The sequence below is a fragment of the Calonectris borealis genome, chromosome 3 (genome assembly GCF_964195595.1).
Source record: "Calonectris borealis chromosome 3, bCalBor7.hap1.2, whole genome shotgun sequence".
Classification (NCBI taxonomy): Eukaryota; Metazoa; Chordata; class Aves; order Procellariiformes; family Procellariidae; genus Calonectris; species Calonectris borealis.
Genome location: NC_134314.1, coordinates 63,096,162 through 63,240,340, shown reverse-complemented (window position 1 = coordinate 63,240,340; position 144,179 = coordinate 63,096,162). Strand labels below are relative to the sequence as shown.

The window sequence follows — 144,179 nt, the reverse complement described above, 5'->3', positions numbered from 1 at the left end:
TTCAGAACGTAAAGCTTTCTGCATAAAACATCCATGTTAATTTCATAACACAACATTGCTGTGGAGAGACATGCTGAGATTGGAAATTGTGCTTATGAAGTAGCCTCGCATTCCTGTGCATCTCTGGCATGCCATAACCCTACCCAGTCTGCTGCCTCCAGCAAAACAATGCGTTTTTATAGAAAAGGCCCCTAACCATGACTGCAGTTGAGGGTCTGTTGTTTTGAAGTGACCTTAGACATAGGCCACATCCATTCACAGGGCGAAGGAGAGTAAGGCCTCTTTATTATCTCCTCCAGAGAGAGCAAAGCACGTGAGAAGGCAAAACTGTACAGTTATCACTGACAAATATACAGTAAAGAGGCAAGTCTGCTGTAAAGCTCTGCATTTCTTTTCAGTAGTGGAACAAAACTGTGAGATAAGGCTGAGAGAAGTAATCCTCTGAAACTTATCAGGAAGCGGTTGTTGGTTTTTTTGTTGTCACACACAGACGACTTTGCCAGCACAGTGAGAATCCAAGAGAACTTAGTGTCCCCGTTTGGGCTGAAAATGGCCATGATAAACAACTGGAGGGTGCTGATAGCATATTGCCCTACATGCATTCTCCACAATATCCTTGCATTGCTCATTTTAAAAGAAGAAAAACATTTCCTGCCTGGATACATAACAGGGGAGGGCAAATGTTCTGGAATGACCTGAGACAAAGGCAGGGGTTTTGTTTTGTTTTCTTTTGTTTTAATGAGACTCGGAGAATAATAATGGTTCAGGATACCAGCAAACAGTCCAGTTGGGCTTTTGTCCTAGTTCTCAGAAGGAAGAAAAACAACCTCCCTGGACTGCTGACATTTTTTCCCTATATCTATCTTACATCTTAACCGGGAAGGCCTGCTAATACTGGGAGCAACGTATTGCTTGTGCTAGGCTTTCCATAAAAAGGCCTTCAAGTGTTAAGATTTCTTCTTTATGTTAAGAGTGATGCAGTTGCCTTTTCTCAAGATGTTTCTCCATTGCATAGCTGTAGCTGTAGCGGCAATGGTAAGGACTGTAGTAGCCCGACGCGGAGCTGACCTATTCATCAGCACTGAAACAAACACACAACAAAGTAAAAATAACCCCTACACTCAGAAACTTTTATTCTAACACTTTTTAATTATTTCACATAAGAAACTAATTGGTGTTTGAAAATGCACTGTTTATTCAATTAAAGTATTTCAAAATATCTTGAATAACATATTAACTCATCAAAGTCAGAACCAGAGAAAGCCAAGACTTGGAGAATCCACTGGATTTTCCCATCAGAAGGAAGAGGCCTGGCTTTGAACTTTCACTAGTGTTTCATTATTTTTGCTCAGCTGGCTTGCAGAGAACTCTTAACACCACTTTTAAGTGCAATAGGATCCAGGGTCAATGTTTTGATTGCATTCAAAAACAATTTCTTGTGTAACAGAAGAATATATACAAAGATATTCAACTCCTGCTTCTCAGCCCAACCTTCCGTAGGGTATAATATCAACAGTCACAAGAAGTTTCCACTTTCCTCAGCTCTTAGTTCTGAGGAGAAGTAAAAGCAAGAGGCACATGTAGGGTGATTCTGCTTTCACATCACTGAAAATCAGGACTAGGTCCAGAAAGATCAAGAGAGCTGTACTAGCACAACGTTAGCATAAGTGAGAACACAAGTGATATGTAATACTGCTGTAATTGTTGGCAGTAAGAGTTCTGCCCTCTTGTGTATTTGTTCTTGTAATTTTGACTGTCTGCCTAGTATCTTTTCACATGCTGAATTTCATAGTTATGTTAGCCCCTGTTTATTTCTTTTTGTCTGGTGACACCCACTCTCAGACATTTTCTTTCAAGTTCTCCTGATAAGGTTAGGAAATCTTGGTAAATCATGAACTTTGAACAGTGTTTTAACATTGAAAGAAGACTAATATTTTCTCCTACTTTAAGCTAAAATTGCAATCTTTGCTATGAATCTCTGGATGATTTAATTTTAAAAGTCTTGATAAAAAAATTTGAACGATTAATAATAACTCTTGTATTTCTCTGTTCAATTCTCCACTTGAATTTTCAGGAGTCTTTTTGCTCCCCACCTTTTTTAGCACAGAGGGCACTTTGTTGCTAATAAATTGTGCAGTTACCGGCAGCTTTAGGTATGTCCCCTCTTTCTTATAAATGGAACTGGTGACATGCAGTATTGTCTCTTCCCTCAAACCTTTTTGCATCATTTCATCTCTAATACTCAAGTATTCTCCAAATCTGGAGTAGGACTCATCTCACATAACTATCCCAAAGTTATGGCATCTAGTCAAGTCAATTCCTCTGGTTCCTTCTGTAGTTAAGAGAGAAACCATTATGTCAAGATACAAGTCTTTCCACCTTAAGATCAGTGAGCTGAATTGCCTTACATCAATTAGAGCCTTGCCCTAGACAGCCAGCGTGGACAAGATGTCAGCTTTCAAGTGGCAATAGTTAAATGAGATGAATCTGAATTCTAGTCACAGGAGTTGAGGTCCCCAAGCACGCAGTGAATGGAAAAGGATAACACCAGGAATAGTGTTTTCAAGCAGAGGGATGATAAATTTCACCACAGATTTTTATCATACCATTTGAAAATATCTCCAGGGCTAATGTGATAAGGTTAAGGGCAGCAGAAATTTCATTAAAGCATCTTTTTGCAGTGTGCACAGGTAGGATTCCAAGTTTATTGTGCACAGGTACAGTCATTTATATAGGTATAGTGACCTATATTCAAGTGAAGATGAAGTACAAGAAGACTTCTCAAAAGATCAGGAGTGCTAAAAAATTTACACAGAAGGTAAGTTAGCATGGTTTGGTTGGTTTGGCAAGACAGTGCACAGGGAGTATTTTTCCATTTCCTACAAATACAATGCAGGACAAAAAAAAAAAAAATAAAAAACAAGGAAGAAGATTTAAATTAAAGAGCAGCACTCACAGAAGACTAGATGGAAACACAGGGACTGCAGACACACTTAGGATGGTTGTCAGAACGGTGCTGTAGGAGAAGTGCAGCAGCGTGGCTTTGCAGATGAACGATTAACTCTCGGCTCTATGTGTGGTCCCAGGAGAGAGGCTGAGAGCCCTCCATTCAACGGAAAGTAGGTTGGAATAGAGAGTGCTAGGTCTTTTGAAAAAGGTACTGTGGACACATCTATTTACATAGTACTCAAGCCCCTTTTTGGTACCGATACAACACATATCCCTGCTAAAAACAGATTTCTTGCAATGGTTAAAGGGATGAAAAAATAACACTGTGCATCACTTCTCCATCCAGTCTATGCTTCCTTTTCTTTAAAGTGAAGGTGTTGCTGACTGCTGCCACATGTAGTTTTAATACATGAACAAATGTCTCAGAAAAGTATCTAACAAACATTACTTTAGTTTGCAATTTAAATCCAATGTCGCTCTTCCATGATAGGAAAAAACACTTCCACGACAACCTTCTGCTCAAACTACTCGTAGGAAGGTCATAACCCCTTGAAAAAGAGTGTGAAACTGGAAACACTGCCAGCCGTTTCAGCAGACGATCCCCACTCTACACTGCTATAAGAAGGATATGGAAAGAAGGATACTTATGACATCAGCTATCACTTTCTTCAAGAGCTTAAAATTTTTTCCATAAGGTGTTTTTATCATCCTACCAATGCTGTAAAAAATCTTGTTGCATCCCTAAATGTGGGCCAGATTAGGGAGCCAAAAAGGAATTAAAGCACCATTACTTTAAACAGAACTTGCTGGTGCAAGTAAGCACTTTTTGGATGTAGCAAGTGCTGTAGAATCTGACCCAGTATTAATAGATGCTAGTGGTATGCTCTCCATTTATAACTTTATGCTCAATTTAGAATAAACAGTACTAATGAGGAGTTGCTTGAAGTACATGAATGCTATGAAGAAGCGTTTATCCCATGTCAGTGCCCGATTAACAAAACTCCATGTGGTACCAGCGGACATTTACCCTTCAAGTAACCACTTAAGGGCAAGAGACGTTAGAGAGTATTAGAGATTCTCTTCTGTTATTTTTGTTCCAAAAGGAAAATGTGTTTTGATACAGAACTCAACCCAGCCAAAAATACTTGCTTGCTAAAGGTCATAGGTCACAATAAAAATAATCCTGTAAGGGAGCAGGAGTGGCAAGGCTGGGGATAAGAGGAATAGATGCAGGTGCGGACTAAGGCACAGGGCACATGCAGTGTGTATGCAACAGACTGGACGTTAGATCCAAAAGCAGAACTAAGTTCTCGAAGGATAGGTATTGTAACATTCAATCTTTCTGGCTGTGCCCAAAAGCTTAGATCTCCAGTTTCCTTTGTACTCTGCCTCAGCAGATCTGGGCACCTGGGACTTGAACACTAAACCACCTGCACTCCATCACTCGCAGCTGCCTAGAGCCAGTCAGATGGAACAGACTGAGCTTTGGTACCTGCTTTCCTCAAGTTTTCAGTCGACGCGCAAAGAAGGGTGAGTCACTTTATGCAAGCATTGGGTAAAACATAGAAACTGCCCTGCAACCTGCTAGCCCTTAAGCGTCATGCTCCCTCTCTCTCTCTTCCTGGCCCAGTGAGTGCTGGATTCCTCATTGCATAAGGTTTCCTCTTTAACAGAAGCTGTGGAAAACAAGTTTTCCAAAAACCAGATGATTAGGAAATTCTTCAAGGACATCTGAAAGCAGACATCCCACAAACTGGGCAACTATACTATTAGATTAAGTAACTTCTTGAGGACTAAGTAAGCCAGGATAAATCCCACCCTAAGTGCCGATCAAAGTATAAGATATTTCTTAAAATCGGAACTGGACACTGCACCCCTGATTCAGGACAAGCTGGCGTCCAGATTCCTGAAGCTCAGGGATGACTAGATTTGAAAGACTTTTAATTAGCTCTTTGTTTATTTGTTTGTTTTTATAAACAGTGATCTCTACTCAGAGATCCACAAAAGTAACAGCACAGACGTTTAAGCCCATTCATGCCCATTCACCACAGGAACAGATCAATATTTAGTTCTTTTTATAACACACTTTTTATATCGCGTCTTTTTGCATCTGGGGCCCAGTAACAGAGATACTATTTCAGGCCATGGAGTACATATTCCCTTTGAATAGCTTGCATCCTCAGAAAGGCCAAAAGCAGGCAAGCAACAAGAGTGGCCAGATCCTCACTGCCAGCCCCCCACACCAGACTTCTGCTCAGCAGTGAAGACTGGTACTGGCAAAGTGTGAGAGTTTTCTGCTAAATACACCCAGCATTTTAGAATTTTTCTACGGGCGATCAGTGGACCCTGGGTGTCCTTTCCCTGGGCAGAATGGACTCACCACCTCAGGAAGCTGTCCTCACAGCAACATGAGGGGGCCTGAGCACCATATGCAAAAGGGCTGCCCCTTCTCCCTCAGCTGCATCCTAGGTGCAGCCTAGGATGGTGTTATCAGCCCAAACTTGTTTCTTATGATACCTGTCATGCACATGATGGTTCCAAAGACAAATGTATGGTTAGGAACTTCTGTGTCCTCAGAAAGTTAAATCCTTTAGAGCTCAATCCAAATGCATTTTGGTCAATCAGAAGATTCCCATCGGCCATAGTCAGGACTGAACTGACAGTGATGCTTGCTGCCAAGAGCAGCATTTCCTTTAACAGCTGCTGGGTAACCTGGAAGCTTTCAATCATGGGAAACAACTGGAAGTTGTAATGTTGTGCGCCGTAAGTACCCTAGGAATTTGCTTAGGAAAAGGAAGCTGAGGATATAAAAAAATTCCTTTGTTTCAGTCTTCAAGTGTCATAACAGATTAATCATCTCTTGCAATATTTAATCTCATTTTTCCGAGCAAAGTACTTTTGTGAGGATTTTTTTGTATATAATCTATCTGTTAGCTTCTGCACTTTGTCTCTCACTAACTCCCTCTCCCTCCTATTAAAATGAATAAAAAATATATCCTGTTCTGAGCTATTGTCCCATCTCAAGGTAGGGCACTTCTGTGACTTGGAAAGTATTACATCCCACTGGTTTTGTGGTGGTATCTGGGTCTCACGGAGGTGTGGTTCCTACTCACTCAGCTTTCTTTGGACTGCTGCAAAGGCAAACATTTTCTCATGTATTGTTGTTTTTGAAAAGACAGTTTTCAAACATCTATAAAGAGACTGATTATCAGAGAATAAGCAAAATTTGAAATCAACAGCAATTACAAGTCAAATTACAATGTACAGATTCATAACCCACTTACAGCTCAGTGGTTCTGGCCACATCTGGCAGTTCATGCTGAAATTAGGAAGCGCGCTGTAAGCCTGAGACACGGCCCCGCAGGGCTAAGAGGAAGCTGAGTGCTGTTTGCCGTAGGAGCAGCAAACGTGCCTGAGTTCATAGTCCTCAAGGTGCATTTGATGTCTTGCTATGGAAATGTTTTTCTGGCCCACAGCCAACAATAAAACCAATGGTGTACCACATGCCATTCTCCTTGGCCAACTATACTGATAATGGGGTCTTCTTGTGACCTTTTCACAGGACATGTTTGAACACCATACTACATTGTTGTTATGTCTGTACAGCTTTCAGATCAGAACTGGCTGGGCAGCTTGGAGGACAGAAACAATTATTCAAGTCTACCCTGTACCCATTTTAGAAAAAGATGCCCTCGTAAGATTCATCATATCTTTCCTGGATGTTTCAGGCAACACCTGAAGTGATGTGGAATCAACTATGTAGAAAAACAAGGGAATTTCACTTCAGAGCTCATACTCTCGACAGGTGGGGGATGAGTCCTTCTTCTCTTCTCTCTTTAATTCTTTTTTTGAAAATGTAATTATTGTCTGGGAAATCTGACTCTGGTTAGCCACCTGCCAAGTACTGACTCACATCTGTGTACAAGATGTTCCCAGCTCTTGTGCATGTATTTGTATCTATTTGCAGAACGTATTGGATCAGCTGCTTTCTGCATGCACAGAAAAAAGGGGAAAGAACCCCCAGCATAACCAAAAGGTCAGGTTCTGGGGTTTCTTTCTCTCCTACTGGCTTGCATCTTGCATCTTTCCACTCTAGACAGCTTTTGACAGAATTGCTCCATGTGGCTCAGAAGCATTGTCAGGGACTCCCAGGCACCACTAAGTCATATGGCAAATCTCCAGTCCTTGTTTTTGATAAGATACTGATTAACTAGTCTACTATGAACATATGGTGTCTTGGTAACAAGCTGGTAAAATAGCTTAGTTCCCATTCCTGAATTACCAGGTTAGAGCATTTCTCTAGTGACGGCAATATTCAAATGTAATAACACTCATGGTATCAGCCTTGCATTGATGCCTCCTTCCAGAACACTCAGTGACATCTGGGCATTCCTGAAATTAATTTGGGATCTTTTGTGTGTGTGTGTACACGTGTGTGTATGTACATACTGACAGAGAACAAGGGAGAAAGAGAGAGTTGTTTTACACTTAGTATGGTTCCTGAAAAGGCTTGACTGCTAATACACTCTAAACATCACTCGTAATCAATCACTGAGATTGGCCTTGTGCTCAAATTTGGTTCAATCTTCCATCAGGGCATTTAGTACACCTGAAGGATGCTCTGAGGGGAAGAGGAGGACTGCAGAGAATCACTGCCTGATGCAGACAGAGCAGGGCAGTCATTGCACCTAGAGCCCTAACACCTACCACTGGATAACAGTAAAGCAACCTCTCTTAAATGTTAGACTAGCCCGTCAGTAATTTATGTAGACCAGGAAAGTAATTCCTGCTGGAGCCTGCAATTTGTTTCCTGTTAGTCCATTGCTGGCCTACCTGTTGGTTGTTCTTGCAGTATAGCCCTCAAGGAAACCTCAGGACTAGCAGCCTTTCATCTGGTGAGCTGCAAAAGACCCTGGCATTTTCTGTGAACTAGAAATAGCTGGAAATGGAATGCTTTAAGCCTTTTTCTAAGAGCAATTCAGAGTCCATCTTGTCTTCAGAATGGTGTTTAATCTGAGGGCCTTGCTTTCACCAGTAAGAGAACCTATTGTACCTGGGTTTCCAATTATTTTCTTTAATTTTCATTCTACAGAATGGAATGGGAAGGGAAGGGAAGGGGGAAAAAGAAAAGAAAAGAAAAGAAAAAAGAAAAGAAAAGAAAAGAAAAGAAAAGAAAAGAAAAGAAAAGAAAAGAAAAGAAAAGAAAAGAAAAGAAAAGAAAAGAAAAGAAAAGAAAAGAAAAGAAAAGAAAAGAAAAGAAAAGAAAAGAAAAGAAAAGAAAAGAAAAGAAAAGAAAAGAAAAGAAAAGAAGAAAAGAAAAGAAAAGAAAAGAAAAGAAAAGAAAAGAAAAGAAAAGAAAAGAAAAGAAAAGAAAAGAAAAGAAAGAAGAAAGGAAAAGAAAAGAAAAGAAAGGAAAAGAAAAGAAAAAAGAAAAGAAAAGAAAAGAAAAGAAAAGAAAAGAAAAGAAAAGAAAAGAAAAGAAAAGAAAAGAAAAGAAAAGAAAAGAAAAGAAAAGAAAAGAAAAGAAAAGAAAAGAAAAGAAAAGAAAAGAAAAGAAAAGAAAAGAAAAGAAAAGAAAAGAAAAGAGGAAAGAAAAGTTGGGCTACTTTATATAACATTCTGCCAAATAATAAAGTTCTTCCAGAGGAAAGAACTTCTGCTGAGTATACCGAAAGAAAGCACAAACTCCTTTGTGTTAAGTGAAAAGCTATCAACAGTATTTTACCATATTTTTAATGTTTGTGTCATGGCAGATCCTACCTGCAAATTATGTACATGACTAGGTGTCCATAAATATAATGTGCATGTTAACAGTTCACACTCAGATATTTCACTTTCAGAAGCAAAGATGCAACAGGTTGGGTTCCCGTAGCCTTGTACAAATAACACTTCTGGTGGGTGAACAGAAGCATTACCGAACTGTATTAGCTGGTTTTCTAGTCTGCCTTTTATCCTTCCTGCAAAGAGGAACACTCAAAGTTGCACTGGACAACTGAAAAACAATATCTCAGTTACTTTTCACAGAAACTTTTATTAAGACAGTATGGGACAGCACCCCAGATCTCCCTGAAGTGCATTGATACCCATCTGGTTGTTCAGCAGAAATGTGATGGGTCAATATGATTGTGACTGTGTTGAAAAAGCAATTACTATGTAGATAAGACTGTCTAAATCACTTAATGAATACAGCCTTGGGTCCTGAATATCCCTGAAGTGCAACTTCATCAAAAAGATACAGGCCAACGGGAGGAACACAAGTGTCGTTGAAAAAAAGAGAGGGAGTCCCTTCTGCTAAACTCTCAGACAGACAAGTCCCGTAGGTTTGACGTTTACATATCACAGATAGAAACTGGAGCTGGAGACCAATGTTTGTGAATGCATTTTGCTAGCACCTAGAGCATCAGTCCCCCATAGTGTGGAAACTGAGGTGACTTCAGGGTGGCCCAAAGGAGATGATTGCTTCAGAGTGCAATGCAGTATGGTAGCAGAGAAAGGGTGGACTCTGGTAGGTAGGTTTTCTCATAAGGAGAGGTAGATGTGCCCATTTCCCTAGCATTCTCTCTTGACCTGTGGCCAACAGTGTCTGGGGAAAAGTACAAGGACAAGACAAGCATAGAGTGATGCATCCATCTGGAAGAAATGGCTGCAGTTTCCTAGCTATAGATCAGCATAGCCTGACTTTCTCAGCAAGCATTTGGTTTTGAAATTTGGACTTCTTAAATGATACAAGGGATGGAACACTGAAAGCAGAAAAGAGTGGAAAAATCAGGGAAAACAAAGTCAGATGTCTCTCGAAGAGCAACGTGAGCCTCTGGTCGTTACTTCATCCACTGATGTCGTTTGGCAGAAGTCAACCTATATAATGACTCCACAGCACACATGACTGGTTCAGAGCACCTTTAGATTGCTTTCATAGTGTGTTTCTGCTGAGTGAAGAGTGTATTCCTTGGTTTGTTCTATCATGACCACCTTCAGCCCTAGCTATTTCTTTAGCAGAGATACAGAAAAAACCCCGAAGTCTTTCCTGCCAAGACACAAAACCTATTCCCATTACGTAAAGAGTAGATGTATGGACTTTGCTTCCACAAAACAAATAGCACTTTGGTTAGCAGCTGTATCTGAAAGTGGTGTATGCTAGAAGCAAGCAAGAAAAAATAGTAAAATGCGAAATTCTCCACAGTAAATAATGTCACAGGTACAAAGCTCCGGTGATACTGGAATCATTGTGAGACTGAAAAAGATAGTTTCAAGACAAAGCTTATCGACTGAAATAATGATGCCTGCAACTATGTATCATTATAATGACAGCTATAGTATTATTTGTTGGGGTTTTTTCTAGATTCCTGAATATGACCGACATGACCTCGAGGAAGTTCTCCAGAATGTCAGCAATATTGTCATTGCCTGCTGGGACGGCTTGCACTTACCATGCAAGCCTTGCAGTACCACTGACCAGCAATCCCACTCTTATCACGTTGGCTGCCCAGCTTTCGGCAGCAGCTGCAGTGGCAACATGGCTGGAGCTGCTGCTGTGTGCCTCGGAGATAAAAAAAGAACACCCTATCTGACTCACTGGGTTAATATCTATCAGCTCTGCCAACACTGTGTTCAGTGTCTGGGAAGCTGATATAGTAAATTTCTGCCCATATTGGTAATGGCAATGATTCACTGAAGCAGTTGGAAAGATGTTAGGATCATGTAACAGGATTAGGATTTCTCTACCTGGCAAAAGAAATAGGGATTTAAACTACCATAAATTATCCCTGAAATCTTTCTTTTGCATTGCCTTTCTTTTCCATATTTAGCTGGATTTCTGTTCTCAACCATCTTTCTTTTCCTTCTTTCTTTTTCCTTTGTTCTTTCTTCCTTTCTTTCTTTTTCATTCTTTCTTCTTTCTTTCTTTTTCTTTTTTCTTCTTTTTTCTTCTCTTTTCTTTTTTTCCTCCCTTTCTCTCTCTCTCTCCCTCATGCTCTCTCTTTCATTTGTTTTTTATCATGCAACAGACCTAAACCTACTCCCTTTCCTGAGAACCCATGTTAGTTTGCTAATGACTGATTTAATACACCAGAAAAATAACTGGTATGTAGAAATATGGTATTAGATATGAGGGAGCTAGGACAGAAACTCAAAAGGATTAATGGCGAAAGTCAGGGGAAAGGAAGTTGCAGGCTTTAGACATAGCAAACATGATGCTTTTATTTTGGATGGGCCTGTGGGAAGGAAGGAGTCTGAAGGGCAGAAGACAATGTGGAACATGGAGTTGAACTGAAATTGAATTTAAGTGTGCCAGGGAGGTGGCAGAAGAGCCTCACTGAGCACTAGAAACTGAACTCCTACGACTCTCCCTGGGAAAGCTGGACTTTCAAAAAGGGAAACTTGTCCTTCATGGGTCATTTCCCCCGCTCCCTCCCAGCAATAACTCTAGATATCAAGAATGATATGATATGGAAGTACGTGGAGGTCCAGGGATGAGTCATCAGTGGAGTCTATCCATTCATTAAGTCCCACTGTCTTTGTTAGTTCTATCTTCAGCGGTACCTCTGACAATGAGTGCTATAGTCGGCTGGGCCAAAAGAAAATCACTGCTTAGTCTGGTGCAAATCAGCACAGGCTGAATTTTACTGACTTAGGTGAGACTGGAGATCCAGAGCTCCTCCTAGGATGCATTTTCTTCAAGCGAAAACCCAGAAATATATGTTTATAAGGGCCTGCTACTGTTTTTTTGTAAAAATTAGGCAGAAAGAACCAAAACAAAGTATGCAGCTCGGTTCATTCAAGGTGGCATAACAGCAACAGACAAGACCAATGTCTCACAACAACATACCATCTTGGACTGTACATAGTACATAGCATTCTTCAAATATTGAAACAGAACAGTGTTTAGATCCCGAGTTTTTTCAAAAACACTGGAATGAAAAGAATATTAAAAGAAAATAGTTGGCTACCACTTACATGGCTTCTGTTTGTTTGGAGTTGGGAGAAAAAATGTAACTAGAAGCAGTAATGGTGAGACTTCTGAAATTATACTGAAAGGGACAAATTGAGGCCCAGGTTAGTTAGATGTAACTATTGCCCACTAGCTGTAAAAAAAAGTGTACTTTTGTGATTTTTTTTGCAAAAAGTACCCTGTGGCTTCAGTGAGGAACTGGAAAACCTCTTCACCTTGGCATATCCATGGTATTTGGTGCTCCATGCTTTTTTCCCATGTGTGTTATTTTCACTTTTGGCCATGTAATCAAACCTGGTAGACCTAAAAAAAAAACCCTGAAGATCTATCTGCACAGAACATGCAGTACCAAAAAACGTTTGAGGCTGATGTGGTAGAAGAAGAAAACGGAACAACAATTTATGAATTATAGGTTTGACACCAATTGGGGAAAATGCTGTAACACATTTCGCACCCTCAAATATTCGCTGTTTCCCTGGCTTTGCATGGGGCCAAGTTCTTGAGCTCCTGTATGCATCTACTCATTACAGCTCAACAGCCTCAAATGCCAGTGCAGAATGACATTGACCAGTTCCTTTTTAAGTATCTTTACTGGGAAGTGTGAATGTTTGCAGATTAACTGAAGGCTAATCATTGAACTTCCTTAGTGAAGGAGAAAACTTTGGTCACATTTTGCTTTTTTTTTTTGGTGGGGGAGGGGATGGGGGAAGATTAAAAACATTTGATTTGGCCTGAAGTAAAAGTGCATACTTCACACATATTTCTAACCAACCCCCAAAAACAGTCTCTGGCTTTGAACGTGTTGAACAGGAAGCCATTTAGTGTTGGAATGCTTGCTTTGCCAGTCCAAGAAACACACGTTCTTATTACTCCTGGGCTATCTAAAAAGGTTCAGGGTGAAAAAGTTTAATTTATATGTAGAACCTTGTTTCCTGTTTTGTTTTTTCCCCTTGTGTGCCAAGTCTGTTTTTTAAACTCTGTGATAGGAAACACATTTCCCTTTTTCTCCCTTTCGTCTCACTTTATTTACCCAGCTGTATATTTCACTTCAATTTATAGCTCTTACTCTTACCTGGCTTAAAGTCCAAAGACACAGTGAGAGAGAGGGAAAGATGGATGTTGTGTTTTCATGGTTACTGAGGAAAGGGAAGAATCTGGGTGGAGCTGAAGCTGCCTTTATATCAATATCAAGGGAGTGGTGGATGGAGACTTCTCTTTCAGGATGTGCCACAGTATATGTTCAAGAAAGGTGAGGAAGAGGGCACAAGGAAAGCAGTGGTAGTGCAGAGCGTCCCCTGATCATTGAATGAACTTATGCATGTTTTAACTCTGCTTACTTTCTCCAAACAAGATACCCATCTCAGCAATTTTGCTCAGTTTGGAACTACTTGCATGTAGAAGCATGAGCAGCTAAAAATAAAATTAAAATAAAGTGAAGTAAAGTAAAACAAAACAAAACAAAACAAAACAAAATAAAATAAAATAAAATAAGGTAAAATAAGATCTGTTCACAGATTTTTGGGGTGACTAATACACGTATGTATTTATGCATGCACTCTGCAAGGGAGTTAGCTCCCCAAAGAGGAAGAAAAGCCTTCCTGAAAAAGGCCTGTAGCATTTTAAAATAAAATTGTGCACATAAATTAAGATTTCTACAATTAAAACCAAACCAGGGAGTGCCTGTAGAACTGTTTTTTATTGTTACTAGTTTAGGACCTTTGTTTAGAACAGACTTGGAGTAAATGGATGATATTTTTTTACTTTGGAGGTAAAGTAATAGCTAATGAAAGCCATTGTGCTTATAACTATACCTGTCTGTCACAGCTAAAGGGAACTACCAGCCACAGTACCTTATTTAGTTAATACTCAAATTTTTAAGCTACAACAGCCTTTGGAATAGTTTGAGGCTTTTCTTTTTTTGCTGTCCCAGCATTTTGATATTGCCCAATATAAAAAAAATCCAAGTTATTAAGTGGAGGGAATGCACCAAGAAGAACCTGAGGCTGTGGTTCTTCTCGTGTGCTGTCCTGGGGGTGAACAGATGTAAAAATACTGCTCCTCTGTCTTGCACTGCTCTTTCTCTAGAGGTCAAAGTGGTTATGTTAATAGCCTCAGATTTAAAGTTTAGTATAAATACATTTGATTTCTTCTGTATGTGCAACAGATCCTTTACTTCTTTATACCTCTAATGCCAAGAAAGACCAAGAGGTCAATAAAATAGTCAGTGCACCCACCAAATCTGTCCAAACCAATCCCCGTTACTTCAGGACTGCGTGGCTGGGACACGCAGGATGCCAAGCACCTGTACCTCCAGAGGAAATCGTTGCTGCAGTGAGCTCTCATGGACCGCCACACGGCATCGCTTCTGCAAGGGTTGCTAGAAGGCCAAGCACGGGACTGAAGAGATTTGACATGGCGCTTGCCCACATTTCTGCCAGTATTCCCGGCCAGCCTGCCCGGCACACACTGGCTGGTGCTGAGGCAGGATTGTCAAAGCTCTCCGGGAAGCAGAAATTCTTGAAAAAGACTATCGCATTTGTAGCACATTTTCCATTTTCCCATAGGTCTGCAAGCGCTTTCTTTCTACAGTTGGTGGCATACCCCAGATGGTGGCATGCTGAGGAGGATCTGCTGTGTGCTGGCCCCAGCAGGTCTAGAGTTCGAGATCCTTCATTTCCCAGGTCTTTGTCTTTTTCTGAAGAGGAGGTTCAAGAACAAAAAGAAAAATTGTTCCTCGTTTCCTGCCAGAACAGCACAATCGTTGCTAGAATGTCTCTGGAGCGAAGCCTCGTGCTGGTTTGAGAAGAGGCTGTTCTGCCTCTTCTCTCTCCAGGGATTTGGGATTTGGGGAAGGAAGGAGGGCTGAGCCTTTAGCGCATATCACCGTGCTCAAGGAGAAAAGATGCTGCATTTAACTCTTAGGTTTTGGATGCCAAAAATTCTGCAAGGGACTCACCCAACCTCTGGACAGCAAAATAAAAAGAGCCTTCCTCGATCTGTCAGAATACTTGCAAAACAAAGTTAAATTAAGACTTTTTCTGACTAAATAATATAAAAATGAGGCACTTAGTGCACCATTTCAAAGGCTGGATGCTAGCCACCAGCAATAAATATATTTCACTGGTAATTGAATGCAGGAATTATGGTAGAGCAAATCACTATTTGGGGCCTGGCTGAGGCATATTACAATGAAGTATTGGCAGAAGGAGAATGAGCTTCTTTTATCCAACTGGTGTGCTTTTCATCCATCATCCCTTTTATTGTCTGAATAGATTGTAAATATTTTTCCTCCTGGTCTTCCTTATTCTTCTGAGAATCCTTAAAAATACCTCTATTTTTTCCCTGTTTTAGGAACTCTCCATTTTATCTCTGCAGCACCAGCTACAACCACATTACTACAGGCTTCCCCCCAGGGAGCGATCCTACACCAGGTAGCAGGGGGTGACTTGCACCCATACTGCTCAGGGCTATACTGTGCAGCAACTCACCTGCTGTCTCCTTTGGAGCCCATAGGAAGCCCCCATGGCCCTAAGACGTAATTATTTTATGTTGTGACCTTTCAGAACATTTCAGCCTGCTGCAGCAGTGTCTTTAAAGCGTGATGTCAAATTAATGCTCACCATGGGGCATGGTATGAGTCTGTGTGAGGGTATCTGAGAGCATGAGTTTGCTAGAATAACATAGGAAAACTGCACAGAGCTGAACAAGACAAACTAGTGTTTTCTGGAAGTAAATTATCCCCAGAATAATTTGTGGGTTTCATCTCAGGGAAGACTAGATTTCTTCCAAAAGGGCAGCCCAGGACTCTGATATCCATGGAAGAAAATGAATAGAGGTCCAGAGCCTGAGAACAGGCTGAGCACCTGAGTTACATATCCACACCTGTGGACATATCCACAGCCTCTGGCATTTCTAACTAACCTGGCTCTCAACTCTTCTTCCTGATTAGCCATACGTAGTCGTGCAAATGACAGCTGAGCACATCCCTGTCTGCTGAGAGGCTCTGCATGATTCCTGAAAGTTTCCAAAAGGTTAGATGGTTCAGAAGAGAGATCAGCTGCCTGTGCTCCATTCTTTCTTACCAACACAAAAATGAAAAGTCGTGGGCTTTTTTAATAACTTTTTTCCATATCCTAAAAAAAGAATTGATTAGAACATGGTGTGACATAGACCTCCTCCCATTAGTTTTTGTTTTATCCCAGCAGGGTCATTCCAATCTCAGTCACTACTGTGCAAGCAAGTTGAAGAGCTAGCTTTCTCTAGCTACCTGCTCTGGTGAGAGGGGATTGAGAGGCTGGGAGCGATGCTCTGACAGGTCTCCAGCTGTCTCAGCCACATTAGTTTTGGCCTGACACTCCCAAAAACTTCAGGGGCCTGACTCTATGCTCAGCAAAGTTAGTGGTAACAGTCCCGTTGATTGCCACATTTGCTTGATCTGGGTCAAAGCGTCCAATTCATAAGAAAGTCATGGGGGGGTTGTGCAAAAAATTATTTGGAGAAACAGTGCCCAGAAAGAGGTTTCTGGAGGGCCTCAAATCAGCCTTGTACAGGGCCCATTAAAACCGAGGGTAAGTCTCCCCCGACTGCAATGCAAGTGGAAGTAGGCAATCACAGGGGCCTTTTGGAAGTCACTTATCACCAACTAAGGTGTAAAGCCTAAACACTTACTCAGGAGTAGGTGTTTGCTGATAACGCCTAGAAAACTAAAATCCTTATTTAATGGCTAAGAGTTTTCCTTGCTGATATTAGAAAACTTACTGATAAGGCTTTTAAAAACCTGGCATGAACTTTGTAAGCTTCCTAGGCCAAATGGTTCAAGCTAATTAGGGAGCTTGTCATCATCTTCTGTATTTCTCTGTTGGTATTAGCCCAAGAAAAGGTGCTTTTATACCAATTCTTGTGAAAGTCTGCAAATGTAGCAACTCTCCTGCATGCATAAACTTAACTCCTGTCTAATCTGCGAATCCTGGTGTACAGCCTGCCACCTCCGGGATCTATGTCTCTTATCTAACCAACCCAAGCACTAGCAGTCCACTGAAAAACAAAATACACCTTTCCAAATCCATCCCGGTATGCCTTCCTTGAAGTTAACCATATAATAGCAGTAGAAAGCACAGAAGAACTTTCTCATTCTGTATAGTTCTCAGTGACTGGAAGTCATATTCAGCCTTATAGATACCGTATAGAAAAAGATACGGTTTGTAATTCCATTTCTGAGTTAAATAACTGCAGGCACTTAATGAGAACTTTCACGTACACAGAGGTGCTAGAACAATTTTAAGGCTAGAAACTTTTTACAAGAAGAGAATTTTTAGCTATTTTCTGTTCCCTGACAAAATCCAAATTACTAACAAAGAGAAGATGAAGGAATATAACACAAAGCTTTTATTGCTGTAGACTTAAGACTTTAAACCAAAATAATTAACATATATTAGTTTCTTTCTGGCTTTTGAACTTCCAGGTAAAAAGAGATTAAATTGTAAACTCTTCTGTGTAATAGCTGCACTGTCAAAAAATTTGGGTAAGCTCTTAACTTGAGTACCTCTGATGATTACTTAATTCAATACACTCAATTATGTAAATATGCAAACACTTACAAAGATGAAGCAGAAAGGAAAAGATCAGTGTAATAATCACAAAACAACCCAAAGTATCTAAAAAATCTAGTCCATAACTTTACTTTGCACATAAGCTACTTGATAGTAAATGTTGTGCTAAAGTCCTTCTAAGCTGTAGAAAAAGTAGGTCTTCCAAAATGCCTATAAGGGAGCCCCCAACCTGTCTTCCAGCAGTGAAGCAGAATTAAGTACACACAGGCCATGCCTGACAGATGTTTGTCTACGACTGATCTTAGAAATCCTTACGTGAAGGGTACTCCACAGCTTCATTAGCATCTGTTCCAGTATGTCAATAACCCAATTAGATATTTTTACCTCAAGTCTAATTTCTTTCTTTGCCAAAAAATAAGTAGATCTCTTCTTGTCCTGTTCCCAGAGAGAAAAGGAGAGCAAATGTACATTGTCCCCTCTATAACATTTTGTGTAGTGGAGGATTACATTAACATGTCCCCTTTAAGTCTTTTGTTTTCTGGACTAAACAAACCCAGTTCCTTTACCCTCTCCTCTATGTCATGTTTTCTAATCTTGTAATTTTTACTGGTCTCTTCCAAACTCTCATGCCAAAAGTTGTTTCACTATTGTAACTAGGAGCCAAGCAGAGTAAAAGAATTCCCTCTCTTACCTTACTGTCTTACAAATCACATTCCTCTTAACATAAACCTAAATTTTCACCTTTTCTTTTTTTCATTGACATTGTAAAAGCATCCCATATTTTTATTCATATTTGTTTTGCATTGTACCAGCTAAACAACCCCCATTCTTTGAAAAGCACTGAACCAGTTGGTTAGTTTCATGTAGCACTGGTCCTCTGACACCTTCCCTAAGACATTTTGTTCCAACATAAGTTGCATATCAGTGCAACCAAGTTCTTGTTAATAGGTTGATATGCTCATCTAACCCCAAACTGAGGGGTGTCCACCCACCTTTTTCCATGTCATGACCCCTCAATCATATTTCTATCCCCACACTTAGTATGGTGTCAAAACTACCTGTGCCTCTCTGGATCCGGAAAAGACTGTGCTCTGCCAGCCTGGGGTGGAGGTGCCTGCATGGAGGCAGACACGTGCCAAGAGCGCAGAGGCAACACGTCCTGGAGTTTGGCACAGCGCGAGGAGCCGGGAGCGCTGAGAAAGGGAAGAGCACTCAGGGACACTGCAGGAGGATGAGCTGGGATACCTGGTTAAATAGCTCCTTAAGGAGCTTCATTATTTCTAACTCATCCATGTAGCGATCTATTATAAGTGGTTGCAAGAAGACAGTGACAGAAGGTCAGTGGCCACAGTCCTTAACTAACGTCTAGGTGAACAAAGCCATAGCTACCCCAATACCAGTGATTGTGTCCTCTGTTTAAAACAGGGGGAAATTCTTCAGTGCAGCTCAGTGTTAGCTCAGTGATTCCCTGTGGTCGAAAACTGGGGAGTGGGATTGTGTAACTTTTAAAATGTATTTTTCTTCTTCTCTGCCAACATTGTGGGAAGTGTAAGTAACTTTTAAGGATTCCAGGTCATTAACTTCAGCTTCCTCAAATCCCAGAGCAGATTTTTTTAATTCTAGTAAAATTATCTTCATTTTTCAAACCTTGCTATATCTGTATGTCTGGCGATTCCCTCACCAGTGTATGTCACCAAAAATAACATTATTTTTATATCATTAGTATAAAGATATTAGTATGTCTACAAGAAAAATAGACTTCAGTTTATACTGTGTCTATAAAAGTGAGGCATATGAAGCTTATTGCATTACCTCTCCATCAATTGTAATTTACTTTGAAGATTAGAAATGGAAATGTTGACTTTTTATAGGTAGTAGATTCTGAGGAAGAGAAAGTGACTTTTGCTTTGAACCCAAAGGACCAAGAGGCATTTCCATTAATTTTGGATGAACTGTCAAAAAAAAAATCTGAGGAAGTTTAAGAACCATAGTATATCATTCCCTCTGCCCTCTCAAACACTTGAGGTTGATATTTTTTCACCCAAGTTTATCAAGAGTTATCTTTTTACTATATGTGATAATGAGGTCACTTTTTTTAGAGAAGGTTTCGTGTTTTGGGTGAGTGGGCAAGCATGCACATGCAGATGTGGACAATTTCACGCACATAGTGTCAGGCTGCGTTTCTGTCTGCATTAGGCTGTATTTTATGATTAATTTTACCTGTAGAAAATGTTATCTGAGTATCCTTAGTGTCCTTCTAGGATCAAACTCACTCTCTTAAAAATATTAGTTACAAATCCAAGAAACCGGTTCCTTTCTGTTAAACCTTTGACTGCTTCCCGTAAGTAGTATTTTGGGAAACGGGCCTTGATAAACATTTTTGTTTTCTCTGAGTTTTGCATGTTTATATATATCTGCAGATATGTGTATATCAATTACTTCATTGTTTATCAAGGCAAAAAAATCAACCAATTTATGTATTAATGATGTTGTTTATTCCTATTCCTTTTTGACTTGTGATCCTGGTGGGACTTGGGTTTCTTTACTGTTTTATTTATAGATTATGTAAACATTACAATTTTCATTGTATTTGCACCAACTCCTGCAGAAGTCCCATAAGTCTCAAAATAAATATTTTTCTGTGCGTCGCCAAAACACTATTTAAAGCGAGGTTGGCATTTAAGAGTGGTTCACGTTTACTGTCTTTCCGTGACTTCCCATCACTTTTCCTCAGTTTAAAAGCAAAAGGATGCTGGTGGTTTTAGCTGTCAGGTCAATGAGCTGTTTCTTGGTTTGAAAATAATGTAGGGTTCTTCCTGGCTCATGTCCTGGTTTCAGCTGGGATAGAGTTAGATTTCTTCCTAGTGCTGTGTTTTGGATTTAGTATGAGAAGAATGTTGATAACACACTGATGTTTTTAGTCATTGCTAAGTACCCTGCTAATCAAGGACATCCAGCTTCCATGCTCTGGAAGAGGCTGGGAGGGAGCATAGCCAGGATAGCTGGCCCAGCTGGCCAACGGGGTATTCCATACCATGTGATGTCATGCTCAGTATATGAATGGTAGGTGTGTTCCAGGAAGTAGTGATCGCTACGTGGTTATTGGTCAGCGGATGTTGAGCAATTGCATTGTGCATCACTCACTTTGTATATTCTATTATTACTATTACTATTACTATTATTATTATTTCTTTTTCTGTCCTATTAAGCTGTCTTCATCTCAATCCACAAATTTTACTTTTTTTTCCTCCCAATTCTCCCCCACATCCCACTGGGATCGGGGGCAGGGGTGGGGGGGGAGAGTGAGCGAGTGGCTGTGTGGTGTTCAGCTGCCTGCCGGCTTAAACCACAACATATCACCTCTATAGCAGTCCCAGTTGCAGTAAGACATTAATGTAGAAAATGGGGGAGATTTTGAGAAGCCCAAATGCCCAGAAAGCACCGCAAGGTGCAAATCATTTATAACAACCAGGCATGTTATTTGTGGTGGGGTAAGTGGCAGTGCACAGGGATAAGATTACTAGCTTCTACTTATCAACCATACACATGACTCATGGGATCGAAAGAAAAACAATATTTTACATCCATTTACAGGATTAATTTTTTTTAAGCCAGAAGGAGACAAGAAACATGGCCCATACCCGCATTTTTAGAGAAGCACTTCAGAAGTTAGACTTCAAGCTAGTCATAAATACACTGGTCTGAGAGAAGGATTTCTCTCCCTCTTCGTATCTACTACTCTCTAGCTAATACAATGAATCCATCCTTGATAACACAGTTCACCGTTATTTTCCTTTTACTAATACCTATATCATTAGGCATCACTACATTTGTCTGTGTTCATGTAAGAGGTCTGAGGTTTCCTGGCAAATGCTGAGGTGAAGATAAAGCGAAATAAAAGATCTTTCACTATCCTTAGAATCAGTACTGCCCAAAGCTTGCCTTGCTTCCTGAAATGTTAGGTTGGTCTTTTTTACAAATGTTTTTACTTTTGTGCTTCTAGATCTGGGATAGACATGGAAATAAATGTCAACATTACAAAAGAAAAGCTGAAGTTGGTAGTGCCACCTGGGACCAGAAATACTGGAAATCTGTCAAGAAAGCCTTATATTCAAATCACTTCCTCTCCAATTTTGTGGTATCAAGATGTTTGACTCTTTCAGATAAGGTTTGGATAAGCATCTGGGCTCTCCGACATGTGTCCAAACTGAAAACACAAACTAAAGTGAAGTTGCCAACATTTTGGGACAAAAATATTTGGACACTGGGTAAGTTTAAACATTATAGGAAGAATATTCTAAAAGCTCCAATATCCAGCTGCTGTATAAAACACTGATTGTTTGAAATTCCATCATCAGTCAACTTTTTGCTAAATGGATGAATAAAACCTGAATGTGAAAAAAAAATTTCATTAATGCAGTCCCTGTACCTACTCTGGCAGCAGCGACTGAAATCTAGGGAATACGTTATGAGGAAAAGTCCTGCTCAGAGCTCCAGGGGGATAGACTGATGCTTAGCTAGGAGTCTTTCCAGTGACCTTGTTGAATTTTGGATCAGCCCCTCAGATGTCAGTTTATGTGTACATTGGAATATAAATGCTATATAAATGCATGTGCACACTGTGCCTTAGGATCTGCAAAAGTACAGATCAAAAAATAGAGATTGGAGAGAAAGACAAATGTGATGGTAATTAAGTCATATGAAACTAATACATTTTCCAGCTGCAGTTAATAGCTCTTAAGCAAATGGCAGTTACATATTTTCATCTTTCTAACATGGGAATGCAAGTATGTTATAGCTGTTGAAAGACAGGCTTTATAAACCACATTGTCGAAGTATGAGCAATCAGTTTTTACTTTAGTTTTCCCAAGGTTCTGTCTTTTCATAGTAACAGCATAAGGGTTCTTTGGGAAAAGAAGAAAATAAAAGAGTTCAGACTGTTCAGCTAATAATGATAGCTTAGATGTCAAATAATATTTTATACTTATAGATACAGAGTAGAGTTCTCATGTTAACCTACTTTGTGGAGTAAACAAAAATATCAACACTAAGTTCAGGGAAGTAAACTGTAGCCAACATTTTAAAAAGGTGTTTTTTATAACTCAGTCCCTAGTTCTTATTATTTGCTAGTTCACAGATGAATCTAATACTGCTCCCTATTACTACTGTTGTCTGAAACATTTCAAGAACTTATTTTCTGTTAGTTAAACGTGTATCAGATTGAACTTTTGCATATTGTATATCTCCCTCAAGATGAACAGTTCTGAAATGTTTCAGCCAAATCTATAGGGACGTTCCTGAGTACATGCAAGAACAAGAGGCTCGGTGCTTTTGTTTTCCTGACCAGACTCATTTCACAACTTGGTCATGTTTCAGCAGGAAGTGGCTGTGATTGCCGAACTCAGTGCTGTGGGCATGTGCTAGGCACGCTAAGCTATTGCTTACAACATCCAGTCCCATTGGACTTAGGCACAGGGCTGCTTGGCTTACAAAACAGCAGAAAGAGGCCATTATCTTCAGACAAGCCATCAAACCCCCCAGAACGGAGGGAGCGTAGAGATGTTTTGTGTTGGCTGCTCAGGTGCCTGCAGGTGCCAAAGAAGACAGGCCATTTCTCACAACTTGCTCTGACAGCTACATGTCTCCATCCTACCTGAAGTGAAATTTAAGTCCATTTGTGCATCTGAGACGTGAATAAAGAGCGAGACATACAATGAACAAATATCAAATTGCTTCTTATTTAGTGAGCCCCAGCCAATCTGTGTCTCAAATGGAGCAGGACTTCTCTTGCATAACATCCTGTGAACGTGTGCCGCATCAAAATGTGGACATGACAAGGTGTTGAACTTAAAAAGAGTGTCTGGATACTTCCTAGTTTGCCCTTGACTTTGCATCTTTTGCATAATAACAAATTGTCACATTGTGGCTGTTTCTGGGGTGGATGATGTAACTAATTCTAAACTAATAATGTTTAATGTTCTTTGTGTTATTATGCTTTGAACCATTAGAAAATCCATAGTTATTCCATAACTACTTTAGTCTGTAGAACATAAAGTGAAAGTAAAGGGAGAAGTGAATTTTCAGTGATGTATGACATTTCTTTGAATGCAATCAGGGCAGTAGCCTTTCTGTCAGACTGAAAGTAGGCAAATCGTTATCCCCCTGCACTGTTATAAGTCATCTCAACAATATGACATTTATTCCCAAAGACTCACTGAAATGTGAGTTCAGGTTGCACACCTGAAGATACGGCAAGGTCTGATTATCAGTCTACCTCTATTCTGAGTAAAAACATATCAATGTCAGCATCAAGTCTGTTGAACAAGTTGCAAAAGGCTTCCAGGAGGGATCTCCCCTCTCAGGAAGAACTCTAAGACCTTTATTACAATTTCAGGAACTGCAGGAACTGCACCAGATGTAAAAAGACATATTACAACCAGCAGGCCCTGTATTACTCGGTTACAGGCCATGAATTGTCACTTTATAATTGTCAACACTTGTAATAGCTTGAGTCATTTAGAAAAAAAAAATTCCAGAAAATGCTTCTTTTGCTTTTCCCCACATCCAGCAAATTGTACTGGTATTAGAGTCATATGAATGTCCTGCAGATGACATAGACAAGTTGTCTTCTGCATGCAATCGGTCTCTGATGCACCAACATTAGCAGAAAGGTGATCTGGTTGTTGCATTTTACTTTTTATTAGAATTCAGTTTTAAAAACAGCCCTCTACTGTTTGTTTCTTCTCCTAATTAAAATTTTGCACTGGGAAAATGTGATGACTCACCTACTTCTCCCTTTTGCTACAGTAAGATAAAAGAGGTTGGCAAGTGGCTGCAGAGCAAGATGAAGTCAGGAAAAGAAGCCCATTCTCCTGTCCCATCACAAGCAGCATCTAGCAAGCGCTGCCTCTGGAGACCTTTTCTTCAGGTGACTCAATCTCCCACATTGACTGTGATCCTGGAAAAAGGGCTCATGCCAAATAACCATCCAGATAATGCTGCAAATTCCAAGCTAATCAGGGAAATTGCCTATTCACTTGAACAACAGTCACAGGCCTGGGAGACGCCAGCCTCCGACTGCAGTCATGCCTTGGCTCATTAGTCCTATGTGCCCCTGAAACTAAACTGTGAAAGGGGTGTTGAGTGCACAAAGCACTGGGCAGCATCTGAATTAAATTCCTGCGCGGAACCAAAAATAGAACACTTTGAGCCCCTTTTCTGTTGTGAAGAAAAAATGCCTGGACAAAAAAATGCTTTTCTTGGTATTATTTAATGTGTTTTTCTGTCTAAAAAGCTAAAGATTTTTGGCCTCAAGGGGTGCTAGCCTGTTACCTTAGAGACTGTTTCTTTTAGAGGCAGTGGAGTGGCAGAGGGCATGCCTTTGCTGCTTACCTTGGCAACCATGAATTGCTAAATGCTGTTCCCATGAATGCAAGCCTTTCACTGCCATTAGCGCTTGCCCACAGGTATAAACATTCCTTCATGAAAAGGTCCAGGGGAATGTACACTACCTCGATAAAAATCAAGACGACAAACAAAAGCATATTATATAACAGAGCAGTTATATAAAATTAGATTTTAAAACAAGACGTGTCTTTAATGACATTGATCCTGGACGCGGTCAAATTTCCTGTTCCATTTATATTCCCTGCAGCCATACCAAGCGGTGGCAGCGGGGAAGGGAGGAAAGCGAGAAAGCTCGACAGGATATTCTTGTTTCTGTAATTGCAAAATGGAAGACCACTCTGTCTGTACTCAGAATAAACGTGCTGGACGGCTTCACAGGAATAGTATGACTCCAGCGGTCTCCCTCCCTGGCACTGGGGCAGATGGAGGCAGGAGGAAAGCAGAGCTCGCTGGGGCTGTGCAATGGCACTGGCTCCCCCCACTCACAGGAATTCTTTATGGTCTAGCTGGGCAAACACTACAGGCAACATTCTCAACATGTTTACCTGTATAAAGCCCTTGTGCTGCAAAAACAAGAGATTTGTTGTATTCTTCCTGTAAATGAGGCTGTTGAGCGTGGAGGTATTAAGTTCTAAACTTAATTCTCCCCTCCCTCCCCACCCCCCAGTCTCCATTTTGTAAACTGATTTAAAAAAAAAAAAAAACAACAAACAAGATTTTCATTCCATTATCAAGTCAATTCACTTTCTCAGGTCTCATCTGATAGTCAGTACTTCTAATAAAACCTTGGCTCATCTGTTCTTTTAGATTGCAGTGAGGCGTATTTTAGAAGGAGAATAATCTCTTGGAAAAACAGCTCCACTGCAAGACATGTCTCTAAATGTCTGTCAAAGGGGAGCCAGAAACTAACTAATGGCTCACATGGACTGAAAAGCACAGACCTCAGCAAAGCACATGGAGGCTACGTTCTTGATCTGCCTATACAAGAGCAACTTTGTGCAATGATATGTCCTACTTCAGGCTTGTTGGGACAGGAGAAGACTCCTCTTCCCTTGAGAAAATCCATGTAGCAATGGTGCTTAGCACCTCCCATGTAACCCTCCCTGTGGGCAGAATGGGCTGACCTTGCATCCCCCATGTGCCGTGACACCTGGCAGTCAAATGAGCTCTTGAAAGCTGAGCCTAATGCAAGGGCAGCATTGCAGAGTTTCAGGATTGCCACTGAGCCAAGGGCCATACAGCTGCACCCAGTTAGCCACGGGTGTATGCAGACAGACAGCTGCTTCTGAAACATGCGTGTGCACGAATGTCAGTGGAACAGCAGCTCTTAGGATACCACGTAATAGAGCATGTCCGGGCCAAATCCCTAGAGAATGAAGAATGACCAAGCTGTCGGTGTTCCACACAGTGCCCTGATGCACTGGATGTCTCTAATCTGTTGAAAGAGTCGATTTACATTAGGAATCAGACCCACTCTTTGGTTTAGATTTAAAGTGTATCTAGATTCTCCTTTATAAAGCAGTAGAAGAAAAACCATGCCTTATGGGTTTTTCTTTCTTCTCCCTTTTTGGTGGAGCACGGAGAATTTTTTCTTTTCTGGTATTAGCCCAGCTCACCCCATGCATCCCCTTTCTCCTCCCTCCCCTGCAGGTGATTAAATGGTGGGCTCAGCGAGTGGCAAGGAGGGAGACTGGCAGGGCAAGTGAACCTCTCGGTCAGTTGCAGGCCCCTTATTTATTAGATGAAATTGTTACTTTCTTTCAAAATTCCAAGTGAATCTTTCCCCTTTTTTTACAACGAAATGCTTTTTTTACAGCGAAATGCCCATTGCTGCCAAACAAATGGCAGCAGTGCCAGCAGGTCGAGGGAGGTGATTCTGCCCCTCTACTCTGCTCTGGTGAGACCCCACCTGGAGTACTGCCTCCAGCTCTGGAACCCTCAGCACAGGAAAGACATGGACCTGTTGGAGCGGGTCCAGAGGAGGGCCACAAAAATGATCAGGGGGATGGAACACCTCTCCTATGGGGAAAGGTTGAGAGAGTTGGGATTGTTCAGCCTGGAGGAGAGAGGGCTTCAGGGAGATCTTATCGCAGCCTTTCAGTACTTAAAGGGGGCTTATAAGAAAGATGGGGACAGACTTTTTAGTAGGGCCTGTTGTGACAGGACAAGAGGGGAATGGTTTAAACTAAAAGAGCATAGATTCAGACTAGATATAAGGAAGAAATGTTTTACAATGAGGGTGGTGAAACATTGGACCAGGTTGCCCAGAGAGGTGGTAGATACCCCATCCCTGGAAACATTCAAGGTCAGGTTGGATGGGGCTCAGAGCAACCTGATCTAGTTGAAGATGTCCCTCTCACTGCGGGGGGTTGGACTAGATGACCTTTAAAGGTCCCTTTCAACCCAAACTATTCTATGATTCTATGAAAACACACGGAGCACTTCAGCAGGCGTAAGCACAAAGAAGGCAAGCCGTCACGGGAGGAAACCTGGCCTATTGGCCATGCTCTGCCCTTCCTGGCTCTCAGCAGAGTGACCGGAGGCTGAGCAGAGAGGACGTGCAGAACGGGAGACCCAAGCCTGACCGGGAAACCAAGAGTGGCCTTTTCCTTTGCTCCTGAAACCAGTGGGTTTGACATTTTCTCTCTCAAAAGGGGAAATGTTACGCTGACGGGAAAAACATTCACAGATGTCACTTCTTAAGGTACTTCTTTCCCTCTCTCTCTCTCCCCTCTTGAGCTCCAGTAAAGTGGTTCTCAATTCTTTACTGGTAAAACAGCTACATTCTTATTTTCCTTTGCCTCCACATTGTAGCACTGTCAGAGGGCGAAGCATGCGGTAGAGGCTCTTCTCCTGCCGGGGCAGGCCAGCCGCCCCCCGAGGTCCTGCCTCAGCATCTCCCCTCACTCTCCAACCCCTCACGTCCCCTCACCACGCCTGGCGTCAGGCGCTGACAGCCGCAACAGAGCCGGGGATGTTCCCAGCACGCTCTGAGTGCTGGCCAACAACCCAGTATCCTCTCCCATTGCAGTGGCACAAGCTTCATGCCCGCTGACCAACTAGTGCTGTAACTTTGGGCTTCTACTGGTGTCACTGGGGGAACAGTTTTGTGCTTCTTTCTAACCACACTGGTGATCACAACACCACTGTCTCCTTGTAGGAATGGGGTCTCTATAGATTTACATCATGTACTTCTGTGACACCACTGCCTATTCTACTACTTTCTACATGCACCCTTATTGACATTTCCACTCCTGGGGCAAAGTCAAGAGAATGAGGAACCTCCTGGTCTGATGCACTGGGCAGTGCCCATGGGCTCTACAGCCCCAGGGACTTTCAGGGGTGTGGTGAGGGTCTAAAGACCTCGTTTTCAGAGGTTTCCTCTGAAAAGGAAACAAAAAAAATTTGCAGAGTACAGGACTTACTCCTGCTTGAATTCAAATCTCATGATTGATTATCAGCATCCATCTGTATGCATATAAACATACAACCGAACCAAAACAGGCCAAGCCCACCAGGAAAAAAAAGGCATTAAAAAGGACAAAACGGTGCTTACACTTTTGGTCCCCCAAAAAATGGATGTTCTTCTCAGCAGCACTAAATGCAAAAACAACAACAAAAAATGAGAGCTATTCCTTGGCTTCTTGATTGAAATAACCTTCCTTCACAAAACAAATAGTATCGTTTTCCAGGTGTTTGTCAAGCGAGAGACAATGGTAGTAATGGGACATTTCTATAATCCACAACTCCCAACTGAGAAAATTGAAAAGACATTTGATTTATGAGACATGAAGCAATTGTGAAGCAATGCAATTGTGAAATCCATTAGTGCAAACATCTTTCAAAGAATACTAAAAAACTGGGGACACGTAGATGAAGCTTAGCAATTTTACAAACTCAGAATGTTTGCTGTGTAAGGGTTATGGTGCAACTCAAGGAAACAAACAAAAATTTCTTTATGATATTTTTTCTTGTTTTTTCCTGCATGATCTAAGCATATGAAAATGTTCCAAGTAGCAGAACATTTGTTTTGCTTAGTTCAAAGTAGCAGAATAGATAATATGTGTAAATTGAATAGATTAAGCAAAAAAGTCATAAATATTTCTGAATTGAATATGCACTAAAGAAAAATATTCTGTCTCATAGTTCTGTGTTCAAAATCTGTTGCTCAGGTTGTTTTCTGAAGCCCTTAGTGTACTGAGAAGGCCAATAAGAGCTCTGGCATCTCCTTCAGGAAAAAAGAAAAAGAAGAAGAAGAAGAAAGGAAAACAATCAGGAGGGCTGGAATATCTGTAAGCATCCACCATCTGGCAGCTGAGCTGGTAGCAAGCAGACTTTAATATTCAGAGGCAATTAAATTTTTTAGTCAAAAACCATTAAAATTCTATTTCCTTTTAAAAGTTTGGATGGTTCAGACTTTGGGTCCCTTCCTTCCTCTACCCCAAAGGCACCCTCACCTTCCTCCCCCACCCAACTCTGTTGTGGAAGTGCAAGCCAATGGCTGCCGGTGTTTCTTTCCTGGCATGGAGCAACAATAACTGTTTACATCAATGAAAAATAAATCTGGGCACATAACGGCATCAGATATCAAACAAAACAAGCCAGCTATTAAACAAACCTAAAGACTAGTAGGGGAATAAAGACAAGATCAAAGGCTACAGTCATCACTCCAATGTGAGCTTTTCCACTGCTTCCCAGTCGTGCCATTACTGCTCAACTGGGTGACAACAGCCCACTGCGTTTCAGAGCTACCAAAGAAATTTCCACTACAGGAAACACACAGAATAAGGTCAGATACTTCATTATTTTAGTTTTCCAGCATCTGTGTCAGGTCACATTTAGATTTGTTTAGCTGAATTTCCTGCATCTGGTCTGTAAATTCTTGACATAATCAGCAGTTCCTCCACAACTACAGTCCCCAAAATAAAATGTTCTTGCCTTGCCTTGCCTTGCCTTGCCCTGCCTTGCCTTACCTTCCTTCCCTTCCCACAAAAACTCTTCTCCTTCTCCAAGACAGGAATTTGGTGTGGTTTGGTCACCAAGTTATGACACTTCAGGTTTCGGAGGGTGGCTTTCCCCAGGTCTGCGCTGACCTCAGCCCCCCTGCAGCCGGGCAGCAGGCGGTCCTGGAAGGCAGCGCAGCTGTAGTCTTGTCCCAAGAGCATCTACATGATCACCGGGTCTGGCATCCCTCCCTGCAACATACAGAGCTAGCTTCCAGGGTGTAATAGTCTGGGTGGGTGAAATCAAATAAATTGGTATAATTTCAGGGGAAGCAAGTAGCAGTGGTTTTAGTTCACTACACTGAATGTGTTAAAGGCTGAGAGCTGCCAGGAAAAGGACCATGCAAATTAAGGGGTATTTTTTTCTGTAACCTAGTGAAATTAAAGAAAAGCTAAAATTAGCATTCTAACACTAGCTTCACAGGTCCCAATTCTGCCATTACTGAATGAATACGCTGAAATGTGGGGGAAAAAAGACTCTTGCTTCTGGCAGGGAGCTGTGAAATGCTGTGATTATCAGGGAGTAGTGGAAAAGTTCCCTGGAATTAGCTAGCGGTCATGTACCGGGCTGTTTCAACCACTGTGAACAGCTCTTACCTCCTGTGAACACACCAAGGGAGCAGCCCTCATCTCCCCCTCTCCAGATTTTTGCTGTGGGCTGGAGGTTCCTAATCATTTTCTTCCTCTACTTATAGCAAACACACTCTAATTCACCCACCAACATAACTTGTCAGCTTCCATTGTAAAACAGTGGTCACAGTTTGAAGGTGTCAGTACAGATGGCCCACAGGGATCCTCTTATATTGCTGTACCAAAGTCACCATCAAACATTCCTCATTTGAAAGCAACTGTAGCTAATTGTGTTGCTGATTTATGTCACAAATTATTGTACTACCTAGTCATGGTTAAAAAACATTTTACTCTGAAAGTTTTGGACTAAGATGGTAAATACCACAAGAATATGGTACTAATTTTTACTTATCTGATGGCTTACTTTAATCACTTCCTTTATAGTGAAGTCACTGCTGGAATGGTGGACAATAAATATTTAACAGTACTCGATAATGCTATGCAAAAGTGTAGAGCACAAACTGAGGAAGAACACCATATCCAATTGAAGTGGCAGAGGAATGCAGTAGGCAGAATGTAATTACTTGTATGAGAATTTGCCTAGGAAACTGAAGCTAACACCTCCGCTCCTTTGAAAAATGTACATTTTAGCATATAATCATCTAAGTTTCTTTGCTAGGTGAACATTGCATTGTTGGAGTGTTGGCAGGAAATTTAGGGTGAAAAAAATCCCCACAAATACAACAGAATGAACGTTTCTTGAATGTCTATTAATTTTAAGTTGATAGAAGAAAAAATGCCATAACTGCCTAAGTAAAGCAAAATGGAAATCCAGGGAAAACAAGGTTTGTTGTTTTGAGCTTCACACATTTCTGAACTTCTGGAAGCCAGGCCCAGAGGCAGAAAGAACCCGGGATACTTCTGACCCAGGAAATGCTAAACTCCATCTGAATGCCTTTTCTTCCATAGGATTTAAGAGCTGGGGCTAGACTTACATTTGGAAACTGTTGAAAATGGTTTGGCAATTTGTTATGGTTTTGATGAGAGCACTCAAATATTTCAAAAAATAGCCTGGGATCTTTTGGATGCCCCTAAGTCCTGGAAGGAAGGCCTTGAGTCTATACTCATTAGTAAGAGCAAAATCCTACATCCAAAAGCGATTCAGAGGCGGCACTGCGGGGATGCGTGCTGTTTAAAAAGCCAGCACCCAGCCCTGCGATGCCGGGCTCCTACTGCCAGGCACTGTGCAGGGGGTGGCTACAGGGAATCGCATCCACCCTGCGTGCTGCTGAGACTAACACTGAGCGGAGAGCCTCTCCGGCTAGCAAACAGGGAAACCCTGAGGACAGGCACACATTTCAATTCTGTACTCGATGGCCCACGTGTTGTACTCAGAGTTATTGGAAGGCGCCTTCTCCTCTTCAGAGCAAAGTCCCAGCCTGTAGGAAAACAGCTTAAATTACAACACAGAGCAGAGGTGTCCCGCCATGCTTTGCAAAAATGACTTCAGGACAGTCTACAGTGGCCTGGTCAACGTTTGCAGTCACATGGGAAGTGGCTGACTGCTACTGGCCTTGGTCCTTCAAAATTGGGAGAAATGGGCTCTGTCCTTCCCTATTTTTTTGGAAAGCTCCCAAACCAGCCAGTACCAGGCACATGCCCTCCTGCCTGCTCAGACACCCTGTACAACAGAAGGACAGATGCTCTCGGACAAAGGGAGAGAAAGTGGCTATTTATACACTATGCTAAGAGGACGGAGAGGGGTAGCTCTCCATGTTAACCTTAATCCCTTGGGCCCTGGAAGCAGCATAGCTAAAAAAGCTAATTAGCTGAAGCATAGCACCACGCAGAGGAAGCAAGATTCCCTTTCATCCAGAAGCTAACTTGGGTGTGTAGGGTCTACATATGCGCTGTAACCAAAGGAGAGAGGGGACAGGGACACTTCGCTTCCATCACTGCTCTGGTCGTTGGTTTGTTATGATTTTCCAAAGGTGATAAAAATGGGGTGTTCTGGTATCTATACAGGTTGAAGACAAACATTATACATTGAAACACATGGTATACAGCTGTAGCAAGAAAGAAAACAGAAGAGACTGAGGAGAGGAGCTTCAAATATAAAATTCACTTTAATGACATATCACATTTTAGGCCGGCCTCCCTTCACAATGTTTCACAAAACCAGTCTTAATAGAGACATTTACGAGCACGGAGTATAGATTTGGAGCAAGCAAAGACCCCTTTTATTCCAGGAAATCAAGAGAAACTTTCCACATGCACATACGCACCCGTGCACTCACAAAACCTCTTCCAGTGTAACTTTAAGAGAAGCAGCAGCAGCATTGCTCGGCTCGGATCAGCCAGAACCGCTTCATTTTGATTGAAGAGAGGAAAAACAACAACAGTAAAACTCAAACCGCTGGGTTCAACAATTTGGGCCAAGTCCTAAAAATAGAACTGCTTTCTTATGGAAAGAAATACCAAAAAAACCCCAATCCAAAACAAAAAAAAACCCTCCAGAAGATCTGAACCGTTCTCAAAATTGTCTGAATTTGGTGCCAAGCACACAGGGCAGCCTAATACTGAAGAGGCCGCCTGTGCCAGCCCTGAATCCCTCCAGTAACTAGAGACCGCATATCCAAGACTGGGAAGTGACTGTGGAAAAAAACCCTGTTTTCTAGCGGCAAGCTGTCCAGCCATTTTAACCCTTGCTTGAACGCTTGCCTCGAGGCCTCACGATGCACAGTCTTTCCCCAGCAGGCTGCCGCCAGCTGCCAGCGCTGGCGGCCTGGCGTGGCACTGCGGCGGGAGGGCACCCACCCCCCAGCAGCGTCTGGGGTGAAGCGGCAGCTTTACTGCTTGTGAGGAGAGGGTTCGGCCCCGCTGGTGAGGCCGGCAGCTCCAGCCTTCCCCGCTGCCCGGGCCAGGCGTCTTTGGTAGCATCCATCTGCAGGAAGGGAGGTGGTTCAGCCCGAGGGTGCTTGCATGGGTTCGCCCCCGCCATGCCCACCGGGCACAGAGCAACCCGCCGGCTTCCTCCCAGCGGGGAACAGGGCACCGCTGGTGGAGAATGGTTCTGCTTTGGCACAACAAATCGCTACTGTGAATTATTTGCCTGAAATTATCGTCTTGGAGCAAGGCCTTGCTGTGCTTGGTGCTGTACAAACTCAGAAGTGTTTCTGTAGGACTGAAAAGGCGCACGGCATGTGCTGTCAGTGGCATGCGAAATAATTCAAGAGGAAAGGCAGTTTTCTGTTTCCCTGCCTGCACTGTTCGGAATGGGCAAAACACAAAAAATAACGCTAAGAAAATAAGTAACAAAGCAGCTTATGTTTATCCCCTGTGAGACTCCCTATTATCTTACTAAGAACCAGGCAGAAATACAGCTCCTCATGATTTTGCTTTCATGCTTTGCCCAATCTCAAAGTGTATGGTACTAAGAGAACATATCCCCTTCAGGGACAGAATATAGGAACAAGCGCTTTCTGCACATTATACTGGCAAGAAATAGGGGTCTTCATTATCCATGCAGGAAGGAGGGATTCCAGATTTTCACAAATCAACTGAGAGCTTCATGCAAAAACACCTGAAATGTCACTACTGACATCTGGCAAACGAGTTCTCAAGTGCTATCAAACCTGCACCTCCTCCTCTTTCTCTCTAGACCGATGGCCTAACAGATGTTGGTCCAAAACACTGAAGACGCTGCCTGCAAAGCCTCTGGGAGGGCAACTCCACCATCCCCCTCTGCAGTCCTTCCCAGCCCCTGCTGCTCTTGCGAGGCATTTCACTTGTGGTTCAAGTGTATTAGTGATTATAACTTTTGCCTTTGATAGAAAAAGGTATTAAGAAAAAGTATATAAAAAATTCTTAGTAGTACAATGTTAGTTAATCTTCATCAGTTTTATTGCTGCTAAACAGGCTCCATTGTAGCTCCACCAGTTTCCACATAAACTCCGGATCCACTCCTAACTTCAGTTTCCTGAAAACCTTTGTTAGGGTGGCAGGATAAGCTACTTTCTTCCACTCCACATGGCTGAAACTCGTATAAGGAGCAAGAGAGGCCAGGACATTTAAGGAAGAAAGGTCACTTCTCTTTTCATGTAAAAAGGGTTTTTAAGAAGCCAGGATCCCAGCTGAATTTCTGTATGCCAAATACAAGAAATATAATATGAGAGAAACAGAAGTGCTATTTTGGGTCACGTAAGTATCATATTCTGAATAATCCTTTTATTAGCAGGCAGCCCTTTCCTGCCTCTTCTTTCTCTCCAGCATTTACAGACCTCAGGCTCATACATTTCCATCGCTGCTGTGAAGACGGATTTGTCAACTTCCTGTCCCTTAAAAAGTGTAAGTAAATCTGAACTTGAACTTAGCGGAAGCACATCACAAAGCACAGAGCAGCAACTCTTACAGTTGTTTAAAAATGTGTTTTCAAGGAGAAGGTCAATACTTTTTATATTAGATTTACCTTCTTTCTAAATGCCTGACACAAATAAACAATCAAAGAGAATGAAAGCCTAAAGCAATCAGTTCAGATTTCATCATGTGATTCTGGCCTGGTGTGTAAGAAAACACTCCATTAACTTAACAAGCAAAGTGTGCATTGGAAATATTATTCTAAGCATTTAATGGAGTTGCATAACTTTCGTGTGTTTGCTAGAGATAGTAAAAATAGTCAAGAGAAACAATCTTTTTCAATAAAAAATGCCCTTTTATTTTAAAAAACAAAAGTTGCTTATGCTTTTTACAGACATTTAGTATCAAAGTGCTTCTGATAAACGTTACCAAGGCTCTTCAGGTAACATGGTTAATAAAAATACTCATTTAAAAATAGTCCCTTTTGAACATGATAAAATAAGAATTGAAACTTTTTTTTGCAGACTTTTGATTTCCAGACAGCTATCACAAACACTTCCACATCCGAGTACAGAGTGGTTGAATTTGTTTATTCGAGAGTCTGAATAATGAGGGTATTTTCTCCCACCCTGTCTTTTTAAGTTTAACCCTATGTATAAGTTTTAAAGCTTTCATATGATTTGGACCAATTACAGAAGCGCCTTGGAACCGAAGTTGTGCCTGTACTAGGCATGGCTCCCACACCGAGGCCAACTGAGTAAGTGCAGGAGCATTTTTAATTACAGCACCACCCTATGCATTTATGATTACTTAAGTGCACTTGACCCCACCAGTTGTCTAATCCTTCCTTTTAACTTGTCCACGGTCTATTAAACATCCCCATTTACAAGACACTGCTGGAATCAAACCCTTGGTGGTTGCAATGTCTGCCTTTCCCGCTTACAATGTTCTGACAGCCCTTAACATATTCCAGTCCAGATTTGACCTCTCAACGGTACATGCCTAAATTGAGTCGATCTCACTGACAAAGATCAAACTGCTACTTAAAGTGTCTCGTGGCTGGATTTCCTTCCCAGCAGACCCACAACTCCAAGCCGAAGTAGACATGAAAGGCTGCATGCAGCTGCAAGCGGTATTAGGTAGGAGAACAGTGCAAGCCTCATGATCCGAGCAGCAAGTGGTCCTGTGGCAGCGGTATGGGGAGAAGGAAGGGGAAACGGGCGACAGGCTCCTGGCCCTAGAGTAAATCCATGCCTAGAAAGCAGATGGTGATACTCATCTGTGCACGATGGTGATACTCACCTGCCGCACCATTCATGCACAGCGATGATGCAGTCAGCACTCAACAAATAGGTTCTCTGAATAGAAATGAAAGATTTTATGCTATTTCTCTTCTTTGCAGTGTTGCTTGATTCATTTGTACTTATGGCTCAGAACTTTTCACAAATACCATCCAGAAAGCCAACTTCCCTACAAATCCAGGAGATCCAGCAGTATAACATAGGTCTTCTGTGTGGAAAAAAGGTTTGCTGCTGTCAAGTACATAGAGTAATTAATGAATGCTGTCCTGAAGGTGATTGCCAGCTGACATTAAAATAGAATAGAAAATGCAATTCCTACTCTTTTCCACTAAGAAGTCATAAACAATGTAGACAAAATCACCGCTTTTGCAGGAAGATGAAGAGGCTAAGCAGAGAGCTATAGCATCTACAGTTTTATCTGTGTTTTCATTATTTACTTACAATCAGGCATTTCATTTTCCTTTGATGTTATATCCTCTTCTTTAGGACAAGTATTCTAGCAGAGAAAGAGGAGAAAGCTCTTGATTTCATTTTCTTGAAAAGGCTATTTTGCCATTAATATGCTGGAAAACAGCCAACAACTATCTTCCTTCAGGGCCTACAGAAACAGAACTAGTACAGAAAAAAAAGTCTTTGAACTAATTCTTGCAATACCAATGTAAAAGAAAATCATGTGCTTGCCAGACAAGTTCTTTAGGTCTAGTACAGCCAGAATGTGTACTTTGAAAAAGAGAATCTATTTCCCAGATAATAATGTTCTTTGGAAACCATTCCATGCTCCTAGAAATTAATCTGTGAAGTTTATTTTCTGGCTATGTGGGTGGGGGAACACAGATCCAGGAAATACACTCATCATTCTCAGTGGATTAGGAAAGTTAATGCCTGTCTCGCACAACTCTTTTAACCTTCCTTGTTTCTTTCCTTATTTTCCTAGCCATCGTTTTCCCACTGGGTCCTGATCTTACTGAATGCAAACTTGTCACTCCTGGATTTCTTTATCTATGTCCCATTTTTGAAGAAATGTGTGAAGCTGTTATTCAAAACCTTCTCCTAGTGAGTCCACACACCAAGGAAAACAAAACCAGAGGCTTGATAAGATCTCACTGGGTGACTGTGAGGGGTTGGGACAACTAATGTTTTCTCAGGTTCAAGTGCTAAAAAAAGATACCTCTTATTGTTCTGGTAATGGAAGGGAGAAATCAACTAAATTGGGGGTTTCAGAAAGCAACCCAAACCAATTACTTTAGATTTTGTTCTTAGAAAGCAAAAATGAAACCAAGAAATTAGTAAGACCCCAACTATCCTGCAGTAAATAGGTGAATAATTGTTCTGTACTATATCCTCGGAGTGAGAAAACCACTATCTCATTTCAAGAAATACATATGTAGGTATATGTAGCAACCACTGATACAATATATCCCCTAAGAAATGTTTCCTTCTTCACTTATTACACAATGGACTGAGGAGTTTTAATTATCCCATCCCAGCTTTGTACTAGCTCTCCTCCCTGCCAGGATGAAAAACCCTGTGGCGTTTCAATTCCACTCTGCAGCTAAGCATTTTCAGTGTCCACTGAAATAGATAACCTTGGGTAATGGATTGCCTTGGGTAACAAAATCAATTTGTTAATTCGGTTTGTTAATTCAAGGGGAGAGGAGTGCCGTTTCACGGCTTCTGTGTCATTCTCCATCGCTTAGCCATGTCTGGTTTTCTTCCAAATATACTGTGGGGTTTGGAATTTGTAGTAAAGATAAGAAATTATTCTAGGATTTGCTTTTGCTTTCAAAAGGTAATTAAACTGAGGTATCTGGCTAGCACTTGGCAATTATTACTTAGAGAATACTAAATCCTGTGTTGCACCTGGTGCAGTACCCTCCGTCACTGCACTGAAGGAAAGTGAGAGTATTTCTGGAGATTCCACTAGAGATGCGTGAAGACTTAAAATTTCAACACACACCACGTAACCAGTTCCTATTGTTTCTGAACTCCACATTTCAACAATACCATTGTCTTTCCTGACGCCTATAAAATGACACAGGGTATAATGACAGTTGGCAATTCCCCTTCTCACAGGATAAAAAGTGATAGCATCTGTCTGTAAGCACACACATAAATCTGCTGGAATTGCATATTATGAAACATTTGCAGCAAGATATCCACTATCTCTCATATGAGAATATTATGCTGTAGAAATAAAATGCAGAATAGGATTAACAGTATCTAAGACGCTTAATAGCTCAGAATCTAGGGAGAGATGAACTAGCATACAGATTTCTTTGCACTCAGTATGACTAAGTCTTTGACTAATGTAAGCATTTTAAAAGCATTTCATGTGTATCTCATAATTCCAGGAACACAGCAAGCCTTTTGCTGCATTGCTGTTTGGATGTTTTAAGTGGTAAATCCTGTATGCCATGTAAGCATCTGCTTCCATTACAGTTGTTCTGGGTTCCCAAGAAACAAAACCCTCTGCTTTTAAAAGCTTCCTCTAGTTTCTTTTCAATTCTTTTAATAAAACTTGTGGAATATATTTCATTTGCATAGAATTACCACATACATTTTTCTGTGACTTCTTCCTGGGAGCATTATTTTTGACTGTGCAAAAGCAAAGTATTTGTATTTTACAGTATTAAGCTCAGCATAAACCAGTCAATCTCTGACATGACCTTCTTCTGTCAAAAACCAGGACCACAATAATGTACAACTCAACTACTGAGCTAATCTGCAGGGATTTCATTCATTCTTTGCTGGACACCTGGATAGGACAGAAATAATAATTAATACACATCACAAAAGCTGCTTTGATAGTTTTGACAGTTAGATCCACTGAGGGTGGAGTTTTCTGACTTGAACTCACACATCTTATCTGAGCTAGCTTTCTCCCATCTGAAGACTGACGAACCCTCATGAATCTGTGAGGAATTCGTTGGTACGAATTCTCATAGTTCCTCCTTTTAGCTCTCACTTCTTACAATAAAGTGTTCATTGAAAGCTCTATTCAAACCCTTTCTGCTCTTCTCAATAAGTGAGCATTCAAGTAGCTGATTGTATTGGAAAAATGGAAATTACATAGAACAGTGCATAAACTTACTACTTTCTGTTTAGATAAACACTATACATATCTATTCCTTGGAAAAAATATGTTGTAAAATTTCCAGGTTCCTGGCCAGTCCAATTTGCTGTCATTGAACTTTCTAATGATATTCTTTGCCTGGGTCTTTTTCTCCTTCCAGCCATTTTGTTCTGTTTCGAGGGCCTGTGCTGCTTTGCTCCGCTAATGTTCTCCTCTGAGGAACTCAGCTTTACCCCAGCTGCTGAAATACAAGACAAGGCAAACGAAAAGTCATCTTAGTTCCTTTATATTTTCCTGCCGCTCTTGTTGTTTTCTCTTCAAGAGTCTTCTTCCACGCCAAAACAACAGAACTATTCTCTTTTCCATGTCATGGACCTCAAGAAGCCCTTTTTCTTCCAACATCCCTTCTCCCTGTCCCTAAATCCCTTCTTCTTTTTGGGACAATATTCCCCTTTGAGTCTCCTGTCTCTCTGCTCGGCACCGAGACTGGCACACACAAAAGTTGCCTCCTACTCACCTATGCGGTATCTCCTGTTCCAGCGCAAGTCCTCCTCAGCTCCAGTGCTACCTCTTCCCACCAAACTGCTCAGTTTAACTGGTTGGCCAGGGAAGAAAACTGTCAGATATATTACCTTCAAGGTGCAGTTTTAGCACAACAGGCACAGGGGAATCTTCGGTCCTGCCTGAAGGATGAACCTTCACAGGAACATTCACATTTTCACAGGAACTTTCTTGCATTTTGTAAGTGCTTTTTATACATGTTCCCTATTTTCATTTCTGTCTAGGTCTCAAGTTTAGGGTTTAGCTGAAATAAATCAGATCACATCAAGGAAAAATTTGCTACTATGTGTCTCTCAGTCACTCTCAAAAAAAAAAACCCCAAAGTTTTGTCAGTGTGTTTTCTGCAGACATAAGAAAGTAATTTGGCCTAGGTGATTCATTGTTTATTCCTTTCCAGATTTAGTGCTCACTGTGAAAAAATAAAGATCTTTCTTTTTAAATGCCCTGCAAAACAACAGTAGCTGTTTTCACAGACTAAGTATCGTACTCCTAAAGAAATATTGATACAGGAATTGAATTGTCGAGACTCTCCTCAGTTTCTTGGACCACATGCACAAAACTTCAGCAAGTTCAAAACACACTATTTAAATACAGAATATTATTTAAAATGAAGCACATGCTGAAAGGAGCTCAACTGAGTGAGTCTGCAGAAGCACACCTTTGAAGAAGAACCCTGCTTTAACGGAGATTGTTTCTATGTTTTCTAATTACTGCTAAGGCATTAATCACTGCAGCCTATAAGGGCAAAGCAGAACATTAAGACAAAACACGATCTTATTACATTTGTAAATCTCAGGTATTGCCCTGACTTTCTTATTTCTGGTTCCACAGGATCTTGATGCTTTTTGTTACTCCTGAATATAGCTGTAACTAACTTCAGAAGTGGGCCTAACTGGGACAACTTCCCACAGGGGACCTTGGCAGGAAGAATGCAAGAGCAAAACCTCCAAAAGAGGTTTCTTACTGCATGTGGGGTTGTTACGTGAGACTGTCTTCTAGGATGGGATACAGATCTAAAGCAGTCTGGTTCTTAATATCCAGGCTAAATCATCGAGAACAGTACAAACCATGGTATTTAAATTGAGAATAGTAAATACCAATTTTCCGTCATGTTGTTGCTCTGTTCTGACATGCTGTATGCTGTGCCTGAACCATGCAACATCTGGACTGTGAATATGATACTGCCAAAGCTGTACTCGGTGGTTGCCAAACTGCTGAGCCCACGTGTGGCTTCACAGCTTGATATCCAAAGAGCTCAACTATGATTCAAATTCTGAAAAATCACCAGGTCTATAGTTGCAATATGATTCAGCAATTTGGAAGAGAGCCTTCTTAAGGAAAAAAAGAAAACAGCAGCAAAAGACCCCACAACTGACCATATATGGCATAGAACTCTTAACAAAGAAGTAAACTCCTTGAACACCTTCACTTCACAGTAGAGCTCCATAACTTGACCGGCTGGCACAAAACATGGTTTATCACATGCATCAGGGCCTAAATTCTGCTCCCCTAACAACCGTGGAAACTCAGATGAACTCCACTTATTTCAATGGTACACAGCCTGTTTAAATATGAATATTTAACAGAAGCTCCTTGACATGCCTCTTGCTGGCGCTGTTTGAGGTAAGCTTGAAATCATTAACCAGGTAGACAGCAGCTTCCTTACCGAAGAAAGCCTCCAGTGGTATTCCAGGAATGTAGCTAGAGAGGTGGACTCAGTCCCTACCACACAAAGACACTTGATTTGTAAATGAATTAAGGCTTGTGAACTGACAAGGAACAAAACCCCAGGTTCTGCACACACGCAGAATGCACTGGGAACCTCAGTCTTACACTAATTGCTCTGTGTGCTCCAGGGATGTTTACACACACATAAAAGGTGACCATAGCTTGCCAAAATGAGGTGCCTGCTGGCCTGGTACATGGAAGAGTTCAGCTGCTAATTCACATTGCAAAGCCTATTCCTCAAACTTGGCTCCTTGCCTTCTTGAAGATAAAAATAGTTAAACCGTGATTTTTTCTTCATTTATTGATCGTTCGGGTGGGCTAGCACTCCACCAAGCCATGAGAGCACTCAGCCCTCACGCTGTGCTGCTCAGCCCTGCCTGGTCAGACAGGTCAGACACCGTCCATCCATCTGTACTGCCCTCATTCTTCTGGCGACGATGCCTACGCTTCCTTTGCCAAGCAGAGTGGCTTAACGAATATTCTCTAGTCCTCACAAAATACGTGCTCGGTCATTTGGGAAATAAAAAAAAAAGTGGAATAAATGCCGCTCCAGTTCAAGTTGAACAATTTGTTCAGCACTACAAAATGTTGCTTTAGGAAAGCTTCCTTTTAATATAGTACATGAGACAAATGGAGCCCTTTTTTCTCATTCCCTTCTCTTTAACAGTAATTGAATGAAGTGGAGATTGTGAGGTAAAATCAAGCACATCTGGGTCAATTAGCATGGAAAGTCAATTCTTTAAAACCTGATGGATGCCTCTGGGAATCGCGCACTTCACAGCACGAATCTCAGCGCAGTGCCGCACTCTCAGCAACTCAACTCAATTAAGCCATTACGTCGTTCTTTAAATCTGGGGATCTGGGGGAATTGGTTAATTGTCTGCTTGTCATGGTTCCTCCTCAGGGAGCATGTAAACGTCTTCTGTTTCTCCTATAGATGTGCGGTGCACATAAGAACAATCCATTTTAGCTGACTTATTCAAAGCTTATTTCTCCCGTGGGAAAATTAATCTTCCTCCTCAAACACTGCCCAGAAGAACAAAGCTCTCCAGTGGAAACAAACCATGCCATCAATACAGAATAGGTTTTCAATGACTACAGTCAAGTTTATATTTCCTTTTTCTTGCAAGACTCAACTATTTCTCCCTGCTTTCACTCGTTCATAGCTTTCACAACCAAACTTCTCAGGCCTGCGATGGGGTTTCACCGTTCTCCGCAGCTATGAGCAGCTCTGTCGCACTCTTGGACTTACCTAACGCACCGTAAGTCACCCACTGACTTTACAATCAGCAGACCTCGAGCAAGCCATCTAAGCATTTATGAAGCACTTTGCACCGTGGACAGAGCTGAGCGTCTCCGGAGGATAACTCATCCCACATCCGGGTAGGTGGGCAGGATGACACATCGGGGGATGCTCATCTGTCCCCACTGAGAGCTGCTCCGGATCCGCTGAACTAAGGGGTCCACTAAAGAGAACTTGAACAACCAGCCTAAGGCAGACATCCCACTTTTAGACAGTAAAAGTAGTGAGATTAATCCCACCCACATCTCCCCACCGCTGTGTCTGTGACAGCCACCCAGGAAAGACAGACTGCTGTCCCTGTCTCACCACACCACATCAGTGAGCTCCTCTTCATATGCACACAAGTGGCTGCTTTCACTCTTCTTTTGCTTCATGTTTCAGACTGCTGAACACCCAAAATCTCTAGCTGGCCTCGGTGGGAGACAGTTACTGGGTGCTCAGGATTGTGGAAAACAAGTCACCCCATTTAGCCCCTAAATATGGATTTAGAAGGCTAACTTTAGCTTCAGATTTTTTTTAAACTTGGCATGGTATTAAAATCCATCCACGGGGCAAGTTAATTTTTTACCATCAAAGAGAAGTAAAACAACTTCTCCAAGGTCATACAGCAGGACGACTAGGATTAGAATGCCACAAATTCCGTGTGCTATAACCAGAAAATTATTCTGTTTCCTAAATGTAACATAATTGGGACATAGTCTGATAAATGGAGACTGAGTAAGCCACACTAAATCTACTGATGTGTTCTGCAATGTCTGGATGCGTCCCCAACCCTAGCTATGAAAGGAAATGTAATTATGGTAATGGGAAAGCGCGGTCCACCCATCATTTGGGTTACCACACACATACGTAACCGATTCCAAATATAGAACTGCAGTAATGTCTCTTACACTCTTATCTCCCTTAGATCCCTTTTCCTTAAGTTACAAGCTTGCCATCTTTTCCTCTGACAGGAGAAACAATCTATTTTGGCGTATGCATGCCAGCTAAAGAGCTGTCACATCCTTCAGGACATGGGGAACAGCTGCTCGATGTTCACCAGAGAGCTGCCATTGGGGGCAGACACCTCCACTTGCCCACGTAGATGTAACCAGAGTGTTTGCTCAGGCGCAACGCTGGGGACGAAGCAGGGAAGCTGAGCCCGAGGAAGAAAGTTCAAGGAGGAGAGGAAGATCAGGAAGCCAGAAAATTTTATAAAGCACCCTTGTGTTTTGCAACCTATGCCAATTTTAAAAATGAGGCATATGTCTCTTCGTGCAGTCTCAGCCATGAATGCAGGGCAGTGTAGAGATTCACAAGCCGTATTTAAACAGCCTGGTTTGGCTCTGGAGAAGCAGAACAGCATAGCACACAGTCCAGGCTAACTTACACAGCTTCTGCGATGGCAGTTTGACCAGTCAGCTCCTTGGGTGTAAAAAGATAAATTTACATTGTTGTCCTTAGCATGTATCACTCACTTGGTTTACATCATCTGAAGGACCTGTCTTCAGAAGTTGTGCAATATGTCTGTGTAACTTAAAAATCTCAGCTGCAGCCCCAGAGTACGTGCAAGGGATCCTGACAACAAACTTTCTGGCTCTCCTGCCTGTCTGCAATCCAGGGACACAATGCCAGACACTTTTCCTCCTGAGGTGGACTGGCATGCAATTATTTTTGTGCACCTCAGCTTGCCTTGGTTACAGAAAAGAGAGGAAATATTTTATTAACTTTCATCTCCTAAACCAGAGTGTGGTAGATAGCTGGACTTGCAGTTTCACCAAGTTTTTGCGGGCAAAGGAGAAATGGCTCATTGCCAGGTGTCTATAAGGCATTCAGATGTATCTAAAGTTGAAAAAGAGTTCTGACTCTAATTTGAAAATGTTAGTATCTTTAGGCTGTCATGCCTAGATGTTTACCATGAGTTACAGAAGTACAATCAGAGGCAGCAGAGGCAGCAGTGAGAAGAATTAGAGAAAGGGATTGTGACCTGCACATCCCCACGCAAGGCTATCTTCTTGGAAGTGCCTTGGCTCTTGCGCTGAGCAACAGCATGTCGCAGCAAAGTAATCCCAGCCATGGCAGGGGCAGCCAGTCCCAGCGCGTTGGTGGCAGCTCCTGTGGCGTTCAGTGCTTCTGGACACAGTCACAAATCAGAGCTTAACGTCGAAGGGACTCTCTGTTCACTTTCCACCCACAACCAAAGCAACACGATAGCTCTGTTCTCGGTGAAAATAACACGGATGCTCATGTACGTGCGTCTGAACCAATTGTCAAGCTGTTGCAGATTCAATATACTTTAATTTCCTTTTTAGGAAAAAAAAAGAAAAATCAGTGAATTCTCTCTTCTGCCTTCTGCCTTCCTTATTGCTTAGAATTCACCAAGATGGTGCCTGATCAACTGGTTGGAAGAATAAAAATAGGGAAGGACTAGAGTAATCACAGTAAATTCAATCCAACCAAGTCAACAGCAGCTTGAAGGCTTCCTGGATGCTTCGCAATCCACATGCAAGGAGCTCCCCCAGTCTGCTTTCTGCTAAAAATGTATCTGCATCCCAAAGTTAATGCAGATAAGAGGCCAGTAACAGCTGAATTGCTTTCTGACCATAAGGTACAGTAGCCCCTACAGTTGAATATGCATTGTATACATGTTGAGGAAGGGACAGACCATTACATGGCAACTGCATGTAGCGTAGCCAATTCCTGACTGCCCTGCATATTCTGTGCTGTAGTCTTCTCTCCCGGTTCAGAAACTGTGTAAAATGCTGCTACCATGTTTACACTGGCTTCACTTTGATGCAAGGGACTACATGAAATGTCACACACACACACACAATGAAGACAGGCCTTCTCCCAGAGCTGTCAGCAGCACCTTTGAAATGTTGTATATCCACCTTAAAAAAAAAAAAAAAAAAAAAAAGAAAAAAAAAAGAAAAAAAAAAAGGAACCATTTGCAATGAATAAAAACTTGCTTTTCTGGCCTTTCTTCAGAAACAGCTCTAGCACCCTCCAACACCCAGGGTAGCACAAAACCTGGTATGTTCACCTTGACATTACAAATACATACACACACGTGAACAAACATACACATACCTACACAGACCTAAAACCCTCTCCCCAGGAACGTGGCCTTCCCTTTTCAGGTACATACCAGCAGGAATGCATACACTGAAGAAACAGAGGTGGAAAACAGTCATGTTTTTTCACACAGTCGTTTTTATTCTGCTTGCAGCAGTTCCTTCCTTTTCCAGCCACAGGCAAGGGTTGAATCCAGATGAGCCAAAGGCAGTCTAGGCGGGATGTAAATGAGACCACACCTTCCAAACAGCCTCCAATCATAAGGGAAGAGCATGGATGTAAATAAAACCACACCTTTGCTAGACCAGCCTCCTCTTCCTACGTAAAGCAGTTTCCATGTAAATAAGACCACACCCTCGGATGGCCTGCCTATTTCCATTCGTGATGAGAGGCATGTAAGCAAGGCCAATCGTTTTCACAAACTCATAAGGAAAACTGAGAGGAGTGTAAGTAACTTTTACCCTTCTCCTTCTCAGGGAAAAGCTAGTTCCTTCTTTGGAAAGCACTTTCTTGCTGTGCGTGGGATACCATGAGCCAGCACAAATCCTTCCTCAGTCTTCCTGTCAGGCATTGAAGACTACTTTTTGAACAAATTGTTTGCCTATACGACATGGATACACATTTTAAGATGTAACTTTTACCTTGCACTGACAAGCCTTCTCAGCCTTTACACTGACGTTAGATGGGTGCCTTCCTTCCAATTGGGCAGAATTCAAAAAATACAACAATGGAAACAGTGAGATCCTCCCGCATTTTCTCTTTTATCCTTCTTTCCACATGCACATCCAAAGCTGATTTCAAGATTTCCAATCCAGATCAAATCCAACAGGCTTATCCCAAAAGGTAAAGAACTAAACTGCAGCCAGGCTTCAGTATAACTTTTTCCAGATGTCAGAGCTCACTACAATTATCTCTAAAATCAATTCTGGTTTGGGCCAACAAGCAACATAAGTATCAGTAAAACATTACTGTCACTGGAGAGTCATTTAACTACTTGGAAACACTTAAGATGTCTAGGTTAGGAAGGCAAACAACTTGAAGGCATTCTGAGAGGAAAAACACAGTTCTCATCTACGCTCCTCACAGTAAGAAAGTCCTGGAGAAATGAAATAGGCAGACTCCAACTTCCTAGAACAAGATATATGAGACAGAATGAAAGTGCTTGTAATGGCACACGCTTTAGCCAAAAAGGTGGTTTTTAATAAAATTGGGAAAGGGTGTACTGCATTCCCACAGAAATGGTGGAAACACAGATGTTGTCCAAGTTTAGGAAAACAAATTGTCCACATTTTTGATGTTTGCACCAAAGGAAAAACTACCGCTTTGAACATTTGATGGAAGACTATTAAAGGAAATCATTATTATTATTATTGTGCTTCCCACCAGTGATACAAAAGGCCAGGATCTGTCAACATTTTCCTTATAAATCCATCTTTCAGTAGAGTCTAAATTGGCCTGAAATAGCTAGTTGGGACCAAAATCTGGATTGTGAGATCTCTGGAAGCAAAACTGCATCTGGCTGTTTACAAAATCCTAGTCTAGAGAGACCGTGAGAGCGGAAGAGGGAGCATTTTTAGTGGTTAAAGCTATCTATCTATCTTGTTTGTGCTGCTTTACAGTGCTAATCAGTGATCAGCAACCGAAAAGGAAATTTGGAATTGGTGCTGATAAGCATCCAGAAGTCCGCATGCACATTCAGCCATCTCCTCCAGCATTTGCTTCTGAAACATGCAGCTGCCACATAACACAGGCTGTCTCATGATATATCTGGAGCTCGCATTTCCAGACAAAATCCAGCGAGGACCATAGCAGGAAAAGAAAGATTCCCAAGCATTCTTGATTTTCAGAACCATTTCATGCCTAAGCTTAAAACTAGGCTATGTCTAAAGCACGATTATAATACTAATTTAACAAACCAGTTCATTAGGCTTAAAGGGTAGCACTCAAACCAAAGGATAAATGCAGTTTCCCTTTTTGAGCCAGCCCCCAAAAGTGCCCAACCCAAAGCTGCACACTTTAGTGGGAGACAGACAGGCAGTAAAATGAGAAATGCAGTCACAGAGCAAGTCCGATTTGGCAGATATTTCATTTTAGGGACTGATAATACCGGTTCCCATCCACTGCTCCTGCATCATTGCACTGTTCAGTGGCCCAGGCCACTCTCACGTACACGTAGCACATCCCAGCCTTCTATTTGCTCGCCCTAAAGTCAAACCACCTCACCTGCGCTCTCAGGAAATACCCATCCCGGGTTATTGGTTCTCCCCTATTTTACCAGATTTTACAAGCTCTTTTATACAAACATGTTCTTAATCTGTGCAGCACAATTGGCAAAATCAGGACCCGAGTGTGGTCTCTTCAACACAGATGCTGCGTTTCACTGAGCATTCCTGCAACGCTCTGCACAACCGGTATCCTTTGCACACTAGTTTACTAAAAAAATGTATTACCCTATCAATTATGTCTTAAATTTACTAGTTCAAATAATTACATAAATCCTTACATTTTCATTAGCTAATTAATTAGATCCTTTAGGAAGAGGGTCACTTAAACTCCTAGGCTTACCACAGAATTATTTTGTGAACAAAATCCATATTACAGTATCTGAGAGAAACTTTGAAACAAAATATTACAAGAGAGAAACTGCAGTTGGTGAGAGACCAATAAACACACTGTAAATTCTGAGGGTTTGCACAAGAAACACTGAGTCGTGAATCGCTATTCCAGAAATGGAAAAATAGAGAGTGTCTTGACATCCAAATAGGGTGAGCAGGCAGCGTTCCAACAAACAAATCAGAACTGGAAAGAGGAAAAATGTCTTCTCGGATCCAAATAGTTTCAAAAATGAAAACAGGGATTAAAAAAGAAGAATTAAAACATGGGAAGCTGAAGCCTATTCCCATATTTTATTGCGCCACTTGAAAGAAAGCTAAATGCAGGCTCTGTCCTGATGAGAAGCAACATTCTCTGTTTTTCTGCCAGTGTTAGATAAGACTCACTGACGAAGATGGGGTTTAAAATAGGGTGGGCTTTAAATTGGTGCACAGAAAGAGAGGTCATGCCGTTTCCTCCTCTTCTTTTAAATGCAAGGATGACTTTTCTAACCTGTGCACTTGGAAGGTGGTAGATTGGGTAGATAAGGCTCCCACATCAGCTCTTCCCCATGCCAATCTGCAAAGCAGTGAGTCCCAAAGAGCAACTGCTGGTAACGCTGACAAGTGCTGCATGCTACTGCCCTTTGCTGCGAAAGGCAGGAAAACCCCTGAAGGAATAACCTGCACCAGCTCTCAGACCTGCAGGCACCGGCAACGCAGCCCACACTTGAGCCCTCTGAAAATGTCCCTGGCACATCACCCTTCTGGGAGATGCTTGAGGGGTTATGGCAGAAACCCAACTACGACTACTTTGGAGAGCTGTTCAGTGTTAGATCCTTTCTGCAGGGACACTTAGATGAAACTTGATAAACACAAAATGGTCATGAAGCAGCCCTGAGGGGAGGTAAGGCCCTCGTGTGCGAGTGCCATCAGAGAAGGGTTGAGTACCCTCAGGTCTCCAGAGGAGCTCCCACTAGACTCAATCCCTCCTGCTCTTTGTCTCAGGAACTCCCCCTGCAACACCAGCTATGAAAAAGCGTGACATACAACTACTGTTTCTTTACAAGTAGCGAAGCTTTAGCCAGCACTCCCAACTGTAATGCGTACTCAAGCACAGGACTCAAGTAAAAGCACAGAAGACACAGAATGACGGCTGAAGGTCTCCAAAGAAGTCATCAGTGATAGATGCCTACCTGTTGGACTCACTGGCCTGTTACCCAACACTGAGCCTTTGAACCGCCCAACCCAAGGCTCTGTACTGCAGACATTCACAACAATGGGATTCGGTTTAGGAACAACTACAGCCATAGAAAACAGTGAAACTGCATTACCAAATTTGCTTTTACACAATAGGCTTTAATGACTCTAAACAAATCATAGAATATTTTTAAAATGTTCCCTGATGTGGGCCAGAAAATGGGTTTTCTGCTCCTTGAAGAACACTGGGTTTCCAAACATCTCTTCAGCCCCACTTACAGTGACAGACATTAAAAAAAGTCCCTCAAAGTGAAAAGTTTAAAAGTGTTTTTCAGGCCAATCAAAACCAGTAGGTCATTGACACAAAGTGAATTTCAAAATAAACTCCTCCAATGTTTCTCCCTTCCAAAATCAAACCAGAACATTGACATGTTTAAAAACAAAAGAATTTCACGTTTTTTCTAAGCTTCATTTTCCTGAAAATTAATGCAGGCGATACACAGAGTCTATTTCATCAGGGTGCCTCTTTCTAATGAAAACAAACTTCGATTAAGGCTTCCCAGTTGCCCTAGAAATTTAAGGAGAAAAGACCACAAATGTTCCTGATTACTTTTTCTCTCAGCTGAGAAAATGATAGGCTGTATAAACTGCGTAAGACAGATGAATAGATAGGCAGGCAGATGCCTCCAACTTTAAACACACACCATAAAAAGAGTCCCAGAGATTTGAAGGGGACTTTCGTACCCTGTTTGTAGTTCTGACTGGTTCCCTAAGAGGAAGACAAATATCTGACTGCCTTATATACTCTTGAAAAAAAAATCCTGTCATAATTTTTAAGTGTGTGGATCATAGTTTATTTTTAGATCTGACAAACCACAGAAACATCTCCAAAAATATTCTAAAGAAACACACTGACCTTTCCAGCTTGGAAAGCAGAGATGTTTTAACATCACCATCCAAGCTACTGTACAGGCTGAACAAAGCTAAGACCCCTCGATGGCCTACCAAAAAGCTTCCCACATTCACCCATACACTGTCCCATAAAAACTTCTCACCTAGGCTAGCAAAGGTAGTCTTAACTACCAGCTCATACTCAGAAGCAGATCAAGGAGTCACCTACCGAAGAGGGGAGCGTTGCTCCGAAGACAGAAAAGGGTGTTCGTGGGAACCCGAGCTGAAGGCTAGCTTTACCTCTCTGCTTGAGAGGAGGCAATTCACTTAAGACCCAAGTGAAACGAGGAAAGGTGGTGAAAAGGCACTGAGACTCAGACTGTTGTAGGAATGGGAAAATAATGGTCAAGAAAGGAAGAAAGCTCCCAAAATGAGCAGGGATTTGATACACAAATGATGCAAAAGTAAGTGAACACTTTGCAAGGTGCAAAGGGCAGAGGCAGGCAGGGAAGAAAGTTTTACCCCTCGTGCTCTGGTAATGACACGTTACAGCTGGTCAGGCAGAGTGTCACCACTGTCCTATGGTCAACCTGCTGAAGCTATCTATAGCTGGGTATTGTATTATGTCTAACAATTATCTCAGCCCCTACGCTTACTTACTGATTCAAAACTTCCTTCCAAGCAAGAGCAGTCATTAGGCAGGAGGATCACAGACCTTGGATCTATTTTCATCAGAAGTCTCCCGGCACCGATACTGTGGCCCCCTATCACACCGATTATGCGCGCTCTACTGTCCCAACCTTTGGAGTCTTTTTCTCTCCACCTGCCTTTTTATTCTCCCTTTTTACATACTCACACTTTTTTGCCAATTTCCTCAGCAAATGTTCTAGGAAAAAAGCTTGGACAAACCAAGCTGAAAGTGCTTTAGAAAGAGTGGGACAGAAGTGTAGGTATCTTCAAAAATGATTTATGTGACACTGTGACACTGACTCAGGTCAGTGTTCTCCAGGTTTTTATTACTGCAAGAGCCCAGGTGAGTGCAATAAACTGTGGTACAACCTTCAGTATGTTTCTGATTTTAATTCTTTCTATAACTCATGCATCATTGGAACTAAGGGAAAATTTCAGAGTTGCTCTGAATTTATTTAATTTTATCTTTTTCTGTCTGCATTTTTATCTCAGGTTAACTCCTTGAATTTGTAACAACCATCCCTAAGAAAACACAAGAAATGTGAGGTTTAGGCACAAGTTTACCACATGTATCTTGTTATCTTAGATGTTTATTGCTGAACAAAACTAGCCTTGCATTCCTTGAGATTTTCAATATACTTAACATAGTTCCATTCAAATCTAGATACATTACATCCCAAAAGCATAAACAAATTCCTTATGTCTTATTTGGAAACTGGACCGTTAATTCTCTTTTTTTGTGTATGTTAGGCACAAGGTTGTGGAACAGGCATTGAATTTTTCAATATACTATACACAAAGAATGCGGATTTCTCCCAGGTTCCTTTTGATGATAGTTCAACAGTCCAGGAATGAGAGACATCATACAAAAAGCACAGACAAACTTCACCCAAAGAATTGTCTTCCTTCCTATCCTAGTTTTGCCATTAAAATTGAAAGCAAAGACCTGCTTGCCATATTTTGCTCTGCATTCTAAAATAACATATTTAGCTAGTAATACACAGCATTGTTATTTCTCATGATAGGTTACAGAAACATAAATGTGATTTTTGCATTTCTCCTTTAATTCTTCCTTTTTTTTTCGCTTACTCTATCTCATTACAGATCTGCACACTCACATCTGGAGGACTTTATAAAAGAAAATGTGCCTGATTCACTCCTTTAGGCTGCTTTCCTGATCATTAAGTTGTTCACAAAAATTACTTCATTCTTTCCCAAAAATTGTTGACTAGGCTGTCCAATGATAAAACTCCCTAACATAGACCCAAAAAGCAAGAAACACGTTGTCACTCCACCGTGCCCCTCAACACAGCCTGTTCCTGAGTGCAGCGGGGCGAGCAAAAAGGGAGGCTGGCATCCGAAGGTGCTCAGAACAGGAGCACCCAGATTTCGCTGCAGACACATCTCCTCTCTTCTTCTGGCAAATGAGTTTGCCCGTGGTTGAACAGACCTGAACACTATTTCTCGGTGGTAAAACGCTGTGGAGGCGGTGGGAAGGAAGCTGCCAAGCCCACCTCATCCTTGGCTGGTTCATTTACACCGCTCTCCTCACACACCATTTCCTCCACTTCCTTCTGTGTCCTCCCCCCAACCCTTCCCACACAAACACATACGTGCACCTCTCTTCAGCCCCATTTACCCTTGCCCACCCAGCACCATGGCTGGTTGTCTCTGGGTACAGGCTCAAATCCAGCATGTGGGTGGGAAGCTGACGGGAGGGATAAGCCCCTTTCCACCCTCTTGTCATGCTGCACTACTCCAAAATCCCAGCCCACTCCTTCCGCTCTCACACCTACATCCCCATCTCTGCCCACATCCCTCCTCCTCCAAGCTGCACCAGACCCACTGGCAGGGCAGGACGGTGGCTGACAGCCGCGCTGCTACCGCAGACCACGTGCTGCAAGAGCAGCTGTGGTCAGACACGGGACGAGAGAGCGACCCCACAGCCGGGGCCAAGACATGAGGAACGCATCCCCCTTCCCCATCCTCGCTGCACAGGAGCCACCGACAGTCCAGCTACTCATGCGTTAAGCAGACAGAGGGGATTTCACCAACACTAACAGTCCCGCAAGAACAACTCTTTTCTATCAAGTTGGCAAAACTTTCCTCCCTGTGTCCTCTGCCTTGCAAAGATGCCTTGCCTCTGCCTAGCATTTTTTCTTCATTAGCAAATAGTCCTAACGTGGGAAAAGCCTTTTGTCAGAACGACAGGGATTTTGTAAGTACTGTACTGCTCCCACATGTCATCTTCCCTCCTGAGGCAGGAAAACAATTCAGTCATATTCCCCTTACATCTGGACAGAAAAGCTGGTTGGAATGAATAAGAAAAACAGCGTGGTTTTGCGATGCAGTGAACCATTCAGCTTGTCCCAGCTGCAGAAACCCTCCAGCTCCTTCCTCCTACCAACCCTTTAATTCCTAGCACATCCACTCTTCTTTTGCACCCGTTCTTCTGCCCGTAAGGGACTGGCCAGGGTACGCACGTGGAATACAACACTTGTCTCGGTGGCTTCTTGGGCAGCACAGTCCTTTCCAAACTTCTACTCCCCCCTGTGGCAGCTTGATGGCAAAAAAGAAATACAAAGCACGCTTCCCAAATCATGTACTCTACCGTCACTCTTTGCAAGCCATTTATGAAGAAAACAAAGATATGTGAAGGCCTAGGTAAGGTCTCACTGAATTTAAGATGGTAAAATAAGAAAGCTGTTGCTGGAGAGTTTGAAATTCAACCCTCTTACCTTGTGCGTGACATAAGGAGAAAGAAAAAGATGTGGCTAGTTCATACATGCTTTTAAAACTCACCTGAAATTTTTGTATTACAAAGTTCCTAACTCACAGGGTGAATACTGGCTAGGACAGTTTTAGGATTTTCAAATATCTTGCAAATCTTAAGTAATGAAAAAAGGCAATTGATGAACTGTCTTTTCATCCCATGTCATAATTGAATCTTAAATAATCATACAGATCTACCATGCTATTAAGGTTAGACTTTTCCACAAGATCCATCATGGGTAACTTCCTCAGAAGAAATGTACCACAAATAACTTCATAGACTCATCTTCATAAAGATCCCATTGTCCAAAATGGTCAAAACAAACACCTAGGTACAGTAAAAACCTAACCTTGATTTCTATTTAAAACCCTTTAATAAAAGGGTTATAAATGGAGTAATATGCTCAGAAACACTTGCTGTTAGTGGAGTCCTACCACCTTTACAACTTCGTGCTTATTACTTAAAAGCCACTCATCACCAAGACATCTGTAGCAACACGATTGTAAACTCTAGACCTGGGACCATTGCCGTTTAAAACAACTAAGTTTCCTCGATTAGTTCCTACAGGAAATCAAAATATCTTAGACATGTCCCCACTTCACTAACAATGCACATTTCTTGGAGTATCTGCTTTTCTCAGCTCCGTGTGAAAAACAGAGAATTTCCCACCGACACCAGAGAGATTAGCATTGTAAGATGGTTTTCAGACCTGGTCCGGTAGTTGCTAAATTTCACACACATCCGCGGGTCAGTAAGGAAGCCACCTTGGCTGTTGTAGGTTACATCCTAGTTTCCCCGTCTGCGTCACTTGTACAGATGTATTTACACAGGTCACATACCACACATCATCTGCTGAAAAAACAGCCAGCCAAGCTGGCAGCTGAACCATGGGGAACCGTTTTCCTGAAAATCAAGCGATCTCTAAAATCCTATGTTAATATGTTGAGGACATTACGTTCCTTTGTAGGTCTGCTGATGCAGTGTGCTTATCAAGTCCTCCAGAGGCATTCCAGACCTATACAATAACCCAATTCCTCCACTTTCTCAGGAAGGCCTGTGTAAACAGAAAAGCCCATGCTACACTATACCAAGGTCAGTGAACTCAGGTTGCATCAAAAAGGGGGCAAATTTTACAGACAGTGATCTCTCTCCCCAAAGAAAACACTCTGTTCATCATCCCCGAATGTACAAAGATTGATCCTACCCTATTGGACAACATGGACAAATGTATCCCACAGGATTCTCCACAGGCCTCTACTTCTCCACAGCAGCTACAACATAAATTAAGAGATCCCATGGTTTACAGCAGAGAAAACTGCATTTGTTAAGTGAAGTCCCTAATCTGGTCAAGTCTTAATTAAACATCGATGTCTTTCAGCTTGGGGGAAAAAACCCACAAAACCTCAAAATTTACACTGACAACTCCTGAGAGAAGCAGGTTGAAAAACTGAAAATAAAATCACATGCATTTTAGAATAAGCAGATCTGATTCATTCCTGCCCACATAAGCCATGACAGAGTGGGAGGAAGCGTTCCTCCAGCTGTTTTCCACGTGGTTCCTCTAAGAGACAGACCTCAAAGGATTTCTGGTGGATGTTCTGAATCAAGTCCCTGGCCACGTTTCCTCTCCAGTGACAGCTACTTTTCATGAATTGTTAACCATTTATAGGGCAATTGTCAAAGGAGTGGTTAGTGACTCACTGCAGTCCTACACTAGTTGACTTACTACTGCAAGAGGTTGCGAACCTCAGTCAAATCGGAGAAATAAACAACTAAAAGTCTCTTCCCTCCTTACTCACCTTTGTGAGCTGTGAAAAGGCTCTGCGCTTCCCCAGAAAAACCTAGGACACAGCCAACCTCTGCACAGATTTAGTGAATGCTGCTCCCTACAGTGCTGATAAGATCTACAGCAAATTTTTCAGCATAAAATCAGATATACTGAACCTGAGGCTCGGTAGGTAAAGAACCTTTGGCTTCATGCTACTCATAATCTCTCTTTCATACAAATAGTTTTACATGTACTTTGAACGGTCATTTAGATTATTCTACTTCTAGTAATCGCTTTGCTGGTTTAAGACCACACACATTCATAAAAAACTCCAGCTACTTTTTAAGAATGAAGCCAAGACGTTAAAGCAGCATTCTCAGTGACTCTAGAACTAACAAAATATTACATGTTAGAACATAAAGAACGTAAGTTTAAATAACGACGATTACCGAAAACCACAGAACTCAGATCTGCTAATGGGTATCACATCTGATGGTTTTGCTTTGCTCATACTGCTGAGTAGCTTTAGCTCAATGGTCTTGGACTTCTCAAGTCCAAGAATTTTGATGGCCCACAGTGCCTTCAGTGAATCTGCCCAACTGACGCTAGCAGAGAATCTGACCCAGTATCGCGAGGAACTTGGACTAGATCCACCAGTTCAGCAGTGAACATTTCCATAAGCCCTATGCCATCCGCTGCACCGCCCAGCCTTCTTATTCTGGTTCATTTTGGAGAAAAGCTAATGCCTCTCATCGGTAAGATTAGCTGACGTGAACTGTCACGGCTCCAAAGCGGAAGGCTTGCACCACGTGCCTCACTCTAACAAAGCAAAACAAATGGCACAACGTGGATAACTTGCTTGACAGCTCCTAGGAAATGAAGTTTTCTATTTCGCTTTGCCTTTGTTGATTCATGCGCTCACACGTCCCTCCAGAAAAGGATGAGTAAAAGTCCAGCAAGTAGTCTACTTCAGAGCACTTTCTATGCCTACATAGAGATACATAGAATAAGTTACCAGATGATTTCTAAGACAGACAAATACCAGGCAACCACATTCACGATGGAATAAATCTCTTTATTTTTATTCTGTGTCTATTTCTGAGCTAGCAGAGTAAGTCCTGGTTGGAATCTGCATTTTAAGCAAAAGCCTACTAACATAACTTCAACTAGACCTCTCAGGATTTTGAGATATATTTATTACAATTTTTAAGAAATATCCTGGTGAGCATTTTGGGAAAGGAACTAATTGGCATACTAAACCTGAGGCAAGCCAGAAATCTCTAAGCCAGCTACACGCCTATCACGATGATAAACAGCTCGGGGTCCAGATGTCCATATATGGCAAGACTTCCTATAAGACTGACAGTACTGTATGTGCATTGCGTATGGTTCTTGGATCAGATTCACATTCCTCGGGTATGTTTCTCTGGGAGCTTTTGATTTCCGCTTTGAGGGCTGGCTCAGACCTCCAATTGCTCTTATAAAAAAAAATCTGTGACTGAAAGTTGAAAATGTGCAAGATTCTTTCTTTAAGTACACAAACACTCCAAGTCTAGCCACTTTCCTGTAGTCTTGCCAGGTTTTCAGTATGTCTGATACCTGATCAAGTGACTTTTTGGGGGGAAGGAGGAAAAAAAAGAAGGAAAAACACAAGAGAGGAATGTAGCATATCCACACCTGTACATTTTACAAGACTTCACCAAAGGAACTATACCAACTGAAGCTGATGTAGACACACACATACCGTATATAGCTGTGTAAACAAGTCTGCAAGGCTGGTGTAGTGAATTCCTAGTTTCAGCAGAAAAAATATACTATCTTAAAAGCATGTGCTGTATAAACACCTGCACGGAAGTCAAAATTAGTGCATTTTAACCATTTTATGCATCAATGCCCAGATCTACTTCTCCAACCCATGACATACTGCCATCAGAAAGGATAAGCTGAAGACTGATTGGATTCTGAAAGAACCACCTTTGCTTCCAGGTTCCCTTGGCCCCTGCGCATACGTACACAGGCACAAACGAGGTACCTGATGTGTCATATCTAACAGCACAGAAACCAAAATGACAAAAAGGCAAACCTGATGGACTCCGATTCTTACCCACTTTCCTGGGTTCGTACAACTTGTAAGTCAGTGGGCTAATGCCCAATTCACAGTAGTACAAGACCAGAATTAGTTCTGAAGTCCAAACGCCTATTTAAGTCTTTTTTCTCAGGGCAGCAAGTGGATGGGGCTTGCTGTACTTGGTCTGCAGTGTGAGGACTTGGGACAGATTTATCCTTTCATTTTGGATTTCCTGGCTTTCTGGTGGTTTGTTACTTTTAAACATACTTTTTCTGTCAGTGAGATTCTTAGGTTTTGTTTAATAAAATTGTTTCTCTAAAAAACCCTCTAACATGGAAAGTTATAAAACATGTCTAGAGCCTCTCTCTCTCTGATGTTCTCCTACCATATTTAGGCATTTAAAAAAGGCATTCTGTTTACCTGGTTACATTTGCATTTTGGTATGCATGTCATACATAGTTTGGTACACGTATTATTTACCCAGCACTGAGGCCATTGGAGTCCTTCAAGTAAATACAGATTTCTGGAGGCCTCACGCATTTGGGAACATGTATTATTTACCATAACTGTTCCTCTGGGATTTTTTTTTTCTTTCAGAGCCAATCTCATTTCTTTTAACGGAGAATTTCAAGTAGAAGAAACGACATCCAAATGACTTTACCAGCCAAAGTACAGTGCTGGCAGAATATAAATAAGAGTTTTACAGTACAATGTATCCTACTGGGGCTTTACATGAAAACCTTCCTTTTTCCCTCAAGAATCCTGTGCATACATATTGCTGTATCATAGTGTGGAAGTATGCCTAAATATGGAGGGATGGAAAGAAGGGTGGGTATGGCAGCGGGAGAAAGACGGTATCTTTTAAGATATCTATCAGATTTCAGTTTGCCTAATAAGATGCATTAAGCTTGTCTCTCTCATTAAACACTAACATACTTCTACAGGTCAAAAGCCAAAACAGCATTCCTTGCGTTAAAGCAGAGGTCAAACAACATGACATCACTGAATATTCAAATGATACATGGGGAGGTGGGGGAAGAACCATCCTCCTGGTTAAAAAAAAAAAAAAAAGAAAACCGTAACTGTTATCTGCAATGATTTAATACAAGCCACAATGCTTAGGTCTTGGGTTCGGACAAATACAAACCACAGCATTTAGGCTTTGGCCGAGTGCAGTGGCATGCCAGGTCTCTTCTTGTTGTAATCCTGGGGTGGACCGTCAGCAAGGTTGGGAAGCAGGGATGTGCGAGGAACGTGTTGCTCAGAAATGACAGCTGCACACAGGCAGTGGGAAAATAATAGCCACTTCTTCCACGCTTCAGACTCCGTCCGCTGTGCCAAATATTTCAGAGTAAATAGGCACTCTCTCTATTCATAGAGAGCATCTATTAGGGAAGGAACACATTACAAACATTCAGTATGATTCAGTGGTACACAGAGTCAATTTATACCGGGTAGCGTCATTATACCTTTTTTTGGTGGTACCAAAGCGCCGGGACCGTTCGCCGCCGGGCACCGGGCACCCCGAGGCAAGGGTCCCAGCGGCCGGCCGGCCGCCCCCGGGGAGCTCGGCGGGCTCAGGCCACCCCCGAAACCACCCCCTCCCGTCCCCTCTGCCCGGGGGAGGGACGAGGGGCGAGCGGGGGGGACAGGGGACGGGAAATAACGGATTCCCCCGGCCGCCCCTGGCAACCGCCCCGCCGCCCCCCTCGCCCCTTCCCGCCGGACCCGCCGCCCGCCCCGCAATAACGCGCTGCCGGGGGTTGGGGGAGCGGCCGAGAGCCGCTAGCAGCGGAGGTGACTCACATTGAAAAAACATCAGGATGAAAAATAAAAAGACGGGGGGGGGTGTGTGGGGGGGCGCATTCGGGGGGGGGCGCAGACGGAGGAATGCGGGAGTCAGGGGTCAGGGCCGCTCCGGGGCGGCGGCGGCGGCGCGGGGCGGGGCGGGCGGCGCGGCGCGGCGCGCAGGAATGCGCGGAATGTCGCTGTTTGTCCGCGGCCCCATTCAGCCCATTGGCGAGGCCGCGCCGCCGCCGCGTATAAAGGGGCGCCCGCCCCGGCGCTCCGCAGTCACACAGCCACTCTCCCGCCGGACTCGGAAGGAGCGGAGCGGAGGAGAGCGGAGCAGAGCAGCGCAGCGCAGAGCAGCCACCCGCCGGCCCAGCGCCCATCGCCACAGGCCCGTCCGCGCAGCGCCGCTGAGGAGAACCGCCCGGCGGGAAACTCTCCTCACCTCACCTCAGCTCAGCTCGGCTCACCTCACCGCACCTCACCTCACCTCAGCGCCCCTCCGCCAGGCAGCCCGACGCCGCTGCCTGCCCGACGCCGCGCCGCCCACAAGTCAACGACCGCCGCGGGATGGCCCCCGCCAGCTTCGCCGTAGCCCTTCTCCTCGCCCTCCTCAGCCCGGTAAGTGCCGCCGCCCGCGGCGCCGCCACCCCTGCCCCGGCCGGCGCGGGCCCGGCGGCGGCCCTGACGCCCCTCTCTCTCTCTCCCCCGCCGCTCGCAGCAGGCGCAGGGCCAGGAGTGCAGCGGGCCGTGCCAGTGCGGCGCGGGGCCCGGCCCCACCTGCCCCGCCGGCGTCTCCCTGATCCCCGACGGCTGCGGCTGCTGCCGCGTCTGCGCCAAGCAGCTGGGCGAGCTCTGCACCGAGCGCGACCCCTGCGACCACCACAAGGGGCTCTTCTGCGACTTCGGCTCCCCCGCCAACCGCAGGATCGGCGTCTGCACCGGTGAGTGGGGGCCGGGGCTGCCGCCAGCCAGGGGGACAGGGACGGGGTCCCGCCGGGCTGGGGAAGGAGGAAGCCGGGGCTACGGCCCGGCCCCGCGGCACCCCCCGCCCGCCCGCCTCACCCTCCGCCTCCTGCCCCTCGCAGCTCGGGACGGCGCCCCGTGCGTCTTCGGCGGCATGGTGTACCGGAGCGGCGAGTCCTTCCAGAGCAGCTGCAAGTACCAGTGCACCTGCCTGGACGGGGCGGTGGGCTGCGTGCCCCTCTGCAGCATGGACGTCCGCCTGCCCAGCCCCGACTGCCCCTACCCGCGCCGGGTGAAGCTCCCTGGAAAGTGCTGCGAGGAGTGGGTCTGTGATGAGGCCAAAGAGCAGACCGCCGTGGGACCTGCTCTCGCTGGTGAGTGGAGGTCCCTCCGCGGATGGCAGCCCAGGGGGAAGGGGTACCCTGCATGGAGGTTGAGGGCAGTGAGACGGGTTGACGCAGGGCGCCCTGGCAGCTGGAGTGCAACAGTTACTGGGGTCACCTCACAGATAAGTGTGGCTGCCTGAATTTCTAAGGAAAGGGAAGAGAGCCTCTAGCAGGGCGTGAGATCAGGCGGTGGTCTCATCCTGGTTATCTGTCCTCTGCAGCTTACAGACTGGAAGATACTTATGGTCCAGACCCAACAATGATGCGTGCCAACTGCCTGGTGCAGACCACTGAATGGAGTGCTTGCTCCAAGACCTGTGGTATGGGCATCTCAACCAGGGTCACCAATGACAATGCCTTCTGCAGACTGGAGAAACAGAGTAGACTGTGCATGGTCAGACCTTGCGAAGCAGACCTGGAGGAGAACATCAAGGTAAATAGTCTCATCTTTATGTATGATATACTGGGATGCTTCCATCCACTAGCAAAAACCCAGTGTCTTACCAAAAAATGTGCAGTTCTGACAGGTAGTCAGTTTCAAGTGGTTTACCTTGAAATTTGAGTTTTGCCCCAGTGGTGAATAGTTTACAATTAAATGCCCTTAATTTTCTATCATGCTGTATTATGGCGCTATGTAAGACATTCTTGCTTAATGAATATATAACAAGGATTAGCGTGTCTACTTGCCCTTAGCTTGCAAACTTAGTGCTGTGTGAAAGCCAACCTTCTAAATATTTTGTATTCACTTACATCCTAACAGAAAGGCAAAAAGTGCATTCGCACCCCCAAAATCTCCAAGCCCGTCAAGTTTGAGCTGTCTGGCTGCACCAGCGTAAAGACCTACAGAGCTAAGTTCTGTGGTGTCTGCACTGATGGGCGCTGCTGCACACCCCACAGAACAGCCACCCTCCCCGTGGAGTTCAAGTGTCCTGATGGGGAGATCATGAAAAGGAAAATGATGTTCATCAAGACCTGCGCGTGCCACTACAACTGCCCTGGAGACAATGACATCTTTGAGTCTCTGTACTACAGAAAGATGTATGGAGACATGGCATAAAGCCAGAAGGAGACGCTAACTAGATTCTCAACTTGAACTGATTTGCATCTCATTTTGTAAACATGATTCAATAGCACAAGGTATTTAAATCAGTTTTTTTTTTTAATTTCAACAAACTGCTCCATGTGACTTAAGACAATTTTTCTACTGACCCCAAATGGTGGTTTGAAGAAGAAGGTAAAACGGACAGTGGGACCACAGCAAGACACAGCTTCAGAACACGCTGTTTGTGAGGTGGTGTGAAGGGGTTAAGGGAAATAGGCAGGAAAAGCAGAGTCAAGCAAACGTTCCCTTAATGTGGTACAGCGTGCTTCATCTAGTAGTGCAATGGAGAAGGAGACCGTTAGCATGTTTGCTGGCACTGGTTTAGTGACAGCAACAGCTGGAATGCAAACCCTTGCCCAGCAAAGTGCTAAGTAGAAGGTGTTCTGTTAGTCAGGACAGTAATGTTTCAGCTCTGACACTCTGATTCATATGGCTTGGTCAACAAGAATCAGAATCATGTCTATTAGACTGGACAGCTTGTGGCAGTTAATTTACCTGTAACAAGCTACTTTTTATTAATATTGTAAATACTGTGTGTATATATATTTGTACAGTTATCTAAATTAATTTAAAGTTTTGTGCCTTTGTTTAATGCTTTGACATTTCAATGATAGCCTTCTTTTTTGGAACAAGATAGATAGGATTTAAAGCTTGTCTGACAATGCATTCAAAGCATGAAATAGATGCTCTAGTGGAAATTGTTCAGATGGGGCCAAATGGTGAGTTGAGATCAAGATGGAGAATATTAGAGTTGAGGTGCCTGTATCCTTACAAAGCAGTCATCTGGCAAAATACATTTACTTCCACTTTATTGGACAAGTGGCTTTAAGAAAAATGGCTCTTCTGTAGCTCATCAGTCTTTCCACTCGAGCATTTGTTTCTTTCTTTGACTATGGCTCTTTTTGGACAGTTTATTTGTTGAGAAGTGTGACCAAAAGTTACATGTTTGCACCTTTTTAGTTGAAAATAAAGTATTTATATTTTTTATACAAATGGCTTGGTATTTCATTTACCTTTAGTCTTCACTATTACTTTACGTATTCCTAAAAGGGCTTTGCACTAGATAAAAATCAAGTAATGCGTGGTGGGTTTTTTGTCCAGAAGCACATACACTCATGAATGAGCTAATGATTATGGTTACTTATTCTGTTACTAGTGAACCAACTGCAGTTTGTTACTCTTCTGAATTTAGAACAGAGGGCAGGGCCAGGCTTGCTTTGCCAAGCCTGGTATCGCATTAGAAAGTGCAGCAGGTTCCTCATGCATCACGTGGTGACTTTAAAATGAGCAAGCTGGTCACCATAGTATTCAACTCCTGCTGTAACACTCCATACAACATACTTAATTTCATTGAAATGTTCTACTGATTTGTTTTCAGCTAAGGCAAGGAAAATGTTTTTTAAAGTATCAGCATTAAAGTGGCTCCTGACTCTAGAGTCAAAACCAGAAGTCCAAAATGTGGTAAAATTCTCAGTGAAGAGCTAATGAGTTGTGTCATAAAAATCACAGAATAATACAGGTTGGAAGGGGCCTCGTAAGATCTTCTGATTAAACCTTCGTGCAGAGTAGGGCTAACTTGTGGTTTTACTTGAATTAAGACCTTAGTATGGTATGGTAGACGGAGCACTGAACTCTGATGGCAAATACCTGGCTTGTCTTCATACCTGATGACTGGGGCAAATCATCTTACGTGACAGTTCTGTCTGTAAACTGTCCATTGATTCAAACTCTCGCAGGCCCACAGATGAGTAGCATTGCAAGAGCTACATATTTTGATAATGGTCCAAAGGTTCTTCTTGGATAAGCAAAAAACAGTATAAGGACAGTTGTGAGTCACTTCCCTCATCCCCCTAAAGCTAAAAGGAAAGCTTCAGTCCTGTGCTAAGTCCTACAGTAATAACAGACTTTTTTTGTCCCTTTATTAAGACGAGGGGATTCTCTGAATTTAAAATTAACCTTTGCACTAGTTCTTGTTTTCAGAAAAAACACGTACTCTCGAACAAGAATCCTTTTCAGGCAAACAAGTTTGATCTGGAATTTCTGGTGGTGAAAGAGTGTTAGCTTACAAAAATGTCCATCCTTCCTGAGCACCTTCCAATCCCATTGATTTCAGCTAGCATTAGCGGCAAATTAGTGTAACACCAGCTTTGGCTAATGATGGACAACACAGCCCTAAACTAATGGGAAGTCAATGGGAGTCTTGCCAGTGGCCTCACCAAGCTTTGCACGAGGCCATAGAAGCATTTCCCCTTCCTCTAAAAAATACGAGGAATTCTCCTGGCATGAGGAAGTGGCTTTGTGTGTCCCATATGAAATAGTTTTGGGTAGCCTCTGGCACTGACATTCCCTGAGACTCTCTAGCATTTTTTCTCTCTATTTTTTTTTTTTCAGGTTATGAATAAGATGCAGCCATTCAGTTCACCCTGGAAACACTTCAAACGCTCATACAACCACAAGGACTGGTTGTCCGACCACTACAGTGGCTCCACCCCCAAATAACAAGAAAACTGTCATTTCTAGTTCCAGCAAGAACAGGGCATACGTGGACTTCCTTCATAGCCATCACTATAGAAGCTCTCAGGATCAGAAGAACAGAAAGAAGCACAATATACCTGGCAGGTTGGGATTAATGCCCTTAAGCGATGGGATGTTTATGATGCTGCTCAAGCCCATTCATTAACAGCTCTGCCCGGCGTTCATTTACAAATTGGTATCAGTCATTATAATGAGCGGCCGTTCCTTATAACATCGACCTCTTGAGCCTCATGACCAGCTCATGAGATTCACTCAGGTTCTGCTCCCAGACTTCTGCGGTGTGGCTCAGACGCCTAAGCTGACGGCGCTGTGGCCTCACTCGGCACTGTCCACCAGCTGTGCTTGGCGTAGAAGGCTGCAGGGCCAGAAAGCAGCAGCAGTGCTCTGGTTTAGGAAGGGCCATCTGTAATTAGACACCCACAAAGGGGCTCCCCCAAAACAGGTTGGGACCACGACCGACCCTCTGCCTGGTAATGCAATGATGCAGCTGCTTTGCCTGCCATCTGACAAATTATCACACTGCTTCACAGGCCAGCGGAGAAGGATGGAAGAGGCCTCCTGTCAGAATATGTTGATGGTGGTTTGCTGTTGCCACTCTGAATTAAAATAAGGAAGTATGCTGCCCATGCAAATCTGTTTGGCAAGTTGTTGCTCTCCCCCAAGCATATCAAGGATCATAAATCTCAGCTGTCACTACATTATAATGATTTGCACTCCTTTTTTTTTGCAGGAACACATATAGTCTTCTGACAGAAGCATGCATTTTACACCATTTCACAAGTGTTAGACCTCTGAAGGTTTTATCTCTGAAGGTAAAGAAATTTAAATACTTTGTTTTAAGATCTCCTAGAGGCGTAGGTAGGCATCGTACTGTTTGTAAGACATTCTCTCAAAGGTATCCTGGGAAAAAGGAGCCCTTGTGTGGAATTTATGGCATCTTAAATGATGGTTAAAATGTGGACCTTTCAACCGTAAAGATGTTTCCTGATTTCATTCTTTGTGCCTAAGATGCATAATAAAAACTTGAGTTCAAAAGTCCAAAGTCACTTACATGGGAGAGAACATTGGTTCACATTCCTTCCAAAATACCTTGTTTTGGAAGTTCGCTTTTGGATATTTGCATCCTCAGAAAATCCTATTGTGCAGGTTTGCTACTGTATTTTAAAAATATTTTATTTGTATATGAAAGTATATTCATTCAAATGACTAGCTCCTTAAAATGGATCTCCAGCAATACTAATAATACAGTTGGCAAGGGACCACTGTGAAGTCAATACTTTTTTAATAAATGATACTCAATTAATCATTAAACAGGAATTCAAGGTGGCTGGAGACCAGGGTATCAAATAATTTGTGAAATAACTGTAAGCCATCATATTTCAGATTTTTGTACCATAACACTTTTGTATGGATTTGCAGCTTAGCTTTCTAACACGATACAGATGTGAACAACAGACACGAATTATAGCCCTTTCATATGAAATAGGCTCTACTCTCCAGATGGAAATTTGTCAGATTCCTCAGAGCTAAGAAATATCCAAAAGACACTAGTTAAGAAACTCTTCAAGAATGAGCCACTTTTAATGATCCGTAACCACACAGGAACAAATAAGTCTTTGAACAGTATCCAGTTGTTTGTCTCACAAAGACGGGGACTCAGCTGAGAAAACTGTCTTTTGGACACCACTAGAAATAGCACACTCTAACTAGATCATTTGTATTTTTTTCATGTAGCATAGCTTTTTCAGACATCGCACTTGAAGAAAGCACCCGTATGATTACACTGCAAAGGACATTAAATGTAAGAAGGAACAGTAATATTCTTACCTAAACATAATAATTCAACCATTCTGACTTTGCATCCCACCACCAAAAACCCAAGTTCTTTAAAAACACTGCTTAAATGTGGCTTTAACTGGTGTTATACTATGCCTACATATGGAAGTAGTTAGCAAGAATTTGGGATGAAATACCAGTGTAAGGCTTTGCCCAAAACCCAAGAAGAATCCGAGAGAGGAAGTAGCTCAGTTAACTTATTTTTCCTCTCATTTTCCACTTTTTTTCCTCCCTGCAGTTCCTTTGATTCATGCCCATAAATGGACATACCAAAAGCCACCACATTCTCACAGTGTTTTTCAGCCTGCCTGGAACCAGGAAATACCAGGAATTTCTTCAAGGAACCTGTTCCCAAACTGTACTAAAGCCTTCAACACATTCAGCGTTTGAACAGAGTTTAGAAGCATGACTAAGGTCCCATCTCCACTGCACGACCCAGCGTTGCTCCTGCATCGGAGAACAACTGCTTGCAGTCACTGCTGCTGGCCCTGGCCTTTTCAGCTCTTCTCTGTGCCAGTCCGAGCCCGCAGCCCAGAGCAGCGAATAAGGGGCGGTTCTGAAAAGTCCCCCCAGAAACCTCTGACTGCGTATTGCGGCAGCATTCCTCAGCTCCTGTTATTGGGGCAGTGCCAAATGCGGGAGTATTTACGTTTGCTTAATGGTAAGTAAATCCAACCCTAATAGTAGTATAATAGTGTTTATGCTGTGAGGAACAAAGCATTTTACAGCCTCACGAGCAGGACCAAAAGGTTGCTAATGCGGTACTGCAGTGTAAACACAATCCAGTGGTGCCTCCATTCATTACTCGGACCCATTAATTGGGCCACTGAAAGAAATGCACAATCCAAAGAAATGTTTGTTGTTTTAAATTAGTCCTATTAAAAGCAGGTATTTAAGAGCTTTCAGCAGCTACAAAATATGCTTTCCTGCTTGTGAGCTAAATGCTAAGAACCAGCTTTTCAGCCAGTTTTCAGGACTTATGTCAGCCTAGCTCATTGACATAACTGCAGTCACACTGGTTTAGCCCACCTCTGGCCCCAAGTCCTGAGGCTGTACAAAGTTAGGGGAACTGCACGGGGCTCTGTGCCTGGGCGGGCTCCCAAGAGGCCGCAGGCTGGCTCCCGTGACATTTGCTGGGCAATAAGGACTTGGAGGAGCACAAATTGCACAAGAAAGTACTACCTACTGGGGAAGTGATAAGCCAGCGTATCTGGTAAATGAATGTGATGGACTAGAATTCAAAATAGATCTGAAATACTGTTCAAGCTTTGGGCAATGTAACATCTGGGAAGGTATTAGATATAATCTTAATACACTGTGATATGCTATAGTGTTAATTATGCTTTCTTAATTACATATTTCTTAAATCTTGCAATTAAAAAAAAAGTCTTTATTCTTAACCAAAGAAGACATTTGATGTCTTCTGATGAGAGATCATCTCATCACGGACTTTGTGATTTGGCACAACACTGTGCTCTGAAGGAACTTACTTTGCCCTAACTCTCGGGCTTTGGTTACACTACATGCATGGAGCCATTCACTGGTCCAGCCGACGTCTGTAACAGCGCTCTGCTATCACACAGCTCCAGCCCCAGGCGGAGAGCCAGGCAGGAGGAGAGGATTGGTAAAACAACAGAAAACAGATCAGCTAAACAGGTGACCATCCTTCTGGGGTTCAGCTTCACAGCCAACAAGAGCTGTGACAGACAGAAAGATAATACTGTGCAAAATTTGCACCTTCTTATCTGTGAATCCAGAGCAAGAGAGAAATGCGTATTTGATGAAAAGCACGAGAATAGTTGAGGACCACTACACGCTGTAATGCCAGGGGGTAGAAGTACACGGTCTTGCTGAGAAAATACTTATTTTCACAAATTTCCAATTTCTGCCACCCTAAGGAAGGTCAGTATTAGAGTTCATTGATAGTGGAAAACAGCATTTGCTTTGACTTAATTCTCAAGAACACCACGTATGCAAGACAGCAAACATGCAGAGCAATGGAAATACGTAAAAAGTCACCGTTGGCCTTTTCCATTTATACATATTGTTCTAATTCTAGGCTTGTTCTGAAGTCAAAAAGTCCAAGGTCAATAAGTTGATCGAGCTTTTGAAATATAACGTGCTAGGAGTTAATGAAGAAGGCCAGCTTATCTTATCCTGGGAACTGCCGCAAGTGTCTCTCAATGGGTTTTTCCTATCAGCATCATAGCTGTAGTTGCCCGCCTGGGGGAATCTGCTCAACTGAGGATTTTCTTCTACGTGTGACTCCAAAGATTTTTATTAGGTGGCATAGAAATGAAATGTTTCTTTCCTTCCATTGATCCTTCCAGCCACAGCTCCATAGCCGATGAGTAGCCACTTTGGAAAGCGCTACATAGATCAGAACATGCCCCAGCCAGTGATCCCGAATGGATCCCAGCATTGCTAATGCCTACAAGAAGCCACCTGGGATCAGCGCTGCAAGAGAAGGCAACATTTGGCTTTGCTTGCTGTGTTACAGGCTTAGCATTGCTGCACGTGCTTATGTTCCATAGCAGTAATAAACAGCTCTGTAGAAGTGCCATTTTATTATTTTACAGTTATTTGATTAGACACCCAACAAAATGCTGTTAGAGAAGAATTGGCAATGTTACCCACCTTGACTTTACAGCCAGAGTATCAGACTCTTAGAGCTAGTCAACACAGGACACATCTCATGTAAGGATGTCCTGTAAGGTCTAGCCTTCCACACACATGTGCACGCACACATCCCCATTGTAGCTTTCTGTATTATGTAGTTATTCTCATGAGGATGCAGTTATAATATAAATGTGTCATCTTATGCAATATTCCACACTACAAATGTGAGTATGCTCATCTTACCCTTTGGAAAACTGTATACAACTGGGACTTTTAGTTCTGGCTTTTCTGACTTCTGCAAGTATATAATGAGCATGGCAAAGCTTGGAAGTAGAGCCAGCCTTTAGAGTGCAACGACTCTCTGGGTAAAAACTTGTTTTCTGTGTGAAGAATTAATAGACTTTCTACATGCAGAAATCAAGCAAGACTCTTCTATCCTTAAGAGTGCTTTAATTTCATACAGTTGAAAAGCAAATTAGAGACTATTTATGTAATGTTTTCTTTGGCTCCTGCATGGCATTCTCCACAGTCCTTATCACAAAACAATTTAGAAATAATATGTATATTTGCCAGCAACCACACACAGACATATATGATGGCCCTTTCAACAAAAATCAGAGCCAAACAAGCAACCGTAATGCTGGCTGATAAAATCTCCTTGTGCTGTATGGTGATTGCTGATTGTGAGAAGCCACAGGTTCTTGTTCCAAATAGTTAACAGTTTTGTCTAAGATCTGTCTAAGATTATTTATTAGACTTCATTAAACCAATCTTTGAATTTTTTTGTGCTCTGTATATCCACACCAGGATAACTTGGGGGCTAGTAGGATTGCACAGAAACAGCCTGTCCTTTAGTCAGAAAATAAGAACGTATGCACTGGCACCTGTATTTTGTCTGCCTGCTTCTCCAAGGAGGAGGAAGAAGTCTGTCATTTATTTCATGAGTGCATTTAGATAAAAATTGCTTTTTAATGAGGCAAATTTGGAGCATATAATTTCTGTTATAGGATGATGTAATAGGTGGTGTAGGAAGTATGGCAATATATTCTAATATTTAACCTAGCTAGCACTTAATACTCCCCCTGAACCAGTATCAGACTAACAACTCCTGAAACAGCAAACACATCCTTTGTGGGGTACTACATAGGCCCGGTCGGTCCCAGCTGGCACATGGCTCTGCTGCTGCGGGCTGCCAGACTCAGAGCCAGGTCCCGGGGATGAGACCGGGCTCTTTCTCTGCATCAACGCTGACACCCTGTGGCTGCTCCGCAGCAGCAGCAGCAGCAGCAGCAGCAGCAGCAGCAGCAGCAGCAGCAGCAGCAGCAGCTGCCGCCGCCACCACCGCCGCCTCGTGCTCCAGGTACAAACTTTGCCTCCGTATAAATGAAGATAAACAGGCTCATTACGCTCCTTTTGGTGCTAGGTATTTCATTTCTCACTTGAAACAGTTCGTTCTATTTTGTTAAGAAGGATGGTGTGAGCTAAGCATAGATTTGTTTGGAATATAGGGAATCTTATTTTCTCATAAAATATTAAAGTAATAGCTACACAAGTCTGTCTGAGCACCGTGCATCACTTAGACATATTTATATACTCTGCAAATCATTATTACCTATATTAAAGATGCAGAAAATAAAACATCTAAGCATGCGGTTAAGACTCCTCTGGAACCAGCTGCAAGTCACAGGATGAGGTCTCACTGATCCCCTTTCTCTCCTGCTTTGGGCTGCTGCCGTGCTTTGAACTGACAGCAGGCAGCAGAACAGGAGCCCCTTGCAGACCCTCCCTGGGCATCCTCGGACTTCCCAATGGCACCCATCCTGGAGGAATGGATCACAATAATATATCACAATACATCACAGTAATTGTCACCAGCAGGTACCTGGAAAAATCATTCAAAAGAGAGGTTTATTTATTAAAAGCAATAATAAAGAAGAGTATATTTGAAATGTCTTGCTTTTTATGTTGCATGCTTCTTAAAAACTAACCAACTCCCCGAGGTCCAAGTTTTAGGATGAGCAGAGCTTGTTCCTCCTCAGGCAGGTACAGATTCATACATAGGCATTGGGGATCTGTCAGAAATCCATAAAATTATCCTATGTAATTGCACCTCTTTTTCCAGTTGACTAGTAATGTTACAATGTTTCGCTCTACAGCTACCTGAAAGGAGGTTGTAGCGAGGTGGGTGTTGGTCTCTTCTCCCAAGTAACAAGTGATAGGACGAGAGGAAATGGCCTCAAGTTGCGCCAAGGGAGGTTTAGACTGGACATTAGGAGAAATTTCTTTACTGAAAGAGTGGTCAGGCCTTGGAACAGGCTGCCCAGGGAAGTGGTGGAGTCACCGACCCTGGAAGTATTTAAAAGACGTGTAGATGAGGCGCTTAGGGACATGGTGTAGTGGGTATGGTGGTGTTGGGTTGACGTTTGGACACGATGATCTCAGAGGTCTTTTCCAACCTTAATGATTCTATGATTCTATGATTCTATAATAAGCCTTTGAGTTAAATTGTTGAAAGGGAAACTCATTTCCCTCCTGTCGTGGTTTAACCCCAGCCAGCAACTAAGCACCACCCAGCCGCTCAGTCACTCCCCCCCCAGGGGAATGGGGAAGAGAATTCGAAGAGTAGAAGTGAGAAAACTCTTGGGTTGAGATAAAGACAGTTTAATAAGTAAATGTAAAGCAAAAGCCGCTCACGCAAGCAAAGCAAAACAAGGAATTCATTCACTACTTCCCATCAGCAGGCGGGTGTTCAGCCATCTCCAGGACAGCAGGGCTCCATCACACGTAACGGTTACTTGGGAAGACAAATGCCGTCATCCGAATGTCCCCCCTTCCTTTTTCTTCCCCAGCTTTATATGCTGAGCATGATGCCATACGGTATGGAATATCTCTTTGGTCAGCTGGGGTCAGCTGTCCCAGCTGTGTCCCCTCCCAGCTTCTTGCGCACCCCCAGCCTGCTCACTGGTGGGGTGGGGTGAGAAGCAGAAAAGGCCTTGACTCTGTGTAAGCACTGCTCAGCAGTAACGAAAACATCCCTGTATTATCAACACTGTTTCCAGCACAAATCCAAAACACAGCCCCATACTAGCTACTATGAAGAAAATTAACTCTATCCCAGCCAAAACCAGCACACCTCCTGACTTCTTCAACATGCATAGACAATGAGTCGTGCCCATTTTGTGTAAGTTTGGTCTGATGAATAGTACTTTGAGTCTGATGCTCTGGGTCTAACCCAAACCTACTGTAAAATACGTCTGATCCAGCTCCTTACTTGAGACCCATTTCTGTGAAATGCGTTTGGACATACAAACGGGCAAGAGGGCTGCTGTGCCTCGTCCTCCGGATCCTCTCTACTCAGCTGGCCCCCCAATCGAATTGTGGAGCAGGGTCTGGTACATGGACAGCTACATCACTTAGACTCAAAAAAGTGGTAAGAAATGCTGGCGCATATGCTTCCTTCATAAACAAACAAGTTTTTTACAACTTGTTTGAAAAACACCTTTATTCAATGGTAGTAATGATGGACTGGCCACTGTTAGTCACTCAGAACCAGAGATTTGCTTTCATTACTCTGCTCCTTAACAGCCCACTGCGCACCTCATCTTCTGCATGAGCGAAGAAAAGACGCTCTTTAGAGATATGTTTCCTCACATCACCTTTCCCCAGTGAACAACTTTTAACAAGGGGTCTTCACAGAACTTCAGTCCTTTGCCACAGACTTCTTAACTAACCTGGCTAGAAATGCTCAGTAAGCCTCAGACCTGGCGCAGGACCCAGAGGCCTTGAGATATCAGTACCACTGGGTCAGGCAGGGGTCAGAAACAACTCTTCACTCTCCTAGTGCCAGCTTCCTTCTTGGAAAGGCTTGTGGACAGCCCAGCTTTGTGCTCACCACCGGCCCGGTCCTAACTGACCAAATTCTTCAGCTTCTAAATCTCTACCAAGAGTTACATCCCATAACTACCTGTGCACAAGTACTGCTCTCAAGTTGCTGGCTTGAGAATCCAGGTTAGACAAACATTTCCTTCCATAGTTTGCTTTACACAGAAATCCGTCTACCCCCTTTTTTCATGTTAAAGGTGGTGGCTCAACCAAACAAGCCTAAGAACATATTCAGGTTAACTTCTCTGCCTAGTATTATATTCCCCATATAAGTATTTTGTGTTGTGATTCAGCCTTAGCACTGCTGTTCTAGCTGTTTTTAGGATGGCTTTGAAATCCTTATCATTCACACACCCCAACAAAACCATCATCTACATAAAGTGTCACCTCTTATACCATCAAAATCTGCTATGCATTACATGTCTGAGAAAACCATCTTCCAAAGAGAGGGCTAAAATCAATGCATGGTTTTTTTTGAAAGATGGGGCTTTAGGAAGGTGTTTGACATCTACCAAGTCCTCAAAATTTATCTTCTTATTAATAGTGGGAAATATTTCCTTTTTACATATTGATCCAAGTCCTTTGGGCCAAAACAGGCTTCTGGTTAATTGCTTTTTCTGTTTTAAAAAGTCACATGATTATTCTCAACTAATAGATCCATTCCCTCCAATTCCCAATGCACTTCCCCTCTTTTGATGCCCTTTCAGTAACGGAACAGTTGCACTCTTGCTGAAATACCTACAGCTCTGTGATTTTTGTGGACTCTGATATTAAGCTCCACGTGACTTTTTCTTGTAGGTGGGTCTTTTTCTTGTAATACTTTGGGTTCACCATCATGTCTTTGATGCCAAAAATGTCCATCTTTCATAAGATTTATTTTTACATGGATGACACTTTGGCCAATTGTCATTGCGAAGGATTCATTCTGGGTGTTGCAGGAATCTCCACACTTTCTGTATTCAAGTCAAGAGGCTACGTGAGTGCGACTTTCAAGTGCTGAATCCAAACAGCTGTCACCAACTGTTTTCCCAGAGCTACAGCTATCTGTGCCCTCAGGTGACAAAGCTATGGAGCCTGCAAGTCATTCTAACTCCTGATAAGGACTTAGAGCCAGCTAGTGGGTATGCCTAAAAACTGGTGCCTTCTTCCTCAAGGTGTTTTGCCCTTTAAACACACTGAGAAGTGTCCAATCAAACAAAAACTCTTCTCTCTTCCATGTGAACAGCATATCAATTCAAGTCCTGTCCTCTGGAACTTGAGATCTGCAGCCAAATTTGTTGACTTAAAATACAGTCTTTACCACCCGATCCATTAGCTGACTTTCCTCTGAAGTCAGGAGGGTTTGTTGTCGTAACACCACCCCACCTCCTCCGTTTGAATCAGGCTATTTTGGCTGCCATGTGTTCTGATCTTGCAGTAAATGGGGCAAGGGGTCTGGGGTTATGCTTTTGCTTTTCTTGCTTTTTTCTTTTTTTTGCAGAAAGCTACGGACAACCTGGTTTATATTATGTAAGCTCCAAGATGACATCCATTTCTGCAAGATATCCCAAGAACAGTTATTCCCCCCAGTGATGAAGTGGTTGATACAGAGTCACGCTGCATTTCTGCTCTGTTGAAACCAGCAGTGGGAGTTAGCAGTGCACATTTTATGTGATTAGAGCTCATTTGTACAAGGAAAGAAAAGTGTTATCATCTGCAGTGTAATTAGTCCCACTGGTATGTCCCATACACATGATATACAATAATTTAAATGAAAAAAAACGCTTCGTCTGTCTAGCATAATCTTCTTCCACAAAAGTTTTTTTGATTCTTTGGACCCCAGTAATTCAGTCTTCCCAGCGCTCTCATCTCTGAAAATTGTAGCAGGAGTGTTAGCTAATTACAAGAATGTGAAGTATTTCATAAAAAGCTTAAGAAAGCCCATTCTTTTCCAGGTGGTTTGCCTGGATTTCTACTGTCCCGTATTTCCTTAGAAAATGTATACTGAGCAAAACAGATCTTTTCCCAGTTATCTCGGATCAGACCAGAAGAGGGCCAGATACCACCAGCAAATGCAGCTGCATTCACTATTTGTTCAAAGTCAAATGCATCCATACGTGATTATCAAACTTTGCACCTCCCTAAACAATTTATTTTGAACTGCAGAACCAAGTGCACATCATTCCTTTCTCCAGTGTAAAGAGGCTAGCTACAGTCTTAAATGTAGTTACAGCACTATAACAACGAGTAAAATTAAAATTTTGTAGTGGACTGTGCCATCCTATGCAGCCAGCACGTACAAGATTTCAAAGCGAATTCATTGTCCTCAAGCAGCACACTTTCTGCCACCCAGAAAATCAAAGCTCTGGTACAGATGCAGGATGGCAAAGATAAGGCCTCCAGCACAGCGAGATACGAAGAGACACAAACAAATTCTCTTCCAAGCCCCAGATGGAGGCTGGTGCCGAAGCACAGTTTTGCCAGAGTGCCGTGAACGCAGAGTCTCATATCATCTAGACCGACCTTCAGCCATGCATATGTGCCTTATGGACATCACCAAAGGGTGCTTCCGCTGTCTCCTAATCAGGGGGAGATCAGTCAGGAGCTTTGGGATGACTCAAAATTTTTCCATCCCGCTGTATTCGCTTTATTTCAACACAGAAACCAAAAATAGAAAGGACTAAACCTGCAATAAAGGGTAACACAAATTTAACACATGTTGTGGCTGAGGAGGAATACGATAATTTGCAATGGCATCCTCTAAAATCTGTTGCCAGGCTTCCATAATTATTGCAAGTTTGTCCGTGGTCTCCATAGCAGCCTTTCCTGAGGCCGGTGTGGTGACTCACAGTGGTTCAGTGAGGGACTTGGGCTCCTTTCCAAGGGAGTCTGAGTCACAGGATGCCAAACCTGGACTGGTTTCCTGTAAGATAGAGGTTCCCGAACTATGGTAGACATACCGCTCATGGTACACAAGCCACCTCAGTGTGGTGCTCCAACATCTCCCAGACGTTGCCGCAGGGTGTATGAGGGTAAGCGCAGGAAACATTGCTGCTGCTGCCACTGGCAATGGTGGTACCCAAACAAAAATATTTGGAAACTTCTGCTTTAGTAAGTTGCTGGGCTCACACAAACTCTGTCCTTGAACTCCTCAGAAGGGTGAAAACGGATTACCACAGCACGGCAGTGAAAGAGCCAAGTATAGCCCTCGCTGTGAGGCTGGGATGGTTTCCTGACCTCATTAGTGGTGCTGCTGTAGGTACACAGTGTGTGACCCTGCCGTAGGAGAGGTCCCTCACGGTGCTGTCACCCCGGAGCATCCACTCCAGAGTGGTACGATGGGCAACTGGTCCTGGCACAGGTGCCTCCTCAGCAACAGGCTTGAGCTTTGTGGCAGATCTTGGAAGAAGGGAGGTCAGAAATGAGATCTTCCCTCCCAGCTTGTGCCCTAACCACAGAGCCACAGATTTAGGCTTTCTTTTATATTCCTTTTGCCTTCTGGTCCCCATGAATCTCATTTTCCTGGAAAAGTGGGTGCCCTCCCATGCAGCAGAGGGGTAGCTCCTCCCAGCTCGCTGAGCCTGGTTTATAACCTTGTATTTAAAGGGATAATTTTGTACTTTGAATCTTCTCAGACCGAGGGAAGGCAGAAGCCCAGGCCACCCACTCACCGGATGCGACAGGGCAGCTCTGGCAGGTGCTGCTAGTGGAGGGCTGTTGCGCGCTGGGCTGGACACAGTCGTTTAGCGGATGCTCGATGTGCCGAGAACAGATTTGCCAGAACAGGCCCGTCTCAAATACAGGCAGTTAGATATTGCTTTATTTTCTTTTTAAAATGCGGTGGATCCTGAGGTAAATAAGAGCAAGAAATCTGTAAAAGGTTAGTCAAGCGAATTACCTCGCAGTTACTGAGAGGGGAAGCAGACAGCAATATAAATCCATACCACCTGAATACTTCTGAAGGCACAACTCCACGTGCATTTTTTCAGCAGCAAAACCATCATGAGATGTTCTCTGGCCCACTGCTGATTCCTACCCCACCATCAAAGAGCCATCAGCTTCTCAGGTATGTTAAGGTTTGCCCCCCCAAAATCATTTCACAACTCATTTAATTCCTTAAGTGACCAGCCCACCCCATCACTTAACCCACAGTTAGACAGCCCATGCCTAAACCAGACGTCCCCTGTTGCCCTCCAGGCCCTTCTTCCTTTCTTCCTGACCATAGCAGTCACAAGGACTAGATTAGCTCTGTCCACCCTGGAACAATATTTAACATCTGTGAAGGCACCTACCACCCTCTTCCTCAGCTGTCCTTTCCTTACTCTAAGCAAACATCATTGCTTAGGAGATGGAGACTGATCAGCACCTTCCCTGTATCCGTGGGCACCAACTGCAGCCTACAGCACCTCCTGCTGCCTTCCCTGAGAATGGCTGGTGACAGAGGACACTACTACAACACATCCAGACTGATGTCCTTTAGTCTGCCCCTCCACTGTCTCTTTTACCTTCAAGAAGGCCAGACTACACAGCAGCTGATGTTAAGAAGCAGTTACTTTGAATAATGCTGACAGTCATGTCACAACAGTGTTGCTTGACACCTTCCAGCTTCACCTACTGAGAATGCTCAGTGGAGCTCTGATACCGTACATCAGCTGAAACAGAAAATATTTCACATCCAGATACACAAAGCTGTAGGTTTTTTGCAGAATTATGAGTTTGATGGTGGCTGTAGCATGCTCTTTTTGAAGACATCGGGCTTCAAAAACACAACGCAGTATCAGCCGTCCTGGGGTATCGCCAGCCGCTGGATACCAAGACTAGCACCAGCAGTTATTCACAACGCTCTAACAAAACCATTACAAATGTTTCTAAAAAGCAAAGATGAAAAAATAAAAGCAGCAAAACTATTTACACTAAGATTAAATCAGAATAGCTCTCTTGTCAAGTTGACTTGTCCATTTCCGGCAAAGCCACATCCCAAACCACTCTCAGCCACTACCCTCTCTTAGAATCATAGAATCATTAAGGTTGGAAAAGACCTCTAAGATCATTCAGTCCAACCATCAACTCAACACCACCATGCCCACTAAACCATGTCCCTAAGCGCCTCATCTACACGTCTTTTAAATACTTCCAGGGATGGTGACTCAACCACTTCCCTGGGCAGCCTGTTCCAATGTTTAACCATTCTTTCAGTAAAGAAATTTTTCCTAACGTCCAATCTAAACCTCCCTTGGCACAACTTGAGGCCATTTCCTCTCATCCTATCGCTTGTTACTTGGGAGAAGAGACCAACACCCACCTTGCTACAACCTCCTTTCAGGTAGTTGTAGAGTGTGATAAGGTCTCCCCTCAGCCTCCTCTTCTCCAGGCTAAACAACCCCAGTTCCCTCAGCCGCTCCTCATAAGGCTTGTGCTCCAGGCCCTTCACCAGCTTCGTTGCCCTTCTCTGGACACGCTCCAGCACCTCCATGTCCTTCTTGTAGTGAGGGGCCCAGAACTGAACACAGGATTCGAGGTGCGGCCTCACCAGTGCCGAGTACAGGGGCACGATCACCTCCCTGCTCCTGCTGGCCACACTATTTCTGACACAGGCCAGGATGCCGTTGGCCTTCTTGGCCACCTGGGCACACTGCCGGCTCATGTTCAGCTGGCTGTCAACCAGCACCCCCAGGTCCTTTTCCTCCGGGCAGCTTTCCAGCCACTCTTCCCCAAGCCTGTAGCGTTGCCTGGGGTTGTTGTGACCCAAGTGCAGGACCCGGCACTTGGCCTTGTTGAACCTCACACAGTTGGCCTCGGCCCATCGATCCAGCCTGTCCAGGTCCCTCTGCAGAGCCTTCCTACCCTCCAGCAGATCAACACTCCCACCCAACTTGATGTCGTCTGCAAACTTACTAAGGGAGCACTCGATCCCCTCATCCAGATCATTGATAAAGATATTGAACAGGACCGGCCCCAGCACTGAGCCCTGGGGAACACCGCTCGTGACCGGCCGCCAACTGGATTTAACTCCGTTCACCACAACTCTCTGGGCTCGGCCGTCCAGCCAGTTTTTTACCCAGCGAAGAGTGCACCTGTCTAAGCCGTGAGCCGCCAGCTTCTCTAGGAGAATGCTGTGGGAGACGGTGTCAAAGGCTTTACTGAAGTCCAGGTAGACCATTAATAGCTTTCACAGCCACTCTCCCTTCCAAAATCCTCCCTAGGTCAAACCAGCAGTCATCTGCTTGAAGCCTATCCTGTTCTATCTTTACCGGGAGCTAGGCTAGTCCTGCCTCTTAACCAAAACTGGCGCTGCTTCACTTTCTGAAGACGTTAATATCTCTGTCATTTGCATTCAGGAGACAGTATCACTTCTAAAAAAATTTAAGAACACCTTGACCATCTTTCTTCCTGCCTTCCCCTTCCAATAATGAATGCAACTTCAACATTCCAGTTGAAGTTATCTTCAACTCAAAGAGCAGGGATTGAAGCAACCCCCTCCCCACTCCAAAACAAATGTGAAATAGTGCTCTACATCTGCAGCAGTGTTTAACCAGCCAGTAGCATTTGGTACAGAAAGGGTCATGAACAGCATACTTCTGATGTTTTTATTGGTCATAGGCAATGTTACAAAGCAGTTACACTGAATAATGCTGTCACAGTCATATCATAATGTGAGGTTGCCACAACACATTTAAATTTCACACAGTGAAACTACTTTAGAGAAAAAAGTCATGCTTGTAACAGAAGATCAAGAAAATACATTTGGTTAAAAGAAAAAATGGTCCCAGGATTTCAGCCTGCTCAAACTGAAGTTAATGGAAAAGTCCACTGACTTCAGCAGGCTTTGAATCCAGCCTCCAACATCCCCTGACCAAGCTATAAGGTAAAATGCCTCTCTGCTCAGTCACAGGCTCTTCATTCTTTTAACATACTTGTGCGTGACGTATTTTCTTCTTTTTAGATGAGAAGAACATAAATGTGTAAATGACTATGCCAAACTTTATAGATAACAGAGCCAATTTTGGCTCATCAGCTTTAGAGAGAGTGGGAGAATTACAAAGGTGATAGCATGTCTACTGGAAAAGGAGGGAGTTCCTACACTCCTGAGTGCCTGTAGCAGCTGTTTGTGTAGCCTGAAAGCTTCCAAGAAAGCTCATTACATCCTTCTTCAGAATTTGTATCTGGCAGCGTCTGCATTCAAAACGGGTAACTTACGTGAGCTGGAATTTGGATGATGTAGCACTAAGAACAGCTACAAATGCAGCTAGGATCTGGTCATTTGCTGCCAACAGACAACTGAATGGCATTTACTGTAGTGATGAGATGTGCCATTAGAGAAGATCATCTTACCATTCTAACTAAGGCAACAATCATTGTCCAAAATTACCTTTTCTTGACAAAAACGGGACTTCAAAACCACAGCTGACAAAATCATGCACCAAATTGAGAAAGACATCTTTGCTTCAAGAAAGCAAAATCTTTTCATCAAATCTAAGTTCAGTTTGAAGTAAGATAATTACTTCTGGGAGCTCAGAGATCTTCCTGAATTAATTTCTTCTGATTTGCAGGTGACTTGATGCATCCTATACCTGCTCGTTCTGAGGATGCATATAAAACATGCAAATTGTGCATCGAATTCTCCTTCAGTGTTGGAGACACCAGAGGGCAGCAACATACCAAGGCTTCCCAGCTAACAGAACTCCTTTAGCCAGGCGTCTTTTCCATGTTGGGGAACCTTCAGTTACCAGCTAACCTCAGTATAGCTTCTTGCACCATAACACTGCATTATTTCATGAGACCCAAAGCTCAGAATGTAATTCATGCTTCAAGGAAAACCGGAGTGAGAGGTGCTGTTGTTTATACTTCAATGGTCACCAAGAATGTAGTTATTCCCCAGAATTGTATTTGCTAATTATCTACATTTTTAAAGTAGAATATTGATCATAACCCATGCTTTATAAACTTCTCCCTCTCCAGTGCATATAAAAGATAACATTTTTGTTCGTGTCTCAGACTATGAAGATCAAATGTTGTTAGCATTTAATAATGGACATGGTTCTACCACATTCAAGTGGGAATGACAGGAGCTGCCATCCTGTGTTACACACACAGTCCATCAGGAGTCCCTGAGATACAAATATGGCACCCACTCTCCTCCCTACTGGCATTTTGGTCAAGAGTTTTCAATAAATGTTCCAGCTTATTTTAAAAAAATGTTTTCATTAAAAACAGTCTATTTACAAATCAGTTGTGAAATGGATAACAACATTCCATAGGAAAAATCAGACCGTTTCAAAAGTTGGTAAATATGTTTTTAACTGTAAAATCTCAGATACCGGCTGTTTTCTGTCTTGATAGAAGCTGAGTCCAGTAAGTAATTCTATATCTCTGATCCGAGCTGTATGAAACTTCATTCTCTCTTCAACCCACATGGACTCAGACTTGCCATCCTATTGGGACCAGAGGAGGAAAAAAAGGGGTCGTAAAACATCCTTTTTTTTTTCTGACATACATTTAATCAATTAGCCAAAGACATTTTGATGTTTTATAGAGACAGAAAGCAGTAACTGTTGACCAATATCTAAGAGAGAGCACTGGATTATAAATAGTTATAAACTTGCCTGAATTTAGTACTTGCTCTTACTTCCTCAAGTATACAGAACTTGTAGCTGCACCAGTGGAAGTTGGTGATAATGGGGAACGGCAGGTGAGGTCCAGCATCTATCTACCATCTCTGATAAAACTATTTCTGAGAGCTGTGCCTGACTTGGGCAGTGACTTGTGTAATCCTTCAGTGTAGGATAGGTCTACACACTTCCCACGCTTTGTTCTGGTTTACATGGACTGCAGCTATGTGCATTCCCATCACAATGCCAAGGTACCTCAACTAGAAGCAACGAACGCTCTTCAGGAACATCTGTGTCTTCTCCTTTTGGGTATGCATTTGGCCTAGCACTGACCTTTCTTTGTGGATGACTCATCTTCTCCTACAAGCTCTTCATCCTTCTCAGCTGTTAACTGGATATTTGCCCTACAGAAGTCTATGTATGTGTCACATTGACGGTCTCAACATATTCTGACTCTACCCCACTAGCTACAAGTTTTGCTCTTTGATCAGGGAACTTCTATTTCCACATTTGAGCATATATACAGACTTTAACATAATTCTGTTTACAAAAACATTGTCTTCTCTCAGGATGATCATGACAGACTGTACCATTTTTACAGCCTTTAACTAGTTAATCACTGATATCCAAACAAAACAAGCTCAAGCCCGACTTCAGATGTTTAGGGGGACTGAATAGGCTACTTACTGCACAGCTTTCACTGTTGTCTTCTCTGTGAGGTACAATGAAAGACAAGGCATCTAGAGACCCTTCACACTCCAGAGGAGTTTCAGAAGTATTTTTACAACTAGTCAGCACAATGAAGAAGTGAGTTGGAACTGGAACTTCTGAATTACTGGGGTGTCTGAAACACAAAAGATCTTTCTGTAAATCCACCAAATCATACTGGCACAAAGAACAAATGACAGCAATCAGCTATATTCTGGCATATCAATTTTAGCAATTCACCTATTTAGCCCAAAGAAAACTTACGCCTGGAAGGAAAATTCCAGATTATGGTTTTGAAAATCAAGTTTGGCTTGTAGGCTGATCTAAGTAACAAGTTTGACGAGGTATAACAACAAACTGATTTATCATAAAAATGTGTAAGAATCCAGAATAGATGGAGAGCTCAGCCCAAGCCCACAAAACCATCTGCTTGCTGGCTTGAACCAATTTTGCTGACTAGTATATTTGTACTCACAACTTTGTAGTGGAACACTGCCAGCTCAGGAAGTGTCAACCATGACACCAGGGATAAGCCCCTGCCTCATCCACTCCTACAGGCAATGTCCTAAGATTTCAGGCTAGTGGACATTCCTCCACATGCAACTGCTTCTCTTACACTTCACCTTCAGTTTTTAGGATGACACATTTTGAGGGTGCATTTTCTCTTTGTGCTTGTTGCTTATTTCTTAGGTTTACACTTCTGTATCTGCTTAGGGCCATTTGACCGTCTCTCTGAACTGACATAACCTGCCAATGGCCCATCTTCGCAAGATGCTTTCCTTGATAGCAAGGATCATAATTAATTTTTGACCACTAATGGAGGAAAGAAACAAAGGATTAGAATGCGAAAGGTTCCCACCTTTTCACCTTCTCTGGGGTATCATAGAGCCCATCAGAGTCATAATCAAACACAGGACCGCTGACTACATTGACACCGCTCCTGGCTGCAGCATATTCAGGTAGCAGGTACTGATGGAAGTAGTTCCATAACACTGAAACACAGTAATGGAAGTGGGAAACGTAATCTCCAAGGTAGAAACTGTTAATACAACTCTTCAGAGTCTTCAGTGGAGTATAAACTATGATAAGCTAGGAAAATAATATATTATACAGGTGTTTACAGTTTTTAAAGGTGGCATCTAATTGAGCAGCAGCATGCATTGCAGTATCTCCTACCATTGTGGTGTCACAGTCACCCTAACCACAAACCTGACTGAGGCTGCTTCCTTGTGGCCTTGGGTTTCTTTCCTTGGAAACCAAGTCATGGAGAGGCTAGAGGAGGGGAGGTGAGAGAAGACCATGCCTGCCTGTGTCTTGCCCCACTATCAAGTTGGCCTGGCTAGCTTGTACACCCACACCTATGAGCTGGGAAGTATCTTACCAATATGATATTTTCTATTACAGTTAAGAGTTGACCACTATTCCATTACAAAACAGGACATCTCTCTTGTCCAGAGGAAATGCCAGTTATCCTTCTTTTTTACCAGGAATATGCTTAATCTCCCTCAGCTCAACCATCTCATGTTCCCTCTCACCCAGAAAAGTCCAGGTCTTCACATCTTTTTTACTAGAGACACGATTATCTTCCAGTTTCCTTAGTGATTGAGACCCTAGATTCCTGCCTGGAAACTCATCTGAGTTTAGAAGACATTCCTAAACTGGAAATGAATTTAGCTCACATAATTATATATGGTATCTGGGTTCCCTAGAAGATATTCAGTATAAAACCCTGTTTAGGGAGGTAGGAAAATGCAAACAAAAAAGTCAGACATTAAATGGAGACACTTATACTATGATCCCATGTAATGAGCCAGTTGATTAGGAATCATAAGCTCACAACAGTGGGCCTTTTCCACAAGAGTGATAATCCTACTTCAAGGAACTTTTCATTGAGGTAAGAAGCCCGTAGTTGGGAAAGGTCTTATTTTACAGTGGCAGCTGAACCAGGGATCATTTGCATGGTTTGGAAGCAAGCAAAAAATCAGCAGTCTTTCTTATATTCAACTGTGCGCACAAAATATGCATACAAATAAAATACCTTTAAATGCAGGATACATTGGCACAATGTTGCTGGTAAGCAAGGCATCGTAGTGATGTTTCTTTGCATCTGTCATAAAATCTAAAACAAAAAAGCAATTCATTACTTGGATTTGTTACTTTAAACTTGCATTTTCATTCTTTTAAAGATTAGTGTAATAACACTAAGGTGGAGATGACCTAACTTCACTTTCCAAAGCTGATGTGGGTCTAAGTGCTAACTTCAGTACATGCTGGATCCCATTCAAAATAAATAATCTTATAAGCAGCAGCAGTAACTGCACTTGTCAGATACACAGTGGACAAATGTTCATGAGATTTAAAATTATCAGAACAGTTTTGCATTGTGAGGAAGGGAATAAAATTCTCTTCATGAGCGTCAGACCAACTTGTTCCGACTGCAGAATCTATGCATAAAAATAGAAGCTCTGTTGGAACTTTGCAAATTACACTTGATGTGGATGTTTAAATAACTTACTACTCGGTACTTTATGCAGTAAGGTCAATGCAAAATGCTTAACTTAAGACAGAGCTCCATGCACTCCAGCTGGTCATTGACATAGAGGGCGACACCCCCTCCTCGTCTCCCCTGCCCGTCCTTCCTAAGGAGCCTGTATCCTTCCGTTACAACACTCCAGTCATAGGAGCCATCCCACCACATCTCCGTGATGCCAGTAAGATCATAGCCCTGCAAGCGTGCGCACGTCTCAAACTCCTTGTTTATCCCCTATGCTACCTGCGTTTGTATAGAGGCATTTAATGTCAAATAAAAACAAAGTGTTTTTCTTTCTCATATGCTGAAGTGAACGGCAACAATTCAGCAACTACTGTTTCATACTGTGTTTAATTATCAAGCACATCTATAAAAGACTACACCTACTACATTACAAATTATTTAAATCTGATATGCTGTACAATGAAGGCAATGTACTTACCTGGAGGAGAAAGGAATCCGTAAGTTAGGTGAGGATGATTGTTGTAAAACAAACATGACTGGTTATGATTAGAAGAAATACGAACATCCTTGTGTAAACAGCTGGAGGTATCTTCTGTAGCAGAAACCCATTTGTCCTATTGAACAAGAAGAAAGTATCATTGGCAAAACGGATAGCTGACTTACAATAATTCTTATAATAATTCTTACAATAATTACTTACAAGTATGGGGAACTACCGAACTCTAAGTATTTAGCTGCAACTGCCTTTAATGGTGTGGAGGGACTTAAATAAGATGCAAGAATTGTTCCTCTTTTGTCAGTGGAAAACAAGCCCTCCTGTCCATTTCATATATTTTGGAAATAAAGTGAACAGAACTGCAGCATTTTAGTTGAGTTGAGAATAACATCTCCCAAAAGAGAACCTAGAGGAGCCCATTAAAGATAACCTGATCTACTGTAAAAGTACTTGTTCATTCAGGCTATTCATTCAGGAATCAGAGGCAGCCAGATGTCTTGTTAGCCATCTCTCTCCACTGGGCCACTTGTTACAGTAACTAGTTGCTTCATGCCATTAACTTCAAAATATTTAGGATCACACAAACTTTGCCAGAGTTTAGTTAAATTTAATTATAACAGTCATTCTTTAAAACCTATGATTCCCAGATAATCAAACTAAAAAGCATCCTCTACTGTCCTAATTCCTTTTAAGCATGATGTGGTTTCTAAATTTTCTCTGAATGGGAAAGGCCAGCTTGAAAAAAACAACTTTCATTCACAAGATCAATGCTCTGCATGAACATGTGCATCTTAGCATAGAGTTCAGGACAGCAAAGACGAGATTTATCTCCACTGACATCTTTTTTCCCCCCAATCAGGATGATCTTCTGAGAGAGGATTGGATCAGGGCATGAACGGTCCAGAGATGATTTTTTCAAAAGGATCCTGCCACATTACAAACACTGCTTTAAGAGCATGAAACCCGTGTTGAGACCAGACTTCAAGGACAGCACTGGCAGACTGCTATAGCAGACCTACACTGCCAAGCAGTAAGCCAGTGCAGACTCCTAGGGCTTCTATATCAATGGCAATGGGCTCCTCAGTTCCTCGTGGATGTGCTCACTCTGGAGGCAAAACTGCAGCTCACTCCGAGAAACAGGAAAGACTCAAAGACAATCCTTATTAATATAGGAAAGTGAAGAAAAGCTCATACAAAATCCCTTTTTTCATCTCATGTGGCTCTACTTAGTTCCCTGGGAGATAATACCATGAGCAGACCTAGTAAGTGTTCAGGAATATCCAGCATTCAAGCTCTTTACCTTTCAAGGTTGCTTCTAACCTTTTTCATATACTTACATCTTTGTTAATAGTGTACGCACTCCACAGAGACATCCTGTAGTCCTTGCTGTACCCACTAACATAGCGGTAATGGTAAAGGAGGCAGTAATTATGTCTCTTCTGCAGAACCCTGGGCCGTCCGTAGGGTAAAGTAAGTTTCTCTATCTTCTTAACTGCAGCAGAAATAGTGCTTGTTACATTTCAATCAATACTGGTTGTTAAGCGTCTTCCTCTTATACACCTAAGGTTGCCCCAATTTCCAGTTGCCAAACAGAGAAGTCACAGTAACAGAACAAAACATTTTTTGTTCTTATATCAAAGGTGTAGCTTCTATGCTAAGGCAATAAATTAAATGACAAAGCCAGTATAAAGCAACCATTTAACTTATACTGTACAAATTAAGTTTATATTTAAACCAAAACATTTTGCCATTTAAAACAGGAGATGGATCTAAGTTGCAAAGTTAAAGTCTTTGTTGACTTTGTGTTTCAATTTGTGGGATCTGCTTCTACATAATATTTAGATGGGACAGCAACCAATTGTGGTGATTTGAAATCTGCTGAGGGGACTATTTTAGTAGAAACCATAAAGTCATACGTGAAAGTGACATTTAAAGGACTAAGAAATATAGAGATCTAAATAAACGATACAGTGAAGTACTGGCTGGATTTTCAGATGTGCAAGGACTCGCTTTATGATGAGTGGGATAGTCACAAAACCTTCATTCTCTCTCTCTCATGGACCACATCTCTTTAGAAAGTTTGTATACAGAGAAAGTTATCTCCAAATGTTTTATGTATGATACTGCACAGGGTTTTTGGCAGACCCTTGCCTAAGACATTGCCTGTTTATTGCCAACTACTGCACCCAATGGAAGAGTGAAGACTTTCCTTTAAAACTGTATCAGAAAGAAGCTAAGTGGGATCAGCAGAGGGTAAGTCATTAGACAGAAGCTGAAAAGTAAAGCAGAGTTAGCAACAGAATTACTTTAGAGTCAACACCATTTTTCTTAAAGAAAAAACAAAGACGTAACAAAACAGAGCCATAAGAAGCACATGCTCTTGCAATCATCTGCTGCAGTCAATTGCAATTTCAAGGCAACTGTTTTAAATGGGGAAAAAAATTGAGCAATGAATGCTGCAGTTTTTTTCCACAGTAATTCCACTCAGAAAAAAACCATCAAGATTATAACATTTATTTCTCCACCCATGAGGGAAAAGGCAAACAATTCACATTTTTTTCATAAAAATAAAAATGCAGTTAATATTTTGTTGCTCTTACAGGCTGCCAAGTTATGACAATCAGTGAGAGAATATGCAAACTGAGGTAACTAATAAACTCTAAATAGTCTTAAGGGGCATCTACGCTGGTTACTAGAATTCTTTCAACTGTGATAATGCTTTTTATATCTGATTAATAAGTGCCTAATTCATACAATTTATAAGGAAATTACTGCTATTAAGACCAGTGCTAAGCCAGGTCTCACTGATAACCCAAGCCAAAATCCTACTGTTTCAAAAATGTAGGTTTAGAGCCTTAGGTTCCTATTTCTACAAAACGGAACTGAAATAGGTTATGTGCCTGGCCTTGCCATATTTCTTCAAAGCCGGGTTCAGCAAGGCACTCGGGCGTCCACCTACACGTTAGCAGAGTGTGTTTCAGTGAAACCGCTCACACGCTTAGGGGAAAGCACACCGTATTGTACTTACTGGATTTCGTTTTGTTGCTCTCATGAGAGTTACAATACTGACAGTTATTTTAAAAGGGTTCTGGGACACATTTTAAAAAGATGTCCTGTCGTTAGTGGAAAAGATTCAAGAAAGCTCTATCCGCTCTTTGTGCCAGGACAAACTACACAAACCAACAGAAGCCTTAAATTAGCCCTGAATAAGCAGCAAGTACTGGATCCTGCCTGTAACTGGCATTTAAGTCCAGTTCTTAATAGTGAGCTACAGTGGGGTGCCACGAAATAGAGTTTATTTGCATAAGAAACAAGGTTTCATGAACATACACGAGGCAGGGTCCCTATCAGCCTATTTCTCTTTCTGACAGCCTAATCATCTTGATTTCATCTTTTAAGGTATTGGCAACAAAGGCTACATTCCATTTTGACTTACAGTTTTCATGATTTACTTATTGTCTTACCTGCTTCATGCTCAAAATAGTTTATTTTGTTTCACGAGTCATGAGCACATGCCTTACAGCCTTGCAAACTGCAGCTGAAACATGGCATGTATATGTCCAAAGAATGTAACAACCCAACCCTGTACCCCTTATGCTTCATTAAAAGTATGCTGCCATCGTGATGTCGGTATTTGCAAGGATTTCTTGTCAGATACTTCCTCATACACTGCTTTTGCTTCCCATTCTGGAATGCTCGCTACTTCAGTGCTAGAAAATTCAAAAATATCAGATAATGCATGTGCCATAAAGACACAGGTATAAGGATACACATTTATTTGAGAACAAATGGTTCAGTAAGACTGTATTTGAAAACCTCAGAACTATAGTCCCAGCGAGTATTTCAAAAAATTTTTACCTCATGTACTTGAGATTTGCTCAGAAGTTCAGACATCAAATGTTTTATATTTTTAATAATTCTTACATTTTTGTTATAATTTTATATTAGCATCTAAAGTTCTTACCTTCTGTTTCAGTGAGATTTAAACGCTGATGAAAATCCCTTATTGGCAAGCCCTATAATTATAAAGCAAAACCAGTGAGATTCTACTAAGTGTTCTACAAAGCATATTATGAGCCATTACTACACTTAAAGTGCCGAATGTAACATCTGCCTTGCAAGTTACCCCTATACAAAACTCACTGACATGTACTGGAGAGCGGCTACGGAGAATTTGCAGGAACAAACTGGTTTTGCCACAAGCAAATCTACAGCCTTGAAAACCACAGCCCAAACACACAACATTCACAGAAGAGAAATTTCAACATAATTAAGTGAAGCAAGCAAGAACCGAATGCTTTCCCCATCAAAGCTTGCTTCCGTGGCATCTTCCAGGCTCTTCAGAGCTGAATATGACTTTACATAGGCAAACTGCAAAAATGAATATACAAATACAGGCTAGTACCCACTAATCCCAGGCAAGATTTGATTTTGAAACCAATCGTAGGGGACTGCAAAACTAGCAGGTGAAGATAAACACTGGAGAATCCAGAGTTTCACTCTTTGAATACAACACAGATGTCTGCCTCCACAGCTTTAACCATTTCAGTATTTACCCCTGTCCTGCAGGAGCAGCCAAGGCTCACTGAAAAGGCTCTTTGTCCCACCACAGAGCATTCAGAAGGATGGCTTGTTTCTTTGGGATGGTGGGGAGTGTAAACAGGGTTCCTCAAAAGATGATTTAGGCGTCCATGAGTTCCGTTGTTTGGGGCTGGTTTCAAATCAAGCAAATCTATGAAAGAATTCAAGTGATATTAACAGGATGAGAAAGACTGTAATACACTGCTGCTTGTATTGTGATAACAAGCATGGGTGAGTCAATAAAGTTGCACTGCTTGCTGCACATAACCCAAAAGGGAAAGCAATGTAACCCCTTTAAAAGGAAGCACACACGTTCTTAGCTAGGGCTCAGGATGGTATTAGTCTGCTTGTAAAGAGGAACAGAACAAGCGCAAAAAATGACAGTGGCTTACATCTGAGGGGAAGTGAACTTGCAGCACCCAAACTTGCAGTGAGGGATAAAATGGTAATCTCAAACACATGAAGCTAGTGACTACATAACATTGAAGCTTTAGGGAATAAGTTTGGGAGCTTTTTTTTTTTAATTGATCTGGAAATTAAATACATAAGCTTCAGTTAATAAGCATCACTAAAGGCTAAAGCCACAAAAGAACCTAGACAGAACATAGGTTCTGCCCGCTCAGAGACACTTCACACACCTTCAAAATACTGAACAGATCAAGCCCTATTTCATGCTTAATCCTCACTAGCATTCATAGATTTGTTGTTCCTCCACTTAACTCATACCGAATCTATGAAATAAGATATTTTCAAAACACAGCAGGTGATGAGACACACTTGTATCCAAAAGCTTGGTGTCTAGATCACTCACCTGGAGCACAAGAGTTAGAGCTGAACTTCCCTGCCTACCTGGGGAACTGAACACATTTCTCCCTGCACTATGCCACTCAGGTACACTTCATCCCTCCAGATGAAGCTGTTTTGCTTTGGAAAGAAGAATAAAACCACCTTTCTAATCCTAGCAGTCCCTGCTTCAATGAATACATTACACAAAGCAGTGAAAAACCAAATCAGAACCAGTCCTGGAACTCAGGTCCCCACTTCAACAGCTAAATTACATTGTTATGTTCCTACTATTTTAAGCGGAGTATCCAGGAACTCACAACACCCCAAAAATCCCTGAGATTGGGGATTTGAACACCTTGAAAAACATGAGTTAAAAATTCCCAATTCAGACAAGACAATTAGAGGTACATATCTGGTTCTCATGCTTTAAGTGCTGAGATATTGGACAAATGGGAGACAGTATCTCTTCTCTGGCTGCACTTTGCAAGAAGGTGCAGTCAGGCACCTCCATGAGAAACCCTAGAGCCCCAAAGGACAAGTGAAAGAAGATGCCTTTCTGCAGTCCAGAAGGCACCTAAGCCCTGGGCAAGGAAAAGGTTGAGTAAGTCACCACGCTTCATTTTCTACCTGAAAGTTAACGTGCTGGCTTTTGCACATCCTATTCTTCTAATTCTTTCTATACAGGATGGAGGAAATCTAGACCTCAATGACTGCACTTAAACCATCTGATCTGTCACTGAACTTGCTTCACTGAGATGGCAGTAAGGACCCTACCCCTCCCACGCAGCATACACAGAACAGATCGGGGGGGCACAAGAAGGTGGTTCAAGAGCAATCATGGCATGAGAAGACCACAAAGCATACAAGGCTGTGAGAGACACGCTTCCTGACAATGGCCTGTTTCCTATTCCAGCAAAGAATTTAAACACGTGGTTTAAGTGTAGTATACCTGAATATCGCCACTGATCTCACGCACGTGCACTGCTCCCGTTAAGTGTTTTCTGGATCAAACCCTTTGGTAATACTTTGTCTCTCAGAGATGCAGATGTTAGAGCAAGTATAGATCCTGGCAAGAGAGAGAAGCAGGCAGGAAATAATGGAAAACAGGTGAAGACCTCAAGGGGAATAAATGAACAGGAAGTGGTAGAACTAGACTTTTGAAGAAACCATGAAATACAGAACAAAGGAGAAGGGACAAAGGAACAAGGAGTCACAGTAACATTGTGTTTGAAAGGGGGAAAAAAAGGAGGGCCGCAAGGTGTCTAATTTTCAGAAAGAAACACCACTTCTCTGGTGCAGTGTCAGAAAATAAAGTGAAGAATATCTGCATATGGAGTGTGCTGTCTGCGATTTCTGCATGGAACAGAAATCAATCATGAATTCTAGAGTGACACCATAGAGGGGTGAGAAACAGGAAACCTGACTATTGCAGAGACAACTTGCCCTAGAGTGAGACTCCAAAGCAATTGCACTACAGACTAACAAGACAGTTGCAGTCCATCAAAAGACCAAAAAAAAGTATATTTGAAACACCTGTTGTATTAGACAATGAGAATGGACAGAGAAACATCCAAATCTAGTATTAAAACATACAATACATAAATTGAACAAGTGACACATACAATGATGAATTCGGGAGGAGGTTTATTATATGAATCAAGTAAACAAAAATAAAAAAAATCTAAATTTTATCCAAATTAAAAACCTATTTATATCAAGTAACTAAAATTAAAAATATGGTAAAGGAAAACAACAAATAAGAAAACACATGATATAATACAAGGAATTGTTCAAGTGCATAAAAAGCAGAGGGGGTGAATAACTCAGGCTTTCGGGAAATGAGCTGCCTGGCAGCTGCACCCATACCCATTACTATGCTTGTTATTTATTGTTCTGTCTGAATAAGGTCACCTGAGCGATTAATCTGATAAAGCCTCTAGTCAGATATGAGAGAGAAATATCCCTTCTTGATGGTAGAGAGATTGTGAAGTAGTCAGTTTTAATAAGTGTTGAGTCAAAGCGCCAGCTCTGGAGCAGCCAGAGGAACACACAGAATGATCAGTGGAAAGGAGAGATACAAGGTGGCCTGACCAGTAGATCATAAACAGCCGTTAGTTGTTTAGAAGCTGGACCTTTCTCAGAAAAAACAAACAGCTTTTTATTAGTGAAAATCAGCAGCAAGTCTTAAGGACAAATTTCTAAGGACACTAAAAAATCTGTTATTAGAAGATTTACAATGCCCAAAAGATACTGTATTTCACTGAGCAAAGATGACCCCCATCAATTGTACTTACCACACATTAAATTATATACTTCAATGTTTTCAAAGGGATCAACTTGAGTACGAAACTTGAATCCTGGTCCAAACCCAATAAAGATAGCCTAGGATTTACAGAGAAAAGTAAAGAGGAACTCTGTTTAAGACAAGTTGAAATGGAAAATATCTTCAAACTTAGAGAGCATTTTCTTCCAAGAACTTAATCTTTAGTTTACCAACATAGCATGGATCAAGTCAAGAGCATGTTTTCTTAAAAAAAAAAAAGTAAACGTATAACAATGATTTTAAAAAGTAGTAAAAGAGTATTAGGAAACCCGATTCTGTCTCGTTGCCTTTAAAAAGTTGCTGTCAGCCATTTATGAAGTCCTTTGCTCTTCTCTGCTTTTGAAGAAGTTAAATTCATTTTCTTAAATGCTTTAAGAGATTTAATGGAAACGTTGAGCCAAAACAACCACATTTCATACCCTGTAAACAATTTGGAAGCTTTTAACTTAAGGCTATAAAAACATCTGTCAGTAGCAATGTTTTAAATGGTTTAAGCAATGGCAGGATCCTAGGCTTCTACGCCTGGTTTGCAGCTGTTCTTTCTCCTCCTCCTTGCACCACTTCCTGAGCTGTACTGGCACACGCTATTGTGCAGCCATACAGTGAACCTGATCCAGGAACGCAGCCAGCTCAGAAAACTTACTTTTTTCCTGCTGGCTCTTTTCCTTCTGGTTCAGTTCCCCGACCTACTTAAGTCTGCAGCCACGTAAAGCTTACACTAGCACAGAGCAGGGTTTGCTGCAGGACTAAGAACAAGGAGACAAGGGCAGCAAATGCTTAAACTCAACTGCTGCCAAAAAGATTGTTTTTAAACTTGCCCTGAGATACTCAGCGTATTTTTAATTAAGTGAAACAGATTGCACCCATCTGTGGTATCAAGACACTGAATGAGTGATGGATGCTTTGCACTCTATAGCGTCTTCCTGGGTAAGATCTCAAAGCTCTCTGCAAACAACACAATCGTCTCAGATTTCATAGCTGTGTGGCAAAAGTAGACGCTAAAAACTCAACTCTAACTTCTTTTTTGAGATTAAAGCATAAAGGCAGGCTGTCATTCTGTAACTGTTGATACTAAAATCTGTAGGCTAATAATTTACTTAACAAGCCTAATTTGAACCAGATGAAGCAGGAACATGCTACCTCTTTTCTGTTGAACTAGTTAATTACACAGTATGAAATTTATGCTGCTATAATGTGTGCTGTTAGCCACAAAAGGGTAAGTTATATCTGTTTTAAGACCAATTAGGGATGCTATGAACTGACAATCCCAAATCTGACAAAAAGTTTGAATCGAGTCAACCTACTGAAAAAAATTTACACAGTCAAACTGTAGCAGAGAGAGAATATACTAAGCTGGTTTTTGGCATCATGTGGCCTTGCTGGTTGTAAGCCATTACTATCAACAGTATCAAAACCTATCAAAAGGTTTTCCATTGTCAAATCAGGGAAGAAGAGTAGGTCTGGAAGGGTAAACTGATACAAAACTACAGGTTTTGGCTAACAGTTCTTAAAAATCAGTTTGATGCCAAGACTACGTAATTCTACAACACATGAAAAATAAGGCTTTTAAGAGAAATCTATGCTTTACATGGACTACATAGGTCTTTCAATAAAACTTGTTTTCAGTAACTTTTTGAATACAGGGTTCTCTCTTTATAGATGTGTTTAAACATATTCACTGTAATAGTACCGGGACCTCACAACCGTTAGTGGATTTTATCCCGAAAATAGCTTTTTGAAATGAATAGTATTGCCTTTCATTTTATTGATAGCAGAAACTAAAGTGGAGGATAGGTTAACTTACTTCCCCAAATTAGATGCAGCTGACTAAGGATCTGATTCCATGTTTCGCTATGATCCCTTCCCATTTCTCATTAAAGAGAAGAATTTAGGGACTCTCCTTATTTTAAACATGACTGACACGCTCTCTCCTGAACAGACTACCTCAAAACAGTGATACCTAGTCTATCATGACGCAGTAGAATTAGAGTTGGGAGATCATTTAGGCAACTTTTGCAAAAGACAGAATCAGAAGTAATTATGTTATTTCTGAAAGTTGCTTGTCTGACCAGTCGTTAGGTGATTCCTGTGGTGGAAGCTCCACAGACTTCCAGGGCAAACTGTTGTACTCATTAATGGTTAAAACAGTTTTCTAATAACGAAATTAACTCCCCTTTACTGCAGTTTAAGCCTGCTACTTCTGTTCTCAGGCACCCCCGACAACAAAGAATGGACTGCCCTTACAGACCAGGGGACTGGCTGGCGAGGGCACAGCTTTGCTTGCCAGGGCCTGGGTGACCCCGCGGACAGCAAGCCGAACACGAGCCAGCAGCACACCCTGGCAGCACAGGCAGCCAACAGCATCCCATGCTGTATAAAACAGAAGCTCAGCCAGCAGGTTGAGGGAAGGGATTATCCGTCTCTGCTCAGCATTTCTTTAGGCCACAGCGGGATACTCCACCTCCAGCGTAAGAATGGCATCGATAAACAATCATCGCAAATTCAGTGGAGAGCCCTCAAGGTGGCTGGGGGCTGAAGCTCTTGTCCTGCAAAGTGGAACGGGCTTGTTCAGCATGGAGAAGAGACTGCTTCAGGAGGACCTAACAGCAGTCCCCCAGTACCTGCAAAGAGGTCACCAAGGAGATAGAGCCATGCTCTTCAGTAGCCATGCTACACAGTAGGAGGCAGAGAGACAACAGGCATAAATTGAAACGAGAAAGGTTCTGGCTGGCTATAACTAAACACATTTACACCATGAGGACAGTCAGGCAGTGGAATGGGTTGGTTAGAAGTTGTGAAGCCTCTGCCCTTGGCAGTTTTGAAGATGCAACTGCATAAGGCCTTGAGTAAACTGGTCTGATCTCACAGCTGACTCTGTTTTGAGTTGGAGGTGGGACTAAAGACCTCCCACAGTCCCTTCCAATCTGAATTCTCTTATGATCTACAGTTACTGTATTTGAGGATTTGATGAGATAAGTTTTCTCTTTTCCTGCTTTTAATGTTACATCAAAACAACTTGGCACAACTTTATACTCTTACCAGCACAGTGAAATCTCTAGGGTAAGTCCTGTTGGGTTTTTGCCCAACTCTTACAACAATGGAATCCCACCCAGTGTGGGTTACCCAGCACATCACAAAAGCAATCATACAAATGCTTGATTTCTTTAATTGCAGATGGAATAGTATCACAGCTCTTAAAAAAAAAAAATCTCAACACCCAGCAACCACAACATTTAGAAACAGAAGGAGCTAAAAATAAGAGCTAGCATAAGTTTTCAAGTCTCACCTGCATACTGGGGAAGCGATTGTCTGAGCCATGAAATCCACCTGTGCAGCTTTTAATCTCAAGCGGTTTCCTATTAAAAATTCACAGTTTATATAACTCACACTTTACAAATCATATCAGTATAAAATATATTCGGTGATGCATTGTTTACTTGTCTATTTAAAGATTTTTAGAGGCTTGTGCATAGGGAATAGAAAGTCTTTAAGCTCTGGAAGAGAACGCCTTTAAAATCAGAATGATAAGTTTTCTCTGCAAATGTTATCCCTTTGGAATTCTCAAGGGTCCATCACAGTCATTTAAAGTAAAATATCAAATGACATATGAACAAAATGTTTGTTCTCAGGATAACAGATTTTCACTTCATTGTCGTTTGGGTAACAGAACTTTACAGTACTTGTTATAACTAGTTTCTTAAGGGGTTTTTGTACATTTTTTATTAAAAAACAAATAATGTAATTTAGAGCATTCAGTTGGGCATCTTACAGTCTAATAAAAACAAATCTGCAGCATATGCCAGGTCCATACATATTATTTAAACATGTATAGTTCTAGTAACCCAAACCTGATTTTCATGACTGGCACACGTTTACAGTGTTATACAACAGGACTTACTGAATACATGGACTGAAAAACTCTTTCATGATGAAAACACTGGAGTATCACAGAGGTGTTCAAAATTATATTATTATAGCAGATGCCATTATTCTGGGAGTTGTAAATTCATTGGTCTCAACAAGTAAGGTAATTAACAACAGTGGGTTCAGTAAATTCAGTGTATGCCAGTGGATCGCTCACAAGACTGATTCAACCAAGTAGTTATGCACAAGCTTAGCTTTCATGACTCGCTTTGGAAATTCCTAAAGCATGGCAAGATGTGCTCAAGTATCTGGCAACGGGGACCTTAGTGTCACAAAGTCTGCCACTACCTGCATGCTCAGCAGGGAGAGTATCTATAGCTGCCAGTTTAAAATTGAGCCTCCTCAGGCCAGCAAAAACTGTAGAGAAAAGCACGCATTGTTTATTTGCAATGTCTCTTTGCTATGACAAACAAGAACACCAGGCTCCAATAGCTATCATTGAACTCTAAGCATCTGGAAGAGAAAAGCTATGAGGAAACAAGAAATTATTTGCTATATAATCAAGTACTGAAAACTGTAACTTACCTAGCAAGCTGCCATTGGGAGTCTAAATAAAAGTGCAATGGTTCAATCCGGTCGTTATAAGAATAATGAAAACGCTTGGGTAGCAGCTGTTTCATATAAGCTTTGAAAGGCTGATTTGGTTCTATGCACTGAAATGTTTAATTTAAAATATAAAATGTACATTTCACCAAACTTTTGCTCATGTCATGCACAGTTCTTATAAAGCACTTCAATTGCAAAGGGTCTGCAATAACTTCCACTAAGGACAATGGGACTCCATCAGGTTTGGAGTCATATGGTCTGGGACATAAATATTAATAACTATTTAAATACCAAATACTCACTGGTTTTGCATTCAATAGTTATTAGAAGAATATTTATATTGGATTATGGACATAACTTACTCTTTTTTTTTTTTTTCTTACACCCTACAATTATACAGAACCAAACAGTACTGCTTAGAATTAATAAAGAATTACACTGAGACATGAACATCATGATACTTTCAAGTGGTAGGAGACTATCCAGTGTAACAATTCTACAGCTCTGTAATACAGAAAGTAACAGACATTCAAAGGTTTTTTAGATTGGTCACTCAGGGACAAATAGATTTTTCCACCAACTAAGATCCATTCATGATTAAAAAAAAAAAAAAACAACAAAAAAACAAAACACCCCTCCCCCCCAAAAAAAAACCCAAACGACCAAAAAACCCTCAACCAAACAAAAAAACCCCTCTACTGTAATAGTGGAATTTTTGAATACAGAAGTCATTTATACAAACTGCACAACTCTCACCGACAGCAGTGTCTGCACAACTGAGAGGCAAACAGATTGCGGTACAGGGATGAAAACAGAAATCAGGTATAGAGCAGAAAAACAAATTCTTTAAGCTGGAACTGACATAAAAGAATCAACATCCTCTCTCAAAGCTGTTTATCAAAAATGTGTGATCAAGAAAATCTTATGCTTGTCCAGGAAATGGAGCTGAGCTTTACACTGACTTGGCCCGTAGCCAGTATGGTCCAGATACACAAGTTCTCCAGTTTGAAGAGCAACATGATACAGTGCTAGGTAAGAGTTAGTGAAAAGAAATGAACACAAACCCTTAGTTAATGCACAACCACAATAGCTATATGACACCTTACTCAACTTTGACCTTCCCTTCCCCTGCGTGGAACTAGTTTTGTTGTTGTCGTTAACTCTATAGCATATGGAAGGTCACTGATTCAAAGTCCAGTTGCTATTTAAGTAGTCCAGCAAACAGCTGATCCCTGTAAATGTCAGCAGAAATTAAGCTAAAACAACAGATAAGATGACACTTACTGTGAGGTTTCTGACAATGCCTTCATAATGAACTGGAAGAATCATATGTAAGAATTAGTCACCTAAGTTAAAAAAAATCAGATGTAAAATGAAAGCATTCCCATCACGTAATATAATTAGCTTAGCTTCAAAAAATTTCTGGACATAAATTATTTTTCCAGAATGAAAACCATATGGAGCAAAACAATCACTAAGCTGTCAAGCCATTGCTTTTACGAAATTTTAGTTCACAGTCTCTCCTCCCCTTCCTTACTTATTTACAGCTTTAAAATTTTAAAACATATTAGCCACAGTTGGAAAAACAATCTAAGAAGTAAGTTTTCACAGAAGAGGCAACTAAATGCTGTGCTAATCAAGCTGGACTTTTCCTGCTTGCTAATAAACTTCTAAGGAAAAAGGAACAAATACAACTATCAGGACAGCAGTTTTATCTGGCAAGCATCCTTGGAAAGATAGCCAAGTGCAAGCTGGCTAAGATTCAGATGCTTAAACTCAAGCCAAAAGGGACCATTACATAATTTAGTTTGACATTTTGTATAACACAGGCCCATTACACTTCACACAGTTACTCTGCCCTGATTCTGATATCCAATGCTTGACTAAAATACATAAAGGATTACACTGCCAGGGAACCATTAATAATTCCTGCATAGATACATGCAGTGCTACAACGACAGCTATGCTGCTTCATGAAAACAGTGCACATGTCAAAAGCAGAAGATACTCTGCTTTTCTTCTTCCTGAACTTGTTTCTCCAGGGAGAACCTGGAACCGCATTTGACTCCCACGTTCTCCAGGGAAACATTTGAAACAGTTTAGAATAGCATCAAGCAATGAAGTAAACAGAACTTAAAGTCACTGGCGTTGACGCCTGCAAGTTTTAAAGGGCATGGAGAACAATAATCTAGGTAGAAAAACACCCTACGAAACGTGAAGGAAACGCCTGTATTCTACATCAAAAAGTACCAAAAACTGCAAGCATTAAGTGTTCACCTGAAATGAGACTGCATAATGAATCAAAGTTTAAAATATGTAAGCATTCATTGATTTTTACTCAGGTTTATTATCTTATTTATGTTTATTTGCAGTTTATTCAACTGCTGTCAGGCCATTAGGCCATGTTTTAATAACTAGGAAATATATTACAATATTCATAAAATAGTATGTAAAAGATAGCAACAATCTAACATTCCTTTAAGACAGAAATATAGCAAACCTATACATAAACTGGTAAATCAGGAAAAGAGGTGAGACATAAGGGGGGGGGGATTTTCGGGCGGTCTTGAGTACCAAAGATCTGATTCAAAGGAATGCCATTCACAAGGCAAAGAGCATTTGCAGTTGGTCACGCTGAGGCAGCCCACAAAAGCTATCTGTAGGATTCAAATACACTTTCAGAGCTGCAAAGTCAAATGGTCTTTAAAAGCACTGGTGCACTACTCAGTATTTCCTCTTCAACATTATCCAGGTTGTCCCTAGTTGACCTCCACTCAGTGGAATATGTGGATCCTAAGTTTGTATTCATAAAGTACAAAAGCGTATAACCGAGTATCAAAAATTAGTTTAGCAACTACATACAAGAGAAATACTCATCTGGAACATTATTAGGTCTTAGGCGAGCTGCAGGACCAGGTACTACTATGAAATCCTGAACATCATCCAGATAGGTGTTCAGATATGCTGTTTTTCTGCAGCTCCCTGCTTCCATTCCTGCAAAAGGAAATAAATTTTATTTAAAAATGGGAACATCCATGTAGACTAGCCTTGCTGAGGAGACATGTAACTTAAGTTGTAGAAGTCAGAAAAGTAATTTCTCAGGTCTTTTTATGAGCAACCCCAAGACATCTGATCCAAGGCGATCACAATACCCGTGTATTGAAGAAAACAAAACATTACACACAATCAGCCATTTCCTCAGCTGAGAAAGACACTCCAATTGAATAAATAGACAAATTTTCTTCTCTGAAGGGAAAGAAGTCTTATGAAATGAAGAACAAATAGTAATGGGCAGACCAAATATTCATTTAGCCCAATATCCTACCTAACAGTGTTCAGTAACATGTCTAGAGAAATACCCAATACGCACAGCAATTATGGACTGATCTTCCTCCCAGTGTTCCTTAACTATTCCAGTTTCCAGAAGTCAAAGGGACTTTGAGTTGCATATTGCATTTGAACTCTTACGTTTAATAATTTTTGACAGGTTTACCCTCCATCAATTTTGTAAATATTTTTTAAACCTGTATAGATATTTGGCTTGGATCATTCCCAGTGGCAATGAGCTCTGCAAGTCAATTTTGTGCTGCATGGAAGTGTGCTTACATTTTGTTTTTCAGGAAAAGAAGCAGAAAAAAATTTATTGGTAAAATACATAACTTATTATAGAAATAATTCCAGAAGTATAGAAAAGCTATTACAGAAATAAATCAAAGTTTCATATCCACATGGATAAGGGAACTGATAACTGATAATGGATAAGGGAACTGATAACTGAAAGGAAGATATGGCTTGTATTTTCACTTCTTCAGCAACTCACAAACTATTGCTGTGTAGTGTAGTTAAGAGACAGAATAAAATTAAACCTATTTTTTACAATTCACATTTTTTATTCTATTTCTTTTATCAGCTGGTAATGATCACAGGAGGATTTAGGAATAAAATATGAAAATTATTGAATCTCTCCCTATGTTCTCCACTTTCTCCCCCCCTCATAAAACAGTCTGATTCTGACCTACACTGATTATCTTTCACACCATCTTGATTACATAAAATGTAATTTCTAGGTATTAGCTGGTTCCTTAACCTTGCCAGAAACATGCAAATGTAAACTCAGAGTATTACTTTATAAAAACAGCCCTTCAAAATTCTGATATATTTTATAAAAATCAAGTTTACCGTGATCTGATATAAAAATAATGTTCAGGCATTTATGCAAGTTCATTTGTTTGAGCCCATCCATCAGCATCCCCACTATGTTGTCCACTCTCTGTAATGCCATAATGACCTGCAAGACAAAACCAGGAATGTAAAGTAAGTGTTAATCACTTCAATTAAAAAATAAATTTATTTCTAGGGAGAGTGAATAAATTTAAACTGTAACAGTACATGCTAATAAAGAATAAGGAGCTCTTCTTATAGACCATTCAAGGCTAGATGCAGTCCAGAAATAAACGAAGGACACAGGGGACCTAAACCTGTGCAGTAACCCCCAAACTCATGACAGGGATCACATACAGCACACGCTAACAGGAGGAACTGTGAGGACAGCAGACTTACAGCATTCTCAGTTGAACCTGCTTTTTGTCTGTTCCTGCTTCTCTCAGTTCTGCACCCTTTAGATGCATAGTCTTTACATCTACTGAGAAAGGACTCAACAGGTACACCTATACAGCTAAACAAAAATGGGGGCCCGCAGACTGCCTAGCACCTGCACTGCTCAGGGCTACCTCCGTCTACAGAAGCCTGGCTGTATCTACACTACACAGCTCTTGGCCCCAATTTTTTCTGGGCCCCACACCGTACTAAGACACAGCTACACATTTTTATGTTATTTCAGTTGAAGATGTTAAAGCAAACAAAAAAAAAAACAAAACACCACCCTGTATCATAGCCAGTGAGGGTGGTTTTAAAGTATGAAATTGAGGATGTTTTTTGCATTACCAGGGCCACAACCAAGGACAAGAGGGAATGCCTGAGCGTGCCGATGCTGATGGGAGAGTACCAGAGGGCTGAAGAGAATAGAGGAAGCTAAGCCTGCGGCACTCTTCCTCAAAATCCCTGTCGGGAGAGACCCTGGAGCAAATTGCCCTTGAAATCGTGACTAGCTATTAGCCTCAGAGCAAACCAGTTTAAAGGGACTGAAAAAGCCAAAGAACAAGCTACCAGTCCAGCACTGTTCATGATCAGGGGTCTGGCGTTCAAGCTCACTTGTGTAGGTACAGCCGCCTGGGCTACTTTTGAATACTTGCTAAGCAAATAAACCAAAAAAAAAGTATTTTTCAATCAAGTCATTCTGCTACCTTTCAATCAAGTCATTCTGCTGTCTGGCTTTGTGTGAGCAAAGACAAGATGCTGCGGGGGAGACTATGTACAAACCCTCAGGGTCTTTCTCTCGGAAGCATTCCTGACATACAAAACTTCAGACCCACTTATTAACCAAAGAAAAGGATAACCAGTTTAAACATGTTCCCTATACTGCAGTTCCAATGAGTTGTCTGCTACTTCACTGGGGTCATCTTACAGTTCCTTACAGGAACAGTAACTGCTCACGCCTCAAGAGAAATTGGCAAGAGCTTTTTACTGTCGTCACCACTGAGGTTAAATACCTAGTTAAGATGCCCAAACTTCCTGACCATGCAAGATGAGAGAATTTTACAATGTTCCTGAATTTCCAAGAGCACTGTCCTGGTTCCAGCTGGGACAGGGTTAACTTTCTTCCCAGTAGCCTGGGGGGTGTGCTGTGTTTTGGGTTCGGTGTGAAAGGAGCGTTGATGGCCCATTGATGCTTTGGCTGTTGCTGGGTGATGCTGATGATGGGAGGGGGGAGCACAGCCGGGGTGGTGGACCCAGCTGCCCAATGGGGTGTTCTATACCATGTGACATCATGCTCAGTATAAAAACCGGGGGGGGGGGGGGGGGCTCGCCCCCCGTTCGTGACACGCGGTCGGCGGTCGGTGAGCGGTTCTGTTGTGCATTGCCTGCTTTGTGTATTCTGTTATTGTTGTTGTTCTCACTGTTATTATTACTGTTCTACTTAGTTTTATTTCAATTATTAAACTGTTTTTATCTCAACCCGGGAGCTTTCCTACTTGTGCCCTCCCAATTCTCTCCCCCATCCCACCGGCGGGGGGGTGATCGAGCGGCTGCGTGGCATTTATTTTTGCTGGCTGGGGTTAAACCACGACAAGCACTTCCTTTGCATTTTTCACTTTGGTTTGTTAAAATGTAAAGCTATTTAGTACTTTTGAAAACAGTAGCAGTCCCAAAGATTTCTTATTTATACAACAGGTACACCACAGACTGATGGGGTGAACGTCCCTTTTTTCACCCTCTTTCCAGGAAGGCATAAAATCTAACTGCAGGGAGATAAGACCATCATTGATCTAACCTTTGCACAGAGACTGGGGGAAAATGCATGACAATTGTAACATAAATACTTCACCACCAAAACTTGGACCATTGCTATAAAGATCTCTGTTCTTGCTAAAATGAAAGTACATAAACTTTCTGTCCCCCTCCCCCCCACCAAATCAACATAAAGAATTAGTAGGAGCAGATAAAACAACATACAAGACATACCCAAACATGCTTTGGCAATTTAAAAGTTATTGAAATAAAGAAAATAAAAATTAGACTTGCTAAATAGGCTGTTTATTACATGCTTTGTATCAATGTTAATTATGGATGGGCTGTCTATTCACAAATTTTTTTTCCTAATAAGCACACTGAACATATTTGGTTAATCTAAATGAATTATGGAAGTTTATTATAGATTCAGAGCAAAGCTTCAAATAAAAAAAAAAAAAAAAAACAAAACACCACAAAACTACTTACTCCGCTGCTTACTGGTCCAAATTTATGGCCTGAGGAATCTGGTTCTTCTAAATACAGAGTGTAAAAGTGTGGTCTATATCAAACAGTACCAAAAATGTAATATTTTACATACATGTTGAGACAGTTTGAAGAGATTATATTTCAACAATGGATATCAAATATTGGAAACAATGCTATCATTCAGAGGAAGGACACATTAAAGGGAAATAGAGAAATGTAACTCAATAAAAAAAGGTTTCAGTCATACAAACAGGCTTGCATTAAATAATATTTTAACATTGTTAGAATAATGTATAAGATACTGTTTAAACCAGAAATCGTATTTACAAAGTGATTCATTGCAATACCACTTGAAAAGGAACTTACACTTGCAATCGTATACCTACCTTTCATCTTCAGGTAACTGCAGCCAGCGAAGAACAGTTACCACCCTTTCTTCAAAGGGGACTGAGCTGTACCAGAACAACACAAGATCAACCAACCATGTATTTCCAAGAGGTAAAAAATTTTAGTCACACATTACAAAATCAATGTACTTCAGTAGAGAAAATTGAATTCAATTGGATGCCATTAATGGCTACTTAGCAGGATGCAAGTTTTATTTATGCTGATTGTCTGTGACTCTACAGGAGTTAATGGCCTGATCTAAAGCTCCCTTGAATATTGTCCCCATTGATTGCAATGTGATTAGAATAAAGCTCCCAGTATTGCTTGTGTTTATTACACAAAGAGAATAATTGGCTTCAAGGTGCAAAATCACGTGCAGGTTTTCATTCCTGTTTTATGTTTTGAAAAAGTTTTGGTTTGGGAGTGGTTTTTTTTTAAATGTTTAAACAGTTTGAATACAAGTTCTCATACTACGCCACAAAGTAGATGCTCTATATCAATTACTGAAGTAGACCAACAATAAGCATGTTGACCTGTAACAACACGAGGCACCCACAAAGTTAGTAATTCAGCTACTTAACACAAGTTCAAGTAACAATGTACAAGTTCCTAGAGAAAAAAAACATAGGTAGTAAGTCAGGAATCAGAATTTCCATGCTATATGAAGGGTGTGGGAAGAGAAAATGATCCTAGCAAGAGAGAGATGAAAAGCCCAATTTCTTGGGCGATATTTGAGATTATTAAATAAATGGTGATAAATGACAGATTTATGTAGGATTTTCATTAGGTCGAAAATGTTCAATTGCAGTGAAGAGCAATCACTGACTAAAATATGACTGCCTTAACGTGAAATATTTTCAAAATTTGCAATGAAAATAATTTTACATTGGAACAATTTACCACAGTCAACATTAAAACGTTAGTTTTCATGGACAATATCATGTCAAGACCCGATCCATTCACTGTATGAGAGGTTTGGATTGAATGACTCTAAAAACACCCACAAAAGATTTTTATAAATAGAAACAGAAAAGCACTAAAGCTTCAAAGCTGGCTGCTCTTAAAGCTGATTTTTCCACATCTTTCCTGTAAAATGCTTGCTGAGGAATGACAAAATGATTAGACAAAGAATCTATATTATACTGAAACAAAGTTAATTGGATCCTATCTTTTTTTCATGTTGCATACAACTATTTAGAAAAGCAGGAAAAAAATTATGCTTCCTCTGGCGTCTGTCCCATTGCAACAGTTCAAGTAAAATATTCATCCAAGACACAGGAGTTTACATACCTATTGTATTTTTCATACAGGTTTGGAAAGGTTCCATTAACTGCTGTGTCTGACCCAGGCCAAAAGAACGTACCCGCTTTTAGACCTTGGTACATAGCTGTTAGCCAAATCTGCAGGAGAACAATTGCCATTATTAGTGCAGGTCACTGAATGAGCTGAGTGACTGCCGGATCCACCAGCTCTGCACCTTTCAGCAAGACCAAAAACTAAAAATGTAAGTGGAGCTCTCTGGACAGTCAATCTTGCATGTCATCCTTATCTGCAGTCCAGATATACCTTGCAGCCTGATTCCTTATGGCAAACACTCACATCCCTTCTGCTGCTACACCGGGGGAGCCAGGACAGAAGTAGGAACCATTAGCTCCCATGGATGGAGCAGTAATGCAATGGTAGAACCACGGCTGAACACCAGGAAGGGGACATGTCTCAAGAACAGTGAAGCAAGAAGGGGTGGGAGTCTTCCGAGGACCTATGCCCCACATACTCTGAAATAGGGGAGCAAGACTTTGGTCAACTCTTCCGATTCTACCGCTGATCTCATGATTTGCAGATTTCTGTCTGCCTTCTGCGTGTTTTCCTGTCTGATTTGTACACCACTTTCTTCTCAGTGGCCTGCAAAGCCTACACTTGTGTGTTTTTTTCTCAAAAAAAAACAAAACAAAACAAAACACACACACCAAACATCGGTCCTCCCCACATTACTAAAGTTGCATCTGCTCCCTTGCTCCCTTGCTATTCCTCAGGCTAGCACTCACCCCAACTTTCCCGTGCCACTTCATTTTGACGGCAGTCTCAGCAGATTTGCCATAGCTGTATGATTGAACTGAGACGTTTTCTGTGAAAACCACATCTTTAGACTTGGTAGTAATTTGCGCAGAGTGTAAACCTTTACTACCGCTTATTACTAAAACTAACCGGTCTGACGATTTCCTCAAAGGACTTAACCACAAGCCCACTTCATATTAAAAACGGAACAAAATCTGGTATCTCTATTAGTTATTCTAAGCTAGTTTTCTCCCTAGAGAAAATTCCATTTAAGTTCAACAAAATCCGTTACACTTTGTTTCATTTGTCATTTTGCAGCTCTAGTATGGGAATTCCTAATCATGCTGAGTAATGCTTCTTGGCTGACTTAGAGGTACCCTCTGTACTCTTTCAACATCACTATGCATCCACGTGATATTAAGTAACAAAACAACAGGCTGATGTACATTCTCAGCAGTGTATTAATACTTACAGGCTGTCCTTGGTACCACTGTGGATTAAACTTCTCTTCACTTTTAAGGGTAAAGTATGCATTTCTTTTGGGGTCATACATCTTGTTATCAATTATACCATGAGATTCAGGATACAGCCCCTGTAATTGAGAGTATACCTTGTCGCAATGTTATAAAGAAAAAGAACCTTCCAGCTACACAAACCGATGTCCGTTAGACAAATATGCCCAGTGAATAATATATATGTGACTTCTACTCCACCAGTACCTCAAGACGCAAATTTAACAGCTTCACCTACCACTGCTACCAAGCCCTACCTTCCAATTCTTAATTGCTTCTCAGCGAGATTGAAAAAAAAGAGGCAAGCAACTTGTGCTGGGGTCAAACTGAAAGACACCGTCTCAGTTCACGCATTTGTTGTATCGCTAGTACCAATGACAAAGCAATTACCTATGTTGGACCTCCCCCACATGACCAAAACCTGGGGATTTCAAAGGCAAATTGCACGGTAAAAGCTCGAGCTGGGGACAACCATTACACAGTTAGTGAAAGAAGTGCTCGGAGGCACCAGCTGTTAGGTAGTTTTAATATCGTGCTCTGCCTTCAAGCAGACTAGCTCCTTTTTACATTAAAGGATATAACACCACCACCGTTAGCACCCTGATAAACACCATGCCTGATACTTTTCACTGGAATGGGAAGCTGAGACAAAGCTCTATACTGTATTTAGGGACACTCTCACATGGCTGCAGGGCATGATTAATACCTCTTAGTTGCATATTCAATCATGGATATTTGTGAGGATTACACAATTAAACATCTCATTCCCGAACCTGTGCTCCTCACTTACCAAAAGACAGTCCTGACAAACTGGGAAGATAAGAAAGAAGGTGCAGATCCTCAAGTATTTGATTTAATTTTAGTTCTGACATGATGAAACTAAGAAGGATCTACTGGATTCCAACCCTGCATTCGGTGTTGAAAACCTCCGTTTTCCTTTTTCCTCCCATATGCAGGAGGTGATAAATTTACAAGATGAGCTTTGTGCCGTTCCTATCCAGGTTTGGGTACAGACCATCACAGAGTCAACATCAATGTGATGTTCAAATCTTTCCTTTCATTTCATACCCTTTGCGTCAATACCTTAAAGAAGTGGAACAAGGCTGGCAGTTTAAATGACATTTTCATATTCTGACTAGAAATCCTATTATTTTAATAATCCATCAAAAAATGTACTGTTCCTATGGAGACAACTTGATAATGAACAGTCTCTTCAGTAGTGGAAACAGATTATATACGGGAATTCTTACTGTGACGATGGAGTAATGATTGGGAAAGGTTTTTGAAGGATACACTGGTCTCATACTGGAAGTGTATGTTCCACATTTCTCTAGAGGGAAGAAAAAAATCAGCAAAATTACAGAAACAGAAACCCTTACAAGTTTCTCTCATGAAGATATATACCTATTTAAAAAAACAAAAATGAAAACAAAACCAAACAAACAAAATAACCCCACCCCAAACAACACAAAACCAACAACAACAGAGATTTCCAGAAAGTTGTCATTCTTTAAAATTCTGGAGTTAATACTTTATTCTTCTTCCCATATTCATTTACAATCTGACTAAAAGGCTATTAATACAAATTTTACATATTTCTAATGACTGACTTCAATAGTCATATGAGCAAAACCTACAGTCCTTATGAAAAGCATACATAGATAAGAAAAGAATAATGAAAGAAATTGCACCCTCCAAAGTGCCCTGGTGCGCGGCAAGTGAAGTCTGCCGCTTGAGACCAACCAGCTACTTCACCCTGGGCGCTCCCAGAGACAAAGTGGCCAGCAGCACAGTGGTGCCCTGGCTCTCTCAACCACCTCTCAAATCACTATTTATTTTGCATTCTCCTTTTTGTTTTTTTTAAATAAAAATAAGCTCTTGTTCTAGGATGAATCTCAAAGGTTTTTTTGTCTTGATATAAAAACCATAAGTTTCTACAGAGATTAGTGCACAGTATTTGTCAGCATGAAGAGTCATTAGCCAGGTCAAAGCACTTAAGCAAAGCTTACTTAAGTCAGCTGCCTAAATTTCCACAGGCAAATGTATGGACCCTGATTTTCAGAAAAAAAAAAAAAGTTAAAAAGAAAAAAAAAAAGCCTTCATTAATGACTTCAAAAATCCTATGTGATAAAACCACTTCAGCTGATGCTAAAGAGCTCAAAGTAATGATGATATACAAAGACAACCATTTCTTCACTGGCCCTCTGGGTCATTACATGCAACATAAATAAAATAGAAATGAAAGGTTTGATAATATAAAAAGTGTTGTGTCAAGGCACTTTGAACTCATTGGATTGGGGCTTTGGATTAGATCTCAGTTGAAATAATGAATTTGAGCTGAGATAAAAAGAAGCCAAGCCGGAAAAAGAAATCCTTTCAAGTTACATCGACATCCTCTCCCACATTTGCGTTCTGTAGTAACAAATCATCACTTGTACCCTTTTTGCTACTGCAACACACTTGATGCATTTCAACCATTTCCAAATCTGCTGTTGAGGCTGTTTTCCCAAATCATAGTTTTTTTGGTGGGGGTGGTGGGGAGGGAGGTTGGGGTGGTTTTATTTTGTTTTTAAAGTAATAGAAAAATACACGTAAACCTTGTTTTGTCCAAAATCCTAGGGGGTTTTGCTGGGACGTTCTGTAAGAGTTACCTTTCTTCTTTTTGATTTGTTGCCTTAGTTAAAGATGACTGAAGACAAAAGGAGGATTTATTTTAAAATTATGGTATCGCAGCATAGATGTATGTGCAAATGTCTTCTCTGAACCCCATATGCACACATTATGGCTATGCCTGGGTTTACCGAGAACCCTCAGCTCCATGCTGAATTGCCCATCTTTCAGCAGGTAGCAGCGTGTGTGTGTGTATAATAAAACTTGTTAAAAGTGAAATTCTGATACTGAATTACAGGCATCTACTCTAACAGTTTTCTCCAAGGAGACATCAGAATTTCTTTGTAGGCATGGCTGAATTAACAGAACTAGATAATGGAAATATTTTTATCTTACAGAATGCTGCACTTGTCCTTAAGTGTTTTAAACAGGAAAATCCAGGGTTTTAATTTAATATAAAACTGGGCAGTCCGATAAGTTACTTCATGCGAATAACTCTTCACTGCTTTGTAAATGCTGTCATTCATAAACTATGTCTCCTTTTGAGCATTTACTAGTCCTGTAAAATGGATAACTATGAACTTCGAAAGGATTCAATACAATTTTTCAGCAACGGTCACGCAATTTATCTGTTATTGTTACATGTCCACCACAGAGGGATAGATTTCATTACCCCTTCCTGCACAGTAAAATACTGTAGCAATGCACTCTTAGAAATGTTTATCTTTATAGTATGACTGCTTCCACCATTTTCAGTGCTTACAGACACCTGGGACACAAAGCACATGGAGATTTGAAGCCACGGGCCCTCAGAGCGTCATATGATACACACCCACCAATTTTCATTCATCATGAGACTATTTTTCTCTTACTGAAGAAAATTTGCCTTATCTGAGCTTTTCACCCACCATTTTACTATGACGGGAAAAAAAAAGACTGGAAAGCAAGGTTTTGTAACAAGAGAAAGCTGGATATCCTGTGGTATATCGTGTCATAAAAGTCTTCTATCAGATTACAAAAAAATGTTCTAGAGTAATGTAGAACTGTAGAAATAATATCTTTTCCCCAGACTGTTCCTTATTTTATTCTGACTAACACACGTATTATAAGACATTCTGTTTTCAGAATCCTTTAAAAATGTAAGTTTTGACCATCAAAAACTCCATGGATCTCGAGAAGTGAAGTGCCTTTGATGAGATTTGTATTCCTTAGTGGTCAGAATTTATCATGGTTTCAGTGGAAACAGAAATAGAAGTTTATTAGAAGTCCACGAGAGAAGTGGAAGGCACTGTAGCCTATGCAGACCAAAGAATGAAGAAACTTTACATGTGGAAGTGGATGTCACAGCCTGGAAGTCCTACAGTTGCTTTGTGGCACCATTATCTTGTATCTCAGCCAGAGCTATAACCATTTGTAACAGTCAGCCTCTCCTCTCAATGCCCATGAAGTCTTCTGCAGTTGAAAATTTTGATAACCGCATGTTATGAAATTGTTTCAAATGCCTTGTTTTATTCTAACACGGAGCAAAAAAAAAAAAGCTAAAACCTCAAATACATCTGTGAATTGTTATTCTCTGGAACAGATCAAGTTGTAACAACCACTGTACAAAAAAGCAAGTATTTTTACTGACATATTTTTAGTTAAACTGAAACCAGCCACCCCAGGTAGTAATTTATGAATGACAAGAAGATTGGCATATTTTTCAGACAAGAAATGCCATCGGTCCTTTACAGACCACAGCCAAAATAGAGACAAGAAAAGTAACTAAAGTTACTTAGACACTACAAAGTTAAGTAAGACACTACAAAACCTAAGGAAAAAACATGTACTTATGAGGCTCTCATTTCTTCTGAAAATGTTTGTTAAATTAAAGTTTTCTCAGATTCATCACATTTCTACCAGCCCTTCTATATGATCTGTTCCTAATCTCTTCCTTCTATATCTTCTTTTTCAAGTATAATGAAATGCTTTCTACCTTGCTTTCCATTTTCCAAAGCCATGCCACCTAAATATGAGACAAATGCAATGTAGAGTAAAAAGTGCGTTTTATTCTATTTTGAAGAAATAAAAATAAAGTAAGCTCACAGCAAAAAGTGTCCACATCCTAAATATAGCAAGGGCTACTTAACAATTTTAAGGTTTCACCGAAAATCCAAAGGGCCCTTTCCTCACGCCCTCCCTTTCTTTGCCCTTCCACACCTCAACTTCTCTGTACACCGTTGTTATATAGGGCAACAGCTTGAATTTCCATGGAAGAGTGAGGATTTAAAAGAATAAGCATAGTTGCATCTACAGAAAAAGCAAACCCCAAGGATTTTTCAGGTAAGACATCACGATATTGCTTAGACAAAGAAACTACTCACGTAATTTGCTAATAACAGGTAGAAGTCCACCCCAAGTCTGCAAATATTCTGCTCTGAAGCCATCCAATGAAAATAGTAACACTGGAGACTTGGTAAATCTGAACAAACAGAAATTGAAGTATTAGAAGACAGACTGAGAAATAATTTCCTATCACTTATTTCAAGTGATAAAGATCTTACAAAGAACTTTTACAGATTATTTAACCAAGAAGAACTAAACCACTATCCCTTCTGTACCAGAAGTACTATCAATCCCCAAACTTGAAAGTGTGGCCCTACGACTGGAACACTGAAACAGCATTTCAGCCTGGAACTTGAGAGAAATTCAGAAACCTCTTTCACTGGAACTAACAAAAATAAATTCTCCCTTCCAGTCTCCACAGGACCTATGTTTTCCAGCCTTGACTTTGTCCCAGCTTCAGCCCTGTTCAAACAATTTCTCTCCAACTGTAAGTACTTAAACCATTGCATCACAGATGGGAATAGTCATCAGTAACTTCCTCCGTGAACAAAAAATATCCTATGTTTGACCTATGGATATGAGGACATATGAGACTGCAAAAAACCACTGATTTGCATAAAAGAATCGAATATATTTTACATGCCAATTGCAAGCTCATTTTTCCTTTTTATGTTTACAAATTGTAAAATGAATTTTTTTTTTTTTGTAAAAAAAAAAAACTTTGTTGCACTTTAGTTTCCCAAAGTAAAACAGTGAGGATAGAAGACAAATATAATTTATAAAGTGTTGACAATTTCTTTAGTGAGGTACCCCACCAAAAAATCCAAACAGTCATTTACAAGTCAAACATTTATAAGCCTTATTTCAGTCAAACAAATGTGACTATATTAAACTGAAGATTAGTCAGGCAACAAAAACATGTCTATCCTAAGAAAATTTTAATCAACAATTTGTACAACAGTTCAGCCAAAAGCACTTCATTAGTCAGAACGATTACATAGCCTACCCTACACCCCAGAAAGAATAAAACATTAAGATGTATTTGTAAGATGTGTGTTTGTAGCCTGGTTTTTATTTATATGGCATATTTAATACCATCTTTTCGAAATCTTAGTAGGGGCAGTTAGTTGGGAACAAAAAATGAATGATCTTCAGACCAAGACTAAAGTCCTTTGGCAGAACAGAGTAGGGAAACTTCATGTACTACCTTTGCCCATATTACAAGTATTTTTTCCACTGCAGATTCTGACCTTTGCAACTTTTGCAAATACCTTCTCTGCTCCCTGCCCCCCCTCCTCCCAACAAATTGGTTCCCTCCAATGCAGAGGTCTAAAAATCTTCACTGCAAAGTTTCCTGCAATAAAATATAAACTTTGAGGCAAAGACTGTTCAATATTACTTACGGACAAGTCTAACTTAAAAAAAAAACAAATTTAAAACAACGCCTTAGAAAGGGACTTTACGCAACTATTTCTGGTTTGGCATTTACAAGTAAACCAACTGTTAAGTACATGTTTTGGTTGTCTGCAAATCCAGCTACTGACCCCCTGGCACATGTAAAATTAAACCTGGCGAAATGGAGAGTTGCCACAACTAGGGAGGAGACTGGCCGTTGCGCTTGTCATACACTCTACACATGCTGAAACTCACACAGAGATCTGCCCTGTGCTCAGGGAAGCAAAGCATGACAGACCGACCACGTTAAACTGCACTCCCTTTGGAACAGCTCCAGTAAAATCCCCGGAAAAACTGACCTGAGCTCAGTCCTGAGATATATCAGCAATTTCCATGACTTTTTCCTGTCGACAGCCAAGGTTACACTTGCTACTTCAAAAATGTGCCACCATGAGCAAGCAAGCCTGGGAGGCTCAGGTTTTGGCCCTGCCAGCAATTCATGCTGGCTGTGTCCAAACAGTATGACAAGGGTGTTTCACAGCTCTTGGATAAATATGTACACCACAGTCACATCCTGACTCCAAACTGAAGGAAATGCAGTGGTAATTATCCCCTCCTATAAACTAGCTTCTATGGAAACATAACGCCGGCAACCCAGGCTTGCTGTGGTCTAGCAGGTTCACCAGTCTGGATGATCAAGAGCCCAGAACTGCGGACCACACTGCCAAGCCGACCTGCCTCACCGCAGGCAAGTTAGACCACAATTAAAGGAAAAAAAATAGAAGAAAAAAGGAAAAAAAGAAACGAAAGTCCTCTTGAAAAGCTAAACATGCTACACAGAAAACTTCCTATCCCCCACACATACATACACTATTGCCTATATACGGTCACAAAGCATAGGACGTAGAGCTTTCTTTTCCGCTAAATGTAGGTAAAGCCTCAACAGGAGGCATAATAGCAATCTTGAAATATACAGGAGAGATCTGCAGAGAGGAAAGGAATCAGCTGCTCTTCCAGCTCAATGCAGATAGAACAAACAGTAATAGGCTTAAAGTACAGCAAAAGGTACTAAGAAGTCAGGAAAACCATCTAGCTAAGCTCTAGGATAAACTGCTTAAGTAGGTTTGAATTCTCAGAGTATTATTTCATTCCCAGAACAGTGGGAAGGACTAGATCACTCCTGAAATCTTATAGTACGTTAACTTTACAATCCTATTAAATAACATAGAACCTAGTGTTGGAAAGACTTAGGTGTGCACTTGATTTTAAGCATTTGATCAGTCTCATTGAAATCAGTGGTATTTCTCAGATTAAGCACCTCATTGAACACTGCACTGTCTTTTGTCTATTCTGCGCCACAATAGCAAACCCAACTGAAACCAAAACACAATAAAAAACAGCAATTTGAACCCACAAAACATGTTGTATTAATATGCATAGAATCAGAATTGATATCCTGAGGCCTCAAAATGAGCACTGAGTTAAAGTCACCTGCACTCCTGCCTACCCCACCATAGGAAGAAGTGGATTGTTTACCGAGTTGTTAGTTCTGGGAGAGGCTTGTGTGCTAATAGTCTGAGATGAGCCTCAGTCAACACTGTTTGATTCAACTTTGACCACACATCACCCTTTCCTGGACTAGGTTTTATTGCAACATTTCAGGTTTTGCCAGGATTAAAACAATTTTAATAGAGTAACTATGCATCCCTTTCATGCGCTGAACAGAAAAAAAAAAAAAACAAACAAAAAACCCTAAAAACAAGTTAACCAAGTTAAACAACAGGAGTTGCCCTACAGCGTTTACGCCATTAACTTTGACTGTGGATGTGCACAAGGCTCTTGTTTGTTTATCCACCCGTGGGGGGTAACACTCCATAGTCTTGCGTTAGGGAAATCAGCATCCTAGTGTCAGTTCCCAGCACACAGTCCGGAATGGCCCCTGACCTCAGAACAGGAGTTAATGACAAAAGCTTCCACAACCACCTGGCTACCTCCCTCCTACATAGGACCTTATCAGGGACTTGGACGCCAAGCTAGACAGAAGCTCCAATTTCTGTCTTGAAGAAGGTTCTGAAGTGTCAGCGTTTGTTATTGCTCTGAATCAGAATGAGAAGTGCTTGTTTGGTATAAAAATATGCCGAAAGGAAATGTATTTTTTTTTGACAATATTATAACTCCAACGGATAAATATAGCACAATTTAAATATCTTAACATAAGTCAAAAAAAGTAATGACATAAGAACAAAATGAAATGGTTTTACTTTACTGAAAATATCCCCAGCACACCATAATTTCAAAATCATCAAAATGAAAATAGTTTTGATTTTTTTGACACTTTTGAGACAAGAACATAATGGAATTCAACTCATTCAACAACCTATTTTCCAGTGGAACACTTTTCAATCAAGAATGTTTAAGTCACTTCTATCACAACTTATACATGCAATCATAGTTTGCAGTCAACTTTAGCTTTAAAGTTAATTTGAAGATCCCACAGCAAAAACATTACAAGAAATGCAGGCTTTTTTCCTGGCTGGGAACTTTGCTGTACTATTTGAGCCTGAGTGCTGGTGCCATAAACTAGATGAGTCATTTCTTACACAGCGTATACATAACTTGCAGGAGCGGGCCCAACGTGGAGCTGAGTCAGAGAATACAAGGATCCCATGGCATTTTACACGTTTTAAAGAAAGTAGCTCAGATAGCTTGCAAATAATGCTGTCCCACTGCTGGTGAAATTGGGACAGTGATCTGCCCACATTTTGCAGCTCTGGGGCTGAAACAGGCACGTAAGTGGAAAGGTCTTTAGAAGCGACCAGGGAGAGAGGCAGTCTTAGGAGTCTGAGATTGCTGGGTGGGTCCCAAAATATTTGGGACAGCGGGTATTGGAGCACATATAGGACAATAATGAGGCTGGCACAAGGCAGAGCTGCCCAGAGCACACACATCTGTGAGAGACAGCAAGGTTCAGGAATAGGCATATCTTGCAAGTCAAGCAAGTGCTGGGATACACGAGTGCTGCGGGGATAAAGCACCCTGATCTGTTAGTAAGCGCTACCAAAGGCCGGCCGAATAGGTGTCCTCCTTGTCTGGCAGCTGCTCTTACTGTGGATAAGAAAGACAAGCAGGTCCCAGGAAGGCACAGTAGGGAAAATAATCTCAAAAATGAAACGTAAGCAAAGAGCAGAGCTATGCAAATATACAATATCCTCACCCTTTTGGACACTGAGGTTCAGTAATGTCCTCACACTCTTCTTCAACCCAGCTTGCCTCTCCTTAAAACAAATGAGTGCAATTTATTTTTTAAAGACAGTACATTCTCATTGATAGATGCAAATTTTTTCATTTTATTGGATGCTTTTAAAATTATATTATGTCCTTGCTCCTTTCATACAAATAGGGGTACATATAAGAGAGACTGTAGGAATTTGTTGAGGATATTTACCTTTACAAACAGCATAATAATTGACACAGCAATCCTTATTTTCCACACAATCATCTGAACAGGAACAATGATATTCTGGTCGCCTCTTCTCTCCACACCTGAATTTATTGCAGATCCATATATGGGCTAAAAAACAGACAGAGAAGGACAGCACAATGATTAATACCAGTGTAAGTGCAGAATTACTAAACTGAGTGTTAAGTTCTTTCTCAAGTGTGTACTCACTAAAAAACAGCCCTGAGGTATCTCATGCATGCATAATATTGCAAGCTTTGGTACTTTGGAAAACAGAAACACCCATGGCTAAATAATCAAAGTGCATAGCCATCTGAATACAATTATGCAGCATATGGTTATAAATCCCACCGATCAGAAGAGGTCAATGGAAAGAATCCTTTTTACAGACCTCCTTAAATATGGTAATTTACGTGGGTTTAATCTGGGAGATGCATACTATAAAGAAGCTCCCAAACAACTCCCCTAGAAGAACCCCAAACTTGAGTCTGAATTTGGAATGCCTAGAAAACACCGAGCAGCAGTAACTTATTCTGACTTACATTGAAGTCGCAATGGATTTTACCAGTCACCATCAAGCACTCCAGCTTCTTTCTGCACCTCTTAGGCATAGGTATAACTTTGCCACTATTTGAGACTATATACATAAGCTCACACGAAGACCTACTGACTTCAGCTTCATTCTGTTTTCAGCAGAGATTTTTTTTCCTGAATCATATTGATTTTTCTGAACAGAATATTCCAATACATCGTATCATTTGAAGATGAGCATTTTGTTGTATACACAAGTAGATCCTTTGCAGTCAGTGAGGATTAACATGAACGAATTCACCAGCTGAGTGAATACTTAAGCGAAGGTCTTAACAGAGACACGGAAGCCAAATCTAAATGTTTGAGAACAGTCAGTACGTGATCTTCATGCATAAAAATAGTTAACTGAAAAGAATACTGCATATGAAGCATTACGGCAAACTGAATTAGAGAAAACAGTCAAGTTCTGTCCTTAGTGTTGCTACCCGCACTAACATCTTCCCCTGTAAGATTTCTCCGTGGTACTTTTCACACCTTTGCCTATCTGACCTTTGCTTTCTGGCAAATCATGAGAACTGCTTCTCACATTCGCAATCATTTGTCATCCTGCCTTGTCCCGAAGGCCAGCACGTCACCCTTGCTTCACACTCAAGCTGGGGAGTAACAGGGCAGAGGGCCTGAGCAGCTGCGTAGGGAGAGATGGCAGCTTTCAGAGAGACGCTCTGTCCTTCCCCTTTTTCACGTGGGCGATGACAGAAAGATACAACATGCAGAATGCCCTCCTATTCCTGGCTTGCCTGAGAACGTGGGAGTTGTCCCCAACACCAGGGACAATGGAGGTCACTGTTCTCTCACCCCCGGACAGAGAACAAAAGGCTGGCTGAGACCTCCAGTTGCAGTTGTTCCTCCTCTTTCCAAGGGGGAGGACGGCAGCAGCCCCTCGCAGGCTCCCTCCCCACGGGAGCCAAAGCCAGCCTACTGGCTACGTCAGCTGCTATGTAGTCCAGCTGGGTGAAACACAAGCTTTGTTTGCGTACAACCACAGCTGCACCAGAGCCCTGATGTTTCCACAGGAGTCCCCAGTAGTGCCATCACCACTGCGACTCCACCCGTGGTTGCAAGGCAGGGAGCACAAAGAGGGGGAGACCGCTGGCATCAGAACCACTCCGCTGTTCAGCAGCCCATCTCTTGCACTCGCAGCCCACCTGAAAGAAGCCAGGGGTTGCGGCCACCTGGCCACAGCAGTACTCACATAGGCAGAGCTGTCCCACGGCACAGAATAGGAGAGTTTGCCCCCACAGCTTTTTTCCCATCCTTACCTGGTTGTATACATGTTTCCTGGTAATCTAAGCAGCAGTTTCCAAGCTTGACACAATCTCTATCACAACGGCAGCTTCCAAAGGTCCTTTCAAAGCAACGACCTTTGCAGGTTTTCACTGTAATATTGGATAGTGTTAGATGTCAGTGGCTGAGCCCAAATCAGTCAACATGCAAAAGAAATGAGTAAGGTCAGTGTGTGGAATGACACAGCTGGTCATTCCACGACTTACAGGATGGCTGCAAAAACAGTGACAGCCAAAGGAAAAGGAGAGTCTTGATCCAACTAAATGTTTATTTTCCCTTATTGAACAAAAATATTTTTTCCTCATATTAAACAGAAGGTTCTGTTCTGTTTTAGCAGGAACATGGTGTTTCATTATTGGCAGAAACAAATGAAACAAAAGACTACAATTCTAATTGTGACTGTCCCTGCCCTTCTGTATCACCAGAAGACACGAGTACAGTCATTCAGAATATGGAAGATCTCTACCGGAGGAAATCTGAACCTAGGTTTTCAATAAGGGTGCCCTAAAGAGTGAAACGTTTTTGCAGCGAACACTGATCATCATTTTTGCATCTGACAGTGTTCTACTTTCTATAAATAATTAAACATTAATTAGAATCTAGACTGCATTGGCCATGCTTGCAACTCTCCCATGCTCACGCCCTGCTTGAATGACTGTCTTCATACAAGTCAGAGGAACTGAAAAAGCCCCAGTTCTGCATCCTGCTGTACCATGGTTAAGGTACTATTTCAAGACACAGGAAGGGCTGTTCCAAACCAGACACAGGAGATACGAACTTGAATGTACTGCTCACTGGCTTAATTTTTGTTCAGTTTTAATGTGGAAAAAAAAAGAGGCATAGCATTCTTCCACTAGACTGGGGTTGCCTGGGAAAAAAAAAAACTGGTGATGTGAAGCATTAACAACACTTAAGTCACTGGTCAGTCTGGTTCATCCTGTGCAATCACCAGAAGGGAATGAGGCGAATCCTTCATTCATTTGGCTCCTCTTCTCAAGATTCTTGAGGTACGTGCTATTAGGAAAATGTGATAATAATGAGCCAATATGGCAAAGCTGTAATAAAATGAGAAAAAAACCTAAACAGATTCTAGCGGGAAATTAATAATCTGAATTTTGGTTAAAAATCATTGCAGAAGTGTTTGTTAAACAGATCAACTTTCAAATTATTCTAGACAGTTGTTCCCAAAGCGAAGTTTCATTTCCTAAAATATCTTTCGTAACCTTCTACCTGAAGAAACTTCACCACTGAAAAAAACACATATTTTTCAGGACGGAAAACAGCCAGAGGAATTCCACAAGGAACGTTTTCAGACTACAATTCTAACCAGTAAAAAAATAACTTTTTTTTCCCCATAATTGACTGGAAAAGATGAAAAACAAATGTTCCAGGACAACATGAAATAAAAATTGTTGGGGTTTTTTATAGTGAACTGAGAAAAGCCAGCCATGTGACATCACCACAGTGACAGTTGGGATACATGGAAGCTGCCAGACCAGACACTGAGTGCCAGGATCAGTTTACCTCTCAAGTGAGTACACACAAGTACTGAGTACACCTGAAGTTTATTTCCCAGTATTTTTATTCCCCTTTAACTGAAACTATTTCAAGCAATGCATCCAATCTTCTTCCTGCAGCAAGAAAGGGTGGCATTCTAATAATATCAAATTTAATTTATAAAAAGGAAAAAAAAAAAAGGGAAAAAAAAGGAATGGCTTCAAAATATTACTAAAAGGCATATTAGTTACCATCTTTTGAACAGCTAGGCTTCAGGCCAAATATACATCCTAGGATTGTCGTTAACATGCAGACACAGAGTACCTGTGGGACAGGAAGGAAAAGAAAGTAATCTTAAGTGACCACTGAATGGTTTTGAAAGCCCTCATTTTCTCTATAACGCTATACGATTGTACTGAAATTGATAAACAGGCAGATTAGGAGGCTGGTTTCATTGCTTTCACAAGCAGTTTTCACTCACACAAGTAGTTATGTTGTTTGCAATTAATTACTGGTGCATGAACATGAATATTCTCAAGACTGGCCCTGTGTATTTCATTTCTTATCAAGTTATTTAATGTAGACATGATGATATGTTTCCTTCTCACGAATAAAAAATTAAGATATTTATGGTTACACGTGTATCAATTTTATAGAAAACTTTCTTTGCTCCACTTCTTCCTTCCTCCTAGGTTGTTCTAAGAAGGTGAAGTTTTGCCATTGACCACAGTCTACAAACAGAAGGCATGGCCCTTATGTGATACCTATAATTTTCTTAGGCAGGAAAACCTTTTCCCACTTCCTAGTATCAAGTTCATACTAGATGTTGGTCCATACCATGGTAAGCAACTGTGGGATGTCACATTAGAATGACCACAGTGTCTTACACTGACCAGAAACTATGGCCATGTTTATTTTGAAATCTAAATGTAGTAAAGTTATCAAACAAGCACCAGATTGTCTTTGCCCAGCACTTTAGGGCAAAATCTAATGCCTACTCAAATACAGAGAAAGATTCCTTTTAACCTCATTAAGTATTGGATTTGGTTCATAAACTCTTCAGGAAAAGTGTATATATTATCATTGCATATACAGTAACTAAAGAGTCCAGGAAAGCCAACAACGCACTTATGACGGCTACTCTATTCAAGCGTAGAATGTAATAAGGTAGTTTGCCAAAAGTCCTGAAAGAGAAGGTACTTTAATAATACAGACTTCCTTATTCAGAACTATTTGGGGAGGTATGGGTAGGAGAGAACGTACATGTCACCTTTGCAGTCATTGTTTTCTGAGGAAAAATTGCTTTCAAGCAATACTTCAATAACTTTACATACATGCCTACACAAAGCCTCTCCCTTTTTTCCTCCTCCCCCATCAGCAAAAGCTGCTGAGTCAGTCTTCTGAGTATGATGCCTGAATCATGTTGTGATGTGGAAAAAACTCATCCCATTTTAAAATACACCTAATTATTTCTCAAGCTTATTTCTTTAAAGATTGTGAACACTTGAGTAAAGAAAAACTATTTGTGTTGTTTTTAACAAATATACAGTACACTATACAATTTTCTTCACTAAGCAGTTAATAAAGACAGTAAGAACACAATTTCTGGAATGTGTAGCGTTGACATTCAGATATTCTGGATTTGTGAGGTGCAAATTATCATAAACCATATTAATCAGTATCAAAAATATTACATATATAGCATTCATGAAAAAAAGGGAATTATAGACTGAACCTGATGAAGCTTTGGCCTAGAATTCTTGTTGTGGTTTAATCTGGCAGGCAGCCAAATATCACGCAGCCACTCACTCGCTCACTCCCTCCCCACCCCCCCCACCCCCAGTGGGGCAGGCCTCAGCAACAAAAAAGAAGGATATGGAACGCTTCACCAATTTGCGTGTCATCCTTGCACCAGGCAAGTCTGGAATCTTAGATTATTCAACGCAATGTCTAGCAGAGAAGTAAGAACTGTTTGACTTCAAATCTATCTTTGAATTGACAGGAAAAGAAGGAAAATAATAAAAGAATGAGGGGAAAAAAAAATCTTGCATTCTCATTGCACCCAGATACACTACAACTGATAGAAAGGTGCAAGTCTCCATTAACCCAGCTGTCAAGAATGAACACAACTGCAGAGCTCCGTACTTGCGCTTTTTTTTTAAAAAAAAAAAATCCAGCGTACTAACGTGCAGTATCAACGACATTTTCTGTTAAGTCAGTATCAACAGTATTATCTTCCATGTAAATTGTTCTGGACCTTTGAAATCTTCCATATGAAATATCACCTTGCTAAGAGCAGGTGCACAGCTAGGTAGGTAGCACATCAGATGCAAGATGTCAAAGCCCAGCAAAATCAGTGGAGAGCACAAAACCTGTTATTGTCCTTTTAACTTAGGTATTATTTGGAAATTATAAATTGATTCATTTGTTTTTAAAAAGCCAACTTGAGAACATTTTATTTCAGGGTGACGATATATTGCTCCTCTAGTCCCACCTGGCCCTGCTACTAAGATCAACGAGTAGTATGTCCTGTGATGTGTAACCACAAACATGCTTTAAAACAAACAAAAAACCACACCAACTGTAAGAGCTTTATTCCCATATCTTCAAATAGCTCCATGACCTATGTGACTTATGCCACGTAAGGCATCCTTGTAACATTGCAGTGTCACTAAATGGACTATTAATATTCCCCTATGGAGCTTCAATGTAGGTAATGCATGTTTAAAAAAAAGGGGAATTCAACTGTGACACCAAATTAATGTAAAAATAAAATCTAAATAAAACCCACTCCAAAGTGGTAGCGTTATAATACTTCCCGACTAGAATTGGTAAATCCTCACTAAAGTTCTCACAAATAATTACTGAGATTTTGGCAGCAAATGTTACAAGATCACAGTTTTGTACTGTATTCCAGATTTTCAGTACTACACCGCCATTAACATAATTAATTCCAACAAGCAAAAACATGAAAGGATTATGTTCACTGAGGCATATGAATGTTCTTTTGGGTAGGAAATACTACAAAATGGTAATGCTACCTGATGCAATAGTGCAACTTGTGTTTCCTGCAAGCAATACTCTGGAAACCTCAGAGCATCACAAACCACAGCATACTACAAATGCTCTCTGTGTCTCTACTACAAATCCCTTCTGCTTTCAAATTTCTTATATATACACAAGGGTATACATGGTCCAGGTCCTTCTATAATAAGTGAAGATCTGGGAACTTCTATTGACTTATTACATTCAAGCCTTTGCTTTCTTAACATTAGTCCCACTAGTTTAAATTTTAGTCTTAAAAAAATTTTACTGCAAAATACTGAAGCTTTCCCCCCCTCCTTTTTTTTTTTCCTTCCTTTCTTTCTTCAACGCTTAATAAAGAAGCTTCACAAAAATGGTAAGCTTAGCGTTAAAGCATTTGACAATGTTCTGGGACAGCCAAGTCTAATCTAGTGGACTATACCACATAATTGCAGTTTAGTGTTTAAGGCTTCAAATCAAAGCTTTATACTGAGCCTGAATGACTTCAGTCATGTGGATATTATCCACGCAAATGGCACGAATGTTCAGCTGGAACAATGTAGAGCAACTAATACTGGCCAACAGCAGCAGTAGTCCTGACTAGGCACAGCAAGAGGTGTTACACTAGTAGTTGACCTGTTGTCAGTGGAAAAGCTCCAAGATTATCAGCCCTGCAGATGATGAGGAATATTCAAGCTAGCTTTAAAGGTCGCCCAGGAACAGAAAGTCACCTCACTGCTGCAGCCCAAATGTGGACTAATTTACTTTGCTTCCTGCTATATGGGACCTCGCTGCAGGTAGGTTACTAATATTATCTGAACTATTTTACATACAGGTAGCTCAGGCAGTCTGCTGCGTAAAGACTATATATTTTTTTAATCTATATAAAAACAAGTAGCTGCGCATGTAGTTTAAGATTTACTATCAATAACCTCGTTAGAACCCTGCAGCATCCTGCTGCAAGCACCAGACTCAAATCTCTAGCGACTACCACATCGTCAACCTAATGCCTGCCTTCAACGTTTAGTCTGTCTTTTTAAAGAAAAGGAGAAAATCTTGCCTGTTCTCTCTCCCTCTCTCTCCCTCCCCATATTCTTCCCCTCAAAAGAGCAAGCAAGAATTGAGAAAAAGGTGCAATTAAGAAAGAATATGAGAGTCCAACATTGAGTAGGAAGGCAAATAGAATTAAAGAAGCTGGCCTTGTTATGCACAAAGGTAGCACATGAACTTTTTACGGTCTGTAACTTGGGAGATTGCTAGGACAAAATGTCAGATTTTGTTTTAATATAATATCTGAGAAAAGTTTTTAAGCCAACACAGTAACAACTGCAGGGAAGAAAATGTCCTTTTTTGTTTTAAAAATATTTTTTAGAAAGTTTGTTTTGGAATCAAAAAACATTGTCATCTAGGGATGAATCTGTCCCATCACTGCTTCCTTTACGTGGGAGGAAGCAATAAAAGCTTTGCTTTGTAAACATTATAGTGGTTGAGAATAGGTGGTTGAGTGTCTGGAAAACTGCAATCGCAAAAACATTTCAAAAGCTTTTTATTTTGAGCTGGACAGATGGAAATACGGTAACATGGTTAGAGAGCAGAATCATTTCCGTCACTCATCTCTATAGCTGCAGCTGAAGAGAATTTCTCAGCAGTGATTTCGGGGAGCTGGTGGAAGGGCCACAGAGCCAGCAAGCGCGCAGGCTGCAGACACCGGATCCCAGAGATCGCTCAACTCTACAGGTCTCAGTGACACACGGAAAAATCTCTCACCAGCCTTAGCTACTGTCACCTTTCCTTTGCTATCGTATTTTACTCTTCCTTTACACAGTCAATGCTACTGTCCCTTTCTCTTCACTCTTCCCTAGCTCTGACCATCTCACCTCCCCCCCTCTACTCTTCTATTCTGCAAGAATTTTCTTTGGCAAAGAATGCATTGATATTTCTTTTAAAGAATAATCATTCTGAATTAAGCTTCTTTCTGTGTTGATCTTCCTTGCTCTTTGCCTACCATGTACCCAGTTGCTTTCCATCTTCCTTTCTTCCTCCCTGGTGTTCCACAGCCAACAAAACTTGTCACTCCAAGGTTGAAGGCATATCCATTAACAACTACGCAATTAACAAAGCAGCAATGCAAAGTAGTGGTTTTCCATTCTAATCTCCATGACTGACTCTCACAGTTGTGTCATGTCTATACATGGAGGGAGAACGTCTAGACTGGGTCTCTAACGCCAGTATTACAAAAACCCATAGAATTTTCCAAAACCATGGGGATCCAAGAAGAGCATACTATGTTTTCACTGTTTTGTGCATCTAGAACAGATGACTAACAACTTGGGCCTTAACACTGAAATATCTTTGAGAAGGAGTTTCATCTGCAAAAGTATAAAGAACACAGTAATAAATAATGAATTTCAAGTAAGAACAGAGTCACCTTCTGTCTTTAAAAGGGCATTGTTAAAAATGCAGAAAGCATACTGTACAGAGAAAAAACCTTATCTACACTTGCCAGGGACAGTGGAACACTTACTCATGCTTGTAAAAGTTATTTTTAAACAGGGATAACCCTGCAACAGCTCAGTTTTATTCAAAAGCAGGAGATACTAATAAAGTTTACTAAAGTGAAAGGAGGTGGATACTTCACTCACACCAGCACAGCCACATAGCTAAATAAATCACCTAAAAAAAAAAATTATCAGCACTGAAACAAGTGCACCACCTCTTTCTTGCACCACTTATCTCTTCTTTCCACATTTGTAAATACTTTTATGCTCTTCAAAGACTTGCTTCTTTTGATTCACATTCCACACCTAGAGCCCATGAAGAAGAGGAGAGCTGCTGAGACTCTCAGGTCCTGGCTCTCCTGCAACACTGAAGGTGACTGAATTGTCCTGAAGTCAGTAGATGGAAAAGCTGGAGCTTACACCCAAAACCTTTTCAGAGCTAAAAAGAAGACTTACTCTAAAAATGTGTAGGGATTATTGTTCTTCTTCTCAAACCAGCACGCAGAAGGTCTACTCTTGCTGTTTCTATTGAATGTTCTCAAGAGTGTTATTACATACTATTGCAACCTAAGGTCATTCAAAGGACAAGAATGTTTTAAAGGTAGCTCGAGGCACTGTAAGATGTTACAAAAAGCCTCCATGGAGCTTACCAAAGAGTGATAACTTCATTCAGCACGGAATTATCAGTAGAAGACATTATCATACTATAGCTCTCTAAATACCTTCCAAAACTATTCAAGCATCTGGTTTTTAAGAAAGAGACAAAAAGATAGAATAGAGCTAGCATCTGTCAGCTAGGATCCAAAATATTTTTCTTATTGTTGCTTGTCCAACCATATAGGTACATATTCTCCTGAAAGGCATTAATACATGAGCTGTTATCAAAGCGCACACATTTCACCCCTGGCTGTTTTGTTTTTCAATGCATTTTACACCATAGGAGAATTTAGAGAGAAACTAAAGTGCAACTATATGCTAGCAGAAAGAAGAGGAAATATAACATCTAATTAAATTCCCAGAAAAGACATAGCAGCTGACTCTGCTATTTAATCAGCAGGTAGGCTTTTGTAAAAACCTAAGGATAAACAGGACTGAAAACTGATATTGATTTATGAGGAAAAAAAAAGTAAATATTGTACTCTCAAACACAATTCTTTTATTTAGCACAGCAGACTACGAACACAGAACAAAGACTACCACATGCCATCTGCTTTAGTGGCAACCACATATGAACACATGGTTACATAGAGAAGAAACTGTCAATATTATGCCAACTCAGAACTGTTGTCCAAACAAGCTGCACTTGACCCATGAGTAAAAGCAAAACTGGAGAAGAAAATATGGCCTTGAGCCATCTTCATGCTTGTCCTATTCCAAAAATCCTTTTTCAAGAATAAAGCTAAAGCTGTTGCAATTTATAGTACTGTCATGAGACTTGTAACAAGAACAGTGTAAAAAGGGGTACGGGGTACTGACAATACTACTGAGTATACCAAGTAAACCCATATTCACCTCCATTTTTCCATGGCAGATGCTATTGCTGCTGCCACCAGGACAGCAACATTAGGCTGAGCAGGAAGACACGGCGACCTTAAAGAGCAAGTGAAAAAATCCTGTAAAACACTGCAAGAATGTAAGGAGTGTCAAAAATTGCAGATCCACAAAGGGGTACAGGAAGAAGACAGGACAAATAATGTTTCAAAGCTATTCCCTATGGGTTTTTACTAAGCACACTGATACCGATCACAGGCACGCCTTTAGGCCTGGACTCCTTTGGCCGTTTTCCCAAAACAAAGGCCAGGGTTGGCAAAGAGGCTAATATTTACCTTTGAATACAGACCCTTAGAAAACAAAAGGCAGACTTTCAAATTTTGATGCTTCACAACATATATTTCAGCCAGAAAAGGACTCAAGAATTGGCCCACTTGACCATGCCAGACATAAAAAGCACAATGAAAGACAAATGGCTGGGTTTGATTATTGACTTTTGTGTAAGCAGCTACAACATTATACTTTTTGTTATTCTATGAACAACAAACAAACAAACAACCTTTAACACAAACTGCCCATTACTACCACATATTAAAAGGCATTCATATAGGCTGATTTGCCTATGTAATATGCCTATATAATATTGTGTAATATGCCATTATACAACAGAAAGACAAGGTTCACACTTACCTGAGTTTCTCCAGTAATGCAAATATTTCATCTTTTCTTTTTACTTCCCTTTTCTCCTTAGCTAACTTACTCACTCAGCATTGAACAGTTAAACAACAGCCTATTTGCCAGAAGTCCTTACTTATACTTTCCTTTGCTCTCCACCACATTCCATTTACAATAAAACTCTGTTGTCTTACAAGTATACAGCTGACCTGTGCAACACCTGTGCAGAAAAGGAAAGTATTTTCTGCTTTTCAGTGCAGAAAGTATATTTTTACATTGTTTTGATATATTTCCTATCCTATTTTCAAAATACCATTCCAATATTGATCATTATAAAAGAGCTTCTCTAAAATTCTATCTACCACTGTGATGCAGCGTATTGCCAAATTTTGTCAGACAGAACATTCTTTAAGACTTATCCACTGCCCATAGCTTATGGTCACAGTGATGTTTGCCAATGTATTAATTTCTAATACCGGCTCCACGGTGAGAAACTTTTCAAACCTTTCATGTTTTCAAAGCCTTTAATTTGCTCTACTCCTCCTTTCAGCTGAAAGCAACATGGCAAGTCAAATCAGAACAATTCACTCCTTGTGTAATTCTACTGATGCTAGTGAAAGAACGCCAAGGAAAAATTTTGAAGAGCAGGAGTTGGAAGGAAGCCTTGCATAATTTTTATATCTTCGGCCTTGCCTGAAATCTAACAGTTTTAGCACAATAACTAAGTTATTCTGAATTCAAGTTAATAATTATCTCTACAGAAAGTCTATCAGTTTAAACTATTAATATGTTCCTTATTATTTTAGTACCTGAGAGCCTTGCAGAACTACATGGAGGTGGTGTTCAGACCCAGAGCACACTCGCCCCTCCCAGGAGTTTGGCTGCCTGTGCTTGGGGCCAGTTCTCTGATACTGTTTCAGCTGTTGAGAGCACTGTTTGGGAAGTCTCAGCCAGCCTTGAAGACAGCCTCATCAACAAAAAGCTGGAATATGCCTTGGCTGAGTCTCCCCCACCTTGTTTTGGCAGCTCCATATAGCCATCTCTTGCCTATGTCCCCTGCCTGAGCTGTGTTACAGCCACACAGCAGTCGTGTCCATCCTGGTCAAGTACCCTACTGATCCAGACCCTGACTCAAACTCACGGACTTGACTTCGGACTTGCCTCATCACTGTATGTCTGGCAGTCTAGGCTATTGTCTGAACCTGGGTGAGCATCCCCAAACCTGCTTTGCTCACCTGGCTCAGGTACAGGGAGACCATCCCTTGTCAGTGAGGCCACTGTCCATGTCTGCCTTGTCACATCTGGATGCAGGTTTACCTTCTCTTTCATCATGACCTGCCCTCATCTAGGGCCTGACAGGTAGACAAAGACTATTACTGCAAAATTAGAGAAAGGTAATGAAAACTCGAAGGCGTGGATTGAGCTTTGAATGCTCGAGCAGGAAGTCTGAGCACACAAGACACTAATCACACTCCCAATCACTCATTTGGTTTGCCTGAACGGACCAAATGGCCGATCCTAGCACACTACAGCCTAATCCATCAGCAGGAAGTCTACACTCAAATTCCTAGGCACAACGTGGATGTTTTCAGGCAGGCTACCAGCCAGCAGTGTTGACAGAACAAGCCACACAGCTGGGTGTACCTTAGCCCGTACCAAGCTTTGCACTCCAGCTGGAGTCCAGGAAGCCAGAAGCATTCACACGCTGCACTCTGAGGGGTGACCGAAACCTCCCAGATGGCTTAAATCCTACAGCTCAGCTACATAAGAGAGTATCTTGCAGCCTGTCCTAAACTCCACACCATTTTGTCTATGCTGAAAGCAATACCTAAACTACCCAGCTTAAAGTGAGCTGACATATGCTTAGCAAAGTCACAATCACACCTTTGACTGTGGCACAGCCACACCCAAAGTCAACTTAGTCTGCAATAAAATTTAAAATTAATTCAATTATAAACAAAGGTGGTCCCTACTCTCCCTTAGTGAAGATTTTTCTATAAGTGGAACTTTTTGTTAAGTATGGACAAAGCCTCAATTTCTGCCAGTGTTTCTCTGGATAATATTTTTTATTTCATATCAGCTTCTGTCATCTAGGATAGGATATGCTGACTAGCTCTGTGAAGTAAAGTGCAAGTAAAGCAAGAATACAAGTCAACCCTGGAAACCCTTCAGAGTTAAAAGGGCTAAATATTTCTTAGCTTTTTACTGTGTAAGAGCAAGATTATTATTTTTGTCTTCAATACCCAACATGAAGGTACCCACTTGGAGAAGAGTAAAGAAATTGTGGGTTTACAGCTCCCTGCATATAATAAGAATTATTTGCAAAGTCTTCCTTGAAAAATGAGTTGACTGAAGAGAAACAATAAAAGTTACAATGATCTTAGAATTCACCAAAACCCAAATTTTCTTTTGAGGAATAACAATGTATTTATTGTACGTATTTATAGTTACAATCATATTGTAATTACATGCATTTAAGCAATATCAACAGCAAATGTGATTAAAAAAAAAAATCTTTTGTCAAACACCAGTTTTTACTGTGTCTTCAGAATTCAAAACAAGCCACCATTGGAGTTGGAGAGCTGTAATGTTGATGGAAGACAGGCAAGATACTTACTGTAAAACACCCTTGTTTCCAAACATTGGAATAGAGTTTCCTACAAAACATTAAAATATTGGAGATTGGCCAAGAACTGCTTTAATATTTCTGAACCAAAAGCGCTTCAAAGTCTATTTAAACTATGGGCATCCTGTCACTGACATTTTTTTCCTTCATATTTCACCAAAGGATATTTGATGCTAAAAAAATTAAATTGCCTAACAATCTGCCACTGTTAAGCTGTGTGGAGTTTCTTGGAACACAAAAGTCCCATCTAAGGTCACTCCAGCACTCTCACAGGAGCAAGAAATTTCAGCAAGGACTACTTTTCCTTACTGAAAAAGGAAAAAAGGCAAGGCACATAAAGCAAAACAGTACAGAAAAGGCTGAAATGGAATGATTTGCTGAGGGCCAAAAAAAGACTGGAGGAAAGACTGAATATGGCACCCAGATCTCCCAGACTCAGGCACAAAGTACAGTGTCCTTGAATCCACTGCTTAACAACTGACGGATACCCATAAAAATACCCACACCGAAGTTGGCTGAAGTTAATAACCATGTTCCAAATCACAAGGTTTGGGCACGAACACTTTCCTGTCGTTGTCTTTCCTCTCCTCACGAGTTAATTCCCGAGCCTGTATGATGAGCACAAAGGGAAAATCCGTGAGTTTGGAACCAGCTTTCTATGCAGTCCTTCCCCCGGGAATCAAGACCACATTGCAGCAACACAGCAGCAATGGCAGAAGACAGAGGAGCTCATCCAGTGATCACACCCCTCTCAGGAGCCCGAACCCGAGAGCAGAATAAGCTTTTGAAGGGTCTGGGCCACTTCGACAAGTCCAACTCATTTCCCACCTGCTCTCTCATTAACTGTTCCCCATCATTCCTTCTCCAACAGCAGATGTGGAAGAGAAAGTAAGATTAAGTTGACAAGTATACTAAATAAAATAATTAAATAGGTATTTCGCATCTTTTCTGGAGAAAGAATATAGAAATGCATTATTCCAAAAAAGTACTAACCTATACAAAAGTTTGGGCATCCTCAAACACATTTAGGAGGAAAACCATCAGCATTAAAACAACCAAACAGGCATGCAGTCTTCCAGACACCTACATAAGAAAAGGTTGTTCCCACACCTTCATCTCTGTGGGGGGGAAGAAAAAACAAACCAAACCAAACGAACCTACAGCCATCTCCAAAATCTGGACACAGCACACCCATCTTTACCTGTATGAGCAGAAAGTCAGCGGCTATGGGTTATTTTGGAAGAAAGTGGTGAAAAACTTTCAGGACTTGTATATAAAATATCTTGGTAGCCAACAGATCTCTCTTTTAGTCAGACTCTCTCCTGACTGCAGCAATGGTAGATATTAATTGACGAGAGATACTTTCCCTTGGGCCAAGACTATCTCACTTATTTATGATTTATGGGGATTTATGATTCGGCTGTTACACACTAAGCTTAATACAGAGATCAATGGACAACTGGAAACAGACTTACAGAATCATAAGGCTAGAAGGGACCTCAAGAGGTTTTTAGTCCAATCTCCTGCCCAAAGTTGGGTCAAAACTGAATTCAGACCTGGCTGCTCAGGGCTTTATGCTGTTAAGTCTTGAAAACTTCCAAGGGTGGAGACAACACAACCTGTTCCAACACTTCACTATCCTCATAGCGATTTCCCCCCCCTATATCCAAGAAACAAGAACCTCTCATTTCAATTTATGGCCATTGTCTTATTCTCCCACTGTGCACATCAGTACAGAGCCTGGTTCCATCTTCTTAATGATGTCTTCGGAGGTATGGGAAGGCTGCTGTTAGGTGTTCCTCTCCCAAGCCATCTCTTTCCCAGGCTGAACAAGCCCAGGTCCCTCAGCCTCTCCTCACAGGAGGAGAGCTCCAGCCCCAGACCACGTTGGTGGCACTCTGCTGAACTCGCTCCAGTTGAATTGATCTTTCCTGTTCTGGAGAGCCCCAGCCTGGACACAGTATTCCAGGTGGGATCTAACAAGTGCTGAGTTTAGGGAAAGAAAAAACTTCTCTTGGTTTACGAGTCCCTGGATACAGCCCAGCACACTTAACTTTCACTGCTAGATAAAAAGACAACAAAGATCAGTGCAGAGGCTCCCAAGGATGCCATCTTTACCATGGTATCCTTCACTGGCTTCACTTTGCAGATGACTACAAGGCCTTGGTCCCACCCACTGCCTTAGTCTGATCCTCAGGCTGATAAAGAGTTCATCCAAAAGAAAAAGTACCCAAACCTACAGGAGTGCAACTGCATATCCTGGATTGCTTCTCAGGGCACGTGCAACCAGCCATAAAACACAGAGCAGCTTTCTGGGAGTATGTGCCAGGAGTTACACTGTCTTAATTTGTTAAGTAAAACTTTTTTCATTCACAGGGATTATACAAGTTCTAGCTACCCTCTCAGTGAACTGCAGAAGGCAACTGAATAAAAGAAAATGTCAGAAGACTGCTTAGTGTTTGGCACATGCATGAAACAAAGACTTAGACTGCCTTAATGAAAAAAGTACAAGGACAAAATAATCCCAGACTTACAAAATATTTTTAAATGTATTCCCACAGCATTTTTTAAAACCTCACAATTTATTATCTTTATGCACTCTAAAATGCTTGAGTTACTCTTTAGAGGAGACGAACACATTCCAATGTCTCAGTCTGGGCCTTACCTGGAATTTTCTGATAATTTTTTTCTAATCACGAATTCTCAAGTTGCAAAAACTCCTTAAGAAATTTTCTAACAAAAGTGTCAGTTTAAGTGAGTTTTCCAGTTCTGACAAAGAAAGCCTGAAACTGTTGAAAAGAAACATTGTCTATTTTGTTACTTTTTTCCTCAATGTTTCAGCTGTTATAAATGCATGGAAAATTTTATTTTAATAGAATGAGTGAATCGGACCAAAATGCAACGCCTGAGAGTCACTGGCAAGTTGGAATAGAAAATCTCAAACCTAAGCAAGAGTTTCACCACTCTTGGGCAGCAGCGTGCTGCTCAGTCACACAACGGCAGCGGGTGAGCCTGGAGAGACTACAAACAGGCAGACAGCTCCTTGGGCTTTGAGGGACAAAGGTACAAGCTCAGAAAATTAGCAAGACACTAAATGAAAAGGTGTGCACAGAAATTACATAAATGGATAAAAGGATCACCGTCTCTCATGATGACTTAAAACTGGCTGTTTTCATTCCGTTGCTTTAGGGAAGCACCATGGGTTAGTAAACCCCTGTGGGCCTGTCCCACCATTTGCAGAACCCTCCCTGTGCAGCAGCAACAGAAGAGCGACCTGCATGGTATGAAAACCTACAGCTGAACTTAAAATCACGCCTTCCATAACAAGCACTGCTAGAAGTGGAGGTGACTCTATACCACTTCCTTATCTACCTACATCCTGCCTCAACCAATGTACATTCAGTTAACAATTAAGTGCTGCCACGTAGCACAGAGCTTCTGAAGCAACCAACAAAACCCATGGGTAGAGTCCGCATGGTGCAACCCATGGGAACTCTGCAGTTCCTCTGTAATTGGGTAAGGTTGGCTCATGGACGGAATCTGGGAACATTGAGGTTGTGTTCACAAATTGTACAGACATCTATGGGTGGCAGGCATGCGGATCGGAAGAGGGGAAAGCACGTAAGTCTGTGCTTTCCAGAAAAATGAAAAAAGTAATTCAAGTATTCTCTAATCACCAGAAACGCATCATCAGTTTTTACAAAAAATTCATCATAAACTTACCTGAAACCAGACTTTTTTATCTACCCAAATAAAAGAAGCAACAGTGCATACAACTAGCATAAATGCAAGCAAAGGGAGTTTACCTATGTCTAGTCACTTTTACAATTTCACACCGGAACTCAAAACACCAAGTAGATAACTCTACGCACTTCTTTCTTACACCAGGATGATATCATCAATGCATTAAAAATGCATTGGCTTGTAAGAAAGAGCAAAGTTGCATTTTCAGCTCCAGTTTTCCACTTTCTAACATGATGTTTAGGTTAAATATATTCTTGTTTTACTCAATCCAATATCACCTACAGTATTTAGAAAGTTTTTCAAGTTCTCTCTGAATACTCTAAATTATCTCAGTGTCTGCAATAGCTGAAAACAATACTGCAGTCATTTATATTTAGAAGTTTTAAATTATTTCTGTATAGATGACGTATATTTCTCTCCGACACTTTAGTCAGCACAGGATGAACTTTTTGCCAGTTCTCAGGGAAGAGCTATGGTTTGGAAAATAAGGACTTAATTCAGAAGAGTAAGTACCCACAAACATTTTAACTTGTTCTCAACTCCAGTCTTTAAGTGGCTATGTACCTCTAATCATTTTGTTGCATTAGAGCCTAAAAAGCCCAGAGCAACAGCATTAGGTTTTGTACAGTATATGATTATTTTCCACTATTACTACCTATTTCTAAGCCTGAAAAAAGCTGAGCTGTTTTCACCATCCAACTGCAATGGTTTTTACGGCACAACCTAACCTCTCCAGAAGACAACAAAGTAATGAAAGAAGCTACATACAGCTACCGTTACTTAAGAGGACTTTTCATCAGAATGGTAGCCAAAAAATCTTCTACATGGAAACTACCATAGACCCTTACATGAATTTTGATATTTTTCTTATAATGTTCTAACAAACTTGGAAAGGCAACTTATCACCCATTATGTCAGAAAGTATGACCAAAACGTAGTCGCTACAATATGGTGGACAGTTTATTTGAAACAGTAACCAGATTACAAAGCTATAGGTAAATTTGGAAAGGCATCTTGACCCTTATGCTTTACTGCACTGAAAGAGGACTACTTATGGAGAGAGAGATATATATATGTAATAAAGCCTGCTGCATTTCCGCTGAGGCTTCCTTCCAAGAATGCCGCAGTTCTTTCACCTGGATAATGATTTTAGCCTCATAATGATCACTCCAGGCAGTCTGGAAGGACTTATTTATTATAATTATCCTACAGGGAGGATAATTATAATACAGCAGCATGGCTAAAACTGGAAAGTGACCTACCTGCTAACAATGGCTTTGGCCACGGGGCCTCCGAACCAGGGCTGAAAGTAGCTCCAAGCAGCACTTGGAGACAAACTTTCAATCCACAGTACTTCAAATTCAGTGAAAAGCAAGTTTTTATACTTTCGCCATCCTTTCAGCTCTTGAATTCTTTTTAGGTTTTCCAGCCATATTTTCCTGTTTAAACCTGTTGTTGTCTTCCCTGGTGTGTCCCCCGCTCCAAACAGCTAAAACCACATGATGGAAGGTGGGACAACCATTAACGCTACAACAGAATCGAGACGATTCAACCGTGAGCGTTGTCAAAAAAGAGTAAAACAAATCAGCTGAAAAACTACGAATCCCCTTTCGGGCAGGTTGCTGTCTATAAGCAACGCTCAAGCCAGCTCCTGCGGCGGGAGCCGTCCCGCAGTCCCGGGCGCCGCTGGTGCCGAGAGCGGCTTCCCTCTCCCGACGCCGCTCCAGACCGCCGGGACAGACCCCCGGGAGGCTCTGAACGCCCCGCCACGGGCTCCTCGCCCCGCCACGGGCTCCTCTCCCCGCCCCGCGGGGCCGGGGAGAGGCTTGTCCGTCCCCGGCGCCGCGGGGCGAAACACCTGCCCTCTGCCGCGCCGCTTCCTCACGCACCCGCCGGCGCGGCGAGCCCCGGGGAAGCCGGCCGGCCCCAAGCCGCCGCCGGCCCCCGCTGCGCCCCGGCCCTTACCAGGGAGAGCACTTTGTAGGTGTTGGGGTCCTTGCTCTTGCCGCCCGGAGCTTTGTCCGGCTCCTCGGCCACCTCCATGGCCGGCAGCATGGGCACGGCCGCAGCCTGCAGCCCGCCGTCGGTCGCCCCTATCCCGCCGAGGTGGTCCTCATGGCCCTTCCCCGCCGCCGCTTGCTGCCCGTTGCCCTGCATGGCCCCTGCCTCTCTGCCCTCCGCCCGCCGCGGCCCCGGCTATTAATAGCGTGGCGGCTCGGCACGGCTCCGCCCCGGAGCGCGGCCGCCGGCGGGCCCCGCCGGCACCCCCGCCGGCCGCGGTGCGGAGGGGGGAGCGGGCTCTTCCCCTCCCTGCCCGCCCCGCTCGGCCGCCCCGCGCTTTCCGCCCCCTCCGCGCAGGTGAGGGCGGGCCGCGGCCGCCCCTCCCTGCGGGCAGGGCGGCGGCGGGGCCCGGGGCTGGCGGGGGTGCCGCCGCAACTCGCCCTGACATCACGGCGCTCCAAAATAGCGGCCGGGGGAGGGCGCCGGGCCGTGTTTACGAGGGAGCGCGGAGAAAGTTTCCGCCGCCAGACCCTCGCCGCGGGAAGCGGGCGGAGGCGGCGGCGCGGCCTTCCCCGAAGCCGCCCGGCGGCCCCGGCGGCAGCGCAGGTGTGGGCGGGGGCGGGGGCGGGGGCGGGGGCTGCCGGTGCCGGTGCCCCCGGAGGCACGCACCCAGCGCTCGGCGCGGCTTTGCAACCCGCGCTCTGCTGGCCGCTGCTGCTGATCTCCGCAGGCTGAAGGTGCTTCTCTGCCTGCCTTCCCGGGGAGGGGTTCCCCTCCCGTCTCTCCCCGCTGAGCCCACGGAAACCCCCCACACGGGGCATCAGGCCAGCCGGGTGGCCGCACAGCCGGGGCGGGAGCTCCGCAGGCAGCTTCAGTGCCCTTCCAGGGGACATCTCTTCTCTTTTGGGGTGACTTGGGGTGAACTGCCGCCAGGCCAGGCCGTGCTCAGAGGGTCCAGCGGCGTTAGGGTGAAATTCGTATTTGGGTACCCTTCCGAGTCTCCTGTTTGGACAGGCACCATGTTGCTCCATGGTATCGCCTCCCACTGATTCTCGCTAAATTCAGCTAAATTGGCCAGGGAGAGGTGCGCTGTTAGCATTTTTAGCCACCCTCTCTGCCAGTGGGGAAAGCCAGTTCGATCCGCCATGTGTAGGGCATGGCGGTTGCTGCAGGGACTGTGAGCATGCCTCATGCCTGCTGGCTCCGGGGAATATATTATTCTTTGTTTCTCTAAGAGATGTGGGAGTGTTCAGTAGCATCAAGACTCGCAAAGTATGCTTACGCTTCAAATTGCTAAAAGTATCCATTTTCCATTATTTCTTAGGTTATTATAGTATGTATAGTTATGTATATTGACATTAGACTTAGTCTTTCAGTTCTAAAGTGGTGATGGTTTTGATTTCCCAGGGCTTGAGGAGTCTATGGTAGATTTATTTCACTGTCAGTGTACTCAGAAAAGAGTGGCACCTGCATAGTTTCTGGAAAAATCCATAGTTTCTGAAAAATAGCTACGGTGAAATGAAAATTTCCTTTGGAAGTGATTTTGATCCCTATCAAAATGTTGTTGCTCTGTTTTCTGTTTCAGCTGAGTTGCACAGTCAAGCTGCCACTACAATTTTCCTTTAAAAATAATTGTAAAGATACAGCACTTACATGACTGCTGGTCTGTAGCGCTACTGCAGCTCACAGCATACTGAAGGTTACTGCAGAGCTGCCCGCATATGCCTGTTGTCATCTAATGAGGTTCCATAGCTGCAGTCTTGAGAGTTTCTACACTAATATTTCACTTGATCGCAAAGAAAAGAAAAAGGCAACGGAAACAGTGAGGACTAAGCTCTTGAGTCCACACTAAGAGTCTCCTTCATTCCATTAACGGGGCATTTCAAACAACTGTCCAACTAAGCAGCCAACTTATGCGTTCAAGGATTTTGACATTTAAACTATTAAAAAAATGTAAATTGAACACTGATTGTCTGATAACTTTAAAACACTCATGAAAACTGACATAGCCAAATTGGGGTTTTTTTCAGTGAATGTGGGTTTAATAACTAGCGCAACAAGAGGCAGCAACAACCTCACTTTTTTTTTTTTTCCTAAAAATGAAAAGATACTGCGATCACGTGGTTTTAAGTTAAAATCTCCTTTTTCTTTCCAGTCACGCTGGCAGGAAAGAAAATGTCTTCCCCCATTAAAAAAAAAAAAATCAGAGAAAATTAAAAGCTTTCAGGTGTTTTTTTACAGATAATGAAAACTTCATTCTTCATGTTTTTGTATGTAGAAAGATATTAATTTTAAGAATAAGTCAAATAGAAATCTCTTTTCTTGTCCTGTGTAAGTCATCCACTCAAAAGTTTGAATAGCATATGCTGTGTGCTGATGATTCAATGGAAATTACGTATAACTACATTGCACACAAAAATGAATCTTTTTTTCCATAGAAAGAAAGGATATTCTGCAGCTGGAGCTAACTTCTGAGTTGTTCATTCAGTAACTATTCATTAACGGTTACTTTCCTATGTACAAATATTCATGAAATACCCTCAATTTTATCATTTCTTTCTGTGTCAATACAAACAGTTAAGGTGCTTCAGGCTAAGCATGGAAAATAATTAACCTACCAGTGAGAAGTATGCTCATTTCGGTTGACTGACAGGGTGTCAAGGTACTCTAGACAACAGGAGAATGGAAAATCAGCAAGGACTAAGTTTTGACGCTGAAGAAATCAGGTGAAAAATCTTTTCTGTTGAATACTGGGGGAAGAGATGAAACATTTCCGATGTTAAACCTTCAGAAATCTACAGCTGCTTGATCTCTTTGGGAGGAGATTGTTAAATAGCAGTCAATACCATTTTAAAAAATCTGTGACAAAAGACGTCATTGTGCAATGAATTAATTGCAGGGATTACTGAGGTTGCAAATCCAAATTCCAAAAAATCGGCTGTGGCCATTTCAACAGAGACCGAGGAAGCTTTTGAGGAAGCCAGGGCTGCTGCCAGCACAGCTGCCAGCTCCAGCTGTGGCTGAATCAAGCTGCCTCACCGAATATCAAGGGAGAACAGCAGCAACACCAGCGTTGTGTTTCCAGGACTTGTCTGTAAAGGGAGTCATCAGAGATTATCAATTTTAATTTGTTGTGCAGCTGTTAGCAGCTGCAGGGAAGACAAATGAACATAAATGATCTAGTAGGAGAGAAAGGTAAACATAGGGAGTTTTCCACGCTGCTGCATCCCAGAGCTTGTAACACTTGCCACTTGCATTTTTTTACCTTGGTAAAATCTCCACCAAATGTCTGTTTCTTAGAAAGACTGGAGCAAACACCATGTACCCGCATAACCCTCATCCGACCCCAGTTTGTGAGGTGGCTGTGGCACAAATAGGAGCTATGGGCTGGCAACAGAGGGTGTAAATTGCACCTCGTTGCATGAGTGGGCTATCCGCTCACTCCAGCCAGAGCGTGGAGACCTTTGCTGCTCTCGCAGCAGGGGGACAGGCTGAGCTTGCAGGCAGAGGAATACCATCCTGCAGGCTGCCTGTGATCATCAGCCCCAGGCTGGCTGGGTCTTGACCCTTAAATTGCAGCATAAACCTTCTCCCGGTGGTTGTGGCAAGTATTTCGTATTGCGTTATCTATAATCCTCAGCAAAATTTCTGTAGTCATTAAAAAGGTCAGGAGCTCCAGACTAAAAGCCTGAAGCTGCTTGTTAAAGAACGTTGCTGCTCAGTGTAACACTGGACTCTCCACCTTACGGAGGCTAATGAAGCTCTGTTTCTCAGCTCCTACTGTGAGGACTCCTCTGGCGGCGTTGCATGAGAGCTGCATTGTAAACTATTCTACAAATCAATGAAAAATTAGCAATTATCTTAGTATCTGAGATATCCTTATGGGGAGTTTTATTTAGCACTCAAGTATGTCTAAAACTTAACAAAAATGGAAGAAATCCTTAATAAAAGGGACAAATGAAACTGGAGGTATATCTGAAACTGTTTTATTGTATCTGGCAGTAATGCCTAAAATGAAGTCAGAAATCCCATGGCATTTATGGGACGTGGACAGGGACATCTTCAACTAGATCAGGTTGCTCAGAGCCCTATCCAACCTGAACTTGAATGTTTCCAGGGATGGGCATGTACCACCTCTCTGGGCAACCTGGTCCAGTGTTTCACCACCCTCACTGTAAAACATTTCTTCCTTATATCTAGTCTAAACCTACCTCCTTTTAGTTTAAAACCATTACCCCTTGTCCTGTCACAACAGGCCCTACTAAAAAGTTTGTCCATATCTTTCTTATAAGCCCCCTTTAAGTACTGAAAGGCCGCAATAAGGTCTCCCCAAAGCCTTCTCTTCTCCAGGCTGAATAACCCCAACTCTCTCAGCCTTTCCTCATAGGAGAGGCGTTCCACCCCCCTGATAATTTCTGTGGCCCTCCTCTGGACCCACTCCATGTCTTTCTTGTGCTGAGGGCTCCAGAGCTGGAGGCAGTACTCCAGGTGGGGTCTCACCAGAGCAGAGTAGAGGGGCAGAATCACCTCCCTCGTCCTGCTGGCCACGCTTCTTTTGATGCAGCCCAGTTTGCCTTCTGGGCTGTGAGCGCGCATTGCCGGCTCATGTCCAGCTTTTCATCCACCAGTACCCCCAAGTCCTTCTCGGCAGGGCTGCTCTCAATCCCTTCATCCCCCAGCCTGTATTGATACCAGGAGTTGCCCCAACCCAGGTGCAGGACCTTGTACGTGGCCTTGTTGAACCTCATGAGGTTCACATCAGCCCACTTCTCGAGCTTGTCCAGGTCCCTCTGGATGGCATCCCGTCCCTCAGGCATGTCAACCACACCGCTCGGCTTGATGTCATCTGCAAACTTGCTGAGGATGCACTCGATCCCACTGCCTGTGTCATTGATGAAGGTATTAAACAGTACTGGTCCCAATACGGACCCCTGCGGGACACCACTTGTCACCGATCTCCATCTGGACATTGAGCCAGTTGACCACTACACTCTGGATGTGACCATCGAACCAATTCCTCATCCACCAGACAGTCCACCCATCAAATCCATATCTCTCCAGTTTAGAGAGAAGGATGTTGTGCGTTGTTGTGTCAAAGGCCTTACAGAAGTCCAGGTAGACAACATTGGTAGCCCTTCCCATGTCCACTGATGTAGTCACTCCATCATAGAAGGCCACTAGGTTGGTCAGGCAGGACTTGCCCTTGGTGAAGCCATGCTGGCTGTCTCGAATCAGCTCCCTGTCCTCCATGTGCCTTAGCATAGCTCCCAGGAGGATCTGTTCCATGATCTTCCCAGGCACGGAGGTGAGACTGGCTGGTCTGTAGTTCCCCAGGTCTTCCTTTTTTCCCTTTTTAAAAATGGGGGTTATGTTTCCCATTTTCCAGTCAGCGGGAACCTCACTGACTGCCACGACTTCTCAAATACGATGGATAGTGGCTTAGCAACTTCATCCGCCAGTTCCCTCGGGACCCGTGGGTGGATGTCATCAGGTCCCATGGACTTGTGCACCTTCAGGTTTTTTAGATGGTCTCGAACCTGATTTTCGCCTACAGTGGGCAGCTCTTCATTCTCCCAGTCCTCGCTTTTGTCTTCTGCGGCTTGGGCGGTGAGGCTCAAGCACTTGCCAGTGAAGACCAAGGCAAAAAAGTCATTGAGTACCTCAGCCTTCTCCGTATCCCAGGTAACCAGGTTTCCTATTTCATTCTGGAGAGGGCCCACATTTTCCCTAGTCTTCCTTTTATCCCCGATGTACATATGGAAGCTTTTCTTGTTGCCCTTGACGTCCCTGGCCAGATTAAATTCTATCAGGGCTTTAGCTTTCCTAACCTGATCTCTGGCTGCTCAGACAATTCCTCTGTATTTCTCCCAGGCTACCTGTCCTTGCTTCCACCCTCTGTAGGCTTCCTTTTTGTGTTTGAGTGTGTCCAGGAGCTCCTTGTTCATCCATGCAGGCCCACTGGTGTTTTTGCCTGATTTCCTCTTTGTTGGGATGCGTCACTTCTGAGCTTGGAGGAAGTGATCCTTGAATAGTAACCAGCTTTCTTGGGCCCCTCTTCCCTCCAGGGCTTTGTCCCGTGGCATTCTACCAAGCAGATCCCTGAAGAGGCCAAAGTGTGTCCAGGCCAAAGAGGCCTGGAGTGTGTCCAGAGAAGAGCAACGAAGCTGGTGAAGAGCCTGGAGCACAAGTCTTATGAGGAGCAGCTGAGGAAACTGGGGTTGTTTAGCCTGGAGAAGAGGGGAGACCTTGTTGCTCTCTACAACTACCAGAAAGGAGGTTGTAGCAAGGTGGGTGTTGGTCTCTTCTGCCAAGTAACTAGCGATAAGATGAGAGGAAATGGCCTCAAGTTGCGCCAAGGGAGGTTTAGACTGGACATTAAGAAAAACTTCTTTACTGAAAGAGTGGTCAGGCCTTGGAACAGGCTGCCCAGGGAAGTGGTTGAGTCACCATCCCTGGAAGTATTTAAAAGACGTAGATGAGGTGCTTAGGGACATGGTGTAGTGGGCATGGTGGTGTTGGGTTGACGGTTGGACTCGATGATCTTAGAGGTCTTTTCCAACCTTAATGATTCTATGATTCTATGATTCTATGATTCTATTCTATGATTCTAAGTCTGCTCTCATGAAGTCCAGAGTAGTGAGCTTGCTCTGCGCCCTCCTCGGTGCCCTAAGGATCTTGAACTCCACCATTTCATGGTCACTGCAGCCAAGGCTGCCCTTGAGCCTCACAAGGAGGAGCTAACCAACCCCTCCTTGTTGGTGAGAACAAGGTCCAGCACAGCACCTCTCCTCGTTGGCTTCTCTACCACTTAGAGAAGGAAGTTACCATCGACGCAGTCCAGGAACCTCCCGGATTGCTTATGCCCTGCCATGTTGTCCCTCCAACAGATATCGGGGTGGTTGAAGTCCCCCATGAGGACCAGGGCTTGTGAACGTGAGGCTGCTCCTATCTGTCTACAGAGGGCAAAGAATTACCCATTTACCCATTTTTGCAAAGAATCACCCATTTTTTGGCTGTTTTACTGGTTTTCAAGAAAAATATGAGCTAAGGATAATAAACTGATCTCCTAATATTTCCTATATCATTGAAAAACAGCATAATCCTGCCTGCTTTCAGTCTTAGTTTGGCATATATTATTGCAAATTTAATAACTGTTAATCTAACAGTTGTTAGATTGCTGGCAACAATACAAGCAAACTATGAAAAGACTTTATTTTAGCAATAGGAAATATTTGCTTGACAGTGATTGCCTGTCTCTCTAAGCTATATAAAAATATCTTTATTTGATTTCAGAAAAAATGCCTAAACACCTTTAAACTATAAAATCCTGACATGACGACAATGTATTGGCAGTATTTGGTGGGAAGCACGTTATAAGATATTTGAATACTTTAATGCTACCCAAGGAGACATTCATTATGCTCTTATCAGTGTAATCTCTCTAGCAAACACATTTTTAATACCTAATTCGCCAAGTGGTCTGCACAAGCAAGCCTATTACCAGGAAGAATACTTTTGTATCTGCGGTGGAAAAATGTTCACCAACAAGAAGGAAAAAAAAGGAAAAATACTGTATTAGAGTAACCAGTCCAGTGGTTTCTTGAAGACCTGAAGGTCTTCAAGACACTGAAGGTCAGTGCTGCTTCTAGCGAGATTAAACACAGTTCTTATTAATCTGAGAAGAGTCCAGAACAAAGCAATAGTGTAGGTACTGTAACATCCACTGCAGCTAGCTGGTGATTTAAAGAAGATAAAATATTATTTCACAAGTTAAATGTTGTGTTATGATTTAAACTGGATAAATAAACAGAAGACGTACTTG

General features: G+C 41.9%; 2 protein-coding genes across 2 annotated transcripts; one reads left to right on the top strand and one right to left on the bottom strand.

The window, feature by feature from the left end:
- Nucleotides 1-59,755: 59,755 nt before the first annotated feature.
- Nucleotides 59,756-63,020, top strand: CCN2 (cellular communication network factor 2). Its single transcript, XM_075145843.1, is given in 7 exon segments — nucleotides 59,756-59,911; nucleotides 59,914-60,033; nucleotides 60,036-60,194; nucleotides 60,295-60,517; nucleotides 60,662-60,913; nucleotides 61,147-61,358; nucleotides 61,686-63,020. Coding segments are annotated over 7 exon segments (1,419 nt in total). The 3' UTR covers nucleotides 61,983-63,020.
- Nucleotides 63,021-79,451: 16,431 nt separating this feature from the next.
- Nucleotides 79,452-136,522, bottom strand: ENPP1 (ectonucleotide pyrophosphatase/phosphodiesterase 1). Its single transcript, XM_075145845.1, has 25 exons — nucleotides 136,322-136,522; nucleotides 120,550-120,622; nucleotides 118,777-118,893; nucleotides 116,912-117,037; nucleotides 116,681-116,741; nucleotides 112,110-112,207; nucleotides 108,387-108,466; nucleotides 107,097-107,216; nucleotides 105,860-105,969; nucleotides 104,569-104,634; nucleotides 104,183-104,255; nucleotides 101,525-101,633; nucleotides 100,208-100,339; nucleotides 98,630-98,661; nucleotides 97,325-97,452; nucleotides 96,162-96,231; nucleotides 92,847-92,934; nucleotides 89,742-89,917; nucleotides 89,150-89,201; nucleotides 86,523-86,677; nucleotides 85,168-85,303; nucleotides 84,234-84,314; nucleotides 83,055-83,187; nucleotides 82,175-82,331; nucleotides 79,452-81,310 (listed from the first exon to the last, which is right to left on the bottom strand). The coding sequence occupies exons 1-25, from the start codon at nucleotides 136,511-136,513 to the stop codon at nucleotides 81,143-81,145; spliced, it is 2,733 nt and encodes a 910-aa protein (XP_075001946.1). The 5' UTR covers nucleotides 136,514-136,522; the 3' UTR covers nucleotides 79,452-81,142.
- Between the last annotated feature and the right edge of the window lie 7,657 nt (nucleotides 136,523-144,179).

What these genes read in the sequence shown, in the direction of transcription:
- ENPP1 (XM_075145845.1), bottom strand. Translation starts at nt 136,513, where the DNA reads ATGCAGGGCAACGGGCAGCAAGCGGCGGCGGGGAAGGGCCATGAGGAC. An exon ending in TATTTTTATATCAGATCACG is followed by an intron (nt 100,340 to 101,524) that starts GTAAACTTGATT and finishes TTCCTTTTGCAG; the next exon opens with GAATGGAAGCAGGGAGCTGC. An exon ending in AATGTATCCTGCATTTAAAG is followed by an intron (nt 83,188 to 84,233) that starts GTATTTTATTTG and finishes ACTGTGTTTCAG; the next exon opens with TGTTATGGAACTACTTCCAT.